Genomic DNA, 144,179 nt, shown 5'->3' on the forward strand with positions numbered 1-144,179 from the left:
GACGCCATGTTTGTTTACACTGTGAAAGTAGCACCTGAAATTTGCATATGACCTCTCTAATATCCGTATATGACCCCAACGGATACCGAAAATATCAGTTGGCTTTATCCACACTCCGGCACAGCGATGACTTAACATAACATCACTGCCACAGGCTAATTTGCATATCACGTGACCGGACTTTTCTCTTGTTTGTAATCAAACGCGCATATTCATAATAAGAAGAGACTGGACTCACGGAAGCTTTTCGGCGCCCTCTTCATAATGTTTTACATTGTTACATATATATTCTTCCACAACTGCGACAGTAAGGTCTATGACAGTACATATTTAGATATCAAACTGGCTGCATCGTTTGCTCTCCATCAGCTTCGATGACAGCACGTGGAGCCGTACAACCTATGTAAACAAAGGATCGCTACGCAAATCGAAATAGTGTTACATGTTTTAGGATGTTTTCTCAATGAAACTAAACCATTCTATCAAAGATGTTTAATTAGTTGTGTAGACTCGTCAAAAATAAAAGAGTTTAGAAATATGTAAATTGTATTGAATGGACGGTGCAAGATGTGACGAATCGTCACATTTTTCTGGCCTGTGGCAGAGATACTATGCTGGCTTGCCGCATGGAACTCTGGGTAGGAGAGTGGGTTTTATCCTGCCGCGAACACTAGCCATTGTATGGTAAAGTGCACTATCTGCACTAAGCACGCCCTAGTACCTTGGCCCAAGTGTAATTTCCGGAGGGATACCGAAAATATCGAAGTCGCCTTTATCCACTGAGTCTGGCACAGCTAGAGCGATGACTTAACATAACATCACTGCCACAGGCTAATTTGCATATCACGTGACGGACTTTTCTCTTGTTTGTAATCAAACTTGCGCATATTCATAATAAGAAGAGACTGGACTCACGAGAAGCTTTTCGGCGCTCTCTTCATAATGTTTTACATTGTTACATATATATTCTTCCACAACTGCGACAGTAAGGTCTATGACAGTACATATTTAGATATCAAACTGGCTGCATCGTTTGCTCTCCATCAGCTTCGATGACAGCACGTGGAACTCATACAACCTATGTAAACAAAGGATCGCTACGCAAATCGAAATAGTGTTACATGTTTTAGGATGTTTTCTCAATGAAACTAAACCATTCTATCAAAGATGTTTAGTGGTTGTGTAGACTCGTCAAAAATAAAAGAGTTTAGAAATATGTAAATTGTAATTTTTGCACGATTTTCTCTCCTGTAAACTAATCTTTCTCGGAAGAATTTCCTGATAATGTCAAAGAGTAAAACTTGGGGAAAAGGGTGATTATTGAATGTTTAACAAACTACCGTTACACCTTTTTAATTTGATAAAATGAAAAGCCAAAAACCATTTTATTTCTATTTCCGTGAGTACTTTAGTGGGATTAGTGCAGTTAGACTTGTGTAGTGGTGCTTATATAGGTAGTGTGGCGAGCGCATTTGGACTTTATACTGGGGCGCACTTAGTGAGGTAAGTGCACTTGGACTTGTGTAGTGGGGCTTAACTAGAGGGGCGAGTGTACTTGGACTTGTGTAGTGGGGCTTAACTAGAGGGGCGAGTGTACTTGGACTTGTGTAGTGGGGCTTAACTAGAGGGGCGAGTGTACTTGGACTAGTGTAGTGGGGCGAGAGGGGCGAGTGTACTTGGACTAGTGTAGTGGGGCGAGAGGGGCGAGTGTACTTGGACTTGTGTAGTGGGGCGAGAGGGGTGAGTGTACTTGGACTTGTGTAGTGGGGCTTAACTAGAGGGGCGAGTGTACTTGGACTTGTGTAGTGGGGCTTAACTAGAGGGGCGAGTGTACTTGGACTTGTGTAGTGGGGCTTAACTAGAGGGGCGAGTGTACTTGGACTTGTGTAGTGGGGCTTAACTAGAGGGGCGAGTGTACTTGGACTTGTGTAGTGGGGCTTAACTAGAGGGGCGAGTGTACTTGGACTTGTGTAGTGGGGCTTAACTAGAGGGGCGAGTGTACTTGGACTTGTGTAGTGGGGCTTAACTAGAGGGGCGAGTGTGTACTTGGACTTGTGTAGTGTACTTGGACTTGCTTAACTAGAAGGGCGAGTGTACTTGGACTAGTGTAGTGGGGCGAGAGGGGCGAGTGTACTTGGACTTGTGTAGTGGGGCTTAACTAGAGGGGCGAGTGTACTTGGACTTGTGTAGTGGGGCTTAACTAGAGGGGCGAGTGTACTTGGACTAGTGTAGTGGGGCTTAACTAGAGGGGCGAGTGTACTTGGACTTGTGTAGTGGGGCTTAACTAGAGGGGCGAGTGTACTTGGACTTGTGTAGTGGGGCTTAACTAGAGGGGCGAGTGTACTTGGACTAGTGTAGTGGGGCTTAACTAGAGGGGCGAGTGTACTTGGACTAGTGTAGTGGGGCGAGAGGGGCGAGTGTACTTGGACTTGTGTAGTTGGGCTTAACTAGAGGGGCGAGTGTACTTGGACTTGTGTAGTGGGGCTTAACTAGAGGGGCGAGTGTACTTGGACTAGTGTAGTGGGGCGAGAGGGGCGAGTGTACTTGGACTTGTGTAGTGGGGCTTAACTAGAGGGGCGAGAGTACTTGGACTTGTGTAGTGGGGCTTAACTAGAGGGGCGAGTGTACTTGGACTTGTGTAGTGGAGCTTAACTAGAGGGGCTAGTGTATACGGGCTTACTTAGTGGAGCTGTTGCACTTGGGCCAAGATACTGGGGTGTACTTTATGGAAGCTGGTGAACTTGGGCCAAGATACTGGGGCGTACATGGTGGAGCTAGTACACTTGGGCCAAGATACTGGGTCTTACTTAGTGAAGCTAGTACACTTGGGCCAAGATACTGGGGCGTACTTAGTGAAGCTAGTACACTTGGGCTAAGATACTGGGGCGTACTTAGTGAAGCTAGTACATTTGGGCCAAGATACTGGGGCTTACTTAATCGGGTCTAGTGCACTAGGACCAGTGTTCTGGCGCTAATGTACGAGGGCTGCAATACAGTGACACAGATAAAGGTCAGCCAGTCTTAAAGGATACCATTATTCAAGTACGTACGATACCTGGCGACGGAATGTTCCCAGCAAACACCTACTGTTGTCTCCAGGGAATACAGTTACTTGGACTGATAACACCTTCGTTTCTGTATCCACCTTCATGGAGTATTCGCAGGTGTGAAACTGCTGAGCATCAAACCATGTCTCGCTTGATCTGCTGCAGGGTACCCATCCGTGGGGCTGTGACAGTTCTAGGATGTGCCTTGGTAGTGTTTTGTCTTGGAAACGGATACACATTTGGTAAGTTCCTTTACACGTATCAGCTGATGGCTAGGCCATGCCGTTCGCCAGTTTAATACCGTTGCTGACGTTAAAGGACGTTATCCTATGCAAGTTGACATCTTAGCTATATTATCTTTTTTTTCTCATTTTGGAACGAGGTCCCTGCACTTTTCAGTTATCTTGATAGTATATATTAAGCCAAGCATACAAAAAGAAAAAATAATAACTTTTTAAGATTCAATGTCCATAAACCTTCCTTGGCGAGTTCAAAATTTTAACATGTTTTCTGTCGACATATGGCAGGACTGTGTGATATATTTTATCAGCTGAACTTGTCAGCATGTGTTAGGAGAAATACCATTGGGATTCCGATTCCAAAGCCCGACATATTCAATTCTTGTCGTTAGAGCCAACTGAGAAGCACTGAGGGTAGAATAAATACCCAGGCCTATTGCTCGTCTTCCTGCAATTGTTGAGTAGAACAGAATTCTCTGCCACCACGTCTCAGTGTATACAATGACTGATCATTAATTCCCATGGTGATTTCTGGTTAAAATAGCTTCCAGAAACCCATGGTTGTCCTAAGAGTGAGTGAGGGAGTATGGTTTTACGCCGCTTTTAGCTATATTCCATCAATATCACGGCGGTGGACACTAGAAATCAGCTTCACGCGTTGTACCCATGTGGGGAATCGAACCCAGGTCTTCAGCATGACGAGCGGACGCTTTAACCATTAGGCTACCCTGCTGCCCCTTGTCCTAGGGGGCGATTGAAAGGATCGGTGGTCAGACTCAATGAAATGGTTGGCAGGTAGCTCACAATATCAACCACTCGTTTGCATGGTCAACTCCATAGCAGAGCTGGCATATTGCATTAAGTGAGTGAGTGAGTGAATATTGTTTTATGCCGCTTTCAGCAACATTCCAGCAATATCACGGGGGGGGGACACCAGAAATGGGCTTCAAACATTGCACCCATGTGGGGAAAACGAACCCGGGTCTTTAGCGTGTTGAGCGGAAGCTTTAATCATTAGGCTACCCCGCTGCCTCTTGTCCTAAGAGGCGATTGAATGGATCGGTGGTCAGACTAAGTGACATGGTTGATTGGGTGCCAATCACTCCTTTGTCTGGTCAACTCAATCACAGAGCTGGAATATTGCATTGTTAAGTGAGTGAGTGGATATAGTTTTACGCCGCTTTCCGCAACATCAGCAATAGCACGCAGGGGACACCAGAAAGGGGCTTCACACATTGCACCACGTGAGGAATCGAACCCGGGTCTTTGGCATGACGAGCGAAAGCTTTAACCACTAAGGTAAACCACCGACCGTATTATTAAGTATAAAACGACAAACAATTATTCAGGAAACCACAGTACCTGTCGACCAAATGAACATTTTGTTTGTTGTAGGCAACATGAACCCGTACATGACCTCGTACCTGAGGAACAGAAGCGAGCTGTCCAGGGAGGTAATGTACGCGGACACGTTGTGGATCAGTACCGGAAACATCATATGTTCCAGCTTCTTCATGCCCATCCTCTGCATGGCGGAACAATACATCCCGTCCCGGATCTGCATTCTCCTCGGAGGATGGGTGTTCAGGTAAATACTGCAGTCGTTGCTATGACAACAAATCGCTTTGTTTTTCTTGCTGGAGCGAGCGAATAGAACAGGGACTATTTTTCAAATGGTCTGTGGTCTGGAGGGAAAATAGCTCCTTACTTTACACTTTGTAAAATTCTATTCACCCGCTCCAGCAAGACGAGCTAAACAATGCCCGTCTTGCTGGAGACTGGGGGGAATACACATAGTACAGAGATAATGGTTGATGGGAACTCACAAGTGCGACAAAACCCTATACACATACATAAGAAATCTCTGCTCAAAGCAGAGTCGATTGTACAAGCCTGACTATATTATGAGATTATTAAAACGCGCAGTATTAAACCACGGATGAGACGGTGTTAATACATATATAATAAATAAGCTTTCGGTCTTCAATGAATGCCTATGCCTGAAGGTCACATGTAAAGCCATAGATGAGGGTTTTAGCTTGTCTTCAGAACGTTTTGTGCAGCGTGTTCTATCTGTAAAATTAAATTTGAATTCAGAACCAGTTATAAAAAATGCAATTAATTGAAGAGATATTGCATGGAGATTGGTTTTAAAGAAGTATGGCAACCACTACTGGAAATGACGTCAGTACATAGAATTTTGGATTTACGTATGTGAGTGACGTGGCATATTGTGATAGTGTGCGAAACATTATTATCTCATTTTGGTGAATGGGTCTTTCTCATAAATATATATTATGTATATAATGAAAATGAATCTGCCTTGTGTTTATCAGTATCGGTATCGCGGTGACTTACTTCAGTGTCAGCTACAGCTTCATCACCACCATCCTCTCCTACGGGGTTCTCTACGCTCTGGGGAAGAGTATGGCATACCCTATCAGCCTAAGGGTGGCTATTAAGGTAAGTGTTGTGTGAGGGAAACGGTTCGCCCAGTCGTCCGGTCCAGTACAGAGTTGTGTCACTTAGACCCATGATCAAGGGTTTGAATCCAAGGCTCGCTGATTGTGAGTCTAAGTCTTAGTGTGCATTTCGTGTTGACAAAGAAGTGAAAATAATACCACAACTCGCGCCATGGAGAAAAGTGTAACGCCATCAACATGGGCTGAATACTTGTTAAACCCAACATTGCCAGAAGATGGCAACATTTCAGAAGATGCCAAATAATATATTGATAAACATGACTTTATTACATGTGTTGATTGTTGTAATGACGATGATATTTTATCATGTGACTTTACATGTACAGATCAGGATGTAATATATGCTATTAGACATCTTAAATGTAACAAATCCCCAGGCGATGATGGTATTCCCGCGGAGTTCCTGACCATATAATAGTTTCTTATTTAGTATTACTGTTCAACAAGATACTCTCATCCGGCTGTTGGCCACGTTCATGGTCTACTGGCATCATTATCCCACTACATAAGAAAGCTAGTAGTTCTGACCCGAATAATTATAGGATCTCTCAGGATCTCTCTCACCTGAATAGGGGCTGTGGGGTAGCCAAGTGGTTAAAACGTTGGCTCGTCACGCCGAAGGCCTGGGTTCAATTCCCCACATGGGTACAATGTGTGAAGCCCATTTATGGTGTCCCCCGCCCTGATATTGCTGGAATATTGCTAAAAGCGGCGTAAAACCATGCTCACTCTCTCTCTCTCCTGAATGTAATGAGCAAACGTTTTGGTTCGGTTCTAAACAAAAGATTGGAGTACTTTCTGGAACTTCGTGAGATAATTGGAGAATATCAGGGCGGATTTAAGACAGACCATACGATTGTTGACAGTATTTTTATTCTCCGGACAAGTATTTAACACGTAAAAATGTGAAGATATATGTTGCATTCGTAGATTTTCGCAAGACCTTTGACATGGTGAATAGGTTTAAATTACAGTATGTTCTTTTGCAAAATGGGATCCATGGTAATTTTTTCAAGTTGATTAAGAATATGTATACTAATGTCAAGGCCACTGTAACCTATGAGTATGGTAAGAAATTAACGGAATATTTTTCTAGCTCCTGCGGGGTTCGGCCAGGCTGTGTCCTTAGTCCGGTATTATTTTCCTTGTTTATTAATGAGATTGTATTGACCTTAGAAAATAAGTTTGATGCTGGTATATTTATCTCCGAAAAGATGTTGAATATTTTTTATCTGTTATTTGCAGATGATTTGGTTTTGATAGCCGATACTGTTGTCTTGACGCCCTGCATGTGTATTGATAAAAGTAAAATAATTGTCTTTAAAGTGGGTCGACCCTTGTCTAAACACGAAAAATGGTTTTACAATGGCATTCGAATGGAAACTGTCAATATTTATAAACATCTAGGATTTGTGATTACTCCCAAATTGATTTGGACTAGGGCATGTAAAACATTATCTGATCAAGCTAATAAGGCACTGTGGCCGATTAAGTCATTTATAAGACGATATGATATGTCACTCTCTGAAGGTTTTCATATTTTTTATAAACAGACTGTTCCAATTCTAACATATGGTGCTGAGATATGGGGTTTCAAAAAGAGAGAAAGTATTGAAATTGTTCATCGAAAATTTTGCAAATGTTTGCTACAGATTAGTTACAGATCTTCTAATGCTGTTGCAATGTGGGAGAGCACCCTTAAGTAATGTTTATTATGTCAAATGTATTAAATACTGGCTAAGAGTATTAAGAATGCATCAAAGTAGATACCTATATCAATGTTATCAATTTTTATTATCTGTTGAATTCAGGAAACGTCCCACATGGGCTCGGCATGTCAATGATTTGTTATTTTATTTTGACTTTGGTACTGCTTGGATTTCACAAGATGCCGGGGATACAAAAATGTTTCTATATATGTTTACTGAAAGAATTAACAACTGCTCCATGCAAGAGTGGCATTTTCCCCTAGATGTTCCTTCGCTGTCTTTCTATAATTCCCATAAATCTCTGTGGACCTGTGAAAAATATTTATCACTGAACATAAGTAATAAGTGCAAGCGCCTGTTCACATTATTTAGATCAGGATGTAATGCACTAGACATCAAATATATTACAAGAGGTATTGCATCTTGTAATGATGATATTGTCTTATGTAAACACTGTAAAAATATTGAGGATGAAAATCATAGTGTTTATGTTTGTAAACGCCATGGGGATATGCGTCGGCGTTACATACCGAAAACAGTCCATGGATATTAGTATTCTCTCCACAGCATATGTACATAGGCATCATAAATAATGTTGTCAAGTTCTTAGAACATGTTTATTCTGCTCCTATTAGCGTTGTTGTGTGAAATGATAACGAAAACCACCATTGTACCACCTTGTACGATGTGTCGTATGGCCCTTTTGCAAAAAGAGAACAATTTCCGTGTTCGTCCGACATATTTGCTTAACTTGCTTCCAGCCAGTGGTTACACTCAGTAGCATGGTTGATTGCGATTCATCGTCACCCGATCGGCAAGGGATGTTGTAAATATACGTCCCATAAGGATGCGAGCAAAATACTGTCCTTATATTACTGTTGTTAATAATGTTTTTATTATCCATATGGTGAAACATAACCAGTGTAATATATACCATATGTGCACATTTTTATTATTATTATAGGATATTTATATAGCGCACATATCCACGCACTGGTGCTTGCTCAAGGCTCTGATATTGTTTCCCTTGATCATTGAATTGGATGTCAATCTCAATGGCACATCGTATTATCAATCTGAACTCCCTGGGGAGTATACAACTCTTGCAGCCACTATGCCGACCGAGTTATTGTGGCTTTCTCATTCTAACAAGGCACCCATTCACAGCTGGATGGACTGGGACACAAAGTCAAAGTATTTTGTCCATGTTCACTGCACGTTGCTGTACCCGCAACTAGGTGTTTGCACGTAGTCATGTGGCCACCATCTGGTCATATACCAACGGATTCGTGGGTTCCTTTAAGTGCACAGGGTTGTGTACTGTACACTAGGGGTTGTGACAACACAAAGTTGACTCCAAGGTTTTACACCCGGTCACAGGTGGGCTCGATCCCGACACCTCAACCTCGCTGGATCACTAGCCTGGCGCCTTAGCCGGCTCGCCCACCGCGCACATGTGCACATATCACTTCTGAGTAGCAGCCATTATTTCTGTATTTCGTTGTCTGTGACGGTGTTTTACTGTGACGGTGTTTTACTGAACAAATGTACATTGCATGAATAAAATGGATAATAAAGAAATTATTACACTCGAGTAAGTGTGTTATACGACTTATACGAAACTCATACAAAATCATGCATTGTCCTCGCTCTCGCTCGGGCAATACAAAACTTCACACTTGTTTCGTATAAGTTGTATGACACACTTGCTCTTGTAATAATCTCTATATATTACCCATATGGTGAAACATAACCGGTGTCATATATATCATATGTGCACATGTGCACTAATCACGTTTGCCTAGCAACCATTGTTTCTACATTTCGTCTTCAATGACGTCATTAAACAATTGAAAGTGACGTCAATGAAGAGGGCCCTCACACTTGTTTACCGTGTTTTACTGCACAAACGTACATGAATAAAATCAAAAATGGATAATAAAGATGGATAATAAAGATGGTTGATGTTTTAGCAGGAATTACAATGTATAGTTTAAAGCATGACGTTTCGGTAGCTGCAAAGCACTGGCATATTGTGTTTATAAAGACAACCTTATTAATGTTACCATGTGATGTTCTGTGTGCAGTGGTTTCCAGAACGAAAGGGTCTCGTGATTGGAATAATAGATGCTTGTTATGGCGGCAGTGCATTCGCCCTGAACCAGATCATCACCAGATTCATCAACCCTGACAATCTCTCCCCTGACCAAGACATCAATGACAATCAGTGAATAAACATACACACAGATATTTTAGGATATTCTGAAATGATTTGTGGCAATTTGTTCAAGATCGCAAAATATTTTTATATCAATTTTAAGCCTAGCTCCTAATGAATTGTGTCAAACACTAAATGTACTCAGGTATGTTTCTTCATTGGTAATTGGATTTACGAAGAAGAAAGGTACATTGGTAATTGGATTTACGAAGAAGAAAGGTACATTTGAATACAGTATTTCTCTATTTTCTTGATATAATTAATCTGCATTGGAAAATATTTCTGAAAAACGCTTGGGTCTTGTAGTAAACGCGCTAGATCTGATACGTAGTTCAACTTTTTTCCAGTTATTTCACCCAAAAAATGTCCTGGACAGAGTTCCCTACTGTTTCCTCCTCCTGGGAGGCATGTATGCAGCACTAAGTACAGTCGGAGTCCTGCTTATGAAGGATCCGGGGATGCAGGATGAGGATGTGAGTGTATGAGTTTTGTCAACTTGCCCAACATACTCGTACTTTAAAGCCTCATATCAGTTATATCACATCAATTATAGCCTTCAATAACGTAGGTCATTTATGTCACAAGTATATTCTTCAGTAACATATATCAGTTATAGCACAACAAGTATATTCTTCAGTAACATATATCAGTTATAGCACAACAAGTATATTCTTCAGTAACGTATATCAGTTAAATCACAAGTATATTCTTCAGTAACATATATCAGTTATATCACAACAAGTATATTCTTCAGTAACATATATCAGTTATATCACAACAAGTATATTCTTCAGTAACATATATCAGTTATATCACAACAAGTATATTCTTCAGTAACATATATCAGTTATATCACAACAAGTATATTCTTCAGTAACGTATATCAGTTATATCACAAGTATATTCTTCAGTAACATATATCAGTTATAGCACAACAAGTATATTCTTCAGTAACATATATCAGTTATATCACAACAAGTATATTCTTCAGTAACGTATATCAGTTATATCACAAGTATATTCTTCAGTAACATATATCAGTTATATCACAACAAGTATATTCTTCAGTAACATATAACAGTTATATCACAAGTATATTCTTCAGTAACATATATCAGTTATATCACAACAAGTATATTCTTCAGTAACATATATCAGTTATATCACAACAAGTATATTCTTCAGTAACATATATCAGTTATATCACAACAAGTATATTCTTCAGTAACATATATCAGTTATATCACAACAAGTATATCCTTCAGTAACATATATCAGTTATATCACAACAAGTATATTCTTCAGTAACATATCAGTTATATCACAACAAGTATATCCTTCAGTAACATATATCAGTTATATCACAACAAGTATATTCTTCAGTAACATATATCAGTTATATCACAACAAGTATATTCTTCAGTAACATATATCAGTTATATCACAACAAGTATATTCTTCAGTAACATATATCAGATAGATCACAACAATCATATGCTTCAGTGGCGTATATTTCCTTTATACCACAGCATTTATACGCTTCACTAACCTATATCATATATATGCTCCAGTAACGTTGTAACCAAGCATCTATAACGTATATCAGTTATGTCCCAGTATTGATATGCTTCAATAACGTATATCAGTTATGTCCCAGTATCGATATGCTTCAATCACGTATATCAGTTATGTCCCAGTATTGATATGTGTCAATAACGTATATCAGTTATGTCCCAGTATTGATATGCTTCAATAACGTATATCAGTTATGTCCCAGTATCGATATGCTTCAATAACATATAACGATATGTCCCAGTATTGATCAATAACGTATATCAGTTATGTCCCAGTATTGATATGCTTCAATAACGTATATCAGTTATGTCCCAGTATTGATATGCTTCAATAACGTATATCAGTTATGTCCCAGTATCGATATGCTTCAATAACGTATATCAGTTATGTCAGTTAATATCAGTTCCCAGTATTGATATGCTTCAATAACGTATATCAGTTATGTTCCAGTATTGATATGCTTCAATAACGTATATCAGTTATGTCCCAGTATCGATATGCTTCAATCACGTATATCAGTTATGTCCCAGTATTGATATGTGTCAATAACGTATATCAGTTATGTCCCAGTATTGATATGTGTCAATAACGTATATCAGTTATGTTCCAGTATTGATATGCTTCAATAACGTATATCAGTTATGTCCCAGTATCGATATGCTTCAATAACATGTATGGGTTAGCGTATTATACGTTTTCCCTAATCATTTATGTCCTAATCAACTTGCAACAGTACTGAAGCAAGGTTTACAAAGGTGAGCTAAATGGTTTGCTTCAGTGCAATGTGATTAAGTGTGATAGAAGCTGGCCAAGAGGCACATTTTAAACTGATCTAAATAGAAGTGTGCATGTGTTTCGGAACATAAAGTTTAGCTAAAAGGAACATATATTATTTATATATTAAAGTAGCCACACATAACGAGATCAATTAATAAAAGTGGATGATCATATGATTACATTATGCATTTAGGTTCCTCATCTGAAGGAAACAAGTCAGGAAATGAGAGACCCCGGAACTAAAGAAGACGAAAACAGAGATGAAAGGTATATTAAAGGTATAATCAGCAGTATCGATAATCGGTAATCATTATAAATCATGGGGAAAAAAAATATATCTATACCAAGAACAAGGGGTATGTTCTTTTATCATATAGACGTAAATATCATAGACAGCCTGGTTCTACATCCTCTGATTGGGACCCGTGAAGATCCGGGGTAGAATAGGTCTTCAGCAACCCATGCTTGCCACAAAAGGCGACTATGCTTGTCGTAAGAGGCGACTAACGGGATCGGGTGGTCAGGCTCTCTGACTTGGTTGACACATGTCATCAGTTCCCAATTGCGCAGATCGATGCTCATGCTGTTGATCACTGGATTATCTGGTCCAGACTCGATTCTTTTACAGACCGCCGCCATATAGCTGGAATATTGCTGAGTGCGGCGTAAAACTCACTCACTCCTCTGATTGGTGTACAGTGAACTACGGATATTACGAACACAAAGGGATCACTAATTTGTGTTCGTAATAACCGCAGTTCGTTATACGGATTTCCACTTAAACATACACCATGTAGCCATGACCCCTAGCACAGTGTTTTTTTTCATTTTTAAATCTTTTTATTTGTTCCCATAATTGAGTACAAGCATATAAAGTAAAGCAATAAATGCATAAATACATGATCAAAGTTCATTGGGTTCAACAAAAATGTTATGTCAACTGATAGCATAGAGAGAATATACTCCAGTAACATTATTCCCCTTTGATTTAAGATTACGTCAGAAATTAAATATTGAGTATAAAGGAAACCATTTGTCTGAAAATTTATCAGATTTATTGTTCCTTCTGGATATGAAATTTTCAACCGTATAAATGTCTTTCAAAATTTTAAAAACTTATTAACTTTTGGAATTATTTTCTTCAAAGTGCATGTATATATATATTAGCAGATAAGAACCCCTAGCACAGTTCGTTACATCCGTCAGTTCTTTATAAGCGTGTTTGTTATTTACTGTACTGTGGATGAATATCGTGGCCTTTCAGCCATGCTGACGATGGAAATCTCGGCCCAATGGAAACACTAAAGACAGTCCGGTTCTACATCGTCTGGATGGTGTACTTCACTATAGGAGTGTCCATTGACATCTTCTACGGTTTTTACAAGGCACGTCCCAGTGAGAATACTGTCATTCATATTCTTGTTTCAAACCTCGTGCATACATCATATCTAATGGCTTTTGGTGAAATATGTGGAGGAAGCCAACATGATAACCGTTGATGTTCTAAATATTACGTTCATGGCCCCATCGTGAAGGGTTATCAGACGACGTCTGTGTTGCACACTAAAACGTTCCTAAGCATTTCAGAAGAACATTTCCACTGTTAGGCACCGTGCATAAGAAAAACCGCACACCGTTATCTTGATTTCAAAATCGTACATAGAGAATATAGAAGATGACTGTAATATATATATTAATAAATTATTTGATCAATTGTTTTGAAGATCGTAAGACGTAAAACTTGATTTTCTATCATATTCTATCGACTGACTGACTGACTGAGTTTGGTTTTACGCCGCTTTTAGCAATATTCCAGCAACATCATGGCGGTGGACACCAGAAATGGGCTTCACACATTGTACCCATGTGGGGATTCGGGTGTTCGGCGTGCATATTCTATGGAAGGGAGGATAATAAGATTGGAGTAGAATTTGACGTTTTTAACCTAAAGTATCCTAAGCAAAACGTATTTCTTTATAGTGTTTAACTGAACTCGTTTTTAAGATATCTAACCAAAATTTTAATGTATTTCAAAATAGGTTTTACTGAGCCTGTTTTAGTTTACATTTATACATAGTGTTTAACTGTACCCGTTTTTAAGTTCTCGATTAGAATGTCCAGTTGATCCTAGACACGTGTTTGTTTTAGCCGTATGGAGAAACGTTCATCCCTGACGATTACTTCCTGTCTTTGGTGGCCTCATTTGCTGCTGTAGCTACCGCCCTTGGTAACCTGTTCTGGGGCCTCATGGTGGACAGGTATTCATACAAGGTAAAAATAAGTGTTTTAACTTGTTTTCATCATTACATTCGCGGCCAAACAGCTTTGTCTTTTTCAGCTATTTCTTCTGCCACAGTATTTCAAAGCAGTCCAGATTCATGACATTTAAGTCCCATGTGAATAGTGACGGAAAGGCCCCATGTACCATGCATTTCGTCAATAGACTCATGAGCGTCATTTGATATAAGTCTTCCCATCTCAAATGATCGACCTCCGAAAGATGATATTCTAAACTTTCTATATATGTATTTCCTGTCTATGTTATATCCACTTGTATATCAAAGCCAAAGGTACGTCCTATTTCCAGCCCGTCCTGATAACGCTGATCACAGCCTGTGGGGTATTCCAAGCTACTCTAACCACTACAGAGTACGGGGGCAAGCCCATGTACTTCATCTGGGTTTGCTGTCTCGGCTTCTCCATGAACGGCATATTCAGCATCCTTCCCCTGATAGCCATAGAGATGTTCGGACACAAGTACTACTCAGTTAACTATGGGCTTGTGCACACTGCTGGGGTAAGTGACCTGGAGCTGAACTTCTAACAATAACAGTAATGATCTGGGAATTCTGATCTCATGTTCCTGATCTGGAATTGTGTTAGGATGAAAAGCAGTTAAGAAAAGGATTGCATGGTATGGATATTAAGGTTCGATGATGATAATCGAGACTGAACCAAACAATCCAGTGATTGATGCCAAGAGCATTGAACAATGGAAACCAATGACGAGCAATTACCGAGTCATCCAGTTTGACAAGCCGGTCCAAACCTGTCACGACTAACTCAAGCCACAGTGAACCAGATGGTGTGATGGACACTGATTGGTGACTCAATAGTGGGGATCATGACATGTGACAACATGTTTCCATATCCGTGAACACTTCAGGCAAATAAAAGTGATTGAGCAATTATGAATAGACAACGACTTTGAGAAGTTGAATCCGATTCATAAGTTTCGACGGAATTGTTTCTCAACTTCTGATTGTTATTTCTATTTGAACCCCAGCGCTGTATTCCTGCTTTCAGATAGCTTTTAGTTTGGTTGGAGCAACGATTTCGTCTGAGCTGAAGGATACCCTGGGGTGGCACGGCCTGTTTCTTCTGTCCGCTGGCATAGCTGTTATCAGTAGGTTGTTTTTTGGATTCACAAAACTAATGATACTTATAAAACGAATGAGAACTTTTTAAAATGAAGTTTGCTCGATGAGTTTGTGGAAATGAATTAGGCAATATTCCAGCAAAATCACTTTGTACCCATCTTCCCGGGTTTTCGGCGTGACGGGCAAACGCTTCATCCACTCGACTACCCCACCGCCAAAATTCGTTATGTTCAACCTTGATTGAACTGTCACTAAACTGAATGAATAATTCGTTTTCCTGTGTGTATGCCCATTAATCAAATATTGTCGTGGAACTATTCTGAGACTTTTTTATTTTAAATTATACACACGTTGAGATACTAATTGGCATGGAGACTGACTGACTGAGTTTGTTTTACGCCGCTTTTAGCAAAATTCCAGCAACATCATGACGGGGGACACCAGAAATGGGCTTCACACATTGTACCCATGTGGGGATTCGAACCCGGGTCTTCGTTGTGACGAGCCAACGCTTTAACCACTAGGCTACCCCACCGCCCCGGCATGGAGACGATTTCTGTTACCTGGTAATCATCTATCGGCCAGTGAATGGCTGACTTTGATGAATTTTGTTCTTACGTTTCAGGTTTTCTCTTCTCCCTTATCCTGTATTTCAAGACCTGGACAATGGGCAAAACCGTGACATCGTTTGTGATTTGACGTGATGAAGAGCTTGGTCATTTTAGGACCGTTCGTAGTGTTTGTGTTCAAAACAGAAAATAGACGTTGAGATAGACAGGCGTGCGATTGGGGTTCATAATCCATGAGGTCACACTTTGTAAAACAGTGTAAAATATAAGTAGCGGTTTAAAAGACTATACACGGTTTCATCGGTAACGTCAATTGCAGCAATCACGGAACAGTACTACAGAAAGAGTTATCAGGTGACGCAGATATTACGTACGGGAAGACTGAGAGAAATACGACAAATACACAACATAATTAAACAATTGTATTCCAGCTCATGGTCAAAACCAACAACGTTTCTAGGTGATAAAACATAAAATGTCATGCATAAATTGAAATAAATTGCTGACCAACTGGTGCAAGTCATGTTATGAGGTGAGGTGAGGTGAGGTGAAATTGGGTTTAACGTCGTGCTTGAGAATATTTCGCTCATATGACGACGTGCATGCGTGTGTATGTATACGTGCGGCTGCTTGTACTAGCCCAGACTGAAGCTGGTTTTATAGTGCTAGCCCACTGAGATACCATGCCGCAGTGAAGCATGAATACCCCACTCAGACACATTATACTGACTCCGAGCCGACCAGTCCTTGTTGTACCCATTAATGCCGAGCGTCAGACAGAGACCAATAAGTACCATATTTTAACGTCTTTTGGTATGACGCGGTCGTGGATCGAACCCGCGACAGTCCGCTCTCCGGGCGGACGCTCTAACCACTACACCACGGAGGCGGTCAGTCATGTTATGAATGACTATGGGTCTACCAAGACACCCCTCATAAACTGTCTACGTATTGCAGTTCCGTTTGAAATTGCAGTCCTGAGAAGCTTTTCTGCAACTCACATGGCGATGACCTTACCTTCTTATCACCAACTTTAACAGTCATGTACAGCCGAAAACCCAAAAAGGAATTACAGTAAGTTGGTTAGTCTCATACACTTAACAGTACTTCAGACCACCATTGAATAGCCAGCTGTCATTCAGCAACAGGACCGACCGAGACAAAACCTCGACTGGAAGAAGGTATGTTCTACGCATCTATCAGATGCCAATCATCTTTTGATTGAAAAAGCGAGCAGAAAGTAAATATTAAACTAAGGCTATCCCCATTTGGTGACATTTGTGCCAAGATGTCGTTCTGGATCTATTGCACAAAATGTAAAAGTATCATTTAACAGTAGCAGAGTAAGTTTGGAAATACTGCGGCGATTAAAAGGGAAATGTGAAGTTGAAAATATTTTGCGACATTCAAACGAAGGATATTGCGAAGTTTCAAGTTGTCTTGCGAGACGTTGTTTCATGTTTGGCAAGGAGCAAAACTGTGTATCAGCGCACGTGGGGTTTAGGTGGGGTTTTTTTTATTTTGTTTAACGCCCCCCTCAGCAATATTCCAGTTGTATGACGGCGGTCTGTAAATAATCGAGCCTGGACCAGAAAATCAAGTGACTGACAACATGAGCATTTATTTGCGTAATTGTCATCCATAAATTACTGACATCCATAAATGTTCACCTTTTATATGTATCACTTCTAAAAGATGTTCAAAGACTGTAGAAACATGGTGGTAGCGTTCTAGGATTCGAATCCAAGATCACAGGTTTCTGGTGTATCGGGACGCAACTCTGAATGACCTTGAATGACCAGTCCAGTACTCAATGAGAAGCTCACAGAATGTCAAAATAATCGAAGTCGATATCGTCTCTTCTAACAGGAGTCATACTGAAAATGTCCGCCGGTTCGCTCTCGTACTCAAACATCCTGAAATCATCTCCAAACAGTGAACGCAGTGATCGGAGATCCGCGTGAGAAAGGGTTCGGTAGGCTTGTAACATGGCGTCGTGTTTATTCTGGTTGTCTGCGGGACTACGACGACTGCGGTACTGAAGAACTGTTTCCGTCAGGTTCAACATCGTCACCGTCTCCCGCTCGCTGAATGGATAATTATCCTTTGTAGACAAGACGCCATAAATTTGGAACAAACGCCATAATCTTCTAAGACTGTCGTGAAACGTCATACAGGAAGTGACGTCATCACGAAATATGTACGTTCGAGTAATTTCGTCAGCTATGAAGTCTCCTGTTATTTCTTCCTCGAAATTCTTGAAGTGAAATTCTTTGCCGTAAAAACCCATCTTTCGTAAAATGTATTGTGTGTCATCTGTAAACGTTTCCATGGTGCCGATGACGTCATATTGTATGTTACATAAACCGCAGAGAGTGTTCTGCGGAGCGAAGTGTTCGTCCATGACAGTGTTCCTGTTGTTGGATTCATTTATGACATATTTAACAAATTCAGCAAATGTAACGTCATGGCCACAGGCCCTGCTTCTAAGCGACTGGTTAGAACTATTCTGTTTGATCTCTCGACCGACAGACATCCAGTAGTGTTTTTCAACCGCAAAACACTTATTCATATATGCCGAAAACAACCGGCCATATGGTTCTCGAGAGAATTGCTAGATGTATCAGTTTAGAAGGGTAGTTAATAAATATTACGAGACAAGATTTTCACGAATAACCTATACCCAAACACCTTCACATCTATTAGAAATTGTCATGCATCACAGAAAAAGTTGTTTAACAAACTATCACCATTATAAACGTGATTGTTGATAGTTGGGCGCATGGCAGCAACGGGAAGAGACAGGTGCGGAGGGGTGCGTCTCAAAATCTATTCTGAATGATCTGTGACTTCGTCATCAGTGGCATCAGCTGGCAGAGCTGATGGAAATAACAAGAGGTGTGACAGTTGCCTTTTGGAGACCATCGCGATACCAGTAACCTGCTTTAATTTCAGTAACAACCATAGTTACACAGTGTTACCACAGTGATTTTACCCAGCGGGTCGGTCACAATGTCAACGTCAGTGATTTTACCCAGCGGCAATCATGTTTATAATTATGATAGTTTGTTGAACAACTTTTTCTGTGATGCATGACAATTTCTAATTGATGAAAAGGTGTTTGGGTATAGGTTATTCATGAACATCTTGCCTCGTAATATGTATTACTGTAATCGTAGTTATCGTAGTTATGCACCCCGTGAGAATATATATACGATTACAGTACCTTATTATTTACTACCATTCTCAACTGATATATTTAGCAATTCATGGGGACACTTTCTAGTCAAACAGACTGTATATGTTATTAGACTAAGATACATAGCGTTCACTGGCATGTTCATGTCAGTGAACGCTATGTATCTTAGCTAATATGCTATATGTTTGGCAAACAGTGCAGACTCCGCTGTACAATGTCACAGATTTGTAGTGTTGTTTAATTTGTCTGTTGTGGAGAGAATTATATAAAGTGTAACTTTTAAACATTACACGTTATTAAAGATATGAGTTCCACTTTTTATTGGAATGTCCTTATACTAGAACAATTTAAGGCCAAAATATCTACCGCAATATTAACAAACTAATTATGCTTTTGTATGCCATTATTGTTATCTGACTGTGTACTATTGAGAAAAGTAGTGATCTGCTTAAGTACGTATTTAAAGAATTTACTTCAATATGTTTGTTTTCAAGGCGTTTAAATTGAAAAAAGGTCTGGACACTTTGCGTGAATCCTGTTTACACAGTATGCAAACGCAAAACATATTGCGTTCAATTCTTAATTATACACTGTACATACAGATTTCACTGACGTGAACTCTCGGAATGGAATCTGTGACATCAACTTCCGGTGCACATAACGTCGGAGGTAGAGATGATGTTGGAGCTCAACAGCAGACGACATATTGGACAGCACTTCCGCCAGACCTTTAAGGTCAAGGTCGGGAACATCCTCTCTTTTTAAACCTGTGATCACTTTTGTGAACGGTGTTGCGTCAATAAGCATCTTGCGGTAAATGTCCGCAGTCTCTTCCTTCAAATAGATAGTCGTGTCGCCGTCAGGGTAGGAAGTCCGCATTCCGTGAGGTTGTCCACCCTCTCTGTTCCCATGGAAACGGTCATCGTGGACGTCGGGGATGGACGCGGAAACGAACGAAGGGATGGCGGCATTTCGTTTATTGGACACACATCCTTTGAAATATACTGCAAAAGATAAGCGCCGTTTACTCTATATTTCCAGATAAAATCGTTTCCAAAATCGAATGTTTTTATTCATTCACGACATGTACCTTATAACACATAACATAGTCATTTTTTACAACGAATACATTTCGAATTCTTCGCCAAATCACACTTGTGGTGGCTTACACAGTCGCATTCACATACTGACATACAGACACCGAAATCGGTCATCAAGTGACGTAAAGTGAATATAGTTTTACGCCGCTTTTAGCAATTTTCCAACAATAACATTGGTCGCAGTGTCTAAACGTCTTAGCAATTGATCATATTTTCTCATAATCGAACATAAACAATTTGGGAACAGTTGTTTGCATTAACAATATTTTTCACAAGGTTGTTTTTTCTGTGTCATTAAATTTAAATTTCATTAGCACTACAAGCTCGTTTCAAGTCATCGAATTCATCTTAAAGACTCCCAAATGTTCTCGTCACGATATGGCTGAAATATTGCCGATGTGACGTTAAATATTAACTCACTCACTCACACTCTTAAAGACTCCAGGACATTCATGTTCCTAACATACTAGCCATCCTTTGAAGATGTGAAATTTGCAAATGCATTTTTAATTGCTTGTGCATTAACAAACAAAACAGGAACATTTGATAAATAATGCTAACCAATTATTTTCGATGATTGATAGGTTGTATTGAACCAGTCATCAATTATGAGATTTTAACCACTTCCCAACACTAAAAACAGGGCGGAGGACACCACAAATGGGCTTCACACATTGTACTTATATGGGGAATCGGACGTGACGGGCGAACGCTTTATCCACTAGGCTACCCAACTGCCCCAAACGGTCCATGGAGCCTCGGGTTCTATTTACATATAGAAGGAGTCGAGTTTAACCTGGTATTTAAGGTAAAAACAAAGAGGATTATTTATAAAATTCATTTTCAAATGTGTGTCCTTGCTCAGCAATATTACAGCAACATACACACCTGTCATGGTTATAGATCTTTAGTCCAAAGTGAGTTTAGTTTTACGCCGCTTATAGCAACATACACACCTGTCGTGGGTATAGATCTTAATAGATCGCCGCTTATAGCAACATACACACCTGTCGTGGGTATAGATCTTAAGTCCAACTTGAGTTTAGTTTTACGCCGCTTTAAGCAACATACACACTTGCCGTGGGTTATAGATCTATAGTCCAAAGTGAGTTTAGTTTTACGCCGCTTTTAGCAACATACACACCTGTCGTGGTTATAGATCTATAGTCCAAAGTGAGTTTAGTTTTACGCCGCTTATAGCAACATACACACCTGTCGTGGGTATAGATCTATAGTCCAAAGTGAGTTTAGTTTTACGCCGCTTATAGCAACATACACACCTGTCGTGGGTATAGATCTATAGTCCAAAGTGAGTTTAGTTTTACGCCGCTTATAGCAACATACACACCTGTCGTGGTTATAGATCTATAGTCCAAAGTGAGTTTAGTTTTACGCCGCTTTTAGCAACATATACACCCTGTCGTGGTTATAGATCTATAAGTCCAACTTGAGTTTAGTTTTACGCCGCTTTAAGCAACATACACACACCTGTCGTGGTTATAGATCTATAGTCCAAAGTGAGTTTAGTTTTACGCCGCTTTATAGCAACATACACACCTGTCGCGGTTATAGATCTATAGTCCAAAGTGAGTTTAGTTTTACGCCGCTTTTAGCAACATACACACCTGTCGTGGTTATAGATCTATAGTCCAACTTGAGTTTAGTTTTACGCCGCTTATAGCAACATACACACCTGTCGTGGTTATAGATCTATAGTCCAAAGTGAGTTTAGTTTTACGCCGCTTTTAGCAACATACACACCTGTCGTGGTTATAGATCTATAGTCCAACTTGAGTTTAGTTACGCCGCTTTTAGCGACATATACACACCTGTCGTGGTTATAGATCTATAGTCCAAAGTGAGTTTAGTTTTACGCCGCTTTTAGCAACATACACACCTGTCGTGGTTATAGATCTTTAGTCCAAAGTGAGTTTAGTCTTACGCCGCTTATAGCAACATACACACCTGTCGTGGTTATAGATCTTTAGTCCAAAGTGAGTTTAGTTTTACGCCGCTTATAGCAACATACACACCTGTCGTGGTTATAGATCTTTAGTCCAACTTGAGTTTAGTTTTACGCCGCTTATAGCAACATACACACCTGTCGTGGTTATAGATCTTTAGTCCAACTTGAGTTTAGTTTTACGCCGCTTTTAGCAACATACACACCTGTCGTGGTTATAGATCTTTAGTCCAAAGTGAGTTTAGTTTTACGCCGCTTATAGCAACATACACACCTGTCGTGGTTATAGATCTTTAGTCCAAAGTGAGTTTAGTTTTACGCCGCTTTTAACAATTTTCCAGCAATATCAAGGCGGGGGACACCAGAAATGGGCTTCACATATTGTACGCTGATTGTACCGCCCCAGAATAACAATGAAATAACGTCTGATTTATATTTGGTTGATTAAGGACCTACCCCAAACCTTGAGCTGTTGGTCAAATTAGAATATATATACAAGAAGACCGTTTATAACGTGTGTCTGCATGTGTGTCTTCATTGGCGGATCCAGAAATTTTCTCGTCGTGGTTTGTAGATCTATAGTTCGAACCCTGAACCTCACCTTGGCTCCGCCATTGCAAACATTAACTTCAATGTGGTCTTAAGTCACTTTCTTTGGGGGGGGGACACACACCCCACCCCTCCCTCTAGATCCGCCACTGGTCTTAAAGCCACTGTCTTTGTGTGTGTGTGTGTGTGTGTGTGTGTGTCTGTGTGTGTGTCGTCTGTGTGTGTGTCTGTGTGTGTGTCTGTGTCTGTGTCTGTGTCTGTGTCTCTCCTTGTTGACAATTGAATCCCTTATGGTTTGTCATATAATATCAATACTGATAGTATCAACGGGAAATATATAGATTATTTACCTACCTGAACCTCTCGAATATATCTGGAAAAATACTACTGCTGACACAAGTCCGAGAGTAATCCCGACTGCTTGTCGTCGAATGAACACTGTCTTCGACATATTGCTATGTACAGAGGGTAGTGAAGACATCACCCAGCATGACACATCCGCCCTACCTCATCTGGTGCGCAAGCTGTGAACATACCGTATTTCCTCTAATAAGCGCCCGGATGTTTATTTCTTCAACGGAGTTCCAGACCCGACGCTTTAAAATATTGGAGACCCGGCACTTTAATTCGTGCTTATTGGGTCTAAATACCGTAATTGTTAGTGAGCTGCTTTACTCCCGGCGCTTATTAAAGGCCCGGTGCTTATTAGAGAACAGGGCCTTGATTTTCGACGCTCTCTTAGCGCTAAGATAGTCGAAAGTGCCATACATTAATATTAACTTACGACTATCTTAGCGCTAAGAGAGCATCGAAAATCTACGCCCAGGCGCTTACTACAGGAAATACGGTATGCGTTGGCTGTGGAAGCAGGTGTGGGTATGTCAAATTGGTAAAAGATTTAATTTCTGATAAGGAAACGCAGCTGGGTTGTGAAAGGTTCATTCGGCTGTTGATTTTCTTCATCTTGACAGGGTTCAAAAGATTATTTACTGCTAGTTTAACACATAAAATACAAACATGTCAAATAAAACTGCTCAGTCATATCAACGCTGCTCAAATCGAACACTGAACATGTACCACAAAATTACCTAATGCGAGTAATCTCCCTTTTAACAACACGCAGACTACATTTCAACGAGTGACGCCGTTTTTACTCTTCACAGAATGAGGCGGAGAGCTCCGCGAACGGACTATCGGTGCGAGGAGCTGGGAACGGTGTCACAGTGATTTCCGGTCTTCGAATGTCGTCTGCTGTGAAAGTTTTCGAAGCCGATTTTCAAAACATACAAGTTTTCACTTTGTGAATCGTCTCAATTTGAAAATGTCCTCGAATTTCAAAGTTGACTCGCTTCTTATAAGCCTGAAGGATTTGCAGAGTGGTGTGTAATTATCGTCAAAGTTAACAGTAATGAAAATCAGTGTGGTATCAATGAAGTTCTGTTGATATGAGGAGGATGTTATAGCCTATATCTAACAGGTTCGAATGCTTCTATTTCATGAATACATATTTTGTTTCAGAAAAGAATTGTTTAGAGCAGAAACTCAACAAATGTCGTGAGAAAAGAAGACAATGTGAATGCGAGCTTGAAAGAGGTAAGTGGATAAGTATTGGAAGATATTCTGTCGAAGTTCATCGCCCTACTCAAACATTACAAATTTACTTTGAGAAGATAGTAACGCCCCTTATTTACTTATCACGATGGTCATAAGTGATCAACTACGACAGAATAATGATTTACTGTTAATTCTGCCATACATAGATCAACATGGGAATTTACAAGATATCCTTAGGCTTATCGAAAATTATCGGTTAGGAAAAGTGAATTTCTATATGTTCAGCAAAGTGTGCCCTTAATACAAAGTCATTTTAAGTTTAGGCAATTTTGAAAGGGTCAGCTGAGTGAAACAATATAGTAGCAATACCTTGGATCCCAGAGGTACTAGAACTACGAATTTCAACCACTGTCAATGACATTAAGCATTATCCATTCTTAATTAATTACTGTAGAGCTGTATTACCTCTAACCTTATATCAAAACAGGGATTAATTAAATTACTGTTCTTTACTAAAGCATGAGGTGGGTGTGACATATGCTGTTTTATTCAATTTAAGTTGAAGGCAAGATGATGCAAGTCAGTGATGTGCATCGCAAAATGGTCGGTAAGTACACCTAAGGGTTAGTATAGTACAATTTTAGTGATTTTGTTCCTTTATTGCTGTAAATGTTATCACAGCAAGGGTCTATTTTAGGTAAATATTTGTATATTTTGAATGAATATCAAGTTTCCTTATGACAAAATAGCCACTATTGAAGTCCACAGGTTTCACCTTACCTCACCTAATAAGAGTCATTTGATCATTGCAGTCTTTGAAACAGTGGATGCTACAGTCTACAGAGGACACTTTAAATAATTTTGCACTGAGATATTAAATTGCAGTAATTTCACATTACAGAAACATTGAAAGTTGCCCAACTGAAAGTGACACAGACACAAGGACAAACAGACAGGTAGGACATTTGTTCTGAAAATAAATATATTATGAAAAGTCAGAATGTGATATCCATTTCAAGGCAATTAATACTGAAATTATTTATGGAAACTGAAATCAAAATTAACTGTTTAACAAACTGTTTCCCTACCCTCTATTCCTTCTCTTTGCAAAGTGACCCAAAACATATTAAATGAATATGTAAAACTATATATACTTAGTTCCAAAAGAAACGCAACATATCCATTTGAAATAAGAACTGTTATCCCACATACATGCTTCCTGCCACTATATGTTTAACACAGAACGCACCAAAGAAAGATAAAAGACAACAGCAATGACAGTGGATTTAAGATCTGATGAAATTTTTATTGTGTCCAACCTGAAGAGTCTGCATTAGACACGTTTAGAAGCTTAAGCTGATATTCGATGTTATCAGTACCTGGTATGACCACCATTATTGTTTATCACATGAGTACACCGTCTTCCCATGGACATGAACAAACGTAGAATGAAAGCACGGGGAATGTTATTGTACTCATTCAACACTGCATTCTCCAACTGCCGCCGATTTTGTGGAGGAACTGGTCTTTGACGAAGGCGTCGGTCCAACTCGTCCCAGAAATGTTCCACTGGATTCAAATCAGGACTAAGAGGTGGCCAAACCATTGTGGTGATTGGCCAGGAATTGTCCTGTGATAATGGTGGTGTGGGCGGGGGCATTATCGTGTTGAAACTGCAACTGTGGTCTGGGTCTAAAGAACGGGATGACAACAGGCCTTAAGACTTCGTCAATGTAGCGTCGTGCAGTTGCACCCCTTCCACGACCTTGACCATTGTTTTTGGAAGATTACAGGTGGTACATGCCTTCCCCAGCTTAATCCATCCCACATCATAAGGGATGGCCCACCCCAGCGGTCACTTTCCAGAACACATGGGTCTCTGAAATGTTCATTTCGTTGACGCCATACTCTCACTCTCCCATATGCAACGTGGACACAAAAACAACTCTCGTCTGAGAAAACAACGTTCTGCCACTGTGCATATCTCCAATGCTGGTGTTGGCGAGCCCATGCTAAGCATAGACGATGGTGCCGTGGCGTCAAAATCGGTCCAACATAGGGTCTCCTACAGTGTAGCCGGTGTGCTCTCAAACGTCGAAGCACAGTGTTTCTTGAAATTGGTCTTTGGGAATTCCAATTGTCTGAATTGTCAGTAGATGGAAGAAAACGGTTGCGAAGATGTGACATTACGATGTAACGGTCTTGTCTGTGTGACGTCACTCGCGGCCTGCCATCTCTAGGTCGGTCTCTCATCGAATTCATTTGATTTTGGTGTTCAATCAGTTGGTAAATTGTCGTCCGATGTACTCCCATATGTTGCGGAACGTTGACAACACTGGAACCAGCATCAATCATCCCAAGAGCACATAGACGTGCTTCATTGCTCAGGCGTGGCGTATTGTTCTCTGAACCATTCAGAAAAAGAACACAACAGAAACTGCCGTCGCATCTTTTAAAGGGTTCTTTCTCTCGTTTTTCTTAAAGAAAGTGTCGTATCATTAAATCCACGTGCACAGCGCATCAGGGCATGCGTTTATGTGATGCATTTCTGTTGTTTTTTCCCATAAAACGTTCAATAATTAGATTCGGTTGTTACGGCTAATCCGATGTTAAAAGTCTTGTTTCAGAAGTTTAATTTCGAAAATTGGTTTAAAAGAACATTAAACATGCACATCCGTTATGACTATAAAGTAGATAAGACAATTATGGAAATTTCAAAAACAAGCATGAATGTCGCGTTTCTTTTGGGAACTAAGTATATATAATAATAAAACTATAACCTTGATTGTTCTTTTTGTATTTCTTCTTTAAGTTTGGAAGAAGCCAACCAGAAGAGGAGGGATAGAATAGCTGACATCAATAAAAACATTGCAAATGAGAAGATAAAACAACAAGAAAATGTGTAAGTCTTTTTTTGTCAGACAATAATATTTCAAAAATATAAGTTGGGTATTTAGTTATAAGTAGGCCTATGTAACATGATAAACATGACACATGCCATATTGATTTGTTAAATTGTTCTCTGACTGTTTTATCTGTTTCTGCATATATTAGTGTTGTCCTTTTTATTTTCTTTAACTATTAGTACTAAAATATAGTTTCTATTACAGTTTCTATTACATCCTGCATTTTGGAAAATAAAGAAAAGTAAAATACTTATTTCACTTGGCAAATTATATAGATTTGGGTGTTTTCAGAAACAGTTTTGAAGACAAGTTATCTGAACTTACAGAAGAACTGATGAAAGCACGAGCACATTATGTAGGTATCATAACCGATTCAGAGTCATTTTTAACAATTTTGACACCATGAGGAAATAGACACATTATCAGGTTTGCAGGTTTTCTTGAATATTTAATATGTATGAATTTCATTTGAAATTTACAGAATTAACCATGTTTGCCTGCAACAACTCTCACATAAAAGTTACAGTACTCGATAATTTTGGGCTCAAGTGTCATTGTATATTTACACAAACAGGTACCTAGTATTAAACCATTTCTTAAATACATGATGTTACATACTCCCTGAGGGACAACAAAACTGTGTAGATGTTTTACTTATAGTCTTTGAAGACCAAAAATCGAGATTTTTAAATCAAACATCAATCAAGGGTGCATGATTGCATTCTTATAAGACTTGGGTTCTTATGTTGTGCATGTTTGTGTCTTCCTGTCTGTTAGGGTTATGACAATGACCCCTAGACTTTCCTGCTTGAGTAAACAGTAAACTGTAAACAGAATTTAATGTTGTTTTACACTGGTGTATGTATTATTTAAAGACTTGGTTTAATTCTTTTTTAGAAAGATGGGAATCTTCATAATGAACTTGTTTCTAGCAAAGAGAAACTTGATGAGCTGACACAGAATTGTAAGTTTCTTAGAAATTTAATCCCAGTTTATAATACTCATAATGAGTATTGGTTTGTGTGCTCATATCTTTAGTGAGTCAGAGTAGACATAATTATGGCAAATGGCCATCACACACTATAATAAGTGAGTGAGTGAGTAGTGGTTTTAGCAATATTCCAGCAATGTCACTGCAGGGCACACCACAAATGGGCTTCTCATATACCCAAGTGGGGAAACAAACCCGGGTCCATGGCATGATGGGCAAATACTTTATCCACTGCCCCACCACCCCAATGTACAATAACAACAGTAGGCAACCTCAAAATTCAACTTCATATTTTGAAGATTGTATCTACCCATGATGAAATGTTGAATGTGAGTCTATCAAACAAATCCCCCTTTTCCAGAAACTTTACGTGGCGTGTACCAGTAGACTGACTCGGTTCAGTTTTGTACGCTTTAGCAATATCGCTTGCCGGGACACCAGAAATGGGCTTCACATTGATTGTGCCCATGTGGGGAATCAACTGAACCCGGTCTTGATATACATGACGAGCCAACGCTTTAACCACTAGGCTACCCCACCACCCCTGTACCAGTAGATATGTGAAAGGACACTCATGATGTTATTCTTCCACTTGCCCTGGAAGCAGTACTATTTGTATCACTATTTTCAGTGTCACTGAATATCAAATAAAATGTAGAGTCTGCTAATGATATTTCTTTCATCTCCAGTCCAAACCTAAAGTAAAATGATTAATGTGTCCAGAAACCTTTGATAATAATGACAGTTTGAAATCATAGTGATAAAACTAAGATGTAATGAAAATGTAAAGCTTGAGCCAATAAAAATGCATTTAGTACCCACCCTAAATATATATGTGTTCATATGGCTGATTTACCTGATTTGCCTGATTTGTACAGTGAGAAAGAGAAACCAGGAAGTGGAAAGACTGACAGATACCTTTGAACAAGTAAAGTCACAGACAGATGACAAGGAACATGGAATACCAGACGAAACATGCAAACATATTTGGTAAGTCATAAAACAGCTAACCTTTCTGTTATTCATGTATATGACCTTATGATGTCTAGTAATAATGAAGTATGTTTAGTAAAAACCCACCACCATAGTTTAAAACTACATTATCCATATCATTTTCTTTGGGTACAGTAAGATAAATAATATCATCAAACAGAAACAGCTTGAAGTGTTTTATAGACTTCCTTTGGAGAACTTATGTCCTAACCTGAATATATCCTTTCATAGCATTGCCTTTTTTATCTTCATCTTGATCTGTAATGTATCATGAACTATTTCATCTGGGACGTCACTCTATTGTTTCAGCTGTAAATTATCTGAAATGATTTAATGTAATGCAAAAGTTCAGCTCATGCATTAATTCTTTGCACATACACAATGAAAGAACTTGCTTCATGATCAAATTGCACAAAATGTGTGTGTAATACTAATATATTAGCTGGTTCAAATACTCCATATCAAAGTACAAAGGTTATGTATTACAAACGTAGTGAATGACATTACTGCAAAGCAGATTTGTTTTGTAGTTATTTCATTTATTGATATAGTTTAACATTAAGGCTTTGTTTTCTACATTTTGTTACATATAATAAATAAAAAGCTCACCAGCTTCACTGGCTTGTACATTATTTTCATATAAAAATAGTTACATTTATTACTCACCCGTTGAAGATATCACTGTTTAATAATTTTACAATGTTATTACACATTGTGTAATAACATCGCATGATGCCGTATGTATGAGGTCAAAGTGGTTACAGTTATGACGTCACAATGCTAATACCTCTGTCACAACAGTATTAGACCTTGCTTGACTCGCGGGAATCTGAGAGTCATCACACTCATTGAATTCTTAGGAAAGCAGTACTTTGCTCGATATTATTTTGCTAATGTTGGGTGAGTAATAAATAAAATAGTAAACTGTGTCCTGTGTAATAACATATTTATGACATGAGTGAATGGTTTGGTATCTAACGAGTGAAAGCAAGTTAGATACCAATACCATTCACGAGTTGATTAGTTCATTTAGTATTCTCTATGCGTGTTATCCATAACAGATTATTACTACCATACTACATGTATAAAGTAACTAAGTATTACTCTTACAGTCCCACACCAAGTCCATGAAGAAATCAAATTTCCACTCAGTATCTTCATAATCCTGTCTCTTAAAGTTAACCTAAAAAGATAGCTAGATCTATTTGATTGAGACAAAAAGATACTTATCAAGAAAAGTTTTCATAAGAAGTATTGTTAACAAAAAATGTTGTGTGTATGTTGCAGGCAAATGATGAAGGATGAGAACCAGACGATTCACAGTTACTTACACCAGCTACAAAAAGACCTCAAGGTTATTCACGACACAACCCTTTCTCATGACACAAACAGAATGGCAGTAGATTAATATGACAACTGAGGGCTTATGAACACAAAAATATTGACTTTCTTAATAAGCACACATATTCAAATTGTTTATACATTTAGAAAATGTTCTTTTACTTCAGGATCTGCTGTCAACATTCATGGTAGAATATCTCGAATATTATTAGAATATCTAAGGTACTACATTGGTAAAAGCTTTGTTGCTAAAACTTTACGAGTTCTTCCTTCTTGTATATTCAAGTTGCCAATAAATGTTTCTAAAATAAATGTTTTACCCAATATATTATTGAAAAATGCCAGAAATTGACAAGATTTGCACTATGACTAAGTGACTTCATTGAGTGGCATATTAGAAGTTGGGAAGTACAATATAGACAAACTTTATGGATAACAACTGCTTTATTTCGTGAGTGTGACATTTCAATACAGATTCTTGTTCCTGCTTGACAACCGTACAAGAATCTGCATCAAAACATTCTATCACGAAATATAGAAGTTGTTATCCACAAAGTATGTCTATACTTTAATGAGTGAATTTGGTTTAATGATTCTTTGAAGAGTATTTCAGTTTGATTCCAGCATGTTGGAATGTAAGAGCCAATTATTATATAATTTTTATGTTCCATAATGAATATGGAGGTGGAAAATAATATCTTTCTGATAAAGCTTGCCTCAGACAATCTTCATATTAAATCAGTGTGTTTATGCATCACTTCAGTGAGACTGTATCATCTTCTTTGATTGACTGTCGCTGGGATACAAAATGGTGGATGATTTCGGAATCGTTTTAAGTAAGAGAATCAAAGCTGATGAAAACTAGTGAGGGATACTGACAGTATATTGCAGACTCCACCCCTCTAGCCCCGTCCCCCCTAGCCCCTGTTGTTACAAGCTACTATTTAGTACCTCTAGCCCCTTGCTTGGCTGTTCTGCTAGCTGTACTCACTCCCCTGTCACTGGATTAACTGCTACTATTAATTAACTTGTTAGGTTAGGTGTTGGTTGTGAGTAGGTGACTACTGGTACTTGGTATAGATAATAGAAAATCACGGCTCAGTGATCATTGTTGATCAGTAGATGATCACTGTTGCTGATAATTGACAAAACAAATATGAAGATTCTATATTTATTTACATTCACAAGTATATTAATTCAGATCTTGACACATTGTCTGAATGCAGAGTCAGATCAGTTGTCCATCATATACTACCCATCAAAATTTTAGACTTGCTTAAATCAATCACTATATGTTACAACCACATATGGTTACAACGAAGATTAATTGCACGAGGATCATGCATCAAATTGCTGAAAAGCATGTGCAAATATCGTGCATGTGAACAGCTGCGTTTTGGTGTAAAGTTTTGATAAAAAAAATCGCCATTTTCAACGAGTTTCATCATTTATTGAACACATGACAATTAATTTTTTAACGTCAGGAATCTGTTTTAAAATACATCAGCTCATGTATAAACAGTACCTTTAAACTTTAAACCCAAACCTGACCTAACGAGCTCAGTATCAGTTAATCCAGTTACAGGGGAGTGATGACAGCTAGCAGAACAGCCAGGCGAGGGGCTGGAGGTACTAATTAGTGGCTTGTAACAACAAGGGGGCTAGGGGGACGGGGCTAGAGGAATGATGCCATATTGCAATTCAGGTTAAATTATGTTGGATTATGTTTGAATTACACAAAAATAGGCATTTCATGTTCATCAGTAACAAATGTTCATGACACATTTCTATTTATTAATTTGTGTTATTTTCAAAGACATCCGTAATATAACCATAGGTACAAATATATAAATATATATAAACACAAGTGGGTAGGATGTGCACTTGGATATGTGATAGGCAGTTGTCATTGATATTTCCCTTGATATGTGATGGGGATATTTGACAAAAGAATTCCAACACAATGCTGGCATATGAAGAACCAAAATAATCAGTTCCTCATAATGCTGGGAAATATTTATGTGTCTCCGGGATTTACCTCTAAATATACACTTTTCACACTGTACATGCTTGATGTTATGTGAGGTGAGGTGAAATTGGGTTTAACGTCGTGCTTGAGAATATTTCGCTCATATGAGGTGAGGTGAAATTGGGCTTAACGTCGTGCTTGAGAATATTTCGCTCATATGACGACGTGCATGCGTGTGTATGTGTATGTGCGGCTGCTTGTACTAGCCCAGACTTATGCTGGTTTTATAGTGCTAGCTCACTGAGATACCATGCCGCAATGAAGCATGAATACCCCACTCAGACACATTATACTGACTCCAAGCCGACCAGTCCTTGTTGTACCCATTAATGCCGAGCGCCAGGCAGGGACCAACAAGTACCATATTTTAACGTCTTTTGGTATGGCGCGGTCAGGGATCGAACCCGCGACCTTCCGGTCTCCGGGCGGACGCTCTAACCACTACACCACAGAGGGGGTCTCGCTCATATGACGACGTGCAGGCATGTGTATGTGTATGTGTATGTGCGGCTGCTTGTACTAGCCCAGACTTAAGCTGGTTTTATAGTGCTAGCCCAATGAGATACCATGCCACAGTGAAGCATGAATACCCCACTCAGACATATTATAATGACTCCGAGCCGACCAGTCCTTGTTGTACCCATCAATGCCGAGCGCCAGGCAGGGACCAACAAGTACCATCTTTTAACGTTTTTTGGTATGGCGCCATCAAACCCGCGACCTTCCGCCTCGGACGGACGCTCTAACCACTACACCACAGATGGCGGTCTCGGCCATATGACGACGTGCAAGCGTGTGTATGTCTATGTGCGGCTGCTTGTACTAGCCCAGACTTAAGCTGGTTCTATAGTGCTAGCCCACTGAGATACCATGCCACAGTGAAGCATGAATACCCCACTCAGACACATTATAATGACTCCGAGCCGACCAGTCCTTGTTGTACCCATTAATGCTGAGCGCCAGGCAGGGACCAACAAGTACCATCTTTTAACGTCTTTTGGTATGACGCGGTCGGGGATCAAACCCGCGACCTTCCGCTCTCTTTGGGCAGGCACTCTAACCACTACACCATGTGATGTTATGTAAAAAGTCAATTGTGGTTCCCAAACAGTTGTTTGACTCCTCCTTTCAAAGGAAACTTACAGTACTGTCTGTGTTAGGTAGCAATAAGCAGAGTGAGTGAGTTTAGTTTTACGCTGCTTTTAGCAATATTCCAGCAATATCACAGTAAGATACACCAGAAATGGGCTTCACACATGTGGGGAATCGCACCTGGGTCTTCAAAGTGACGAGCGAACGCTTTAAACCACTAGGCTACCCCACAACCCCAACAATAAGCCAGACAGATATTTTCACTATTATGCACAACTTTATTTGGATATCATTAGTCAGTATGTACAAAACACTCAACATAAATGTATGCATATATAAAAGAAGTGATGCCTACATTTGTGATGGACAATGGCCTGTATCAGCAGTGAGTGAATACATTACAAAGCTGTGTCTCAACATACAGATCTTTATAGATCACAAAATCCAGACCTCATACATATCAAATGTACCAGTAATAAAACTGAAAAACTGTCCATTTTAAAATGGATCTCTTGAGATCTTGAATGGACTTCGACAAGACAGAGACACCAGTACAGGGTTGCATGAAACTACAATTTGTTTGGTGTGGACCATTATATCCTACACTGACAGTGGCAAAGTTGCATTCATTTCCCTAGCACAGTGTTCGCGAATAGCATCTGACCCTCTGACAAATCTGGCAGATTTGCCAACGGTCTGACAGTAATCTACAACCCGCCAGCCCAAGTGTCTGACTGTATATTTCACAATGACTTTGACTGAAGTTGTTATATGTGACATGTGTCACTTGTTTGCTGTTTATAAATCTTATGTTTGTTTATAATTTCAATGCCAATTATTAGAAATGTTAAATCTGAAATGTGTGTTTAATTTTATTCTATGGGTCCTGTGAATTTTCAATGGGTCAGACAGACATCTGAAACTTACAGGACCCAATGTCCTGTTACATTGAAACACCATTCGTGAACACTGCTAGCACTGATCAAAATATAGTTCTGACTGATTTTGCATTTTTGGTAAAACATGTATATATTTAACTTAATATCACAGGCATCTCAGATATTATGAAAACATTATTTCACAAAGATCCATAAAAAACATCTAAAGGATACAGTAACAAACTGATCATGATGACAAGGATGTAAAACAAAGATAAATTATGCTAAAAACTTTCTTTCACAACTTGATGAACATCAACTTGTTCCATATCATTAAACATTTCATTAAAGTGGTCAAATAATCAGGCCTAAACCTGCTGCATTGATCATGTCTGTGTGTGATAGTTGATCAGTACAACTGGCTTTGAAAACTGTTTCCAGAATGAATAATGAATGTTTTATTAATGACATTATGTGAGTTAATTTCTTTACTGAAATCATTTGGGAAACACACCACTTACATAAACTTCAGACAAATTCCTGTACAACTTTCCATATCTATATATACAAATGTCAATTAATTTCCACATAGTTGAGATATTTCCCTATAATGTAATGGGATTGCTGCTTAAGTCTGTGAAAGGAAATGCTCAATTAACTGGAACCAAACACATCTGAAAGCATGGCCTGGTAGTTGACTGCATTGACAGCATTCTTGGCAGCGGTGCCTGCCCAGTCAGCTTCTTCAGACACAGGCTGAAACTGCATTGGTGGTACTGGGAAATCACGCCAGTTGATCTGCTTCACAAATTCCTCATACAGGATTAAGCCACTCTCATTGGCAGGTGCACTGCAAGGAAAAGGTCATTGGTTGTAGAGCTTTTTTGCATTATTTGTTGTCTGTATTTGCTCATTCTGAGCATTGCTTATTCTCTGCTTGATCACAATTTTCAAAATCTGATAATAATTATCACTGTAGTCCATACACTACTTATGTGTACAAATGAATTATTTCACCCACACTTGACCATTAATCATCTATTACAACTGTGATAGGTTGCTGGCTCCTATTTTAACCCAAGTATGTCAGTATACTTACGATGCAATTCCTGCACGCAGAAGATCATCAGGTAGGGGAACATGATGAGCATGGAATACTGTGCGGATAGTCTCTACGTCCAGGAAGCCAGATCTACAAAAGAACATGCAGTCTTGTTAAAGCTGCCTTCCAGAGTATCGTGCAGTAATGAATAGAATGAGTGAGTATTGCTTAACGCTACATCAGCAATATTGCAGCTATTCGCTGCGATAATAGAATGTCATGATGTACGGTTTGATTAAGTGTTTTAACGATAGTGCAATAATGACAAGAGTCCGTTTTTATGACATATTAGCCCGATCAATGGATCAGTATTTTGTATTCTCAGCTCCATGTGTAAATTTCTGTGAAAAAAAGGAGCACTTGAAAAAATGTCACATGCCTCATAAATTTATGTTTTGATTGTCGTTTAACTTTAACATGTTAATTAATCAAACAATATGTTGTGTCATGTAAAATTTAGTCAGGACCAGACAATCCAGTGACTGATCCACAACACTGGGGTATAATGACAGGCAATCATGTGTCCACATAATACTTTATCTCACCCAGTACAGTTGGCACAGTCACTGACAACCAGGTCTACCCTAGAATTTCCACAATGCACAAAAGCAAAAGGTTTGCATACATGCTGGCTACTGGGTGAGTTAAACTTTTACAACACATCTCTAACACTGCATCCGTATCATGATTAGAAAAAGATAATTTTGATTAAATCTCTGCCAACAAAGGACAGCTTTCCCCATCATTTGACAGATTTGTCTCATCAATAAAGGACATTTGTAAAATTGAACAATTCATAGCAAGAACAAATAACAGATATAGTGACTTTAAAAAGAAATGAAAGGAACTGCCTGAACTATCCTTTGAAGCGCCATAAAATAATCAATCACAGTGTGATCAGCTATCACTTAAATTTTATATAGTGTCATTGTGAATTATATATAGTATAAATGAAGTAATCAGTTAAAACTTGTATGTATCCATTACGCTTATCCATGACCTGAATAACATGACCAAATTATTGATCACTGAAATGTTTATTGTCCATATATTATGTCTGCCTTATATATGTATGTATGAAATAGAAAAAAATAATAAAAAGGATAGTAAAACCGTAATCATCTACTAGGAACCACTTTGCTCAGTTAAATGATCAACATCTGGAATAAAGTCACATCCCTTAAATACCTGTGAAGGTCCGGGTTAGAATATTGATCTTCAGTAACCCATGCTTGTCGTAAGAGGCGACTAACGGAATCGGGTGGTCAGACTCACTGACTTGGTTGACACATGTCATCGGTTCCAAATTGCGCAGATCAATGCTCATGCTGTTGATTACTGGATTGTCTGGTCCAGACTAAATTATTTACAGACCGCCGCCATATAGCTGGAGTATTGCTGAGTGCAGCGTAAACGTAAACTCACTCACTCACATCCCTTAAGAGCAAGTTCACACTGCATTCACTCACTTTTCTTTGTCAGCGTGCAGGAAGCTCTGAACCAGGGTTCCAAAACCTTCAAAGTTCCTCTTCCTTAGCTGTTCCTGTATGATGGCAACAAGTTTCAGGTGGTCCATGGCATCCTCAGGCCTCTGCTCGCTGTAGTACCGTGCCACTGTCATAATCTCATGCTCTGTCAGGGAACTATCAATCTGTCGCAGGAGACCACTGAACTGTTCATATGACACAATGCCATTGCCACTGGAGTCGTTCCTGGCAAAGAAGGCTCGGATATCCTCCTTGTTCTGGCCAATTTGGCTGGACACTTTCTGGCAGATAGCTTTCACATTAGCTATGGGGAACTGAAAACAGATACATCTTTGTTAAACACGGCAAACATGTAGCGCATGTGACACCTCGGATCAAATGTTGTGCTAATATCCATGTCTTAAAAAACTCATAAATGAGAGCTATATTGTGTAGAGCGGGATGATAGTTTTCAGAATATCAATTCCATAAACAAACTGTAGTAGACAGACACCATGAATGCATTCATCAGACTAATCTATTGATAAGGCCCCCAAAATACATAGAATTGGTTCTCAGGCAATGGCTTTTGAAAAAATGGTAAGGGTGGGCGGTGTGTTTGTTCTTTTACATTTTTAGGAAGCTGGAGCGTGTTTTTACAAGTTTACCAAACAATTATCCTGTTTTCAGCCGTTTAATAACCAAAACATGCATTTTCACGTCTCTGTGCGCATGTAATGGGAAGTAACTCTAAGCACTCTCATGTGAGTAGTGTAGCGTTCCGCTGCAGACTTTGTGTATTCGAGACGCAGAATATTTACTACTTCTTGTTTTTTAAAGGAAATAAAAAGGAAACATGTCATGGGCTTTATGATGATGCTGCGGGTGCCTTAAAGCTAAGATTATATTTTTAGGCCTAAAGTTCCATACATTATCAAACAAGTTGACATCGAAATTATTACATGAGTGTATTTTAATGAAAAAGGATGTCAGAAGTTTTGTACTCAAGCAGAAACAAAATTATACATGTTACATCAAGTATGTCCAGCAAACATTTTGTGTATCTATTATTTTTTCCACCATTTTCTAGAACAAATTCAAAGGTTATTGGCCCTGGTCTCTAAACAGGCATCAGCCTATGGTCAAAGCATTGCTCTTAGAAAATTGCTGAAAACCACACTCACACTCAAATGGCTGTTGCCTTATTTCTAACCATAACAGTTGAAACCTAGTACTCACTTCTGCGGGGTGCTCCTCCATGTATCTGAATGCATATTCATCAGCATCAATAAGGATGAACTTGAACTTATTGAACTCCACACTAGCTCCAACAAACAGGTCCTGAGCTGTGTAGTAGCTGGAGATCTCTGTGCTGTAGGGCTCCTGGCCGGGCTTCTTTACTCGGCCTCTCTCAAGGAACTTGCCACCAATGATTCCTAAATAATGTTAAGATGAACATTACAATGTCTGGAAGGCAGGAAGTATTTTGAATTGGGGAGTTCTTAATTACTTGAGGTCTGCTGATACCATAGGGATCACCTCAATCTCTAACTTTCAATATTTGGGTTATGACAACTTGTAGACATTCATGCCCAATTTCAGACACTGATAGGCACACATATACCCAATACTGCTTCCACAGGATATCCATATTAGGATATATTTGGACATCTCCAGGTAGAGACACTTCTTATACTCTTGATTTGCTTGATTTGTTTACTAATAACTGATTGGCTGATTGACGCGAACATTAGGTTTAAAATATCAAACTTATTGGTTGTATTTTCGAATCTAATTTCCTAAAAACTCATTTTCAAAAGATTTTTCCTGCAAATAATTCACATAATCATCTACATATGAAATCATCTGATATGCAACAGGACATCACTTTCCAAATTTAACATTAAAATAGTGTCAGTCAATTTGAATAAATTTAACTTAGAATTTAAGGAGATCCTTCCGTTCTTGACGTTTTAGGTACTGCTGGCTTTCTATTTTGTAACATGACAAGTATCGGACTGACTTCATCCTCATCTCTTAACATCGGAGAAGAAGGGATGTGTCTTGTCATCACGTACATGTCATTATAAACTTGTTAACAAGCCTAGACTAGGCATAATATGATGCAGATTTTATCTTTTAAACTGCAGCTGAAAAGCAAAAATGAAAAGAAACAAAAAAATTGTTGTAAAATTAACTGCCCAGAGCAGCATCGAGGATGTTCAAATCTCTACAGAACTTGAATCTACAACGAGGAAGGAGTGGGGTCTATGCAGGATTGTGGTTTCACAATTACTCAAGAAGCACAAGTCTATTTATTAAATGGGTGGTCATTTATTTCATGTGGCAGTAGGTCATAAGTTTTTAAGGCAAAAACATACTGAAAATAGTCCAAAATACTGATTCTCTCTTAATGTTTGTCATATTTTTGGAATTTTTCCTAACAAGACCCTTCTAAGAAGACAAAATGCAAAAGCACTTTATGATTTATAGTAAAAGGACATTAAAAAGAGACTACCTTATTTTCTTGTGCACACCCATACATAATATGCAGCCCCTGCTAAACATAGGGATTTATTTTAAGTTTTATATTATACACTTGTATCCATTCTGATGAACAAACAGGTGGGAAAAGAATTTGGTCTATAAAAATGGTGAGTAATTTTGGCAGTGTGCCTGTTTTAAACTTATCAGTAAACCAAGAAAGCCATGAGTGCATAAACAACCTGTTATTGTCTGATATTTGGAGATACTTAAATGAACCAGTTATACACATGGTGGTGAAACAGCTGACTTGACTTACCAATTATTCCAGAGATGTGGCTAATTTGATTTTGTAGGCAGATATAATCCAGGCCATAAATCTGACCACTCTGTCATTACATTTATCCTCTTAAATTTTCAAAGTATAAGTGGAAAATCCTACAGGAAATTTAATACATCGCTAATGGGAAACGTTCTAATAGAATTATGGAAAGTTTATAACTGATATGCTAAGGAAAAAGGTAATAAAGATAAGATTGACTAACAATGGGGTAGAAGTCTTTTAAAAAAGAAACATGTTTTATAAGCATTTCTTATAGAAAGACTATTACCTATGCTATCTACTGTAAAAAGGGAAACGTACAATCTAATAGCTGAAGAAGGAGAAGACATTAAACTAGAAGAAATGGCTTTAACCTTCATATCAATAGAAAACAATAGTTCAGGATTATATACTATTCAGAGTATAAGTGGAGAATATTTAATGGTTTTTCTATAATGATTTATGGTTTTGAACCAATAGACATATAAAAGATGTGTACAAGAATAATAAACGAACTACAACAATAACTAGAGGAGATATAACTTGTAAACTTGAACTTACTCTGTGCCTTTATCTACTAGTAAAGACTAATATTCTATTTGATCTTGCTATGGTCAGCTAATTATTGTCGACATGATAACACTTAAATATACTGAAAACAGTGCCAACTGGCAACAGCAAGGTTTGATCCAGATGACTCCATTTCGTTTTTGCAGAGACAACCACTGGTTACACGATCGGTGTCTTTAGACAAAACCATAGTACAGTACATTTCTGTGCTTGTAAGAGTGACATGTTCAGGCTGGTAGACTCAAAGAATAATTATGACTTTTAGGCTACATGTACACAATACAGGTTTTGTGTTAACAGGGTGTGAAATTAACATTAGTCCAAATTAGACGTTAGCAGCGTTTGAAATAACCGCCAGACCAGAGGCCCAGCACTGGTTAAGTTGTTATTGTATCGGGCCGGCAGTTTCAAATATTTGCAGCCCCTCGTGGCCTTCAGTTAACTATCTGACATGGTTTGGGGTTTTTTTCTGACTGGAATCTTTCCCATATTTTTTTCTTTATTAACGGTCGGGAATCATCCATGATCCATCATGTAACAATAACTTACAGTTTCACTTCCTGGTATTTCAGCTTTTTGCGCATAGAATGTCTATTTTGTGAAGCGCTTAACACTAATTTAGTTAATCAAGTGGATCCCTAGCAAGTTTGAATAAAACATCCTATTAAACTCACCCGATCATTGACTCCCCACTACAATTTTGGCATTTACACTAAATATGTTTATATATAGATTTAGGCCTTAGTAAGTCTGATGACAGTAAGAATAATGTCTCTTCTGCTCCTTATTCATGAAAAACAAACTGGACAAATGGATAAAAGACAACATATGGCTACTTGGTAATTTAATGAATGAAAGAAAGAAAATAAGCCAAAAATGCTACTTCTAAATGACAATAACAAAGCATCGAAACATGTTTCTGAAAAAATGGTTTGCTAGTACTGCAAAAAATGGCTTTGTCTTCCTTTAGAAAAATATACTTATACACAAAAAACAATAGAAGCTTATCTAGTACTGAAAAGGCCATCTATCCTCAATATTGCAAATGAAAGAGGCTGTAGGCAAGGAGAACTATTGTCACCCTACCTCCTTCTGTTTGTGGTGCAGATTCTAGGAAACATGATCAGAATAACAATGACATAACAATATTAGGTAATCATAAGTTGATTATTCAATTTCCATCCAATATCTAAATAAAAGTGAGGTGTTTAATATAAAAAAATATTAAAGAAACATTCGTAGAATCTGTGTACATTTAATGCTGTGATTGACATGAATCCTAGACAGTAGAACTGACATTCCAATTGTTTCAGAGATGTGGCTAATTAGCCTTTGTTAGCAGACATGATGGCATGGTGGGCCAGCTGTCTAAGGCATAAGGCTAGTGATCCAGCGCCATTGAGCAGCTGAGCTGGATATTGGCAATATACAAATATTAGCATTGAGTAATAAATAATATAATCCAGGCTAAACATCCGAAAGACTCTGTCATTACATCTATCCTCTCAAATTTTCAGTAAAGAAAGTGGAAAAGGCTAATGGAAAGTCAATACATCACTTATTGGAAACAATTTTCTAATTGTATTAAGGAAATTTTATGACTAATATGCTAAAGAAGAAAGTGATAAAGATAAGATTGACTAACAATAGGGAGGAGGTTTTACAAAACATGTTTTTTTAACCATTTCTTATGGAAAGACTATTACCTAAGCTATCTACTGTAAAAGGAAAAAGTACAATCTAATAGCTGAAGAACAAGATACTAAACTAGAGGAAATGTTTTTAGCTTTCCTATCAATGGAAAACAATAGTCCATAATGATTCTATAAAGAATCGACATGATAACACTTAAATCTACTGAAAACAGTGCCAACTGGCAAAAGCAAATTTAGAGCTTGCAGACTCAAATATTTGGCACAGACTGCAAATATGCTAAAATAGAAAATTTCATCATCTAGGTACAGATCATCCTCGTTAACTCCAGGGTATACGTTCTGATAACCCTCCTCGGAACGTATACCCTGGAGTTATCGAGGATGGGTACAGATAAACAGTCTGGGACTTTAGCCACTAGGCCAAAGCCAGAGTCATGCACAATTCTGTTTTAGAAAGCCCTGTCTATATAATATCACTAAAATCTACTGAAAATGATGTTGAGAGCTATGTTCAGGCTGGAACACTCAAAATAATTATTGCACTAAACATGTTTATACATACATAGCCACTCTGTAGCAGTTCATTTTCTGGTCTAGTGAATATATCAACTAATCTCTAAGTCTAAATACAGTAAGGATAATGACTCTTCTGCTCCTTATTCATGAAAACAACGAACTGGACAAATAGGTAAGAAAGAACATACGGCTACTTGGTAATATAATGTATGAAATTAAGATAGAAATTGCTACTTCTAAATGATAATGATAAAAGCATTGGAAAATTCTCTGAAAAAATGGTATGCTTGTATTGCAAAAATTGGCCTTAGCCTTCCTTTAGAAAATAAACACTAAAAAAACAATAGAAGCTTATCTATTACTGAAAAGACCATCTATCCTCAATATTGCAAATGAAAGAGGCTGTAGGCAAGGAGAACCATTGTCACCCTACCTCCTTCTGTTTGTGGTGCAGATTCTAGGACACATGATCAGAATAACAATGACATAACAATATTAGGTAATCATAAGTTGATTATTCAATTTCCATCCAATATCTAAATAAATGTGAGGTGTTTAATATAAAAAAATATTAAAAAAACAATTGTAGAATCTGTGTACATTCATGTGATTCACATGAATGTTTGGCAGGACTGTGTATATGGTACATATCATCAAGTATATAAAGAAAGGTACACAGTATGTGATTTCCTTCTTCTGTGGGTATTTGGGGACTATAAATGGATGTCAAGCATCTTGTTTGGTAGTGAGGTGGGCAATGAAGAAATGATGGTAGACTGTAAATAATCAAGCCTAAATCAGACAATCCAGTGATTAAAATCATGAGCATTGATTACACAATTGAAATACAATTACATGCATCAACCAAATCCGAGAGCCCGACCATCTGTTCCTATTAGTCACCTCTCACAGCAAGTACAGGGAGCCTATGCTTGCATAGAGAAGTCAACTTATTCTATATGTAAACAACACCTTACTAGTTATCAATGGATCTGAACGCAACCTCGCAAGGCCATCAGAACCAAAAAATGGTCGATGAAATGTGTGGCCATCATGAGCATCATAATAGGATAAAGGAAGTTTTAATTATTTCACACTTTGAGAAGAGTTTCATCTAATTGGCACTTATGCCTTTTTTGACTCCTAGGAAGAGCTCTAAGGCAATTTTACAACACCAAATTAATCACTATTAAGACAAGACTAGAAACAGCAGATTGTAGGCAGACTGGAAAAATAGAACTGGGAGTAGATTTCTTACTAAAGATAACTGTATAATGATGGAAACTGTGTACTCAATGACAGATTTTAATGAACAGAAGCATGAATTCAGAATTAGTGTGTTATTTTGGTACAATCATATGTGTTACATCCTTTACATGTGAGTTGGAAAGATTCATGATAACATGAATATCAATGTGTACAAACTTTGAAACCTGTAACAATCTTTTGTCTGTCACTTAAACCCAGCAAGGGAACTTGGGTTATATCATTACTAATAACAACTTTCCATCAGTATGTGAAATGTGAAAAAGTGCCCTGTCCCCATGAAAACACATATCAGCATTCGAAATTCCCCGCAGACTGCCTGGGACAGGTTATTTTTGACATGGACTGCCAGATTCTCAGATTCACCTGCCCGACGGTCAGGTTAAAATTTAGACATGTAGTATGAAGATATTTTGTAGGCAGGTAAGTTTTGGTCAGGGCTGGCAAGTTTATCATCTAACCAGCCCTGTGGTCTGGCTGAAATTTTTGGGAGTTTCATACCCTGCACATATCCATGCAATATAGACATTGTACCATAGATAATAAACTATCAGAATTTAAATACAAATCATTGACACTGAGAACTGAAATTACACACTCTTTCTGTAAACCTGTCAGTAAAACGTTATTTCATGTGATACTTTCTTTATACAGTGTTGAGAAACTTTTGGTAAATACATACTTATATTATTCTTTGAAGATAAAAAACGTTTTATTATCATATACAACACTCTTGACTCTTTATAATAAATTTCTTATTGTCTTTTATTATATTCAAACTTTTAAACCCAACAATAAATAAAATCACTGCTGTTAAAGGCCTACAGAATCTGAACACAAATGCCTCTTAATATGAAGCTTCACTGAAAAGTCTTACGATGCATCATAGGGCCAATGCCATCTGTTCATCCTGTATCTGATATAATATACTGCATACTCTTTTCAAGAAATAAAAATGACCTGAATATAATTTTTGCAAATGCTTGAAATTAAGTTCAATTACCCACTGTATACTATCTGCTGATGTAAAAAAAACAGTTACCTGAGTTTCTGACGGGAGGCTCAAACACCAGCACACTGTCGTCACTGAGGAAGTAGGAGATGATGAAACGCCTGTCCATGTCGATGGGCTTGCTGGTGTTCATGCGGCCCAGGAAGCGAAGGACGTTACTGTCCAGCCCATGCCGGTCCTTCTCCATGAACTTGATGAAGTCTCTCTTGGGAGGTTTGGGCATCAGGCCCATGCAGGAACACAGAGAATCCTCCTCACTTCCGAACCCATTGAAAGGAGGGAAGGTTTTCCTTACCCCTCGGCTGGGGGTCTGCTTGTAGCTGATGGGTGAGAACTCCTCTGTAACACAAACAAAAATTGGTATAGGGAAGGGTGGTGGTGGGGTAGCCTAGTGGTTAAAGCGTTCACTCATTAAGCCAAAGAGGCGGGTGGTAATATGGGTACAACGTGTGAAGCCCATTTCTGGTGTCCCCTGCCATGATATTGCAGGAATATTGCATAAGTGGCCTAAAACTAAACTCACTCACACTCTCAGGTATGGGGAACTACTACCTTTATCTAGAGACAGTGAGTATGTTTTGATGTTCAAATTAAAAAATTCCAGCATTATAAAATGGTGATGGATAGTAAGTACACTGGCTTTGCTATTTGTAACCATATTGGAATGTTCCCATAAGGGTGCAGCATGTTTGGTGAAAATACCAGGATGCTCAGAAACAACAAGGTGTATTAAATATCCATAACATATGAGTGAGTGAGATTAGTTTTACGCTGCACTCAGCAATATTCCAGCTATATGACGGCGGTGGTCTGTAAATAATCGAGTCTGGACCAGACAATCCAGTGATCAACAGCATGAGCATCAATCTGCGCAATTGGGAACCGATGACATGTGTCAACCAAGTCAGCGAGCCTGACCACCCGATCCCGTTAGTTGCCTCTTCCGACAAGCAGGGGTTACTGAAGGTTCATTCTAATCAGGACCTTCACGGGTCCATAACATATGCAGTGTGACCTTGATTATTATTAATTCAGAACACTGGCACCTTATGTTTTCAAGAAATGGAAAGCAGATAAGCTGTTTTGAATGCATTTTCCCAAGGTTTATGAGCTAACTGACTTTAAAGGTCCCAATTTCACCCTTGCTTAAATTTCATGTCTCAATCTTAGGACCACCAGTGGCTGTTATGAGTTATGTCCCTTCAGTGTCCCCCAACTGACCAATCAGATTGCCTCAGCAAGACGTTCTTAATGCTTCTCTCAAATGTTATGAAGTCATAACTCTTATAGGCAGAAATGAACATTCACATGATGTTCTCTCCTCTGGAAGTGTTGTCAGATCTTCATGCAAAAAGGTTTCTGAGGAAAACATCTCATTTTAAAGACAGCAGGTCAAGAGTATGACTCACCGATGCCATACTTGGTCTTGTAGTACTCCTGAGTGAACTGGTCACAGTCAGTAAGCAGGAACTTCCGTCCCCATACATTCAACACAGACCCTATAGACAGGTCGGTGTCCTTGTAGAATTCAGTGTGAACAGCTCCAGTCTGAAATTGCACAGTTAATGCACATGTTTAACAGTATTAACACTGCAATTTTAATGCCTTAGTCTTGTAATATTATGTTTGGTTTAGTAAGCTCTGCTGTGAAAAGTCAACATGATAACACTAAAATCTGCAGAAATTCATGCTTAGGGGAATGTTCGAACAAGTAGTCTCAAAGCATTGTTGGCACAGACTGCCGCCAATATCAGCAACCTTATACATACCGTACTTTGTAGTTGACAAATAACCTTTTGATGCTGCATTACTTTGACAATGAAACTGCTATTGCTTGCAATTATTCCACTAATCAGCAAAATACTAGCACCCATTCTTCCACATATTTTTGTTTGAGCAACAAATTGGGTTTGTCTTAAGTGCATAATATTCCTTTGAGATATCATAATTTACTTTGACCATAATTATTAATACCCTCAATATAAGGTTTTTGTCCACTGTAACACAACAATATTGAATAAACAACTCAAGACAGTTGTGTCCAGAAAGTGACTGTTAATGGACTTGATGAAGGATTATTCTCTTGTAGGAGTGAGTGAGTTTATTTTTATGCCGCACTTAGCAGTATTCCAGCTATATGGCGGCGGCCTGTAAATAATCAAGTCTGGACCAGACAATCCAGTGATCAAACAGCATGAGCACCGATCAACGCAATTGGGATACGATGACATGTGTCAACCAAGTCAGTGAGCCTGACCACCCAATCCCGCTAGTCGCTTTTTACAACAAGCATGGGTTACTGAAGACCAATTCTAATCCGGATCTTCACGGGTATTCTCTTGTAGGAATAAGTGTCGGGTGTATTTCATCACATAAAGAAACTATTTTATCCGAGGCAGCACGGGATGTGAATCGAACAATTGGTTTATCATGGATTAATATATATTGGACTTTAGTAAAAATGTCCATCCTCATCACTAATAACAGCAAACTATTAACATCTAAACATCCATTAGATATTACACTGACCTTCAAGCTGTCCAGAATGTATCGGCCACCGTGTCCAGTTGGTCCAAATACATTGAGAACTGTACGGTCAGTGACGGTGCCCGGTTGCTTCAGGGAATCTACATCTTTGGGCAGTTTCCCTCGGCGGACAAACACCGGGACAGCATCACGGCCGGAGTTTGGTGGGATGCACTCGCGAATCTCAATCGTGTCGTCAGCCAGGAAGTAGTGCAGGATCATCTCCCTTGGATCACCGAACATGTTATCACTGTCGTCCCAGTAGCAGTAGAAACGTAGAACATGACGGTCATGGTCCAGGAACTGTTTGAGAGTGTCATGCTTCTCGTAGGGGCGCAGTGGCTGCATGCTTTCGTCCATCTGAAACAGGACAGAGAAAATTTCAATAAGTTGTCTTCTTTCATAGAGGAAGATATCAACATATCATCAGTCATTCCATGACAAAAAATGATATCATTGAATTAATGGAGACTGTCATGCAGATTCATGATAGATCTCACTAGAACTAACTACACCATATACAGTATATGATATCATTAATATTTTGTAAAAAGTAAACTGATTTCAACTTCATGTTATTTCACTGCCGTTAGCCCCATTCCAACAATTATATATGATGGGACAGTCATACTCAATGTAACTAAATCAGCCATTAGAGCAAGGTCTTAAAAGCAAGTAAGTTAAATACCACTGCATTAAACAGTATTTTGTATATAGTGTGAAATTATTCAGAAGGAAATCTGAAGTGTGGAAAGTTTTAGTGAATAACCACTATTTTTACATGGTCCTTTATCATTCCTAGGGACCGCCTCTATTAACACTTGGAGAAGTTGACATGGGCCTTCCTTGTTTCAGACCTCATTAACACTAAACCATGGAGTATAACTCTTAACACAACTGAACACTGAACACTGATACAAAGGACCGCCTCCGGGTGTAGTGATAACTGGATGCGGGTTTGATCCCCGGCAATTAATGGGTACATCAAGGACTGGTCGACTCGAGTCAGTATAATGTGTCAATTCATGCTTCACTGCGCATGATCTCAGTGGGCTAGCACTATAAAGCCAAGTCTGGGCTCGTACCAGACAACATCACGCATGCACTATGCCCATACATAAACAATTTCACCTCCACCTATCATTCCTAGGGGACATAACTCTTCACAGGTGCACAACTTTGATAACTGGAGTATCTTCTGTGAACCACCAGACAACATCACTGCCCATACATCATTATCCATGGCAACACTCAAGGTAGATTTATTTCTGTGACACACTTGTACTATTTCTTCAATTTTAAACTTCTCATCAAACGATGCATTGAAAATAAATTGTTAGAAAATCAAAAAATACATAGTGGCATCAGTCTATCTTTCTCACTCTAAAGTACATACTGAATTATTCAGATTATTTAAAAAAAATAATAACACCACAAATGTTATTTGCTCAATTCCCACAGTTAACTTACAGCTTTCCGGTGCTGGACGTAGGGATCAGTAGGAATGTCACTTGGGCCGTTGATCCGAACGCCGAGTTTCCTGAGGAAGTTCTGAGTGAACTCGTCACTGCCTGTGATTTTGAAGACCTTGGAGTACAGATTGAGTTCTACTCCGATGTTGAAGTCCTCCACTGTGTAGAACACGTCATCATGTGGTGGTGGTTTTGGCACCCGATGTCTTCGGATCAGGGTTCCTGACAGATACAGATACATTATGATGCGATTGAGTGTAATTTCACAGTGGAAGACACTAGAAAGCTTTACACATTGTATCTATGTGGAGAGTCAAACCTGGGTCTTCGGTGTGATGAGAGAACACTTTAACCACTAAGCTACCCTGATGTATATAAAGTAAATCTGGTTTATATATCATACACACAAAAATGAATGAACTGATGTCACTCCGCCGTTCTAGAGGGCCCCTTGTCATCAAACATACCCTTGGTAACTGTACATCTGTTGTCATTCTAGTCATTACCTTAGCACAGTCTCCTACAGTTTAACTGACAGTTTAACTGACTTTTGGCTTAATTATCATTAGGGCTAAAATATGAGTGAATGATAAAGAAAGGATCATCAACCTAAAACAACTTAGAACTTTTTATCATTTGTTTTACATTGGTAACATGTTTCTTAATGCAGAGGGATAGACACATAAACCTGATCAAAAGAACATCATGTCAGTTAGCCCTGAATGAGGATTGTTGTTCTGTTGTGCCTTAGATTAATCGTCAGAAAGTATTAAATTTGGCATCTTAGAAAAGAAATACAGTTTGCCCTACAGTTTTCCCTGAACCATCATATCATTATATAAGCGTCCTCATGCTTTAACTATAATAGCATAGGGCAAAACTACACCATACATGGGGGTAGAGCGAAATGTATTTCACAGATTCCACACTTTAATGAATAGCAATTTCACATAACAAAACCTCCACACAAATCCTCACAAGACATCTGAATAAATTGCACAAAGCAACCTCAGCACTAAGGTGATAATAGCATGGGTTTACGACTGTCGTAGTGCTAAGATTACTATATACAAGTGGATGCTGAATCTTAGCTTCACCAACCTTGAGGAACGCCACCGTTCTTTATTCTTGGCTCTATAACCTGGATGGAATCATCCTCCAAGTAGAAGTAGATCTTACAATTCCTGATTCGGAACTGTTCTTCTCTCTTCTCATGAACAGCCTCCTGGAAGAAAGCATCAAAACAAAGGACCTGCCTGTCGAAGGCCACCCAAGCTGGAACATTGGTACCCTCCCCACTGGGGAACACTGAGTTTTTAGGTCTCAGTTTCTGTCCAAGGAGAGGCTCACCACCAATACCTGGCTTCTCATGACCCACCAGCATCGAGACATCGTTGCAATTGTCGAAGTGATGAGATTTGTGGTACTTTGTTTTTCCCATCTGAAACAAGAAAATTTAAGATAAAATGTCACAAATATAATTTATTCAGTAATCAGTTTTTTAATGGTTACCAGTTTTGTAATTTAAAAATATTCCTAGGAGTAAAGAGTCAGCAGTTTTCAGACACCTATAAAAACTGATTTGATTAAATTCACTTAAATTTTTAAAATATGAAACTGTCAAAATCACTGAATTAACAAAGATTATGTATATGTATTACCTACGTGACGTCTTCAAATATTGCAATATTACACCTTCCATAATATTAAACAGTCTTCTTTGAAACTGTTTTGTACTTGAGTAATAGACAGAAAATGCTAGTATGCTTACAGGTGTATTTAGATTACAAGGTCTGAGCATGTGTGTGTCTTTTATCCACACTGCTAAAAATATTACATGTAAAATAAGCCTGCATGTAGTCACATTTATAAGGTTTAGTTATAGACATGAGACAGGTGAAGATCCAGATGTTACAATTGTTTTCCAATGCTGATCATAAGTTGACTATGCTCATTGCATGAAATAACAGTCAATAAACAGATCAAATCATGCAGTAAATATACCAATAAGCATTTTCATAGAAATTCCAAGTCCAGGATTGACACATTATGTATTTTACCATTATTTCAACGACATTTTAGCCATGTTATAAGTAGACTTATTCATTGAATGTGTTAGACTGAAAAACGTTCTGCACTCTGAATTCAGACTGTGTCTGCAGGAGTCGTTATTACGCCCTCATCATTTTAGGCTATTATTTGCATATTATGTTATACGGTCGTGTATATACAGTTTACATTTTTTTAAATGTACTTTATAAGGAATGTGTATGATAACACACGACACAAAGCATTCCGACAGTTTCCAGTCACCATAGTTGCCGTGTAACACGGCAGTAGAAAACAATAACAACAAGTTTTGAGAACTAAATATATGTCAGTTAACGCTACTAAATAGTATTCACTTTAGATTTCTGAACACATTGTATAACCATAGACGATAACAAGTGCAGTTACTTATAGAGTACAGATTGAGATACCAGTGATACCACTCATATTCCGATATTCAACAAGTAAACAACGAATAAATGCTTACGCTGCTAGTGAAGGAATTCCCTGGTAAAAATGGCAACGCCATGCTGAAGTCGCTGCAATGTCGGTAATGTGTACACTCTCCTGGATCTGTGAGATGACTTCAATTTACATCCAGTCTGAGCTGTTATTTCTTGACGCCTGACTCGCTGTTGACGGGTTGCCAAGGAAGACCAGTTTTGAAGCCGCTTTGCTCATGCGTCGACGGTTACTAAGCGGAAGTTTTGTGAGACTCAGTCTTCCAGCTGAAAATGTCTGTGTAAAGAGCCGAAAGGATTAGCGTGCCGTGTGCAGAGATTAGACCTTGCGTACAAAGCCCTCAATTAAATCGCACGAATGCATGGGGGACCTGCTTTCGTGAGCGAGCAGTTGAGAAAATATTCTCACAGACAGTAACATGAAGAAGTACATAGATTTAATAAAGGGTTAAGAATTATCGGGAAAATTCAAATCATTGGTTAGGAAATGGAAGTTAGTCCGCGTCACTGTGTGTAGCCAGCATGGCCTAGGAAACACTAAATAACCATGAAATCACATAAAGAAAAGTACTAAAATATAAATGAATGAATGATTTTTTATCCAAGTGATTTCATTTCATTTCATTTCAATTGGTCTTAAAGATTGGTCCACGGGATCTGCAGAATCAAGGAACTGACTGAGTATTGCTTAATGCCGCATCACCAGTTTTGGAGCTATTCGAGGCGAGAAAATGTGTAATAAACTGAACACAATAATAGAGATGTTGAAAAATCACTAAAATGTCAGTCAAATATCATATTCAAGAGTAAAAAACTGACCTACGAGATAAAACTCGATATTTTCTTCATACAGTTTGATTTCGTTGAAATACACTAAAATCAAGTGGTCACAAAACGTTTCTTAAAATTATCTCATAAAGTAGGGACATCATCATAAAAACGTCGCCAAATATTTGTAAAATCAACACATTCAAGCAAAATATGCATGATAATAATTGGTCTATGGCAAGCAATACATTGCCAATCGTTTTGTTTAAAAAAATACATACATGTATTTAGTTTTTCATATACCTAAAGAAAACGTTATAGGAATTTGATCTTTTATAAACTTAATGAATTGAATGGTTTAGATGATCTGCATACATTTAATGTCGTCTCACAAACCCTGACAAATAGCGTCATAATGGAATTGTATACGTAATGTGACAATTGACTATGGTCCCATTGAAATTAATTGGTGTCTCAAATGCACAAACGATAATCTTCGTTTTAATTCGGCTTATCCTTAATTAACTCTGGGAGATTGTATTAGAATTATCTCGCTGTGTACAGAAAATCCCTTATCTCTGTATAATTAAATTGCATTGTTTGGCGTATCGCATGAGGTTCAGACACTATAGAGGTGCAAGGCTATACACGGTATGGTCATCACCGTGACCTGCTCCATGTACGTGCAACACGAGGGTCAGGAGGGGTCGGCTTTCTGATCAGAACTGAACATTTGAGCTTATATGAAGTATCAGTAAAAGACAATTCTTTTGAAGGCATACTTTGGTTAGCTGTATGTAACAAGGTAAACACACGTGTTAATCACATATGTGTGCTGCCACCAAATAACTCTACAAGAAATATATGTGCAGAGACTTTTACGATACAGATGCCGAAATGCCAAGCTTTTACTTATAAGCAACTTGATGCCGAATTCGGAATCCGGACGAATTTTAAATGCAACCGTCCGGATTAACGAGACTTCACTGTATATGAATATGCAAATGTGACTTTCATACACGGTGATTTTAACAGTGATAAATGTACTAACCACAGACGGGACTGAGATTTGATGCCGGTGGTGACAACTTGCCGGATTGGACAGCAGCCGGTTTTGACAGCTTCCACTGCACTTTGCTTGAATAACTACAAATGTATATGAATATGCAAATGTGACTTTCATACACGGTGATTTTAACAGTAGATGCGGCACAGAGGCAGATTATATTGAAGGTGTTGACCTTATTCCCGCACAGGAGGACATTGACCAAGTTGTAAACAACAATGGTAGTTTGTGTTTAGACTTTCTGCTGAGATCTGTATGTTGAATGGGCGATGTGATGGAAAGAATGATTTTACGTATGTTTCCAATTTGGGCTCATCTGTCATTGATTATTGTTTTGTTTCATATGAATGTTTAGATAATTTTAATAATTTCAATGTGCTGCGTCCCTCTGAACTAGTTAACAGTGCTGGCTGCGTGGGCATGTTTGCCGGAGATGTTTCGTTGAAAATTGATCATTCTTTTCTTTCTTGGATGATGGAACTGGACACTTATATCTGCGATACGGAAACAGAGGACTTTGAGAAAGTCAGCACATCCGATCCACCTCATGGCTTTCTCCAATTACCACATACTCTGAAACAACTGTGGGATATGATTAATCGGTTAGAAGCGTCTGTGCAAGGCCAGACTTGTATAGACAAGAGTTATGATGACTTTGTGAAGACTGTGCATGATGAGATGAGTGAGAGATTACCAAGGAAACGTGTTGTTTTATCTTATAGTAATTGAGGTAACCGTAAAAGACGTCATAAACATGCGTGGTGGAATAATAAACTCTCCCAAATGTGGAACGACATGTGTGAAGCTGAAACAATATGGTGTAAAAAATGCGGGGTTGGCAAAAGAAGACTTAAATAGGTATATATTGAATTAAGAAAAATCTTTGATTGAGGGGTTCAGAAAGCAAAGAGATTACACAAAACTAAAATATACACAGACCTGGACACAATATGTGACCAAAATCATAAGGAATTCTGGAAGCGCATAGGGAAAGTTGGAGTTGGTAACGAGAGACGGAAGAACATTCCATGGGAGACAGTGACTGAAAGCGGAGAGATATGTAGAGATAAAGATGTTGTGTTAGACAAGTGGAAGTCAGACTATCAGACGTTATTGAACGGGGATTGTAACATCAGTGGTCCTGACATGGCGTGCATGGATCAAGAGAACGACAATGATTTTACACTTTCTGATGATGAAGGAAGTGAATTTGGCTCTACGTAAAGCTAAGAAACGCAAGGCACCTGGGTTAGACAACATTCCCATGGATTTACTGCAGGGAGATCATATACCTGATATACATTGACTTTTTAATGTGTTTAAAAACCTCGTGTACACCACAAATGTGGAATAAAGGAATCACGTGTCCAATACCAAAGTCTACCTCTGCAGACCCAAGAGATCCGCTGAGCTACAGGGGATGACGATAGCTCCAGCAATCTACAAACTTTATTGCAGTGTTTTAAATGAAAGACTGTACACCTGGGCCGAGAAAAATGACATTATCTGTGATGAACAGAATGGTTTTCGTCATGGTCGATCCACAATAGATCACATCAGCTCCCTGACAAGTATTATTGAAACGATCAAACTTATGAAGAAGTCTACGTATACAGCCTTCACAAGAAAGCCTGTGATGGTTTTAATGGAGGAAAATTGTGGGAACGACTGCATGATTCCGGTATTGGTGGAAGAATGTTTAAAGCGCTACAGTCTTTGTATCAGGTGAGGTGAGGTGAAATTGGGTTTAACGTCGCGCTGGAGAATATTTCGTTCATATGACGACGTGCTTGCGTGTGTATGTGTATGTGCGGCTGCTTGTACTAGCCCAGACTTAAGCTGGTTTTATAGTGCTAGCCCACTGAGATACTATGCCGCAGTGAAGCATGAATACCCCACTCAGACACATTATACTGACTCCGAGCCGACCAGTCCTTGTTGTACCCATTAATGCCGAGCGCCAGGCAGGGACCAACAAGTACCATATTTTAACGTCTTTTGGTATGACGCGGCCGGGGATCGAACCCGCAACCTTCCGCTCTCCGGGCGGACGCTCTAACCACTACACCACGGAGGCGGTCCTTTGTATCAGAGTGTTCAGTGTTCAGTTCGTGTTAACCAACAATATACTCCATGGTTTAGTGTTAATAGAGGTCTGAAACAAGGATGTATGTTGTCTCCTTTACTATTTAACCCCTATATCAACTACTCCATGGTTTAGTGTTAATAGAGGTCTGAAACAAGGATGTATTTTGTCTCAATTACTATTTAACCTCTATATCAACGACCTGGCGAAGAACATCAACGCAGTCGGGCTAGGAGTTCAATGTGGTGACCTCAACATTAGTATATTGGCATACGCAGATGACCTCGTTCTTATAGCTGAAAACAAAGAAGATCGTAACCAACTTTAAACTGTACTTGATGAGCGGTGTGCATCCTATGATACGTGTGTAAACCAGGATAAAATGTCATCCTCTTCAGAGGTCAGAACATCTGTACCATTTAAATGCCGAGATAAAGTATTATGTGTGGTGGACAATTATCAATATTTAGGAGTACTTCTAACCGAGCACCTCAGCTACAACGACATGGCAAAAGCCGCATCCAAATCTGCGAGCAGAGCGCTTGGACTGCTTATTGCAAAATCCAAAAGTTTGGGTGGTCTCCCCTTAATGTGTTCACCAAACTTTATGATTCCATGGTCTGGCCTGTGATGGAATACGGGTCGGCATTATGGGGAACAATTCAATATTCAGGTATCAACGCTATTCACCACCGGGCTATACGTTACTATCTTGGAATTGGAAAGTATACTCCAAACTTGGCTGTTAAAGGTGAATCTGGATGGACATCCCCTGTAGCCAGACAGTGGGCAAGTGTTGCAAGACTGTGGGCAACATTCAAAAACATGAGACGACAGAGATTAAATAGAAACATTTGTGATTGGGCTGATACCTCAACAAGAAGGAACTGGAACAATAGAATGTTACAGTTTGTGCAGAAGAATAATTTGGAACATATAGCAACTTTCAATCACGTGAAAGCCGCCTACTTGTTAATATCGTTAAGAGAGTTAATCTGGACGAATATATAACTTCTTGGGAGAAACAGATCCAATCAGAGACTGGACGAAACGGTAGAAACAAACTACGCACATATAGATCTTTCAAGTCTACCTACTCCACTGAACCATATTTAAAACGCCCCATTCCGAGACAACACCGAAGTGCACTGGCAAAGTTCAGATGTGGAGTTGCACCTTTACATATTGAAACTGGACGATATGAAAACTTGCCCCTGGAAAATCGGAACTGTTTTAATTGTAGAAACCAGCTTGAAGATGAACTACACGCACTTTTAATTTGCTGCAGAACGTGAACGCCTTTTAAACATTTGTCAAGATTTGAGGGATGATTTTAGTGTTTTATCGGACTGTGATAAGTTTATTCGCATTTTAGGTACACCAGATATTGTTCCTTATACTGCCAGCACCTGTCACTCTATTTTAGCCAAACGGAAAGAGCTTTTATATAGTTAATTTTTGTATATACCGTGTATCTTAATATATGTACATATAATATCATGAATCATTATACTTGCAATTGTCTTTCATCGTCTCTCATAAATCGCTGGGCATTTTGGCTGTGTACCTCTGTTTTAACTTTTGTACTATATGATATTTTATGAGCATGATTTTATGTACACAGGTGAGCCGTTCATAAACATTTGATTGATTGATTGATTGATTAATTAATTGATTGATTGATTGTCAGAGTGATATCACAAAAGTGAGGTACATCTAGCCAGACATTGTTAAACTCAAAAATGATATCAACTATATCACTTCATGTACAGGGACTGACAGGGACAAAACCATTCATTCATTCTACAACGTATATGCATTGTGGGAATGTAAACATTGCGAACGTTGCCGTGTCGCTGTTTAATTGTGAGTCGAACTGTGACAATATATCCGTCGAAAAACATAACGCAATGTTTCCAGCAGTGATGTTAGCAGAGTGAAGCAACTGCAAACCAAGAAACGGGTTGCTATGGAGTAGTTTACTGTAGGAGGCTGTACGAGGCGATGACAACTGACATGCATCGTGACGTCGGTTACCAAGGTAGTGACGTCATTACAGTGTGACGTCATGCAAATAGTTAGTCTGTCGTACAGACCCTGAAGTAAATATATCCAAGAAAGCCCACGCAAGTCTAGAAAATGTGGCAAGTCTAGATTTCCTCAGCTTCTGAAAATGAAGAAAGTCTCACAGCTCCTTTTCATTATCTATAAAAAAAATTAATATGAACTTTTTTTCAGTAAAATATGTTCATTTCAGAGACTAGTTGTTAGTCTAGCAAATAGTGTACTACAGTACAAAACTCTTCCGCAACCTCGGTTTGAAACCAGAAAAATAACAAAAATACGCTATTTTGTCAATTTAATGCATGTAAGACGTGGGTAATAAATACGATACGATTTGAAATAACTCGTTGTAAGATAAATGGTATCTGACAGACACTCGTTTAGTAATCTCTATAAGTGCCATACATGAACATGACTTACGACTATCCTAGCGCTAAGAAAGCTTCGAAATTCTAGGCCCCGTCCCCGTGGAGTTACGCTGTCGTTTTGAGTATGTTGGGGTTTGGTTTGTTTGGGGGTTTTTTTTTGTTTGTTTGTTTTGTTTTGTTTTTAAGGGGGTGGGGGGTGTATTGTTATTTTATTATTCTTTTAGATTTTTGGGGAGTTTTGGGCTTTGGGTTTTTTTGTTTTTTGTTGTGTTGTTGTTGTTGTTTTTTGGGGGTTGTTGTTTTTCGAGGGTTTTTGGGGTGTATTTAACTTGCTGTTATTGCTTTTTTATTTGATCTGGGATTAGCTTTCAAATCTATTCATTTTGGCTCTAATAACCTAAATACCCTATCTCTGTATAATGAAATTGCTTTGTTTCTTGTGTGTCACATGAAAGGAGTTGAGCACCACAAACTTTACAATCACGTCACAATACCTTATGATGTAATTTATGAAACTTTGCTGCAAAAAAGCAATGCCCTGTGACGGAAAGAGTGGTTATCAAGAGTGCATCAGCTCCTCTCAGTTATCAGTCATATCTTGTCTATGAATAAGCTCCGCAATGTTGAGAGTTTTCAATATTTGGTTGCTAAATATAGGCTGCAGCGGCGCATTTAAAAACGCGTCAGTTTAGGACAGCACTTTTATTTTAAATATATCCTATATTTCGGTTTCAACTTAATTGATGGGACGTAATGGATTAAAAATTAAAGCTAATATACATATATTATTATATTTTTGATTTAGTAATTTTCTATAGTATGCACAGGAATGCAGTTTATTAAACATATTAATGGAAGCTGCACACATCCAAACGTCGCCGGTCGGAACACCGTTCGGACACCAACCGGTCCGGTCCATCTACCGTGTCAATAAATTCGTTCTTCAGACTCTGGTAACGGCGAGTAAGACATGTGCTAGGGTTAAAGGGGGATGGCTACAAATGATATTTAAGAAATACAGTTCACCCCACCCCCATGTATAGTGTAATAAAGTACAGTTTTGTCCTCGACTGTTTTAACGTTAAAGCACAAGGACACTATATATGAAGGAATAGCAAACTGTATTTCTTTATAAAAAGAAAAAGCATAAAAAATAACATTCCTGTATTTTGGAAATTCAAGAAATCTCTCCAAGAGAAAATAAAAACAGAAAGATATACTGCAACAAAGAACATTGAAGAACATAAATTTGAGCAAAAATGGAGACCACTGGTGGGTATGCTTCAATAGTTCCAGTCTAGTATATTTTTGGTATAAACATGTGAAAATGTATTTGACATGTAGATATTTGACATTTAAATGTATCTTGACTGAATTAATGTATCTTGACTGAATTAATGTATCTTGATTGAATTAATGTATCTTGACTGAATTAATGTATCTTGACTGAATTAATGTAGTGTATATAAGACTATGCAAATATATGTACACTCTTGAACTGAATAAAAATATATGAAAAAAAACAACACCAACTGTATTTCTTTTCTGAGATATCAAATATAACACTTCCCGGTGATTACTCAAAGACGCTCGTTGAGGGTACAATGTGTGAAGCCCATTTCTGGTGTGCCCCGCCGTGATATTGCTGGAATATTGCTAAAAGCAGGCGTACAACTAAACTCAACCACTCACTCAACCACTCACTCACTCACTCGTTGAGGGCTGACTAACGTTTCTATGCCCAATATAAGTGTACATCACTGCCCACGGATGAAGGTGACTAGTCACGTGACATTTCGCTAATGTACAGTGGAACTCTTGACATAGCCCGAGTTAGCGAACATAGCCATGTCGCTGTGTAATTGTGAGTCGAGCTGAGGTGACTGTAGGCGACTGTATTAGACAATGGCAACTGACATCGTGACGTCGGTTACCAAACGTAGGTTTGATTTTGAGGGTGCAGACTCGAATGGCGTCCTGACGTCAAGACAGTGTGGCGTAATGCAAAAAGTGTAGTTATCGCACAAATATAGTACTGTCGGCGCCTTTGATCTTTTAGCGATGCATCTTAGAATGCCCTGTATCCTAGTGTAATGTACGACCAGGGATAATCTACAACATTATATAGTCTCCCTGGTATGACATATCAACACAATATCGCAATAAAATAATTGATCATATGATAAAACTAATTAGTATGTACTGTGAAGTCATGTTGACAATTTCGGAATGCTCTGCAGGGGCGGATACAGATTTTTGAGGAAGGGGGGGTGCACACTATTGAGAAAAGGAGGGGTGCACACTTCATTTCCACCCGAGTTTCAATGGTCATTTAACATACTTTCAGCACAAGGGGTGCACACACCCCCTCTCTCCCCTCTGGATCCGCCTTTGCTCTGTCCTACCCGAGTTCCATGGGGCCCACCCAAATATATACCCGGTCAAAATTGGTCTTCAGCAACCCATGCTTGTCGATGGAGGTCACTAACGGGATCGGGATCGGTGGTCAGGCTCGCTGACGTGGTTGACACATGTCATCGTTGATTACTGGATTGTCTGGTCCAGACTCGATTATTTACATATCGCTGCTATATAGCTGTAATATTGCTGAGTGCTGCGTTAAACAACAAACAAAGCTGTTTGTTGCTTAAACAACAATCAATATATAAATTCACACTTACACGTCTATTTCTCTATCCAGGGTAGTGAGTGAGTTTAGCCTTATGCAGCTTTAGCAATATTCCAGCATTATCACGAGGACACCAGAAATAGTCTTCACACATTTTACCAGTGTATGAAATAAGCCCAAAACCCAGCCAGACATCAGGGCTGGTAACTTTAAAACGTTACCACCCCAAAATGGATTTAACCTGACCAGACAATCCAAAGAAAATTAATCAGATGTATGTTTTCTAAAAAAATTTACCAGACCATCCGTCTGGCTCGCTGTAAATGTGTAGACCGTCCGTCAGAAATCTAGCCCGTCTGAGTGGTCGGACAGGCCTTATTTCATACACTGATTGTACCCATGTGGGGAATCGAACTGGGATCTTCAGCGTGACAGGAGACAGTTTAACCAGTAGATGTTAAACATCACACACTTCCTGTCCCTGTGTGCTCATACTAGTTCCACGGTGGAACAGGTGGTCCTGTGGTCAAAGACAACTCAGCTTTCTCTGAGGAGTTGCCTCCCTTCACCTTGTCAGGATCTGTTAACCGCAATACTTCCTTGCAATAATACATTTAGAACATCCCCAACTCTGCTATCACAATGTGACGACATGAATTCTTCGAACCTCAACAGTCCCTGGACAAGTACTTGTGTGTATAATGGTACATGCACTTCACATTTTAATCAGAACAAAACGGTTGTGATGTGATATAGTTACCCAAATGTTTGTCCTGTTTGTTTGTACACATCCATTATTGTGTTCAGGCTGATTCATCGATGCAAAAACACCAGGCAAAGAAATGTGATTGTTCAGATATTTTCAAAATTTGAAAAAAGATTGGCGAGTGGACATTCAAAGAATATGTTGTTTCTTTTTAAAATATTCCATGTGTGATAAACGACAATATATAGTGCACTGATACCCCTGAGTTGTGTTGCGCGAGATATACCAGGATCCACTGACCATGGGTTCGAATCCCAAACTCACCCCAGTTATGTTCCTTGATTTGTCCATACAATGCAGTGCTGTGGTGAACTTCTAATGGCTTGATCACCTTGGACTTCTCTCCTACACTAGGCTGACAGCCACCAATGCTCAAGGAAATGCTCAAATCAGCATAAAACCTGAAGTCATTTTACTAAACTAACTGATGTCACCAGGTTTGAAACATCTATATGTGGAGTGAGTGAGTTTAGTTTTATGCTGCTCAATATTCCAGCAATATCATGACAGGGAAAACCAGAAATGGGCTTCACATATTGTGCCCATTTGGGGAATTGCACCTGGGTCTTCGGGTCTTCGGCGTGACGAGCAAACGCCTTAACCACTAGGCTACCCCACCACCCCCCCATTCTTGGAAGTGATCATAAAATCTCTAACATACTACCCACAAAAAGTTTAGACTCACTTAAAGCACTCACTATTTGTTATGCATATATGTATGGTTACATCGAAGATGAATTTCTCCACTAACTTTGGGGAACCAACTGCAAACTTTATGCAGATGAATTGCACGAGGATCATGCATTAAATTGCTAAAAAGCATGTGCAAATATCGTGCATGTGAACAGCTGTGTTGTGGTGTAAAATTTTGTTAAAAATTCACCAATTTTCACTCGGTTTCATCATTTTTTTAACCCATAACAATAATCTTTTCAACGATACGAATTTGTTTTACAATACATCAGTTCATGTGTAAACAGTACCTTTAAACAGTATGGAAAATTTTGCAAAATCTAGCTGAGTTGACTTAAGTAACAGGCTACATTTACACTAGTGAGTCTAAACTTTTGATGGGGAGTATAGGTCATTATTCATGGTGATCTAAAACTTCTTGCAGCAAAATTCAAACATAAAATAACATCTTTGTTGTTATTTAAAACATTTTTGGTTAGGAAACTATTCTGTTGTATTACCTGCTGCATTGTGGCAAGACTGACTGACTGACTGAGTTTGGTTTTACGCCGCTTTTGGCAATATTCCAGCAACATCACGGCAGGGGACACCAGAAATGGGCTTCACACATTGTACCCATGTGGGGATTCGAACCCGGGTCTTCGGCGTGACGAGCCAACGCTTTAACCACTAGGCTACCCCACCGCCCCTCATTGTGGCAAGAACATTTGTTGATATGGTGAACTACTAACAAAGGTCCACAGTATGTGGGTCACTAAATAATTGACCAAGGTTTTATAAATTGTGGTGAGATGAGATTTGTGTGAATTAGAAACGGATATTGTTCATTTGAGACATGTTGTTTATTTCAACAACACTAAATATACACTGACATGTGAAAAAGAATGTTTTTTCAGGAAGTGCTTTTTTTAAAAAACAGTCTGATTAATATGCACAACAGGGAATATATTGAATCCATATCCTCTGGAAATGATGCTAGATCTTTTACATGGAACTAGCAAACTCAAATCAGCTGTCTGTCCAGCACATGCAAGACATAAAGGCCAGAGTACAACCCTTCTCAGTTATCTGCTGAAACCTAATGCAGTAGCACCTGTCACTCCAACAATTTGCCCCCAAAATATAATGTTTGTTGCCTGACACTCCACAGCCATACTGCCATGCAACTGTGGCCTATAAAGGAACCAGACAATCAAGTGATGTTTAATAACTCAACTTACTAGGTTTCACTTTTGATTTATTGATATAAAGTTTCCATGAAATACATTTGCCTTATATCACATAGACTTGTACATTTGGGACTTGTATTACATTGTCTTGTACAAACATTCATTGTATACCACTTGTATTACATTGTCTTGTGCAAACATTCAGCATGTCATATCACATGTATTACATTCTCTTATGCTAAAATTCAGCATATCATATCACATGTATTACATTGTCTTATGCTAAAATTCAGCATATCATATCACATGTATTACATTGTCTTATGCTAACATTCAGCATATCATATCACTTGTATTACATTGTCTTATGCTAACATTCAGCATATCATATCACTTGTATTACATTGTCTTATGCTAACATTCAGCATATCATATCACTTGTATTACATTGTCTTATGCTAACATTCAGCATGTCATACCACTTGTATTACATTGTCTTATGCTAACATTCAGCATATCATATCACATGTATTACATTGTCTTATACTAACATTCAGCATATCATATCACTTGTATTACATTGTCTTATACTAACATTCAGCATGTCATATCACTTGTATTACATTGTCTTATACTAACATTCAGCATATCATATCACTTGTATTACATTGTCTTATGCTAACATTCAGCATATCATATCACTTGTATTACATTGTCTTATGCTAACATTCAGCATATCATATCACTTGTATTACATTGTCTTATGCTAACATTCAGCATATCATATCACATGTATTACATTGTCTTATGCTAACATTCAGCATATCATATCACTTGTATTACATTGTCTTATGCTAACATTCAGCATATCATATCACTATTACATTGTCTTATGCAGCATATCATATCACTTGTATTACATTGTCTTATGCTAACATTCAGCATATCATATCACTTGTATTACATTGTCTTATGCTAACATTCAGCATGTCATATCACTTGTATTACATTGTCTTATACTAACATTCAGCATGTCATATCACTTGTATTACATTGTCTTATGCTAACATTCAGCATATCATATCACTTGTATTACATTGTCTTATGCTAACATTCAGCATATCATATCACTTGTATTACATTGTCTTATGCTAACATTCAGCATATCATATCACTTGTATTACATTGTCTTATACTAACATTCAGCATATCATATCACTTGTATTACATTGTCTTATACTAACATTCAGCATATCATATCACTTGTATTACATTGTCTTATGCTAACATTCAGCATGTCATACCACTTGTATTACACATGTCTTATACTAACATTCAGCATATCACTATCACTTATTACATTGTCTTATGCTAACATTCAGCATGTCATATCCACTTGTATTACATTGTCTTATGCTAACATTCAGCATATCATATCACATTGTCTTATGCTATTCAGCATTGTATTACATTGTCTTATGCTAACAGTCAGCATATCATATCACATTTATTACATTGTCTTGTACAAACATTCACTGTATACCACTTGTATTACATTGTCTTGTGCTAACATTCAGCATCTCATATCACTTGTATTACATTGTCTTATGCTAACATTCAGCATGTCATATCACTTGTATTACATTGTCTTATGCTAACATTCAGCATGTCATATCACTTGTATTACATTGTATTACATTGTCTTATGCTAACATTCAGCATATCATATCACTTGTATTACATTGTCTTATGCTAACATTCAGCATATCATATCACTTGTATTACACTGTCTTATACTAACATTCAGCATGTCATATCACTTGTATTACACTGTCTTATGCTAACATTCAGCATATCATATCACTTGTATTACATTGTCTTATGCTAACATTCAGCATATCATATCACTTGTATTACATTGTCTTATGCTAACATTCAGCATATCATATCACTTGTATTACATTGTCTTATGCTAACATTCAGCATATCATATCACTTGTATTACATTGTCTTATGCTAACATTCAGCATGTCATATCACTTGTATTACATTGTCTTATGCTAACATTCAGCATATCATATCACTTGTATTACATTGTCTTATGCTAACATTCAGCATGTCATATCACTTGTATTACACTGTCTTATGCTAACATTCAGCATGTCATATCACTTGTATTACACTGTCTTATGCTAACATTCAGCATGTCATATCACTTGTATTACATTGTCTTATGCTTATGCTAACATTCAGCATATCATATCACTTGTATTACATTGTCTTATGCTAACATTCAGCATATCATATCACTTGTATTACATTGTCTTATGCTAACATTCAGCATATCACTATGTATTACACACTGTCTTATGCTAACATTCAGCATGTCATATCTTGTATTACACTGTCTTATGCTAACATTCAGCATGTCATATCACTTGTATTACACTGTCTTATGCTAACATTCAGCATATCATATCACTTGTATTACATTGTCTTATGCTAACATTCAGCATATCATATCACTTGTATTACATTGTCTTATGCTAACATTCAGCATATCATATCACTTGTATTACATTGTCTTATGCTAACATTCAACATATCATGTCACTCATGTTACAATATCTTGTGCTAGCATTGAGCACATCATATCACTTGTGTAAGGTAACATTGTCTCGTGCTATATTTCAGCATATCACATCTCTAATATTACACTGTTTTTTGGTTAACACAGAGTATTTCTAATGCCTCTCATTGTCCCTTGCAAACATTCAGTATATCAATCAAATGTTGTATACAGGATATGATATTCTGATTATTGTAGGACACAAGTTTTGGCCACAACGTTGCTGTGTGTTTTCACTACTGTTGACTTGAAAAGCGATGATTTACCTACAGAAAATAAAAAATGAATAAGTTAATAAATAAAACAAACTATGCTGACTTGTGTCGCATTTTACAGAAACTGTAAAACGTCAATAATATTTTGTATACTGGTCTAAAGATCAGAAAGAAAAGAATCATGTATATCTCCAGGGTGAGTGAGTGAGTTTAGTTTTACGCCGCTTTTAGCAATATTCCTGCAATATCACAGCGGGGGACACCAGAAATGGGCTTCACATGTTGTACCCATGTGGGGAATCGAACCCTGACCTTCAGCGTGACGAGCAAACGCTTTAACCACTAGGCTACCCCACTGCCCCATCTCCAGGGTGAGTGAGTGAGTGAGAGTTCAAAATAGCCACACCTATTTCTCAACAATATATAGCAAGAATATATTTTCCCATTCCAAAAAATATTCTTCATTTTTCAGAAAATATCATCATTGTGAAAAAGGTATTCTTTAAATAAGAACTACAAATCATTCACAGTGTCCAGAAATGCAACAGAAGGCTGATTTGTGTTCAGCTGTGCATAGGAACATCCCAACAACATTGCTTGTTAGTCAACATTTTCCTGATACAGTGAAGAAACAGTAAAATCCACTCAGTTACTGAAGCAGATACTGATTAGCATAATTCCAAAATTCTGATTTGGGACGTTTTTGTTGCACTGTAATGAAGGTATATAAGAAACAATGCCAACTAAGTCACTACTCTCATAGGAGTAAAGGTAAGAACAACATATAACATGTACGTGATTTCTCTGTCTCAAAAGAGATTGATTGACTGATTGTTGTCTAACGCCGGACTCAGCAGTGTTCCAGCTATATGGCGGCCATCTGTAAATAATCAAGTCTGGACCAGATACAGTCTAAGTAAACTTAGGCTCAGTATTATTCGTTACACTGCTATACTGAGTCTAACAAAACCTAGTAGAATGTCGCGTCAGCTAACCTTTTCGACTGACCAATCAGAACACAGCTTACCAAAAGTAAGCAGAAGTTAACATTCACACATAGCGTTTGAACCTTTACCTAAAAAACTCGAATGATTCTGAATGCTGTTTTCCGCACAATCGCTTCCGACTGATACACGCAATGAGTAAACAGTGGCTGAAAATAGCATTTTTGTCAATATTCAAGGATGTCATTGTGAGAAAATATAAGCAAATAGTAACCATGTCATTAGAAACCCATAAGTGTATATACTGCAGGTCAGATATCTGTGTTTTATGTGGATTTTCGTTTGTTGATAGATCAGTGTCAACGACCAGGGAAGAGAAAATCCAAAAACCCGTCGAAACCTAACAAGTAGTCGTTGTCTGATTGGTTAAATCCATTCAGACGTCTCGCGTTTCATTGGACGGTCAAAGTTTAGCTGACACGACCTTCTACTAGGTTTTGTTAGACTCAGTATAGCAGTGTAACGAATAATACTGAGCCTAAGTTTACTTAGACTGTACCAGATAATCCAGTGATCAACAGCATGAGCATCGATCTACGCAATTGGGATACAATTACATGTGTCAACCAAGTGAGCGAGTCTGACTACCCGATCACATTAGTCGCCTCTTACAACAAGCATGGGTTACTGAAGACCAATTCTAACAAAACTTAACTAACTAACTCACTCACTCACAAACTCACTTACTCAGGGTATACAGATGACATTTCAGGTCTTCATTTAGACAGACAATGGTTATTCAGGGTTTAGGGATGGTTTCTCAATTTTTCATGCAGAGATATATCAGAGTAAAAGATTTAATTCAAATGAGATTAACCCTAACTGACCCTGAATATACAGCCAACTGAGTTTGAGAAGACAGGCCAACCTCCGTCCACCTACCTGACTGTCTGGCAATCTTGTCAGCCACAAGAAGATACTCATAGAAGTCAAGAGTCTCTGACTTGTTGACGTCAACTTCCCACATGGCCTCCTGAAACAGTCATGTAACCATGGTAACGAGTGAAGACGTGTATTTTAAACTGTTTATCATGATTATTGCGATATCTGGTGCAGTAGTAAGCTGGTTTGAACACCCTCTGAGACAGCATTCCAGTTATATCACAGTAGGTGAGCTTGCTGTGGGAGGAAAGATCAGGGTAAAGCAGGGCTCGGACATTTATCACTTTGGTGAAACCCTGAGCCTGAATGTTGAGCTGAGATAGGGATATCATCGGGTTGAACCAGAATTTGAATCAACAAAACTTAGACCCAACATTCCAGTGACTCAGATTGTCAGCAACAATTCACTCAGTTAAAGTAGAATGATATAAATCAAGTCACTCATGGATCACACGATCCATTTGGTGCTCTCCTATGACCAGCAGAAGTTGTTAGGGAGCTATTCTCACCTGGAACTCCCACAGGGACTACTGGATCAGTGAATCTCACCTGGGCCTGACTAGCAGTAAACTGCATCCCAAGGGCTTTCAGGGCTCCTACAACCTGAAAAAACACACCATATTGTATTCATCCAGGTGAGTGAGTATTGTTTTACTCTTTTTTCTTGTTTTATGCTCCACTTACAATCCTTTTCATTTGCTATAGCACTGAGAATACGTTTTGAATTATCATGATGAAAAACAATACTAGTATTTGTGTGATGATTTAATTTAGGTTAGTCTAATCTGGATCTTCACAGGTAGGAGAAAAGCATGGATTACTGAAGATCAATTCTAACCCGAACGCCTCCATTTTGAACTGGTATAAGTGAGTTAGAGTGAGTATGTTTTTATGCCGCTTTTAGCAATATTACAGCAAGGGAGACACCAGAAATGGGCTTCACACATTGTACCCATGTGGGGAATCAAAGCCGGGTCTTCGGTGTGATGAGCCAACACTTTAACCACTAGGCTACCCCACCACCCCAAAATGGGTGTAACCAACTATGGCTGTACCAAACTAAAATTACTGGTTCTTTATAGTTTGTTATTTTTTATTAGTTAGGCCAGACCAATTTTATTTCTTGTTTTACAGATCCGCCGGTCATATTTTTTCAAGATTAAGAAAAAAAATAAAAATTAATTTTCCCTGCACAAAAAATAAAATTTTGATATTTCTACTGGCCAAAAGTGTAAATGTGCAAGAAATTTTTTTTTTCGTCAAGCTGGAACAAAACATGTGATTGTTTTTTCCCCCATATACATTTCATAAATAATTGTCAAAAGTAAAATACTTTTGGTATTTGAAAGGAATATTACTTTGACTGGTGATTTTTATTTTTATTTCTTTTTCCTCCTGCTTTCAGGATTTCTGAGGACAAAAATCTGTAAAATAAGAAATAAAATTGGTCTGGCCTTATTATGCTTTTCGTCTTACCTCAGAAAAGTCAAGTGACCTGTCACCATTGTCATCATACTCCTGGAACCTCTCCCATTGCTCGTCAAGCTGGAACAAAACAGTACCGCTACAACATTACAGCTGTATAAATGTGTAATCAACATGTTGAGCATTGAATACATGATTTATGAATACATATTGCCTAAAGTATATTGCCAAATGTAACATATGTTATATTTAGGATTACAAATTCTCAGTGAGGTACAGATAAATGTGTAATCAACATGTGTTAATATTTAGGAATACAAATTGCCTAAAAGTATATTGCCAAATGTAACATATGTTATATTTAGGATTACAAATTCTCAGTGAGGTACAGATTCAAGTACAGTTTTGGCTTGAGTACAATCAGGGATTTGAACCCACATCCAGTGTGAGTCACCTAATGCCTAATTAATTTACACATGTCAGAGATCTAGACTGTGAGTTAGCAGAGTTCCATTATGTGGTGGCTGGGTGGGTTAGAGTGCTGACTCTAAGAGTGTGGGTTTGAATCCCAGATGAGACTCAACCCCCCAAAAATATTAGAATCTGTATCTTACTGACAAAGTGTGATCCCAAATATAGCATATGTTGTATGATGAGTACTGATCTACACAATTGGCATACAGTGACATGTATCAGTCAACACATATCAACTCACTGGTCATCTAAGCATCAATGTGAAAAACACAGATTGTCACTTCAGGGTCTGTGATCAGGTTTGGTGTAGGGGTGAAACGGTACGCTCTTACCACGGCGTGGTACGTATTGCGGTACAAGGCCTTCGGTTTGGTCCGTTTCGGTTCGGTATATGAGATATGATCATAATGCAGGAAACTGACAAGAGCCAAACCTTACATTGTTTAATAACATGGAAAAAAATAACCATAATCTTTGTTATTTTGAATGAACAAAACTGTCATTTCATGACAAGATAGAAGAACTAAAGTGTCACTGGAACCTTGGAGCTCACAGCAGTGGCAAAATAGCAAGTAGCCAAGTATGATTAAAAGTCAGTAAAATCACATCAGCATTTACTTCAGTGAAATCACCACAGCCCAGAAAGTTCATGTTTGAAAAAACTAAAAAGAATACACAAATCAGACCTTATCGTATGTGACTCTGTTGATGACATATCACAGATAAAAAAATCAAACAAATTAACTTAATACAGTTGTCATAAGACAGTTACAGTCTGTGTGGCAGATCATTGTCCTTGGTCTAAATCATTGCCTATCTCTCATTTCAGTCGGTTAAACATTTAGAGACTTTCAAGTTTCCACAGTCCTTGGGAAGTACTGCCACACAATCTTGGCACATTCCAGAATTGTTTTTATTCAGTTTTCAGATTCATTCAAAATATCTTTTTAAGTTCACTCAGAAATGTATTTCTCCTTTCTGAAACAAATATGTTTTTTCTCTATTTATTGGTAGTTAAATGTTCATTGCTCTGATATAGCTTGCAATGAGATGGTAGCAACAACAAACAAACATAAGGCTTAAGAACTGTGATGGGAAAGCCACCAGATCCATACCCATAATTGCAGTTATCCCTCACCATAACGCTGGTCTTGGGGTCTATGGATGGGAGTTAGGAAAAAAAAAACTTGGAAAAAAAGTACCAGTTAAAAAGTACTAAATTTGCCTAGAAAAAAGTCCTCCAGTAAAAAGACCTACTTTTAATTTTTTATACCAAATGTTAAGAAGATACAACAATGTAAATTTGCATCTGCAATGATACATTTGCTGATATCTACTGAATTTTATTCAGTCTAATAATGGTGGCCACACCACGGAGAAACTCTGGGTTTGATTTCCTCCCAGAAACAATGTCAGTGCACATTCTCTGCAGACGTTTCTGCATCTTGATGACAACAGTCTTTGGTTTATTCACAGGCATATTGCCGATGATGTCCTGAGCAAATAGTCCTCACTGTTGTTTGCTCCTTCTGGAACCATTCGATGGTTCGCCACACAGATGGGTGATGGTGACCAACCCAGTTAAAGAACTTGGTGTTCCATCCCTCCCTTTTAAAACAATCTTGTTGTGAACACTAATTATTCTTTGATTCAATCAGCTAAAATCGCATTTTAACTGTGAGTTCTTTGACAAACAGTACTCATTTAAATCCTGGATTAGATCTGCTCAATTAAAATATCACTGTTCTTGGTTAACTCAAGTATTTTAGTCCATGTGATTAAATTTAATCAAATAAAATGAAATCGAGGAAGATTGTTTTATTATGAGTTTTCTGACATCATATGTTTTCGGATGGCAGTGTTTACCCATGCTATAACGCGGTGTGTTGCATCACAGCAAACATCGTCAGTACTCGGCTGATGGCGTGTATTTATAATAAAGTTGACTTTAATAAGTTATGACGATGTTTCGCTGTTCGTCTGATTTGAAATAACTGAAATAGAAACAGAATCAAGCTACTGATCTGCTATCTGCAGTTGCTGTCTTGCTGACTTTGTAAGTAGATGACTCAAGGCGATCTCAAACTTACTTCCAGGAAAATAGCGGCCGTCAAGCAAAGAAATGCATAGATTTTGACCAAATGATTTGATTTCTAGACATTTTAGAAAATGTTTAAAATGATTCATAAAATGACGGTCCGAAAACCGAATTTTTGGATTGCATTACGGTATATGGAACCGAAGGCAAAATACCGCAGTTCTGCTAATACCGCGGTATACCGTTTCACCCCTAGTTTGGTGTTACGCCAACAATAGACATACAATTTCGGGAAGGTCATCTTTACTGAACTCACTGATGACCAGTTTAAAGATCTCTGGTCCGCTCAAATGACCAGTTTAAAGATCTCTGGTCCACTCAAATGACCAGTCTAGAGATCTCTGGTCCACTCAAATGACCAGTCTAAAGATATCTGGTCCACTCAAATGACAAGTCTAGAGATCTCTGGTCCACTCAAATGACCAGTCTAGAGATCTCTGGTCCACTCAAATGACCAGTCTAAAGATCTCTGGTCCTACTCAAATGGTCCTTTTAAATGACCAGTCTAGAGATCTCTGGTCCACTCAAATGACCAGTCTAGAGATCTCTGGTCCACTCAAATGACCAGTCTAGAGATCTCTGGTCCACTCAAATGACCAGTCTAGAGATATCTGGTCCACTCAAATGACCAGTCTAGAGATATCTGGTCTGCTCAAATGACCAGTTTAAAGATCTCTAGTCCACTCAAATGACCAGTCTAAAGATATCTGGTCCACTCAAATGACAAGTCTAGAGATCTCTAGTCCACTCAAATGACCAGTCTAGAGATCTCTGGTCCACACAAATGACCAGTCTAGAGATCTCTGGTCCACACAAATGACCAGTCTAGAGATCTCTAGTCCACACAAATGACCAGTCTAGAGATCTCTGGTCCCCACAAATGACCAGTCTAGAGATCTCTGGTCCACTCAAATGACCAGTCTAGAGATCTCTAGTCCACACAAATGACCAGTCTAGAGATCTCTGGTCCACACAAATGACCAGTCTAGAGATCTCTGGTCCACACAAATGACCAGTCTTGCTGTAAAGGTGATGTACTCACAAATTCTCTGGTCATGTGGGGGAAGTGTTTCTTGCATGCTGCCCAGTCCACAAACTTGCCGGTCGGATCCAGCATAGTTGGATTGTCTGATATAAAATAGATGATTCACCAGTAAGGTAAATAAACAGACAAAACAGATAGAGGGCCAGGTTATTCTCTACAACTCTTGAAACAATCTTCAAGTTTCAACTTTAGAGATAACTGCTTAGAAATGAAATGCTGTTTTTTCTTCAACTGTGAAGTTGTGATGTAAGGATCTGCAAATATGAAAAGTGTTTTTTTATTTTCAGTATGTGAGTTGTGTACCGGTACATGCACTCTCAAATACTTACATATGTTTTAGGTTTGTTTGTGTGTGTACACACATACACATCTATACATACATTTTTTTTTATCCCTAAGATATGATGCAGAGCCAAATGAAATTAATCAACTTTCTATCATATACCACTCATGTCTGTATTAAAATTATTGATGAAGATATTCTCTTCAGTGAAACGTATACTGAATTACAAAAATGAAATTGTGTTGTATGTCAACATATCAGTTGTAGTAGCGTCTGATGAATAACTAAGCACCAGGTGTCCATCAACACTCTGCCCCTAATGGGAACCATATTCAAAGAATAGCACCAGGGCACTTATTAGAAGAAATACAATATACAGGCATTACCCATTGTCTGTTGACACTTAAGTGGTGGAAGAGTTGCTTTGGGGGTTGGTGTTTCATCAATCTTGGAATCGGCGCTGGAGAAGAACCCTCGTCTCCTGCCCCTGCCTGTGTTGAGGGGCTGCTCAGGCTGTGCTTCCACCTCACGAGGGCTGAAATACCATCAGCTTAGACAAACAGAGTCGTTAACCACACCAGTAATGCTAACCATACTGGGTTTGATTCCCCACACACATGTTGCAACATTTTCTATTTGAAACTGATAAGACACTAACCAAATAACAACATACTCACATAGCATTTTGAAATCTAGGAAACATTCAATATATTTCAGATCATATTTCCCCCTCTCTCCTACAAGGATTTAAAAAATATAATTAAAAACAAGAATGGAAAAGCGGCTGCATTTCTACAGGATATAATGAAATGTAAAAAATATTTTACCTCTAAGTTCTATCAACATGTAATTGACCAGGTTTTTGGCACGACTAACAATCACTTTAACCCTTTAGGTGAGACACTGTCCCATGCTGCAGAAGTTCTCAGCAGTGAACCTGTATGTAGGTGGGTGGTGGTGTTTAAATGCCATTCAAAGATTATATTTTTTTAATGCTTCTGTCTACAAGCAAAAGAGAATTGAGTAAATGTATAAACATCTTAATCTTTATGAAATGAAACCATATTTGAAAACACCAAAATAACTTGATAGAAGTTATGTATAACTTCATGTAACATAGTAATATGTATGTATGCAGTTTCCTTGTATCCCAGCAGCCTTCATACACTGGAATTTGGCTGGTGCAACTACGAAAAAATAAGACTTGAAATGTTTCCACTCACATTGCGGCATGTAGGGATATCCTCCTGATCTTCTTCAACTTTACTTCCTGAAGACATGAGTGAAACGTGAGTCAAACTTTTCCACAGAGCTACACATGTTTCAAATTTCATTAAAATCAGATACTTAACTTTGAAAATTACTTTTTACAGGCACTATTTCACATAAATAATACATTTCTCTCCATAATACTAACTATCAGCCCTCAAGGAAGATACCATATAATTTATTCAAAAAAATTACGTATTTAAATTCAATATTAAATTAAAAAGTTCGAATGAATTAGTGCAATGCTGCCTTAAATTGACTCTTGCGCCCTCTACTGGCTGAACATTATTTCAAGCAAACCCCATAGAGTTATGTCCCTTGGAGCGCTCTTTATGAATATCCTACTCACAACTTGTGATTGAAACCAGTTTGGCAAACACCGAGAGTGAATGAGTTTAGTTTCATGCCACTTTTAGCAATATTCCAGCAATACCATGGCTGACACCAGAATGGGCTTCACACATTGTACCCATATGGGGGATCGAACCCGGGTCTTCGGCATGACGAGCAAATGATTTAACCACTAGGCTACCCCTCCGCCCCTCACCTAAAATAAATGACTGGGGGACACTTGCACAAAAATACATCTTAGCACTAAGACTATCTTAAGTCTATGTTAAAGTCATTGAGTAGCGCTATGATCACTTTGTGCAAATGGCCTCAGTCACGAAATAGTGTTCATATCTAAAAACTGTTATATTTTAAAAAATAGAACTGTGTCTTTTTTTATGAAATATATGACCAGTCTCTAAATAGTGCTTGCATCTATAACCATTTTATTCTGAAAAATAGAACTACCTTAATTTTTAAGAAATAAATTACCAGTCTCTAAATAGTGTCTGCATCGTGAACCCTTCTATTTTAAAAAATAGAACTGTGTCATTTTTTATGCAATATATGACCAGTCTCTAAATAGTGTTTGCATCTATAACCATTTTATTCTGAAAAATAGAACTACCTTAATTTTTAAGAAATAAATGACCTGTCTCTAAATAGTGTTTGCATAAAAAAAACTTTCTATTTTTAAATAGGACTGTCATTTTTTATGAAATAAATGACCTGTCCCTAAATAGTGCTCACATCTAAAAACAATTATATTTAAAAAAAGAGAAATGTTTCATTTTTATCAATACCAGTCCCACCAGAGGCATAAAAGTATTGAAGCAGTAGTTTGAAATCTATCGCCAGGAGTTCCTACCTGAGGCACATACAGATAGTGAGGCAGTAGTTCGTCTTTACACTTCTCAAGCTCAGCGTTCCTGACTTTGCTGTATATAAATGTGATCCTAGCATCCATTCTGCTGATATCCTCATCGCTCAGCTCGTTAGTCTCTGGGTCTCGATATTTCTCCCCAACGATGCTGAAACAACAAATCAGAGTTTCTGTTCCCTCAGTAAAAAGTTCTATATAGTGAGTGAGTGAGTTTAGTTTTACACCGCTTTTAGCAATATTCCACAGGCTATCATGGCCATAAAGTTTGCATATTAGGACACCAGAAATGTACTTCACAGTGTCAGTACCCATGTGGGGAGTTCAAACCGGGTCTTCTTCCAGCAATGATCATGGCGTGAATGCTGTGACCCATGTGGGGAATCGAACCTCTTCTGTGTGGCCAAATAACTTCTTTATAACTTCAGGGTTGGCTTGTGAAGATTGGAATTAGCATTAATATTCTGCAACCCAGTGCAACAAACAAAGAAGTCTGAGGGTGAATTGGGATTGCAACCTACTGTAGGTCTGTCCTGATTCCTCCGAGCACCCCTATGTAGGTCTTTTGTAGGTTGTTCAGCTGTTCCTCTAGGAACATCACATCCTGTAGGCAGAACATCATACTTAACATCCCATCATGTTACAGAATGTCCCAATAGTGGGGTTATGGAATGTCCCAATAGTGGGGTTACGGAATGTCCCAATAGTGGGGTTACGGAATCTCTCAATAGTGGGGTTACAGAATGTCCCAATAGTGGGGTTACGGAATGTCCCAATAGTGGGGTTACGGAATGTCCCAATAGTGGGGTTACGGAATGTCCCAATAGTGGGGTTACGAGGAATGTCCCAATAGTGGGGGTTACAGAATGTCCCAATAGTGGGGTTATGTTCAATGTGGTTACTGAATGTCCAATAGTGGGGTTCTGGAATGTCCCAATAGTGGGGTTAGTCTGAATGTCCCAATAGTGGGGTTCTGGGAATGTCCCAATCTAATAGTGGGGGAATGTCCCAATAGGTGGGGTTAGTCCCAATGTCCCAATAGTGGGGTTACGGAATGTCCCAATAGTGGGGTTACGGAATGTCCCAATAGTGGGGTTACAGGAATGTCCCAATAGTGGGGTTACAGAATGTCCCAATAGTGGGGTTACAGAAGTCCCAATAGTGGGGTACTGAATGTCCCAATAGTGGGGTTACAGAATGTCCCAATAGTGGGGTTACGGAATGTCCCAATAGTGGGGTTACAGAATGTCCCAATAGTGGGGTTACGGAATGTCCCAATAGTGGGGTTACAGAATGTCCCAATAGTGGGGTTACGGAATGTCCCAATAGTGGGGTTACGGAATGTCCCAATAGTGGGGTTACGGAATGTCCCAATAGTGGGGTTACAGAATGTCCCAATAGTGGGGTTACGGAATGTCCCAATAGTGGGGTTACGGAATGTCCCAATAGTGGGGTTACAGAATGTCCCAATAGTGGGGTTACAGGTGGGGTTACGAATGTCCCAATAGTGGGGTTAATGTCTGAATGTCCCAATAGTGGGGTTAGTGGGTTAGGAATGTCCCAATAGTGGGGTTACGGAATGTCCCAATAGTGGGGTTACGGAATGTCCCAATAGTGGGGTTACTGGGAATGTCCCAATAGTGGGGTTACGGAATGTCCCAATAGTGGGGTTACAGAATGTCCCAATAGTGGGGTTACAATGTCCCAATAGTGGGGTTACGGAATGTCCCAATAGTGGGGTTACTGAATGTCCCAATAGTGGGGTTACAGAATGTCCCAATAGTGGGGTTACAGGAATGTCCCAATAGTGGGGTTACGGAATGTCCCAATAGTGGGGTTACGGATGTGTCCCAATAGGGTTACATGAATGTCCCAATAGTGGGGTTACAGGAATGTCCCAATAGTGGGGTTACGAATGTCCCAATAGTGGGGATTACTGGAATGTCCCAATAGTGGGGTTACAGGAATGTCCCAATAGTGGGGTTACAGAATGTCCCAATAGTGGGGTTACAAGAAATGTCCCAATAGTGGGATTACAGGAATGTCCCAATAGTGGGGTTACGGAATGTCCCAATAGTGGGGTTACAGAATGTCCCAATAGTGGGGTTACAATAGGAATGTCCCAATAGTGGGGTTACTTGAGAATGTCTCAATAGTGGGGTTACAGAATGTCCCAATAGTGGGGTTACAGAGAGTCCCAATAGTGGGGTTACACGGAATGTCCCAATAGTGGGGTTACAGAATGTCCCAATAGTGGGGTTACGGAATGTCCCAATAGTGGGGTTACGGAATGTCCCAATAGTGGGGTTACGGAATGTCCCAATAGTGGGGTTACGGAATGTCCCAATAGTGGGGTTAGGGAATGTCCCAATAGTGGGGTTACAGAATGTCCCAATAGTGGGGTTACGGAATGTCCCAATAGTGGGGTTACGGAATGTCCCAATAGTGGGGTTACAGAATGTCCCAATAGTGGGGTTACGGAATGTCCCAATAGTGGAGTTACGGAATGTCCCAATAGTGAGGTTACGGAATGTCCCAATAGTGGAGTTACAGAATGTCCCAACAGTGGGGTTACAAATTGTCGTAAACTGTGACGCAGGTACTAAGTTTGGGCTGAAATACTCACTTTCTCCAGCATGTAGTTCTTCCTCTTGACATCATCTAGAGCCTGACCTTAGAGAGAACATGATAACACACGACTAGTTTAAAACATATTTTCGTTCTTTGAATATGAAGAAAATGGAATTTGATACACATTATTCAGGGTTACAGTAGGCCACAGATACACCTGAAATCATCAAATGTGTTATTTGATACATATTTCTAAAAAGATGTCAAGATGACAACGTATACCAAACAAATTAAGTTAGGCATCATGAGTATATTGGGGGATATTTTAAATAGTTGTGTGCTCAATCTTCCCTACAAAAAATACCCCCAACATTTTTATGATCCCTAACTTTTAAATGTTCAGTATATATACTAGGCACATAAAGAAACTGTGCATACAAAAATTTAAAATCTAAATTTATCAAACCTGTGTAGACACATAAGGATTTAAACTCAGAGATTAGTGACATGTATCCAACATGCATGCATGTACTACGTTCCGTGACGTCAGTGGGTTCGTCCTTGAGACGTGCAATAAGTTGTTGCACATGCATTCCGGGAAAGAGAAACAGAGCAAATGAATGCCACACAATACTGTCACTTTGGAAAGCTCAACCCCTGCCCTTGCGATTGTTCAAAAAATTAAACGGCTATTGAAACGCATAGCATGCCAAGGCTCACGTCTGCACAACGTCATGAGGCCATTTGGATGGTCCGTGGGGGAATGTCTCAACGACAAGTGGCTGCACATTTCCACTGCCACCGGAACACCATTTCTGCACTGGTGAGACGCTACCAGAACACAAATGACGTCATCGATCGGCCACGTTCTGGACGTCCACGTGTAACAACGCCAAGACAGGACAGATGGATAAGGGTGACCCATCTTCGCCACAGGTTTCAGACTGCAGTGATGACTGCCCGAACCATCCCAGAACTTCGCCGTATCCACCCCAACACAGTTCGACAACGTATTACGTCATCACGGGATCAGACCACGACGTCCCGCCATACGGCCTATCCTGACACAACGTCATCGACAAGCTCGCCGAATGTGATGCCGAAATCATGTCCGCAGACCCTTGTTTTGGTGGAGAAATGTTGTTTTTACAGATGAGTCCAGGTTTAACGTCCTTGACCTTGCAACAGAACTTGAGAGAATCTGGCGTGACATCCCACAAGCTTTCCTTGCATGTTTGATAGGCTCTATCGTTCGTCGATGCACTGCTGTTCTCAATGCCGATGGTGGACATACCCGTTATTGAGCTTGTCACATGATCGTTTGACCCCTGTCCCGCTTGTGGACTCGTGACGTCATTGTGATTGACTTTTCAATTGAAATTCTCCCGACTTGTTATGGTCTCATGATCCCTCCATTAAAGTTTATATGTCCCTTTGACATTGTTATCATACTTATCAACTGGGATAATATTTTGACAATGCACAGTTTCTTTATGAGGCTAGTATATATGGACCATTATTTGGTTACAAGATCATTCTTCTGTTATTAGTCAACCAGCCTATCATGTATGCGAGCTGCCACTGTTAATCCTTCACCTATCATATACAAATCTTAACCATACTCAAACTATTCAGTCTTGCTTGACAACAGTAAAACGATCATTACCAGAAATTGCTGCAATAGTACATTGATATATAATTTGTGAATACTTTATGAAAATCAAATTAAACTGACATGGATAAAATTGAAAAGAAATTCCTTTGATCAATCAAGAAAGTAATTTGAGACAAAAACCTACTTGCAGCGACACCAGATGGTGTTTTTAGTTCCTGTTTCAGCTTCATCATACGATTTTGTTCTTCAAGTGCCTGAAAGTCGGAATCTCAGGTAGCATCAAATCACACATCTCAAAAAAGTACGCTTAGGCAAAAGAATGTATACACCAATGTTTAAAGGTGGCTTAAACTCAAACAAAAAATGGTTATTGCATGAAGATACGTGCATGAAGATACGTCTCATGATGTCCCAAACCATTTTTGTGTCAAAAGCCATCCACCTTCTAAACACCTGAACTGGTTTCACTTATGAAAATATTTTATAAAATAGTGTCAAATAGCCATCCACCTCCTAAACACATGACAACATGCACGTGTGTGCTTTTGGTATGACAAGGCCAGGGATCGAACCCGCGACCTTCCACTCTCCGGGTGGACGCTTTACCACAAGCTATTAGACATAACAAAGTCATCCCAATAAAGTGCCACATTTTCAGCTGAGTGATCACCTGCAGCTTCTTGGTCTGTGAACTGTTCACTCTCTTCAGTTCCTCCAACTCTTCATAAGCCTCCAAGAGCCTGGAATGGAAGGCAGTTTATCTGCTGAAACAATCTCACATTCTTACAGACACAGCTCACTGACTCGGTTGACACATGTCATCGTATCCCAATTGCGTAGATTGATGTTCATGATGTTGATCACAGCATTGTCTGGTCCAGATTCAATTTAGCCACATATCTGGAATATTGGTGAGTGGGTTGTTAATCAACAAATTAACCAATCTTACAGACACAAAGGAGAGGTGTGCTTCAGCGGAACCTAAATATTCCAGTAATCAAGACTTCCAAGTCTCAAATATGCATTCTTATTTAAGTATCCGAGTTTCAACCACTACCACCTCACCCTTTCTTGCAGCATTTTAGTGTCAGAGGCTAGAAAATCATTCTCTATGCTCCCATGCTTCCTATGATCTTAGTACATGATCTACCATACATGTCAATTATATCTGTTGACAGTTCATGTTTTCCAATTCCTTGATAAAATAGTTCTTTCTTTCTTTCTTTGTTGTTGAACGCCGCACCCAGCAATATTCCAGCTATATGGCAGCAGTCTGTCAATAATCGAGTCTAGACCAGACAATCCAGTGATTAATATCATGAGCATTGACCTTCACAATTGGGATATGATGACATGTGTCCCTCAAGTCAGCGAGCCTGACCACCCGGTCCCGTGAATCGCCTTTTACAACAAGCATGGGTTACTGAAGACCAATTCTAAGACGGATCACGGGCAAACTGTAGCGCAAATAGGGTTACGCAACAGAGAGAAAAATTACCAGTCTTTCTATATGTGACTGAAGCGCTCTCATATAGGAAGACTTGTCATTTTCTCTGCAAACTGCAAACTAAACTGCAAACTACAGTCATAATGAACTCAAAGAGACTGCTTATGTCAGTTCGTTATAGATGTTGCCTGTTATATGCATTTGGACTAAAATATATAGCAAGTGGCTTGCCCCGAAAAAAACAATATGTTACATCAGTCAGTTAATTATAAGCATATTTGTTGTAAATATAGTTGACTGTAAAATAAATAAAATAAAAATACAATAATTTTTTTTTTTTAAATTCAAAGAAAAATATGGAATACATAATGCCTGCTGAATCAAAATTGGTAAAATTTGGATAAAAACGTAGCAGTTAATATATTTAGGCCTTAACAATTCCCTGATTTAAAACGTCTCTTTGCCTTCATACAGAGAGGTACATGACTTGAAAATCTGTTTGATGTTTAACACCGCACTTACCAATATATCTGCTATAGGACATTGGCCCCCACAAGTGTTATGGTGAGTGAGTGAGTTTAGTTTTACGCCACTTTTAGCAATATTCCAGCAATATTCTGGTGAGGGGCACCAGAAATCAGCTTCACACATTGTACCCATGTGGGGAATCGAACCCGGTTCTTCAGCGTCATGAGCGAACGCTTTAACCACTAAGCTATCCCACCGGCCCTGCAGGTGTTATGACATTTAAGTGCGTGAGTGAGTGAGTTTACTTTTACGCCGCTTCTAGCAATATTCCAGCAATATCATGGTGAGGGACACCAGAAATGGGCTCACACATTATGATATTGAAGGGCCATCTGTATGAGATATGTTTGTGTTCATTCTTCTGTCATTATACTCACTTGGCATTGCTTTCTTGAAGGACTTTCTTTTTCTCTCTCTCCCAGAGCTCAATAGTGTTGTAGCGCTGCAACCTGAAACAGGTAAGCATTTTGTGTGAACAGGTAAATGTCCAATTTTGACAGGTAAACAGTCAATCTGAACAGGTGAACATCCAGTATGAATATTTATAACCTTAGTGAACATGTATGATATTTGATATGGAGATGTGAACACATACCTCTCGTATGATTTCAACAGGTGACACAGTATGAATATTTATAACGTCTTACCAAGCAGTCTGTACAGGTGAAACATTCAATCTGAACAGGTGTCACCTGTACAGGTGATACATTCAATCTGTACAGGTGATACATTCAATCTGAACAGGTGTCCAACAATCTGTACAGGTGAAACATTCAATCTGAACAGGTGACCAATCTGTGACAGGTGAAGAATCTGTACATTCAATCTGAACAGGTGACCAACAATCTGAACAGGTGACACATTCAATCTGAACAGGTGACAAGCATTCATTCTGAACAGGTGACACATTTAATCTGAAATGGTGACACATTCAATCCAAACAGTTGAGCATGATTATTACTTGGAGTCACTGAAGTAAACTAGCTGAAGGTTTATTTTAGAGTTTTATTTTAGAAAAATCAATTTTTCTCCTAAACATGATGTATGTCAAGGATTATCTTTTAAAAGATGTCTTTTATAAAAATGTAAGTGAAAAACTTGTCTTTAACACAAATCCAAGTTAAGTGGATCAGTTAAGTTTAACCAACTCTGCTATCTTGTCATTCTTCTCTGAGATGAGATTCTCCATGTATGCCAGCTTGCCCAGTGTTGTCTTCAGTTCAATGTGCTCGATGCTGTGACTCTGCACCTCGTCCATATACTTCCCCTCCGACACAGACAGCTGACCTGCACCACAGTCATGATTCATTACTATTGTCAATATGATTTAAAGATATATTTGAGCTAAAATCACTCACTATGCAAGACACCAAGAATAGGCTTCAGATACTCTACTCATACTGGGAACTTAATAAGATAATAATAAGATGATGATAATAATAATAATAATAATGCTAATTTTTGCGCCTAGAATCCAGCACGATGCTGCTCTCCGGCGTTACATTATTACCCTGACGGAATTGTACTTTCAAAGCTGCTACTAAGCGCTTCATGCGACCCTATAGGTCCGTGCATCCGCTTCTCAGGTACCTATTTGAACAGCTGGGTGGACTGAGTGCAATGTGGACCAAGTGCCTTGCCCAGGGACACAACACAGTATGAGACCCAGGTCACAAAGTTTGGCGTCTCCACCGGGATTCGAACTGAGGCCTTTGGCGTGAGAGGCCAGCATGCTAACCACTGTGCTCCACAGATAAGATAATGCTTTATTGCACAAAAGGGGAATTATGTGTACATCAGGGTTAAGAACATGAGAAAACAACATGTAAGACATGAGCAGCAACAATGACATTGAATGTATAGTAAACAACAGTATTTATAAGACAAACATCTACCAATAAATATACTAAGAGAATAATGTTTAAGACTTGTTTAAGAAGGATATGCTAACTGGTATAAAAGAGTGTTTACTTCTCTTTGACTTTACATTTGGTAAAAGATACCTACGGCCAGATGGTAAAAGTGTATAACAAGGGTTTAAAACATGTGTTGGGTCTTGTAAGATTCTGACAGAAAGATTTAAAACTGATGACATGTACAGGGTGTCTAAACTACCAGAATGACAACATGCAATTTGTCCTGCAACTTTAACAATCTTCATTAATTTATTCTTATTTTGAAGCGACAGAGGTCCATACCAGCACTGCATAGAAAATGTTAAAATGGATTGATACATGATTTGTAAAACAGAGACATAAATGTGGAATCAAGGTGGAATGAGCGTAGCTTTCTCAGGAAGTGGAGGCGAGACTGACATTTGTTGTAGACTGCATTGGTATTTTGAGTGAAAGTCAGTTTGTTATCAATGATTGGACTTTTCACACTGTGCCTATACTGGGATCTGAATGGACTTCACATACTGGTCAAACTCTCATTCAGCTGCAGAAAATTTGTATCTAATATCCCGGGTTGTTTAAAGGGATCTCTGTGTCTTCAAATACAGGAGTCCATCAGTGGGTCCACAACACTTTATTCTGGATTCAATATGTATACATACATGAAGTTACAACAATGACTAGGCGGCATGTCGGAGGCGATGGTCAGCCAACCTGCCTAGTTGCTGTCTCAGGGTCAAGTCCCGACCAACACAAAGCATTCTCAATTTATCCCTAAGGGTCGAAACCTGATCAGACTGCCACGTGTCGTATTTGTGACAGATGTGTGGTCAGCCTGCAGTACCCTGCACCTCATCCACAATGTCATGCTTCAGTGGCCAACCGGCCTTTGTCTAACTTTGATCATAGGCAGCTAATGACTCTATGATGGTGGCCATGATGACAATGATCAAGCTGTGTTGATTTCATTTCTATTGACAGCATGGCCATTACTTAGAAAGATATCCAATTTACATAACTCAAGGAATATCATAAATATCCCTGATAAACACTGTTCCAAAGTGCCTACGATACTAAGTACACTTGGGGTTAAACAAATCATTCTACCATGAACTTGGACAACACTCCATACTACATTCTGAAAGAATTACCAGAGGTTTCAGTTACATGTTACAAAGAGCAGAGCGGAAGTTACTACATCATTCAAAGTGTGCAAGGAGAAGGAACCATGAAGGAAATTGTGTTTATTATATTTCAAGGATGACAGAAAATCTGAAATTTGACTCTTTTCCCATTTATGACTGTTATGTCATACCTTTGGCATTACAGTTTACAATTATGTCAACGATTGTGACTTTATTGCTTTTTTTCATTTATGCTTTAACACTCTCAAGGCTGTGGCATAGCCTAGTGGCTGAAGCGTTCGCCTGTCAAGCTCAAGGCCCAAGTTCGATTCCCAACATGGGTACTATGTGTAAAGCAGTGATATTGCTGGAATATTGCTAAAAGCGGTGTAAAACCTGTCCCACTCACTCTTTAACACTCCTGCTATGCCAACCCTGAGTCAATGAAATCAATCAATGAAAGCGAAGTCAAGCCTTGCTACAAGCAATTCCCAAGCCCTGAAGGTGCGAGTTGGGGGTTAGCGTGAGAGGGGGTTTGGGCCCCTTTTGACAGTGGGGGTCTGGGGGGCCTCCAATATGAAAATCTTTAGATTTAGCCTGGAAATATGCAATTTCTGGGCATACTTAACCAGATAATTCTTAACTCAAATGAACATATTTACTAAAATTCTTTCAAACATTCTAAATTTATAAACAAATTTGTACTTTCTAAAAAATCTGAGTTTTTTATAGACAAATTTGAGAGTGGATATTTGTATTTGAAAATCGGAGTTACTCCTCCAAAATCGGAATGGTTGGCATCTCTGAGTCACTCTCATATTTACAAACCGTTTCATACAGCTGACATATTACGAAGCATCACTCAAGTTATGAACCCAAGACTCCACTCACTTTCAAGGGTGCGTTTCTCATCCTTCATTTTCCTGAAAGTGTCTTCATAATCCTGAAAAAATCAAAAGTAATAATATTAAAAGTGGCATCTGATTGGTTAAACAAGCATAACATTTGTGTTTGTGTATCCATACAACGATAAGTTTTCACCACACACTAAAGGACAATGGTTCCTAGAAAGTCTGATAAAAAAATGGTTACAGCCTGTGTGGCAATAATGTAATTTTTCAAGTAAAATTGATATTTTTATACTTATACCTGACTCATGATCTTTTGCTTATCTCCATTTTCTTTTCGAATGGTAGTGGAACACTTGAATCCCTTGAAGTTCCCGAAGCGGACATAAAAATACACTCACCCACAAGTTACCTCCCTTTTGCCCTTTCCCGCGTAAACAGTCATGTGACCAGCCTTTCTTGTCACAGTCTCCTGATTTTCGGCCCATTCACTTGGATCTGCTGTGAAATCCGAAGTGTTTCAGCGGGGAGGTTGGGAGGGCTTCTCGTCATGAGTCAAGATAAGTATAAAAATATCAATTTTACTTGAAAAATTACATATTTTTTCTTATCCTGACTCATGATCTTTTGCTTATAGAATCCGACAGACTGGTGGTGGGTCAAGCCACTTCGTGGATTCATCAGCTGTCCTTAGATACGCCCTGTATCCCCCCCATGGGAACTGCGAAACAGCATTTCCGTGATCCTATTCTTCCAACTTCCGTGATAACTCGGGGGGACCACTTTCTTGTCTTACTTCAGTCTTAGACAAGTTGAATCATGTTGATTCATGTGGCTACAGATAAACTAGTATCTTCTGTTTACTAGATATCTTATAATAACCCATAGATTATGATAAGATCTTTATCATAAATGAGTTGCGACCCCTTCACGTACAGGTAAGATCTTTACCCGTACAGGATCTTTAATCACTCATGCTAGCCTGTCCTAGACTGTGCGCATAGACTTTCAAACTAATACTTTTCTTTAGTAAAAGTTATCAACAAGTCAACGTGATAAAGGGTGAGATTTTCCAACTCAGCGCCTTTGAGGAACCGTTAGTTGCTGTGCTACAACGAGAGGCCCAAATTGGTGAATGCCTGAGACGTCTTCAGTGGCTATGTCTCGGAGGTAGTGGTTGGCAAACACCGTGTCCGACTTCCAAAAGCAGCCCTCCATAATTGCAGATATAGAGCAATTTCCAAGCAGAGCTAGTGTTGACGCCAGGTTCCCGTGGACTTGCTTGGTGTGCGGATGTATGAGTAGGTTCGGCCAATCAGGTAACTTGATTGTTGGACTTCCAAGATCTTCTATTAGGTCTAGGAACCATACTCTTGCTGGCCAGTCTGGTGCGACCAAAGTCAGTTGAAGCGCCTCTGTATGTTTGATCTTCAACAGTACTTCTGATAGTAATATCGGGGGTGGAAACGCGTGAGCGTTTAGTCCTTCCCAAGATATGCTCAGTGCATTCGTTGCCCAGGCTTGAGGATCTGGAACTGGTGAGACAAACGTCTGTAGTTGTTTGTTGAGCCTCGTGGCAAACAGGTCTATGCCAGGGGATCCTATTTCCCTTATGATGAGCTGGAACGCTTCTGGATGGAGCATCCATTCCGTAGGTGACGGGTGCAGTGGTCGGGAGAGAGCGTCTGCAAGTACGTTCTTGGCTCCGGGTATGTGACACGCCTTTATCCAGATGTTTGCTTCCTCCGTGATGTGGAACAACTGGAATGTGAGCTGTGGATCCTTGCCGATTTATGGAGAATGCCACTGTAGAGTTGTCCGTGTGGACCATCAGCATTTTGTTGTCCAGCGAGCTCGACCATAGTTGTAAGGCGTTGATCACGGCTTTCATCTTCAGCAGATTGATGTGAAGATGCTGCTCTATTTTGGACCACCTTCCTGAGATGAGATGTGCACCGCAGCCTTGTATCGAAGCGTCTGCGTAGAGATGTGTGTTGAAGGCTGGCTCTTGTAAATAGGTCCCTCTGCAAATGTTCGACCTGCGTGTGGACACCTCACACAGTAGATACCTCTTGAGGTTGTCAGGTGTTTTGTCAGGAACCGTTGCAGTGTAACTGTGTGAGTCTAGTCCTGCGCCGAGGTTAGTAGACCGAGTAGAACTTGCCATGATCGTAGTGTTAACGGAGAGATGACTGCTAGTGGAATCATGGCTTGTATCTTGACCCAACGATCTTCTGGGACGACAATACGATTCTGTGTTGTGACAAACCTTATCCCCAGGAATTGCAGATCTTGTTTTGGTTCCAACTCTGACTTCATTAGGTTCACCAGCCATCCTAGTTGAGTGAGCAACTTGATCATGAAGTTCAGCTGTAGTCTGAGATGACTGGCATCTTGGTGAACCTGAATTCCGTCGTCCAAGTAGAAGGCATTGCGTTAGACCTCGATGATGTAGATATGTGACTATAGGCTTGGTTACTCGTGTGAATAGCCACGGAGCCGAAGATATTCCAAACAGTAGGACGTTCCATTGGAAGTGCTGCCCTCTGAATAGGAATCGTAGATACTTTCTTGATTCCGGATGTATGGGGATGTGTAGATACGCATCCTGCAGGTCTATGCTGGCCATGTAATCTGCTGGACGGACGAGTAGTCTGAGTTGAGGTAGGTGGATCATTCTGAACCTGTCTGGTTTCAGTAGATAGTCTTTGTTGAATTTGCGCATGTTGTAAATCAGTCTGAACTTCTCCTTGGAGTTCTTCTTGGATACTAGAAAAATTGGGGAATAGAAGCCTGGAGTGAGATGATGCTGATCTATTATCTCTACCGCCTCCTTCATAAGTAGTGAGTTGATGGCTTCTTGTAGTTTGTCTGCCTGCTCCTCTGCATATTTGAAGACCATCGGGCTGAGGGTTAGCGGATGTGTGGCCTTGAGTTGTACTCTGTATCCTTCTCGTAGTACTTGGGAGACGTAGTCATCCTCTAGTATTCCCCAATTTTTCCAGTACCTTTGTAGACGTCCATCCACTGTCGATGGTTTTACAGGAACGGCTGGGGGTGGAAGACTCCAGTCGTTCTGAACCCTGATATCAACGTCTAGTTCCTCTGGATCCTCTGGGAGTGTGGCCTCTCCCTGTGTTTCCTCTGTAATTTCCGGATGGGCGACGAAAAGATCCTTTGCCGCCTCTGAAGCTGGAATATTTGGACTTGCTGTTATACTTTTGTGAAGTATGAAGGATGACGTTGGCCAGAGTATCTATGGATTTTATCATCATAACTTCTCTAGAGTCGTGCGTAGCTTCCTTAGCTGCATCCTCTATTTGTCCTCCAAAGATAGTAGGTGCCTCCCATGGAGCTCTCAGTAGCAGTTGGGTGAATCTGTCACTCCATGAACAGGATGCAAGTAGCCCTTGTCTGCGTAGTAAAGTGAGACCTGCAGATATAGATGTCAGATGGTCCGATAAACAGTATTGGTCCTTCTTCTGAGTTATGAGCGCCAAATATATCATTCTGTCCTCTTCCGAACTTGAGTTCTGGAATTTATTGATCAATGCTTCATTGATAGCTCTGGACCTGGCCAACCCGAAGAAGGATCTCCTTGTAGCAGTATCAAGTTGAGATAACTTTTTATCTTCTACTTTATACATCTTGTTCCGGGAGTCGTTGACTAACTTTATGTTATCATCCCATTCAGGCGCCTTTGTAAATGGATCCATATGATGTAAGGGGAATCTCTTCACATTAAATGATGGCAGATGCTGACTCTGGTACTTGGATGCTTTCGCGAAAGCTGTGCGAAGGTTGGAGGGTACCCTGGATATAGGTTCAATCGGGAGGGATAGTGACGGAGTCAAAGTCGTCGTTACGCATCATGTAAGTGTAGACTTCATCTTTATCCTTAGAAGGAGACTCCAAGTTCAACCCGTTGGCAATCCAAGCTGTAACCTCTGCGTCTGGGAAGACGAAGTCCGCTTGCTCATCCAGTGTCTCCTGATTATTAGAGCTAGGCCTCCGCGATATCATCCATCTGCGAACCTGTATCCCTTCTCGAACCTTCATCATCCTTTCGCGAACCTCTGTCTGCAGATTCCTCCCTACGCGAACGTCTGTCTTGAGAGTCCTCTCTTCACGAACCTCTATCTGTAGATTCATCTCTTCGCGAACCTCTGTGATGTGAGCTTTCTCTTCGCAGAACGTCTGTCGCTAGATGTATCCCTTTGCGAACGTCTGTGATGTGAGCTTTCTCTTCACGAACCTCTGTCTCGTGATGAGTGACTTTGCGAACGTCTGTGAGAGATATGAGATCTCGATCTAGAGCGGCTTGGTGTAGGAGATGGATCCTTCGATGTTCTAGAAAGTTGAGGGTTGGCAGATGTAGAATGATGAGTAGGCATCTCATGTCTTCTATCCTCCTCCAAGATGACAGAGTTGTCCTACTGTGGAGACCTTCGCAAAGGTGTACGTTTGCCAACGTAGTCTTGAGACAAAGTTCTCTGAGCAGTAGGTTCGCGCAGGTCGGTAGGTTCGCGCAGGTCTGTAGGTTTGCGCACGGTGTCGGTAGATGAGAGGCTTTGCCGAGCCTTCACTTCTTCCTCGAACCTGCGTTCCATCATGGTCATCATCTGGTTGGTGAATTGTCTAATAAATTCACCCAGGTCAAAGTTCTGCGTTGGTTGAAGCTGCTGCGGTGTAGAAGAAGCGTTCGCGAACGCTGATGAGTTGTGTGCCTCGACTTCACTGAGTTGAGAGGTAGGTGATAGTTCGTCAAACAGCTGTCCTGCTGTGACCGTTGCAGGAGACAATCTAGTACTTGTAGAAGTTGATTGAGTTGCTGATCTCGTAATTACTTCGGGTAGAAGTAATAATAATAATAATAATAATAATAATGCACATTTATAATGCGCCTTTTCCACGCCCTTGGGTATGCTCAAAGCGCTACAAAGATGAAGATGGGTGAAGTTATGAGAAGTATACTGAGAAAAGGTGGGTTTTCAGTTTTGCTTTAAAACTATCAAAACTGTCAGAGTCTTTGATGTCATATGGAAGAACATTCCAGAGGGCCGGTGCTGTGTAGGAGAAGCTGCGGTGTCCTAAAGATTTCAGTTTGTAGGAGGGTATCACAAGAAGATTCTGAGAGTTGGAACGGAGACTGCGGGCAGGTACATATGGGTGAAGCAGGTCAGAGAGGTAGGAAGGGGCCAAGCCATGGAGACATTTGTACGCCAGGGAGAGAATTTTGAAATCGATTCTTGCCTTGACTGGAAGCCAGTGGAGTTCTTTAAGGACAGGAGTGATGTGGACACGTTTAGAAGTTCTACTGATAATGCGGGCAGAGGTGTTTTGAATCCTCTGCAGTTTATCAATCAGATTGGAGTTGATGCCAGAAAGAACACTGTTACAATAGTCGAGCCTGGATGTTACTAGAGCTCGAACAAGGGCTTGAGTTGCTGCAGAAGTCAAGTACTGGCGAATGTTGCTGATCGACCTGAGATGGAAGAAGCATGTTTTGCTCACTTGGTTAACATGGGCATTGAACGCCAAAGAAGAATCAATGTGAACGCCAAGATTCCTCACAACATCTGATGGACGGATATCCGCATCTGCAACTTTGAGGGTGACAGCATCCACCTTGCTTAGTTGTTGTCTTGTGCCCACAAGGAGTGCTTCGGTTTTCGTGTCATTCAGCTTGAGCTTGTTTGTAGTCATCCATGACTTTATGTCTAGTGTACAGTCAGCAATGCGTTGAAGAGACTCATTCAACTCTGATGGGTGAAACGATTCCAGAAGCTGGGTGTCATCAGCATAAACATGGTGAGACATATCATGATCACTGGCAATGTATCCAACATGCCCTAATGGGGGGATCATCAAAAACGTCTACTTCATGTGGAGGTAATATCTCTTCGTTGAAGGATTTTTGATGCGTTGACTTACTAGCCCGCGTAGATTTACCCTCCGATCTGGTAACAGAGGCTTTCTTCTGCAATGTAGAAGAGGATAACGTCTTTTTCTTAGCTTGAGTCAGAGTCAACTGTGTTGTAGCCGATCTCTTCTTAGCTCCCGTACCAGCCGACTGCTCTTGCAACATACTCAACATAGCACCAGTATTATGAATTCCAGCAGTAGCAAGCAACATACGGTTTGCAGGCTGATATCTCCTGTTTTATCAGCCGTGACTTGAGATGACTTCCTCACCTGATCCATGGCACGTCTATAGATATAAGACAAATATTGATTAAATTGTACATTTGATCAATCAATACAATAAGTACAGCGCAAGCTCTAAGAACATGGTTTTATGCACGAAGGGCATTGGGGGTGAGGATCAGCCACGGATAACCTGTGCCTGCAAACACTCCAAGATTCCAAAGTTACATAACGATGAAATTATGACACAAATACAAATAATTTATATATTTTTTTTACATATAATACAAAGTAGCTATTGCCAAATCCATACACAGCGTAATTTTGAAGAATAGGACCTAAATAAAAAGGATATAATGCCGTATATGGAACTCCAGTGCTCACCCAACCATCCACTTGGGCGAAAAGGGAGAGAGTGACAAGTAAGGCTGGTCACATGACTGTTTGCGCGGGAAAGGGCAAAAGGGAGGTAAGTTATGGGTGAGTGTATTTTTACGTCCGCTTCGGGAACTTCAAGGAATTCAAGTGTTCCACTACCATTCGAAAAGAAAAGGGAGATAAGCAAAATATCATGAGTCAGGATAAGAAAAAATTTAATAATATCACCGATTTCATCAGATCCGAAAGAGTTAGTATATTTTCGTAAAAAATACAAATTTATTGAGCTTGATGATAGGGTCCAGGGCCCCGTTTCACAAAGCTATCGTAGCGCTACGACTGCTCGTAAGTCTGTTACAGTATAGGAGGTAAGACAGTCGTAGCACTACGATAGCTTTGTGAAACGGGGCCCAGGGTACCTCTAACTTGGTGCAGATGGACTGTTCAGCCTTGGACAGCATGCTGAGGATGTCCAGGAGTAGCTTGGCAGGGTCAGTATTCTCGGACGCAGTGAACTCTCCGCCATTGTAATCATGATACTGATCCAACAGGTACTTGGATCTGATGTCCCGCCACACATTCTTGTCCTGGGGGTAAACATGCAGTATTTACCTTGTCCTGGGGGTAAACATGCAGTATTTACCTTGTCCTGGGGGTAAACAAATTCATTATCCTACTTTGTCCTCCTGGGGGTAAACATACAGTATCTACCTTGTCCTGGGGGTAAACATACATTATCTACCTTGTCCTGGGGGTAAACATACAGTATCTACCTTGTCCTGGGGGTAAACAAATTCATTACCTACTTTGTCCTCCTAGGGGTAAACTTATTCATTATCTACCTTGTCCTGGGGGTAAACATATTCATTACCTACTTTGTCCTGGGGGTAAACATGCAGTTTTACCTTATACTTTGTTCATTATCCCTTGTTAAAACATATCATAGTATTTACTTGTCCTGGGGTAAACATATTCATTACCTACTTTGTTCTGGGGGTAAATATACAGTATCTACCTTGTCCTGGGGGTAAACAAATTCATTACCTGCTTTGTCCTCCTAGTGGTAAACTTATTCATTATCTACCTTGTCCTGGGGGTAAACATATTCATTACCTACTTTGTCCTCCTAGGGGTAAACATATAGTATTTACCTTGTCCTGGGGGTAAACATATTCATTATCTACCTTGTCGTGGGTTGTAATCATTTACAGTATTCGATCGAATATTGCTGAGTACGGCATTAAAAAATAAACAAACAAAACAAACATCTTACCATTATGAAAATCCATTTCATGCTAAATCAAATCATTTACTACTGATGACAAAAGTTCTTTCCAACTGACCTATAAAATTTATCATGTTAAAGTCTACCCTATCTGGTATCCAGATCTGTCCTACCACAGTTGGTAGTACTACTGACCACTTTGAGCAACTTGTCCAAGACCTCCTTGTAACCGAAGTAGTTGCCATGTTGGAAGGGCTGAGTCAGAATCTTGACGAAGATGTCCAGCACACTGTCGATGGCACCACGGACCTCCTCCAGGTTGTTGTTGCTGAACACCAGGCGATTAATCTTGTCCTGACGCTAAAGGGAGACAACTCTACATGTATTCAACACAACTGTGGACTTAGCATTGGCTGAGTGGGTTAGACAGCTGACTTTATGTGCCGACTCTGAGAGTGTGGGTTGAAATCCTGATAGGAGTACTAGAATCTGTACTTTACTGAGAAAGTGTAATCCGAAATATGTCATGTGTTAGTATATACAAGATGCTAAACTTTTGGTTACGGAAGTAGGCTACTCTGCCCTGTGCTATTTGACTGGATTACTGTAAGGTTGTCTGTGTTAAGGTATCTTCAATACATCTCCTGTCAATCTCACAGGAGCCTTTATTGCCACATAAACATGTATACTATTATTAGGGTTCGAGGGATGTCACCTCACTACTGAGTCGCACCTTGAATAGAGCCATGCTGTCACATTAGCAACCGTTCATAATTTATGGGCGGTGATGATGATTCTTGTGAAGAAGCATGTACAATGTGAATGACACCCCTAAAATTTATGCACAAAGTGACACCCCCCTGCATGTCATATACATATTCAAATCCCATAATTTTTAAGCATAATTTTTTTCATATACCTATGTACAAAAAAAAAAAAAAATTTTTTAAATTTTAAATTTTTATTTCCCAAAGTACATTTGTTGTTGTTGTAGTACAAAAGCATCATACACAACACATCCTCGTCATCAAACATTGTGCAAGCATCACCATCAATACAATCAATCAATACATCAATACAAAACAATCATCGTATGTTCAGGGTGGATTTACTATAATGTATCTGTTATCCTTACCCAAGGCTAATATGTATACCAGTACTTGTATTCAGATGCACTTGTCAAATTTTATTATACTTATATAACATCTAGGTTGGTATTAATTAGCAAAAAGTGTATGGAAGGAAGACCAGAAAGCATAAAATTTTGCTGGGTTTGCATTAGAAAATGCTGTATATTTGGTAGCTTTATAGTAGTTGAGTATTTCCCTTTGAAGCACTCTAAAATCTGGCTTTATATTATTTCGGCTTGTTTTATATAGCATGTATTTCACTATTAGAAACACCAGATTAAGTGGGTTGTTGTTTTTACCTTTGAAACCAAAGATAATATTTTCGTGCGACAAATCAATATTTCCTTCAGACAGTATATCCAGCCAGTCGGATACCTCCTTCCATACTTTCACGATATATCGGCATTCACACAATAAATGAATGATTGTTTCAGGAGCAGATTCACAGAATGAGCACATTGAAGAGTCTGTGTAATTCATCAAGTGTAACTTATGTTTAGTCGTTAAAATATTGTGAGTAATCTTGAAATGAAACCATCTTAACTGTACACTTTCTGTACATCTATTTGCCATTAAATATATGTTAGACCAGTCTTCCTTGTTATATTGTTTGTTGAGGATGTCTTCCCACTTTTTTGGGCTTGTTGGTCTAGTTTCGACTTGAGGTAAAAATACATTATAAAAGGATTTACTCCTTTGGTTTTGTCCGCAAATGCAAGATATATCAAGGGTAATGTTGGGTATTTAACCTGACAGGTCCAAGCTATATCAGGTATTTTTCTGAGTCTGCTATATGCTAAGACAGTACTCTTTATACCTTCTAGATGGAGGAAGTTTATGTTTGCAATTCCATATTTTTTTCTATGTCAACTTTATGTAAGAAATTTCCATTCTGATCTAAAATATCACAAACTAACATTATTCCCTTTTTTGCCATATTTTCATAGTAGATTGACTTTCCCTCTATTTTAATGTTATTATTAAACCATAGAGACTGGTTGAAAATATCTGATATTTCTTGCACATTTGTGTAACACCTTTTTAGGTAGTGGCACCATGCCATTAACACATCACTCCAAAATTGATTTGAGACACTGGGAATAATATTATTGCACACATATTGTGCATCACCATAATTTATTTGCATTGTCTAGGATTTCATTTGCAATAGAAGTACATTTTGAACTGTTGAGCAACAACCGTTTAATCCACATTATTTTTTGAGCATTTATAGTAGTTCTTACAATGGGTACACTTATTCCTCCATCCTTTGGTTTAAGATGCATAATTTCTCGCTTTACCTTATCTGTTTTCCCTTGCCAAACAAAATTAAAACACTTTTTTTTTGAAACTTTTGTAATGTGTCTTCGGATGGACTAGGAATGGATGAAAATAAGTGGTTTAACTTTGGTAAAAGCAAGGATTTCAGGATAACATTTTTGCCCATTGGTGTCAAATATCTCAGAGACCAAATATTCATTTCTTGGTAGATTTTTTCAAATTTATCATTATAATTTAGGTCTACAATGTTATTTAATTCAACATCAAAAACTATTCCTAAAAGTTTGAAATTTGACTGTGTCCAATCCAGATTCCATTCCTTGCACATCTTATACCTAGATCTTTTTTTTGACCCTATCCATATTAGCCTGTTTTTTTCTGCGTTAACTTTTAACCCTGAAAATCTTGCAAAGAAGGCTAATGTGTTCAAGACTGCATACAAACTTGATTCAGATCCGTCTAAGGTCACTGTAGTGTCGTCTGCAAATTGGGCTAAAAGGCTTTGTATATTACCTATCTTTATCCCTTTAATTTTCTTATTTTTTCTTATTAGAATAGCTAGTATTTCAGCACATAGGATAAAATGTAGTAGGATATTGGGTCTCCTGTCGTCAGCAGCCCCTAGTTATCTTGAAGAACTCGCTCGCGAACCCATTTACTAATACACTTGATTCACTATCGTTTAGCAGTACTTGTATCCAATTTTGAATGCATGGTCCAAAGTTGAAAAAGTCCATTACATTTTGCATAAATTTTCTGTCAACCGAGTCAAAAGCTTTTTCAAAATCAATAAGCAGTAATAATCCTGGAATTTGATATGATTCACTATAGTCCATTACGTCGTATATCTGCCTTGTGACTTCTCCTATGTATCTTCCTTGAATAAAACCTTTTTGATCCTCACTGATAATAAGTGGTAATATTGTCTTTATTCTGTTTGCTATAACTGCAGAAGCTAATTTGTAGGAGGTATTTAGTAGTGATATTGGTCTCCAGTTTTTTAGCATTTTTTTACTTTTACCACTCTTAGGGATACAAGTAATAAGACCTTGTTTTTGTGATACGGACATAGAACCATTTTCATATGCATACTTCAAGGAGTTAATTAGAAATTTATTTAAGTCATTCCAAAAAACTTGAGGAATTCACTGGAGAAGCCATCCGGGCCCGGACTTTTATCATTTTTCATTTTCTTTAAAGCGACAAGTGTTTCTTTGTATGTTATTTCTCCCTCTAAAGATGAGGCAGCTTCTTCTGACAGTTTAGGTATTTCATCTTCTATGAACAATTCTCCTAATTTAATTTGTGTGCAGTCTTCACTTAAATAAAGTTTTTTGTAGAATGTTCTAGTCTCTTCTAGTATTTCCTTATAATCTTTTATCACTGTACCATCCTTTTTTTCCAATTCCATTATTGATTTATTTAAAAAAAATCTGCTTTCTAATTGTAAGAAGTACTTTGATGGTTTTTCCCCTTGTTCGATCCACTTTGCCTTAGATCTTATGTATAAACCTTTTATCTTTTGTTTGCTAATTTCTTCTAAGTCTTGTTTAACTTCATTTACTTTTTTTAATATTTCTGTCTTTTTTTCAGCTGGTTCTGTATCCAGGTCGATTTCCAATTCTCTTAATTTATTTTCCAAAGCCTTTTCTCTGTTCAAAGTCATTTTCTTTTTTGTAGATGAATAATATATAGTCATACCTCTAATTTCTAACAGTAGAATTTCCCATAATAGTTGATCATTTATGGTATATCTTGTTTCTTTAGCTTTTGCTTCCGTTTTAACTTCATATTGTTGTAGGGTATTCTTTATTGTAGTTTTTACTTTTTCAACATATTTTTCATCGTGGAGTAGTGAGTTATTGAACTTCCAAAATCCTTTCCCTCTTATCGTATCTCCTAAAGATATTGATAGTGAGATTATTGAGTGATCTGAATTAATGCTTGGGGATATATCGGTTTGTGTAACTGCCTGTAAAAGATTATGTGATACAAGGAAAAAATCTAGCCTAGATTGTTTAAGCGGGGTTGGTTGTCTCCAAGTGAAGCGTTTTTATACGGGTTTGATTCTCTCCAAGGGTCTTTCAAGTCTAATAGAGTTATAACATTTAATAGTTCTTGTCTGGCTTTTGGGTTATTCGTGTGTTTGTAGTTATAGGTGTCTAAGTCACTGTCTAGTATCATGTTCCAGTCTCCACATATTATAAATTTATCATTTTCTTGTTGTTTTAGCATATTTTTGATATTTGTAATGAACTCAGGGCAATCTTTATTAGGTCCATATACATTAATAATTGTGTAGTCACTATCATGTATTTTTACTCTCAGTAGAATATAATTTCCATTATCCATATCAGTTTGTTGATCTGTAACCTTAAATTCAAAATTGTTATTAAAAAGAATAGCTGTTCCCCTTGCATTGCTTCGAAAGTGGCTGAAATAACATTCGCTATAGCCCCATTGCTGTTTAATGAGCTGTTCTTGCTCAGTAGTGAAATGAACGTCTTGAAGACAGAATATGTTAGCCTTTTTTAGCCTTAAGAACCTGAATACCTGTTTTCTTTTAAAAGCATTATTGAGACCTCTGCAGTTGAGAGATAGAATTTTTAGATTTTCCTTATTTACATTTTGTTTCATTATTTATCTTACAATGATTTGCAGTGGAAGGAGATGGTTTGGATGACCTTGCAAGTTCTTGGGATGAGTTAACAAAGCATCTATAGCAACAAACATACATTTGGGAATTTTTTTGGTACAACAAAAGTGAACAAAAGATACAACAGTAAACAATATATATATGTGTACACTTCCGACTTCCGTCCTGTAATGCTGATAAAGCATAGTATAAGTCTTACAGCCTTTTCCGTCTGTTCACTTATAGTTTGTTTTCATTTTTTTATGAATCCACTTTAGTTTGGGCTCTGGTTATGTGATATTACTGGTATTAACGGTAGCATAGCTTTATGGAACATTTTTTCTTCAGTTCCACAATATCGTGCATATCGCATTTCTACAAAGGGCCCAGGCCATGTGAGGCATAATAATTACTATTATATAATATTTCTATACCAGTTGTGGTACCATGGCAGTTAAATATGTATTTAGTGGAATCAAATATTAAATACTTAATATGGCAGCTACTTTGAATGACATAAAGAAGTGGCAATTTAAAATGTTTACCCTGAGGGTACAATTCTTTTCAATGATTTTCCACTGTATCAATGAGAACAAAGAATATACCAGATAGGTTTAAATGAGTAAATCGTATTCCCATGGTGAATAAAGATTCATTTTGGCAACCGCAATAACAATTGCATTTCGTCATCAAAATTGGCATTTTCTCACATGCCAGCAGTTGTCCATACTTTTGGACAATAATCGAGCTTAAATATTACAAATTAATAAGCATATTTTTTTAAAAATGAAGCGAATGATTTCCATAGTAGTTTCTTGGATCAATGAATAACCGAATGTACATAAATGTCAATGATTTTCTTTTAACATAATACACGCTTGTGTATAAAGACCAATTTAACCAATCCTTATCGAGAATACTAAAACATACCAAAATTCCCTTAACGTAAAACATAAAATACTAGACTATCCTCATTTTGGCAAGGATAAGGGTTGTATTTCTTCACCCACATATGTTTTTAGCTCAGTGTAAACCAACATGCAATTGTTCTTACTTTTGGACAGTAACCGAGCTTAAGTGTTATTAAATAATAAACATATTTCTCATTGCAGTAAAGTCAATCGTCTTTTACAACTTATACTATTATACATGTTACAAGAATTGAGGGGTATTTCTACACTAGTACAAGAGAAGTAGGGGGAACGTTTGGTTTCTGACAAAAGTATATATGGTATATAATATGACAGTCTATTATATAACTAAACGAGGTAACAAGTTATTGTTTTCTTCAGGGTATTGATGGTTTCTATACGAATTTAATAAACCAGTATAGTATAAATTTCTATAATAGTTTCATGGACCAATGACTAACCGAATGTACAAAATTATCAATGATTTCCTTTTAAAATAGTCAACGAAAATATAGGTATAACACTATCTTATAACCTGGTACACCCTTGGCGTACTGTATAAGATATGAACTGTCCTCGTTTTGACGAGAATATAAGGTGTATCACATCGCCAAGATATGTTTTTGACTCAGCATAAACCAACATACTATTCCTATCCATACAAAGGTAATGCATTTAACTTTACTGTATTTGCTTTAGAAGGAATATTACTTTCTATACTGCACTGCACGTTTAGGGGTACTAGTACACACAAATACACCCATAGACATAAATGTGCATACGTATACATACATACACATACACACACATAGATATAATAAGTAGCTAGGTGTCCAGAATACATTTTCATAACAGTTTCATGAACCGATGACTACAAAATTGTCAATGATTTCCTTTTAAAATACTCCACATTTATAGGAAGATATAAGTATAACACGTCTTTATCAGGAAATATCTTATCTAACATGGTAGACCCCTGGCGTAATGCGTAGAATGATAATCTGTCCTCGTCTTGACGAGAATAGAGGGTGTATCACATCGCCAAGATATGTTTTTGACTCAGAACAGACCAACATACAATTCCTATCCATACATAGGTATTGCGTTTAACTTTACAGTATTTACTTTAGGAGCATGTACAATGTGAATTACACCCCACCCCACCCCTAAAATTTATGCACAAAGTGACACACCCCTGCATGTCATTTACAAATTCAAATCCCATAATTTTTAAGCATAATTTTTGTCATATACCTATGTAATGTACAAAATTGCTGATCCCCCATAGTAAATGTGTACAAAATTAATGACTCACAATACCTTCCCGGAACAAAATGAGTGGCCCCTGCTTAAAATCTCCCCCCCCCCCCCAATAAATTATGAATGGTCCCTTAATTTCTAGATTTATAGCAACACTGTGACCACCTTGATACATACATAGAGGATATTGATATTATATGAGGGCCCATGTCATACTACGTTTATGACATGAGAGCCTAAATGTTGGTATTTCCCAAGCGACAGCCGATATTTAGGGCATTGTATGAAAAATATGAACCCAATATTTTCGCCCTCGTAGGTAATAAATAATTGTACTTCATAATACACATAATGATACACCTCATGGTACACAATTGTTCTACTTGTGCATGAAGCGTTCTGGCTTCAGTGTGAAGTAGTAACTCGAGGTTGTCCTTATCAGTCAATCTCCTTCACCCACTGTGATTTCAGCCAAGTCTCATAATTCATCTTATGCAACCAGATTTAGCCATTAGTTCCCTGGTGGACAGATCAGGCGGTTCTATCACCAACCTAAAATCAGGCTGGGTTATTGCAAAACTTCAAGAACATTATTCATAAAAACAGATGCAGATTTAAGACACGAATAACTACATCTGTATTTACCTGTGTCTCAGTACTTGTAATTTGTGATGGAGTCAGTGATTGTGTACAAAATATCGTGGAAAACTTACCACTGTAATGACTTGTGACATTTTCCTTGTTCTCTGGATCCCAAGCACCAAGCACTGCACCTACTGTAGATGCTCTTTGAAGTCAAGCCAATGCTGCGGCCTGCATGCAATGCGAGTTTGGTCGGGGATGAAAGATTAACGTCAGCTGAAACTTAGCATGCAAACAAGTAGACAATATCGGAAAATACAATCTGGGCATTAAAAAACCCCATCCCGTTTAATCTCTTTTTTAAAAAAATATTCATTCTGTACACAGCTTGTTTCAGGAGATTGGCTGAATTTGATAGGAAATGATGACGGATAAAATGTGTCTACAAAACAATCCATCCAATCTAATTTTTCATTATGTTTGAGAAGCCTGGAGTGGTATTTCCTCAAACATCATCAATAAAGTCAACAACTTACAATATTTTATATTTAAATTTTATCACAATTAATTTTAAAATATTCACACAATAGATTAGAAATAAATACTGCTTAAAACACCATTTCTCTTTAAAAATGAAATAAACAGTTACCAGGGTATGACAATTTTATCCAGGTAGTCTTTGAATGGCGTTTATAGTGATACACACAAAGGAGAGAATTTATGGATGTCAATTTCTTTATTAAGAGGAATATATTTGGGAGTATATGACATAGGAGCAAGCATATACTCTAAAATATTGTGTTATTCTTAAAACTGAATTAATGTCCCTAGATTCTCTCCTTCATATCTTGCATACCGTCAGGCGAAGTGCACCTGAGTTCATCAAACAAAGCAATCACATCGTTCCACCAGTAAACTGCATGGATGCAAGCCAACACTGCAGGTGTATAATCTCTCCAGAGACAAAGTTTCTTGCCCAACAGTGAGGACTGTATTAATAATGAATGGCAATCAGACAATTTTCTTCCCTCATGCTAACACAATCCCTGAGGAGCGCAATGATTACCTTAATTATACCACCTTCTCAGGCACTACCTGGCTTGTAAGTGCTTTGGGTTAACAAATATGCTACTGGTTAAATACAATCAAAATTTTTCATTTGGGCTTGTAGCTTTATGTTAGTGCTTGAGTTAGTCATCGTGTTGTTTTAACCCGCGAAGATCTGTGTTAAAACCTGCTTGTTGTAAAAGGTGGTTAACAGGATATGGTCAGGCTCGCTGACTTGGTTGACACATTGTATCCCAATTGCATAGGTAGATACTCATGCTGTTGATCACTGGATTTTCTGGTCCTGACTCGGTTATTTACACCATACAGCTGGGATATTGCTGAGTGCAGTGTTAAACAGACAACAAAACCCCTGGACACAGCAATCACAACTCTGGAGAGACAGGGACTGGGTTAGCCCAGTGGTCCATGCTGAAGACCTGGGTTTGATTCCCCACATGGGAAGAAAATGTGAAGTCATTTATTTCTTTTAAAGCCACTGATATGAAACTAAAGGTTTGATTATCTAGGCTAATGAGCATAAATTATGTGCATCTTATATTTTTAAAACCCTGTCATGTTTCGCTCTGACCCCGCCCTCAGACCCATCCTTCCCTACCCTACAATTAATAACTGGCCCTGATGAACACCATGTCAAGCACTCTGTCCTCTAAATAGAAAGCAACCTTCTAGACTGTAATGGATCCTGTTGCGTTTACAGATTCGAGTTTTATATGTATTGTGAATTTGAGATTGCCGGACCAAGTTTTTGTACTGATCGTCACATGGCTGAAGTAAAGTTGGCTCGTATTGAGCTCGAGTTGTGTCATTAATACGAAGATATTACATGGTGTCAGAAGTCATGGCAGGTCGAATTGACATTCCGCCCATGAATTTCGATGCCGCTAATGTAGCAGAAAGTTGGAAAAAGTGGAAACAGACGATAGAATTGCTGTTCAGTGGACCACTCGCGGCGAAAGATGAGAAGGAAAAGTGTAGCTATTTTCTGTTGTACATTGGTCAGGAGGGCAGAGATGTATTTAATACTTGGACATTGACAAATGAAGAAAAGGAAAATTGCAACCTCTGTACACAAAATTTGAAAACTACTGCATTCCTAAGACGAATGTGACAATCATGCGCTTTTCGCTTTAATACACGTGTTCAGGGCCAAAATGAGACAGTGGATTCATATAGACAGAAATCAAAACCCTCGCGAAAGATTGTGCCTTTGGTGCGATTGCTGATGACATGGTTCGTGATAGAATAGTTTGTGGAACGAGTAACAAACAAGTTCAAGAAAGACTGTTACAAGAAGCAGATTTGACAGTAGATAAGGCCCTTTGAAATAGCGAGAAGTTTTGAAGTGAGTAAAAACAGATGAAAGAAATTCAGTCAGAGGCAGTTTGTAGCATTCAGAAGAGAAGTGGTGCTTATACTCATCAGAGGAAGTTAGAGGACAGTAGTCAGAAGTTTATCAGCAAGCCATTGCAGGCTAGTGTGAAAAAACAAGTAGTGATATGTGTGAAAGATGTGGAAAATCACATTCAAAGAATGACATGTGTCCTGCAAGAAGTGCTGAGTGTTTGAAGTGTCACAAATTTGGACATTATGCATCAGTTTGTAGGTCCAAAACAGTAGCGCAGGAACACACCTAGAACACAGAACACAAGAAGGTCAGGAAGATGGAAACAAGGTCAAAGCAACCCAAAAGTCCACAGCTTAGAGACTGATGAACTCTTTATTGGGACAATAGAGGATAGAAAGTGTGAAAGTGGAGAAGACTATTCAGAACAATATGCAGATATCCAAGTGAACAAGAAGTTCATAGTACCTATGAAGATAGATACAGGAGCACAAGTTAATGCTATGTCAGAGAGAGACTTTCTAAAAGTCTGTAAGTTTGCAGGTCCTCTTGAGAAACCGGACACACAGCTTTACGGGCTATGGACAGAAGTGCTTGAAAATTGCAGGTATGACTTACCTGGAGTGTAGTTACAGAAATGTGTCTGTATGCCTAAAGTTCTATATAGTGCAAGAAGAGGCACCCTCAGTGTTGGGACTTCGAGCTTGTGAGGACTTAAACCTGATAAAAGTCCTGTTGAACATTGAGCCTGGTTACCGATACAAGTAGTTCTGAGAAAATACTCAGGATGTTTCCAGATGTCTTCCAAGGCTTAGGATGTCTTGAAGACAAGTACAGTATTCAGCTTGACCCTGAAGTGAAACCAGTAATACATGCTCCACCTAAAAGTTCTGATTGTCTCTACATGAGAAAGTTCAAGGGAACTTAAGCCAATGGAGGACTTGGGAGTGATCATGAAAGTGGAAAAGCCCACTGAGTGGGTAAATTCTATGGTAGTCGCCCCTAAAGCCGGGTGGTGAAATTAGGTTGTGCCTTGACCCAGCTGACCTAAATAAGGCGCGATACAGCGTGAACACTACAGAATGCCCACGATACAAGATGTGACCTCAAAGGTTGCTGACCACAAGTATTTCACAGTCCTAGATGCTAAATCGCATACTGGCAAGTACAACTTGACCACGACTCTCCATGTTGACCACGCTCAACACTCCATGTGGTAGATATAGGTTCTTACGCCTTCCATTTGGAATTAAAAGTTTGCAGTGAAGTGTTCCAAAAGCTTAATGGACAAAATCTTCAAAACTGAACTATACTCACCCAATAGTAGATGATATTCTCATCAGTGGCAGAACCATTGAGGAACATAACAAGAACCTCATGGATACTCTTGAGACTGCAAAAGAAAGTGGTATCAAGTTAAATGCAGACAAGACTCAACTGTGTTCGCAGGAAGTGAAATTCTTTGGTGAAATACTCAGCTCTGATGGCATGAAACCAGACCCGATAAAGTTGAAGCAGTGCGCACAATGACAACTCCAACAAGCAAGAAGGAGCTTGAAGGGTATCTGGGAATGTTCACTTATCTTGCACAGTATTCCCTTTGTCTTTCTGAGAGAACTCGCGATCCCGCGGATCTGATTAAGCAAGACAGTCAGTGGAATTGACTCCAAACCATGAACAAACGCTCCAAGAGATCAAGGATCTCATCACGAAGTTCACCAGGTCCTGTTCTAATGATATTTTGATTCCCAGAAAGAGGTTGTTTTGCAAGTGGGATGCATCCCAGAATGGTGTTGGGGCTGTTCTGTTACAGGAAGGACACCCTGTAGCATTTGCATCCAAGTCTATGACGCCGCGCCAGCTAATTATGCACAGATAGAGAAAGAGATGATGGCTATAGTATTTGGCTGTGAGAAATTTCATCATTATTTGATGGGTAGAAGATTTGTTGTCATGTCAGATCACAAAACCATTGGAGAGCATTTTCATGAAGCCACTCCATGCTGTACCACTACGCCCCAGAGGATGAGAATCAGACTGCAAAGGTATGATGTGGTTGTCACGCATATTCCAGGAAAAGATATTCCTGTGGCTGATGTGCTGTCCAGACACTTTATAGAAGATAAGCTGACAGACTTGAACTCTTTTGATGAGGAAGTTAGCGATATGTTCATATGGTGACAACAGGCTTACCTATTTCAGATAGGAAGATGTCTGAGATAAAATCTGCTACAGCTGAAGATGAACAGCTGCAGGCAGTGATTAGTGCAGTGCTAAATGGTTGGGCAGCTACATGTAGACTGTTCCGCCAAGTCAAGGACTTTTGACATTTCGAGAAGAACTCTCCTGTGTTGATGGAATTGTGTACAAGGGAAGTAAAGTAGTCATTCCTCAAAACTCAGAGTTGAAATGCTTCAATGCATTCATAGTGGTCATCAAGGCATGACCAAGTCAAAAGAAAGAGCTAGAGAGATTCTCTTTGGCCGTGTATGAACAAAGATATTGAGAGAACAGTAGAGCAGTGTGCAGTATGTCAAGAGCACAGGAAAAGTCCTTGTAAGGAACCCATGATCTCCAGTGAAGTACCTACTCTTCCGCGGCAAGTAGTAGCCACAGATTTATTTTATATGGATGGAAGAGAGTATTTAGTAGTAGTAGACTACTACAGCAGGTATTTTGAAGTAGCCCTGTTAACCAACACAAAGGCTTCTACAGTTATCACACATATCAAGTCCATCTTTGACGACATGGCGCTGCCTATGCGTTTGTCTCTGATAATGGGCCACAGTATGCCTGCGCGCTGAGTTTAAGACCTTTAGTGACAAGTGGAAGTTTGAACACATAACGCCGCCACCACTGTATCCCCAGGCCAATGGTCTTGCCGAAAAGACAGTCCAAACTCTCAAGCAGCTGTTACGAAAGTCTAGGCAGAGTCATGCAGATCCATATCTGGCAATGTTAGCTTATAGGAATACTTATAAATGGACTCGGCCACCAGCACAACTGCTGATGGGACGAGGTTGAGAAGTGACTTACCGTGCAATATGAAATGCTCAGACCTGAAGTTGTTGACTGTGATGTAGTAAAACAAACAATCTCACAGTCACCTGAGACCCAGAAAGTCTACTATGATCAGAGAGCTCATCCAAGACCACCAATACAGGTGAATGACAGTGTGAGACTGAGGCAAGGGAAGGACTGATCCCAGCTAAAGTTGTGAAATCTGCAAGCACTCCACGGTCTTTGGTAGTAAGAACTCAAGGTGGCACAGAGCACCGAAGGAATAAGTATGACCTGATTCCAACAAAGGAAAATCTTCCTGACGACTGCAGTACCATCCAAAGTCCTGATGGAACCACTCAAGGAGCCATGCTAATGCTATTCCAGAGAATGTTCCTGTACAGTCTGCAGACACTCCAGAACATGAATGTGTCGCAGAAGCCTTGCTCCATCGAGGAACCCCATTTCATTCTCGCCAAGTGGTCGACCAATCTTCAGACCACAGCCATTCTCTGAGTGACTCTAAATTGCAATAATGGTTTTATTTGTGTTAAAGTTTATTGTGCTCGGGAGACAGACATTTCATTTAACAGTGTGACAGTTAAGGTAGTGTTATCTTTATTTTTAGCTTATGGGAAAAAGGGGATGTAATGGATCCTGTTTCGTTTACAGATTCGAGTTTTATATGTATTGTGAATTTGAGATTGCCGGACCAAGTTTTTGTACTGATCGTCACATGGCTGAAGTAAAGTTGGCTCGTATTGAGCTCGAGTTGTGTCATTAATACGAAGATATTACATAGACGATGAACATTCCCAAATACGGTCACATATTGGTGAAACACATGAATATCTGAGTCAGAATTGGTCTTAATCAGCAACCCATCCTTCTGGTAAGAGGTGATAACAGAGTAGGGTGGTTAAGATCCCTGACGTGGTTGACGCATGTCATCGTATCCCAAATGCATAGCTCGATGCTCATGATGTTAATCACTGGATTGTCTGGTCAAGATTTGATCATTTACAGACCATCGCATAGCTGAATGTGGTGTTAAACAACAAACAAACCCTGGCCCCGATTTCTCGAAACAAACTTAAGTTTTTACTCAAATTTAAAAACTGAGTTTGACAATTTGAAACAGCTGAATTTTTAACTCAACTGCATTTTTTAAATAAAAAAAGCCCAAACAACTTAAGTAATCTATCCACCAAACTCAAATTGTCTACTAAGTTTGAGTTTAATATTGATTTCAGTTAATTCTGGGAAATGCATTTTGCTGCGTTTTCTCAAATTTGAGTAAAAACTCAGACTTAAGTTTGTTTTGAGAAATCGGGGCCTGGTTGGTGATTAGTAATGATCATCCCGTGCATTAAATGTTACCTTGTAGATTGTAGAAACTGGAAAATGAGTAAAGCAGAGTTGCCACTGTGTCGGGATTACACATCAGAACAGAAGCGGGACATGGACAGACAACTGGTCATCATCAGAGACACCCGCCTTAGGCTTGCATGACGTTAACAGATAACTAGACACCTAATAGTAGGGCTGCGCAATATAACCGGTTTACCGGTATTTACCGGTTCAGACATGAAAACGATACGTATTGCGATACACTGATCGAAAACCGGTATTTTGACATGCAATCGGAAACTTCGTAACACTCAGAAATCTTCAGATATTTCCGTTTTTAAATTGTTCCTTTCCTTGTTTCATTTGTGCCAACATTATTTACATTTTTATTTTGTCATGATTAAAAGTTTTTATTAACGCCTAATCAAGCATTGTGATTTTGTTGTGTTTTTGCTTTATAAATCAAGCATTAACTCGACTATAAGTAGTTTTTGTTTAAAAACCTTCTTGCAATATATTCCAATACATATCGCAATACATGCTTTGGTATCGCACTATATCGCAATATGAAAATTCCCTGCAATACCCACCCCTACCTAATAGAGGACATACAGCAGGCTAGAGCAGGAGGACCTGGTGACTTATTGTTGCGATGGTCAGTCACGGATCCTGTAGTCCTATATCCCACAGAACACATTGGAACAAGAGTCCAAGTCAAGTCCAGCTGGGGACACCCGAAACAGACTTCACACACTGTACACATGTGGGGAATCAAACCTGGGTCTTCAGGCTGACAAGCAAACTGCTTAACCACTAGGCTACCCCATTCCCCATGTAACTAACAAATACGAAGGAGATATGGTTTAAACAGCAGCTAGACTCACCTCTTTACGTCTGTCAGCCAGTAGATGACCTTGGAAATATACACTGGAGAATATCACCAAGAAATGGAAGGACACAGATATTTGTTGTGAGAATCACTCTTACACTGGTCTTCAGTCACTTTGCCCGACACACCAAACCACCAACTGACAATGGCTCATATATCCCCAATATTTATAATGATCTGTAGAGAGCAACTGAGATTAACCATTATAAACATAATGGAACTAGTTGGTTGGAAAATGGTTTTAGTGATGCAACAGCAGTCGTGTCATGTTAACCTTTCCTTATAAACAGTTATGAAGTAGGTTATGCAACACTGCTTGTTGCTGGAAACAAATCTGGTTATTCAACTCTGTTCGACCAAGTTGGGAGTTGTTACAGTTTGATATTAATCACATGCAGCATGTTTCCACTGATCTAGTATGTTCATGTGGAACACAAGTCATCCATGAGCACCTCACAACCTTTAACAACAGGGCAGTTTAGGAAGGTTTTTCTTTATTCAAGGTCTGGAGAGTGTGTCAAATATACTGAGGGAAACAAATAAGGGAACACCACTTCATGGCAGCGTTCCTTTATTTATTCTCAGATTTCCTCCCACAGCGCTATTCAAAGCTGGCGATGAAAACTGAAATGAATCAATGATCATGTGGACTGGCGAATGAAATGATGTGTGCAACTGCTCTGAAAGAAACAACCAAACACTTAGCAAAGTGATAGTTGTCTTATGGGTACAGAGGATAATACTGGCTTCCTCGGGACACAGTGACTTTTTCCTGCGTCCATTCTCTACATTTGTGCGTACTGGACGCACATTTGCGTGTGGTGTAAAACCCCGTAAGTATAAGAGTAGTTGAGGAATGTAAGATTATTTTGAGGATTTATATGCAGATTTTAAATGATGACCTATATTTCCTGTCAAACAATAGTTCCTGGGTGCCTGGGTTTCCTGATTAAGTGAGAGTCAGTCATGGGTTTATCAGGTCCAGGTTTAATTATTTAATTATTCATGGTCGTCTGATAAGAACACAACATGTTGTATTCAATTTATTATTGATACGATGTGGGTTTTTTTAACACTAAGGTATAAATTTGTTGCACAGGAGTGAGTCAGTGAGTTGGGTCTTACGCTGTTTTTAGCAATATTCCAGCAATATCATGGCGGGGGACACCAGAAATTGGCTTTACACAATGTACCCATGTGGGGAATTGAACCCGGGTCTTCGGAGTGAGGAGCAAATGCTTCAACCACTAGGCTACCCCACCGCCCCTTGTTGCACAGGAAAGAGGAAATGTCATTCCTATTTTCTACAAAGGTTCATCAATTACCACTGGATCATAGGGTCAGAACAAAAAATATTCACATATGATGTAATTCAACTAAGGGACCATTAATAATTTATGGCTATGGGGGGTGATGATGATTTTTATGGAGAAGCATGTACAATGTGAACGACACCCCCCACTAAAATATATGTCCAAAATAAGTGACACCCCCCACATGTCATGGACAAAATCAGTGACCCTCCACCTCCCCTTCCCATAATTTTAAAATATTTTTATGTACAAAATTGCTGACCCCCCTAGTACATTTGTACAAAATTGATGACCGCCCCAGCTCCCCAGAACAAAATGGGTGACCCCCTTAATATCATCATCACCCCCATAGGCATAAATTATGAACGGTCCCTAAGTTCAAGAAAATTTACACTGCTTACTCTGTATGTTTGAAAATGTCAGGATATTGTTCTGTATCAATGTGTACTTTTATATCCAATATTAAAGCGCAAAATATTGGTTCAATTGGCCTTTATCTATTGAAGCCCACACTGTTTGAAAACATCTACCCAGTGTTTGCCCTTAACCCTGAAAAGCTGCAGGCCCTAAGGACCCAGAACTATAAAAAGTTGTGGGCCTTGTCTATTAATATGCAAATAATACTCTTAGTTATTGGGGATGAAAAAGCTGTCGGCCATAAGAACCTACAGAAAACAAAAGCTGTGGGTCTCTCTGGTTTTCAGTTGGCTTCGTGCCAAAGGACCGGCATTAAATTCAAATGCTGCTTCCACCACCTTACAGCACCTTATGCTGAAAGTAATCTACCAGACATGGCCATGAAGTGGTAACAATTCAGCAGGCTAAAGATTAAGAGAGCTTAACCCTTCTCCATTTGTATGTCTATTGGAGTGTCTGTACATTCAAGTACCATCGATACATGAATTTCTAACAAGTTAATGTATAATCCAGTATAAACCATGTCCAAAAACTGGTTAATCATTTTGGTAGAATCAGGCCAGACCAATTTTATTTCTTGTTTTATTGATTTTTGTCCTCAGAAAACCCAAAGGCAGGAGGGTAAAAAAAAAATCACCAGTCAAAGTAATATTCCTTTTAAGTACCAAAAGTATTTTACGAATTTATGAAGTGTATATGGCTAAAAAAGACAAGCTAAAACATTGTTCTTGTAAGTTTACATTTTGGGCAAATAAAAACATTAGAAGTTTCATTTTTCAGCGGGGAAAATATATTTATTTATTATGTCATTCTTGAATAAATATGACTGGCAGATCCGTAAAACAAGAAATAAAATTGGTCTGGCCTTAGTGTATATTACATCAAAGCCTCCAATCTTGTGATTTTCTTTCACTTTGTTATTATCATTATAGGATATTTATATAGCGCACATATCCACGCACTAGTGCATGCTCAAGGTGCTGGTATTTTTGCCCTTGATCATTGAATGTGAATCTCAACGGCACATCTTATTATCAATCTCAACTCCCTTGGGATCATACAACTCTTGCAGCCACTAGGCGCACCGAGTTTGTGTGGCTTTCCAATCCTTACGAGGCACCCATTCACAGCTGGGTGGACTGGGACACATAGTCACAGTATTTTGTCCATGTTTACTGCACGTTGCTGTACCTGCAACTAGGTGTTTGCACGTATTCATGTGGCCACCATCTGGTCATATACCAACGGATTCGTGGGTTCTTTTAAGTGCACAGGGTTGATTACTGTACACCAGGGGTTGTGACAACACTGAAAGAGTCTGCAACAAAGTTGACTCTGAGGTTTTTACACCCAGTCACAGGTGAGCTCGATCTCGGCGCCTCATGCTCGCTGGGTCACTAGCCTGGCGCCTTAGCCAGCTTGCCCACTGCGCCCCACATAAACTGTTATGCAGGAAAGAAGTATCATGCATATTAATCTGTGTTATTTCATATGCTAGCCTGTAATCCAACAATCCCAATCTGTGGCTTCTGACCCAGTACCCCCCATTATACAGTCGGCCATGACCTCCTCTCAGCCCACAGGCATTAGTGCAGGTAGCGATTTCAGGGATGTAACAGTAAACAGGTGATGGCACATCAAATAATATATATATAGCTCTACCACACAAAATCATATAATCTCAATGCTGTTTACTGATAATGCAACTTTTGATTTCACACAAAGCAGTGATTGCGTTTTTTAACTTTCAAAGTGTATTGTATTTGAAAACGTACAGTGAAACACTGGTTCAGGGTGATGAAGATACATGTATGTGACAGGATATTTCTTATGTATTGTCATGAAGTTATGTATGACGTTATGTCAGTCTGATGATGATGAGTGAGTGAGTGAGTGAGTGAGTGAGTGAGTGAGTGAGTGAGTGAGTGAGTGAGTGAGTGAGTGAGTGAGTGAGTGAGTGAGTGAGTGAGTGAGTGAGTGAGTGAGTGAGTGAGTGAGTGAGTGAGTGAGTGAGTGAGTGAGTGAGTGAGTGAGTTAGAATTTAACGTCACCTCGGCAATATTTCAGCCATATAGTGACGAGAAATGTTTTACATAAACAATAAATTAAAGTTGTTAAATAATCAGTCATCGAAGGACTGTAAAATAACTAGAGTATCACAGATGGAGTCTAAAACTAGCATGAACGTGTAAAACGATGATGATGATGACGACAACAATGTTTGTTTGTTGGTTGGTGGCCACACTAAGCTATATGGTGCCTGTCTGTGAATGATTGAGTCTGGACCAGGCAATCCAGTGATCAACGGCATGAGCATCGATCTACGCAATTGAGATACGATGACCTGTATTAACGAAGTATAGGCTTTTATCAACAAATGACTGCACATACATTTTCTTCAGAAATTTAGCATGTATATTATATATACCAAAATTGGTGACTTGAAACATAGACGATGTAGACATAATCGTATGACTGAACATAATTATATTCAGTTTAAAGCAAATGATATTCATTTGAGAAATATGTTACACTCTGTGCCATCTGCATATAAACTCTTGCTGCATAAGGACATATTGACTTTACAAACATGCTATTATACAGAAAGTAAATCTGACAGTGGAGTAGGACTCAGATGGCAAATGCTTTCGACAGAAAAGAGAAAATGTTCCAGGAAGAGTTTTCATGTTCATGTTTGGAAAAATGTTGACATTACTAAAGTGAGGCAAGATCAGTGCTTTATATATCCAAATCTATTTTATCTAACATTTATTCGTGGACAGGACTGAAGACAAGACGAGACTGATGCACACATGCAGCACGGACGACCATCACCGATGTTGCTTCAGATGAATGGTGACTACGTGGGGTGTAGTAGTACACAGGACCAATATGGAAGAAGTGAGTGAGTAAGTTTGGTTTTACACCGCTTTTAGCAATATTCCAGCAATATCCCAGCTGGGACACCAGAAATGGGCTTCACACTAGTGGTGGTCCGATTAATTGAAATAATCGAAGATTGGTCGCAGTGGCTAAACAACCAAGCAATCGAACATGTTTTCTCGTAATCGAACACAACCAATCTTGGAACACTTGTTTGCATTAACAATATTTTTCACAAGGTTGGTTTTGTCTGTGTCATTAAATTTACATTTCATAAGCACTACAAGCTCGTTCCAAGTCATGATTGAATTTATCTTCAAGAATCCAGGAAATCTGTGTTCCTAACATACTAATCATCCTTTAAATATGCGAAATTTGCAAATGAATTTTGTGCAAATTGCGAAAAACCCAAATTACTACGTTTTTTCTATATTTTTGTGTGTGCATTAACAAAGATAACAGGAACATTTGATAAATGACGCTAACCAATTATTTTCGATGTTTGACCGGTTGTAATGGACCAATCATCAATTATTAGATTTTAACCAATTCCCAACACGACTTCACACACTGTATCCATGTGGGAAATCGAACCTGGGTCTTTGGCATGACTGACAGATTGAATTTGGTTTTACGCCGCTTTTAGCAATATTCCAGCAACATCATGGCGGGGACACCTGAAATGGGCTTCACACATTGTACCCATGTGGGGATTAGAACCCGGTTCTTCGGCGTGACGAGCCAACACTTTAACCACTAGGCTACCCCACCGCCCCCTTTGGAATGACAAGCGATTGTATTAAGCACTAGACTACCCCACATGGAAGAAAGATATTATGTAGGTACTGATTTGTTTGTGTGGTTGTATTGTATGTGATTGTGTGTGAGAATTCAATGCCCTGAAACTACATTTTTGAATGAACTCCTTTTCATAAGCATTATATAGGTACAGATTTGTATTCAATGCAATTAAATTACATTTTTTTAAATGAAATTTTCTTCATAAACATTATGTAGATACAGATGTGTATTCACTGCCCCCAAAACACATTTATATTTTAAAAATTCTTCATGAACATTATGTAGGCACAGACTTTTCATTCATTTTATTGAAACTACAATTGCTGAATGAAATTTCATCTGTATTCAATGTCTCGAAACTACCATATTTCCTCTTTTAAGTGCTAGGCGTAAACATGTGACACACCCAGGCGAGAGATCCAGCGCTTATTGAAGACCTTATTTCCTGGACAGTTGTTTTACCCCAGCACTTACTGGAGGCCGGCACTTATTAGAGGAAATATGGTACACTTTTACTGTTTACTTGAAATGTCTTCATAAACATAAATTAAGTACAGATTTGCATTCAGTGCCCTGAAACTACATTTGCTGAGTGAAATTTTCTGCATACTGAACACTCAGAGACACCCACTAATCTTGGTGTTTAGCAACATTATAACCTGATGTAGGTAATTCTCAGTGGCGCTCTCCTTCACGTCATTCTATGTGTACTCAATAACAAATATGACCTTGAATGTTACGATTTTCTGATGATAAGACATTCAGAGGGGTGTGAGGATTTTGTATGTTTAGCTACATCTGCCAAACCAGATGTGTGTTATTTCAATTAAATACTATATTTATTGGCAAAAACACCTTTCAATAATGAAATTTTGGTGCCAAACAATATCCTTTCTTGAATCGAAATATACATTAAGTTCAAATGTCAGAATGTAGAACGCAATACCATTCATTAGACAAAGTAGTTTAATTCATTGTTGTCTCAAGTACACAAAGGTCCTTATATCAATGATTGTTCACTCCAAGTCAACACATCAATAATTTAAGTGAATAAATATTCAACACAAACATTTCATTACATTAACAGTAAACGAATAGAAATAAGTGATCCTGGATGATCTGCTGCATCTTGTACAAACAGGGAATTGTAGTGTAAAGCTACAAAATCTCAGACACATTTACAGTCTGGGCTCGGTTTAAGCATTAAGAACTTGCACTGGTGCATCCTGAAACTGCAGAATGCATCCTCATGTCTACATCAACATGCACCCAGTGCGCTGCCATATAGCTGGAATATTGCTGAGTGGGGCATACCCAGTGCATGCTGGTATTGTCAGTGTTTAAAACTCCCAAAATTCCAAGCCAGACAGTTGGACTGGTAACTTAAAAAATTACCAGTCCAGATACAAACTTGCCTGTCTGATTTTCAACAATTAACAACTGTGACTGCCAACTCGCGCAATCTCCATTCACTGTTTGTAGGCACCGCAATGAACTACATAGCCCTAACAGGTAATGCACCAAGTTTAGGTAAACTGAAAGCACATGATTGTGATTGGTTATCGTAACATGAACTGTCCAATCGTAAGTAGTTTAACATAATTATCATAATACCTTAAACACCTCAAACTGACAACAAGAGAACCTGTCTGATATTATGAAATATTTACTGAAATTATGAAATATCTACCAGACCACCGGACAGGCTACTTTTGAAATTTGACCATCCGAGATGAAAACAGACCGTTCCGGACGGGCAGGCGGGAATTTTAAACGCTGGTATTGTGCTGTTCATAGAACACAAACTTAAGCTGGAAAACAGAATGATGAGGAACTGGCTTGGAGCAGTGACTCTGATGACTACTCAGACAGTTATTGAATGGCTGTTACTGTTAAGAAATTTTACAAAGACTGGCTGAGTATGGTTTTACGCTGGTTTTAGCAATATTCCAGCAATATCACACCAGGGGACACCAGAAATGGGCTTCACAAGTTGTACCCATGTGGGGAATCGAACCTGGGCCTTCGGCGTGACGAGCGAACGCTTTAACCACTAGGCTACCCCACCGCCCCTTTTACAAAGATGAAATGATGCTATCAGACCCAGACTAATTCTGATAAATGAGGTTCTGAGTCAACAATACCCAAACTCAAGCATTATGTAAAATTTTATATTTAGCAGCATGTGCAACCATTTGTTTTAGCTGGTGCAGCTAGGTTGTTACCTAAGGTTGCACCGAGTGCAAGAAGGTTTCATTTCCAGCCCTGATAATCGATTAACAATGATGCAGTACAAAACACAAGTTCATGCAACAGAAAACATTTTGTTCAAACAATATTTCAGTAACATCACAGCAGCATGACAGTCTGGACCAAGTGTTAAGTACAATCGGTTGTTGCTATCAGTCAATAAATGTTTCACTGACAATAGACTGCCTCCGTGGTGTAGTGGTTAGAGCGGCCTGCCGAGAGCGGAAGGTCGCGGGTTCGATCCCCTGACCGCGTCATACCAAAAGACGTTAAAATATGGTACTTGTTGGTCCCTGCCTGGCGCTCGGCATTAATGGATACAACAAGGACTGGTCAGCTCGGTGTCAGTAGAATGTGTCTGAGTGGGGTATTCATGCTTCACTGCGTGGTATCTCAGTGGGCTAGCATGGTATCTCAGTGGGCTAGCACTATAAAACCAGCTTCAGTCTGGGCTTGTACAAGCAGCCGCACATACACATACATGTCGACATATGAGCGAAATATTCTCAAGCACGACGTTAAACCCAATTTCACCTCACCTCACCTAACCTCACTGACAATAATGTTGACTTTGCCTATCTCACACAATCTGATTCAGCACTTTGTTTCCTGATAGGCATTCAATTAATGGTAGCACAGTACTAATGGACCATTCATAATTTATGGCTTGGGGGGTGGAGGGTGAGGGAAGAGGGGGAGAAGAGGAAAGAAAATAATGATTTTAATGGAGAAGCATGTACAATGTGAATGACCCCCCCTAAATTCTATGAACAAAGTAAGTGACCCCCCTGCATGTCATGTACTAAACCAATGACCCCCAATGACCCTATGTTACACATGACATTTATTGCAGAATATTTTTTATGTACAAAATGTGTGACCCAGTACATGTCACAAAACTGATGACCCACACACACACACACACACATCCCCAGAACATCCCCCCGCCATAAATTATGAATGGTCACTTAACAGCCAAGGTTATCACCTAACTTAAAAAATATTACATTTGAAATTGATGCAAAATTAAGATATAACATGATACATTGATAGGCGTATCACTGAGCTGTAAATTCACCAAGAATCGATGAACCATTACCGAACTACAATCTAACATGTAAAATAATGCATTTTCTGTTCTATATTGTGGTATGTCAAACTGCTAATTTTATGATGAGTTACTTCCCTTTCCCTACAGCACCCTTTGAACATTCCACCTGTATGGATTATCGAGTTGGCCTATCATGAGTTGCCATTAAAGTACATGTGTTTTTAATCGGCCTGGTTGTATTTCTGGAAATTACCTTTTAATATATCTTGTATGAAGACAGACCAACAAGCCAAAAAAAATGGGAACACATCCTCAATAAACAATATAACAAAGAAGACTGGTCTAATATATATTTAATGGCAAATAGATGTACAGAAAGCGTACAGTTAAGATGGTTTCATTTCAAGATTACGCACAATATTTTAACGACTAAACATAAGTTACATTTGATGAAATACACAGACTCTTCAATGTGCACATTCTGTGAATCTGCTCCTGAAACAATTATTCATTTATTGTGTGAATGTCGATATACCGTGAAAGTATGGAGGGAGGTATCCGATTGGCTGGATATACTGTCTGAAGGAAATATTGATTTGTCGCATGAAAATATTATCTTTGGTTTCAAAGGTAAAAACAACAACCCACTTAATCTGGTGTTTCTAATAGTGAAATACATGCTATATAAAACAAGCCGAAATAATATAAAGCCAGTTTTTACAGTGCTTCAAAGGGAAATACTCAATTATTACAAAGCTACCAAATATACAGCATTTTCAAATGCAAACCCATCAAAATTCTATGCCTTCTGGTCTTCCTTCCATACACTTTTTGCCAATTATACCAACCTAGATGTCATATAAGTACAATAAAATTTGATAAGTGCATTTGAATACAAGTACTGGTATACATATTAGCCTTTGTTAAGGATAACAGATACATTATAGCAGTTTACCCTGAACATAACGATGATTGCTTTTGTATTGATGTATTGATTGATTGTACTGATGGTGATGTTTTCGCTCAACGTCTGATGACGAGGATGTGTTGTATATGATGCTTTTGTACCACAACAACAAATGTACTCTGGGAAATAAAAATATTTAAAAAAAAAAATAAATAAAAAAATATTACATTTGAAATTGATGCAAAATTAAGATATAACATGATACATTGATAGGCGTATCAGTGAGTTGTAAATTCACCAAGAATCGATGAACCATTACCGAACTACAATCTAAGATGTAAAATAATGCATTTTCTGTTCTATATTGTGGTATGTCAAACTGCCAATTTTATGAGTTACTTCCCTTTCCCTACAGCTCCCTTTGAACATTCCACCTGTATGGATTATCGAGTTGGCCTATCATGAGTTGCCATTAAAGTACATGTGTTTTTAATCGGCCTGGTTGTATTTCATGAAGAATCTAAGTTTACATATGTACGACAAACCCCAAAACATTAGATTTTCCTCCTTTAGTTTACCAGTAATGTAAACTTCATTAATACACCTTTCTGAAAACCTTCATAAATACACCTTTCTGAAAATCAATACATAATTTGGTGACACATCGATATATCAGTCACATTTAAATGAGCAAAACCCGTTGCAAATATTGCTATGAAAATTACTGGAAATGCCTGGAACATGACGATGAGGTAGTTAAAGTTCACGCAGGACTTGTAAGATCTCCACAGCAAATAGTATCATATCATATCAGAGTAAAAGATTGAATTTAATGAGATTGTTCTGAGGACTGCTATAAAAATATCCTAATGAACCATGACATTAAACATGTATGTACAATTCAAGAATAATCCCTGAGCAAATTGGCAGGATCAAGATTATATAAATTGTGTCATGTAAATACTAACTTGAGTAAACAAGTAAACATAACAATGAGCTCATGAAATATATACATCTGTCTCTTCATTTTAACATTGCCATAAATAGAATGAATTTTGGAGAGTGAATAAGGACGAGGACATATAGGTTATGACTTGATGAAGGTGAGTGAGTAAAGATTGTTCCCTTGGTTCAGTGCTGCCGATCATCGAATGTCAATGATAATTTCCACACATTCTTCCACTATAAGTAACCACGGTAACTGGAGTTTACTGAGCCACAAGTATAATCACAAACTATTGGGCTTCAGGTTTGCCCCTAAAGTATTACACTTAACATTACAATGAAATCTGTGGGACAATATATGGACCAGTACTAAAGAAGACCCAATTCATAAGAGTCCTCCCTGGACGGTTGCTGCATAGCTTGACATTTATGGGTATTTCATTGCTGCCTCAACATAAATTTCAATCAAATAGTTCTCATTACATTGTCTGGTCCATTTGTTAGTCTGGTCCAACAGAAAGTTCATTTCTTAGCAGTAGGAACTGACTGGTCTCTCAAGGGCACTTTTCCAATATGTCCGACACTATCAAAGTCTCCATCCAGCTTCCTGTTTTTTCCTCTTCCTTTGCCTTTTCCTCTCTTCACTCCATCTCCTCCTTTCCTTGGTTTTTCCTCAACTTCCTCTGGCTCTTCGTGGAAAAAACCTCCTTCATCACTGGAACTACTCTCTGACAAAGCAACTTCATTCTTAACCTTGATCTCTGGCCTTTGACCTCTGACCTTGCCTCGACCTCTACCTCTGCCTCGACCTTTCCCTCTACCTTTTGGCATTCCTAAAATTTCTTTTGCTCTTTGAATTCTGTCTTCATTTGTGGTAATTTGGGGTGTTTCATTGTGATATGCCCCTCTAACTTTCTTTAGGGCCTGTTTTACACGCTTACTGACCGTCTGCTTGGATTCCATGAAGTATTCTGGTTGAAAGAAGCTGTTGATTTTCGCCTGTGTCTGAAATATGACAACATAATTCACTTTGATGAAGCAATCTCATGTTGGGGTGCTTATATACTATACAGTAGAACATGGATATAGCGAACACGGATACAGCGAACACGGATACAGCGTACAAACGGATATAGCGAACAAATTTAAAAGTCCCGTCAGTAGTCCCTTATAATATCATTAAAATTATACGCGAATAACGAACTCGTGAGTAGCGAATTAACGGCTATAGCGAACTGATTTACTACTCCCAAGACCCAATTAACGACGTGATTAGCGAACTCACTCAGTGTCAGCTCAGTGTCAGCTCAGCCACTTAGCGGTATACATCAACCTTGTTGGCAGCGAATGAACATTGTTTGATGGTCATTAATTACAGTTACATGTATATACATGTATTGTTGAGATTGTTGTGATTGTTAAACATGTTCTAGCTAATGTCTGTGAATGATAAATTCAGAATTTTAATGTTATGTCAATGTACATGTACAAGAATAAAGATTTGTAGCCTCAGCATATACATGTCTCTACATCTCTACAATCCAAGATGGCGGTCAAATGTGAATAACGAACAACGGATATAGCGAACTAAATTTCTTGGTCCTTTGGAGTTCGTTATATCCGTGTTCTACTGTATATATATATATATATATATATATATATATATATATATATATACTTATATACTACTCCAAAACGTTACAGGACATGTTTTAGTTGATTGTTGTTAATTTGTGATTCCATGACAGATTAACTTTAGACACATGAAAAATAGCGGTGTTTCTACAATCAAGAATTGAACATGAATGTTGTATTCAAGGATCGAATAATGGATAGGCCTACCAAAATATGTCTGCTGGATATTTCCAGACAATAATAAGTTAGGTATGGTTATGGAAGGTACAACTTATATTTCAATCTGGTGACCACAAAAACTGATAATTGGCTATTACCAAATAGGGTGTGGTAATTTCAATTTGTTCCAAATCATTTATATCTGTATTTCTATTGGCCAGACCATGAGTATGATATATACCAGCTTCAAAAAAGTGTCAGTACTGTGATCAGAGCTACAAATAACTTTTTGGGTCATTGAGTTATGTAGTCGCTTGTGTTCATCTCAAGTTGGTATCCTAATTTTCGTTTGAGTAACCAAATAAAATTATACCCTCCTCACTCAAACTCAATTGGGTATTTTGCCACTTTCCATTATTTGTGAAAATAGAATATAGTTTAAATGTTGGTTTAAGCGTGCGTTATTCATATTTGATCGGTAATATGAGAAAAGATAAGAAGGAATGCAAGTTGCCAAGTTTATGTGCTGAAATAGAACCTCACAATATACCTCAGTTATTTTATCTATCCCCAGTAACCTCCATCTGTAGCACACAGCCTTAATGGTCTGTTTACTTCAAATTCTAGTACGTTTAGTGAATGTTACACTATGTAAGCTAATATTTGACATTTTTGTGTGTATGCATGTAAGATCACATTTATTGAGTATTTACCAAAATTCAAGCGTACTTGTACGCAATAGACTTAATAGGAATTGAGTTTTCACATAAATATTTGAGTAATTTATGCAGATATGCAGCTCATCTGTACGTCTGTGTGATGGTTGTATAATCAATTTATCAAACATTTACTGCTACTTATTAAAGAATCCAGCAAACTGATCAGATTAGTCAGTAGCCATCTTGTAGCATCTCTGGCCATGACGTCATTTTGGTCTACATAACATCACATGCTTGTCACATCCCAGTGGTAGAACCACTTTGTATAACCATATCCACCTGTCACTCACCTATACGTTACCGAAAACTTAAGTTCTGAGTGAGTGAGTTTAGTTTTATGCCACATGCAGCAATATCCCAACTATAGGGCGGCGGTCTGTAAATAATCGTGTGAGGACAAGACAATCCAGTGATCTTTTAATGATAAACGTGTTCACTATCAGATCAGCTGAAATTTCATGGACCTGGAGTGTTTTGTTGTACAAGCCTATTCAGCTTGTATCATCCTGTACACACTGATTGTGACACGTGTAACTCACCATCTTGTATCAATAGTATGTATTGTACGATACATATGACACAACAGACACATTAGACAAACAGAAGGATCATCTCTACCAAGTACAATCTTTGATTACACAATGCCATCTTCCTTGTTATAAACCATATTTTAGACAGAATTTGCCAACTGTAAAGCGTGTCTTGTTTGTCATGCAGTTGATGCAAAAAAATCTTTTCGTAAACTGACTGACTGACTGAGTTTGGTTTTACGCCGCTTTTAGCAATATTCCAGCAACATCACGGCGGGGGACACCAGAAATGGGCTTCACACATTGTACCCATGTGGGGATTCGAACCCGGGTCTCTTGGTGGACGAGTCAACGCTTTAACCATCAGGCTACCCCACCGCCCCTTTTCGTAAACAACTAAGTTTGCATTTGCACTTTGGTCGCGAGGCTAAAGACTAACAGTGGAATAACACCATACCTCCTTCTTGTTGAGCTGTTTGAGGACAGGCAACACGAGGTCATCTGCCTTGTCCTTGTTCCATCCCAACCTCTCCCTGGCATAACTGACAAAGTCAAGGATAGGTAAATTTACTATAATAAAAAAAATATAAAAATTTTAAAGTCAAAATATTATTTTATACTTATCCATACTCATATTAATTGCTTGTCTCACCTCTTCCCGAGTTAAAGTGGATTCTTTCGTTATGTTCACCAAAAACAGACAAAAAAATTCACCCAAACACACCCTTTCCTAGTGTACACCACATGACCGAGCCATTGAAAAAATGTCTTCTGTTATAATCCAAGCCATCCTATCTAAATTATAGACTTTTCACAACATCTTAGACCTGGAATATCCTTCCTTACTTTTGTTTCATCACATCTACTGGGCAAGCAAGTTGTATGATAAGTAAAAATAATGTAAAAATGTAACCTGCACATTTTGAGTGAGTGAGTTTAGTTTTTCACCGCTTTTAGCAATATTCCAGCAATATCATGGCGGGCCTTTCGCATGATGAGCGAATGCTTTAACCACTAGGCTAACCCACTACCATCGTTTGTGTCCTTGATGATGGTTATGTGGTAATGAAAGTAGGGTGTCACATAAGGATACTCTCTCAGAAGGTCAAGGTCAGGTGACCCCCAGGAGAACGTCTCGGCAGACTCGTCTACTGTTGGGTTGAGATATGCCTCCATGACAGCAGGATTGGGGAAACCTGTGCAAAGAAAACACAATAATAAACATCAACAACGTTTCAGTACAATAATAAACCAATGCAGTGGAAACATCTACCGTAATCAAACAACAACAACAAGCTATACAATAATACACTCAGTGTAATCGATCCGAAGCATTGATCTGCGCAAATTGGGAACCGGATGACATGTGTCAACCAAGGCAGCGAGCCTGACCACCCGATCCCGTTAGTCGCCTCTTACGACAAGCATGGGTTACAGAAGATCAATATTCTAACCCGGACCTTCACGGGTACCCTAATGTTAATAAAGTTCACCATGATGATATACTGAGGGAAAGAAATAAGGAACATTGCTTCATCACAGTGTTCCTAGGTTTATTCCCAGATTTTCACCCATAGTGCAATACAAAACTTGCGAAGAAACCTGGAAAAAAATAAAGGAGCACTTGATCTTTCATATGTTCCCTTATTTGTTTCCCTCAGTATATTATGCAGAGCCTCCGCAGACAGAGGACCAGAAATCCTGCCTGTATCGTAATGTACAGCGTGAGGTACTTACCCTCGTTAAACTCCATCTCCCGGATCTTGGTCCTGACTTTAGTTGTCATCGGCTTCTTGTCCTGTTGTCGAGACTCATCCCACCATGCCCTGCACACAGAGTGAGTGAGTGAGTGAGTGAGTGAGTGAGTGAGTGAGTGAGTGAGTGAGTGAGTGAGTGAGTGAGTGAGTGAGTGAGGAGTGAGTGAGTGAGTGAGTGAGTGAGTGAGTGAGTGAGTGGTGAGTGAGGAGTGAGTGAGTGAGTGAGTGAGTGAGTGAGTGAGTGAGTGAGTGAGTGAGTGAGTTAGTTTAGTGTTATGCCGGTTTAGCAATATTCCAGTCCCGAGGGGACACGAAATGGGAGTCACACAAAGTACCCATGTTGGGAATCGAGTTTCAGTGTGAGCAAACGCTTTAACCAATTTATCTACCAACAATGAATATACCAAGTAAACATTTAATTTTGGAGCCTTGGCAGTTTTTTTTCCACATTAATTCAAGAGGAACTCTATTTGTAATTCTAAACAGAAAATATGTTATTTTTTATATTACCCTATTCCTACTTTTTCTGAACAATTATTTGAAAGATTTATGTGTAATATCATGGCTGACACCAAAATGGGCTTCACACATTGTACCCATGTGTGGAATCGAACCCAGGTCTTCGGCGTGACGAGCGAACACTTTAACCACTAGGCTACCCCATCGCCTCCTAAACAAGGGAGGAAGGTAGAACAAGTAGAAGGCAAAACAAACTGTGTTGCCATACAAGCTCACACACTGTATTTTAATATTCATACATTAACATGTTAACTCACATACCAGGGAAAAAAATCTTATAACTTATTTTAATGTTGAGCAATATAATATGATGGAAATTCACACTCTTTCATTGCTATGGAAACAAATCAGACAGAGTTTACCCTTCAGGTATTAAACACATCGTTGTTGGAGGAGGGTTTTATAAAACAAGTCTATCATGCCTACTTGAGTGCCAGAAGGCCGTCGATGTTGTGGCCAGGGAACTCCCCTAGGATCTCCAGAGCAGTGACTGGCCCCACCCCCTGGAAGCCCTCAGTGTAGTCACTCCCACACAGGTAGGCCAGCAAGATCAGCTGCTCCCTGTCTAGACCTGGAACATTCGGAGGGTGTAACATACGGAGGTATGTAACATACAGAGGGTGTAACATACAGAGGTAACACGCAGATGTCAAATCATACAAAGGTCACATACTGAAGTCACAAGTCTCCCTGTCAAGACCTCTAGCATACAGAGGTTGTATCATACGGAAATCATAACAAACAGGTCATAACAGAGGACTTATCATACAGAGGTCAGATATACAGAGGACTTATCATACAGAGGTCAGATATACAGAGAACTTATCATACAGAGGTCAGATATACAGAGGTCTTAACACACAGAGGCTGTATCATATGGAGGTCAAAACATACAGGTTTTAACAGATTGAGGTCTTAACATACAGAGTTTGTTAAAATACAGTAGTTTAGCATATAAGGGTTGAAACAGGCAATAACTTAACATTGAAGTTGTAACATAGACTGATGTAGCATACATAGCTCGATACAAAGCAGAGGTTGTAACACATACAGGTTGCTTCCTTCAGAGGTAGTTTCAGAGGTCATAACATACTGAGATCATAACATACGGAGGTTGCTTCAAACCAGGTCACAAGACACTGAGGTCGTATCATACTGAGGTCACAACATACAGGTCACTTCACACCGAGGTCAGGTCAAACCTGAGGTCGCTTCAAATCAGGTCACTAGACACTGAGGTCGTATCATACTGAGGTCACAACATACGGAGGTCACTTCAAACCGAGGTCACAAGACACTGAGGTCGTATCATACTGAGGTCACAACATACGGAGGTCGCTTCAAATCGAGGTCACAAGACACTGAGGTCGTATCATACTGAGGTCACAACATACGGAGGTCGCTTCAAATCCAGGTCACAAGACACTGAGGTCGTATCATACTGAGGTCACAACATCACAAGGAGGTCAGATCTTCAAACATAGGCCAAGTCACAAGACACTGAGGTCGATCATACAGGTCACAAATATACGTCACAAGACACTGAGGTCATCATACTGAGGTCACAACATACGGAGGTCACTTCAAACCGAGGTCACAAGACACTGAGGTCACAAGACAACATGAGGTCATATCATACTGAGGTTCAAAAGGTCATAAGACACTGAGGTCATACTGAGGTCATACATAGAGGTTGTAACATGCAAAGATCCCAACACACAGACATACCGAGGTACATGCAGAGTTATAATATTGATGTTGTAATCTAGTTCTAGCATCTAGTTCCAGCAGGAATAGCAAGTTTGACACAAGGAGTGTTAGAAATAAGGTTTTGTTCAGATACATCCTTTCAGAACTAGTGTAAACTGGAGCAGTGGGTAGCCTAGTGGTTAAAGTGTTTGCGCACGTCAAGCTGAAGACTCTGGTTCGATTCCCCACATGGGTACAATGTGTGAAGCCCATTTCTGGTGTCCCCCGCCGTGATATTGCTGGAATATTGCTAGAAGTGGCGTAAAACCATACTCACTGGTGTAAACCTTATTTTACTGGCCCCCAGAGAGTGTACCTGATCCAACTTGAAGAAGACAAAGATGTTTACATTTTCTGTCAGTTTTATCAACAAAGAAAGCCAAAGAAATCATCAGAATGCTATCTAACAACAGAATGTGTATGCATTTTACACAGAAATAGCAAATACCCAGCAACACTCACCAAATTTAGCCTGGATGCCAGAAAAGTTGTAGAACTCAACAGACTTCTTCTGATTGAAGAAGTGTTTGTAGACCCTGCTGCCCCCGAACAGCCAGACGTCACTGTCGTCGGTGATGGTTCCGTGTGTCAGCCCCAGCATGTCCAGCTTGGCACACTGGGCTTCTGCCTCCATCGGACTTACAACGTAGGGGATCCCAAACAGCTCAAGCAGTTCCTGCAGAGGTGAGGTGAAATTGGGTTTTATGTCACTGCTTGAGAATATTTCGCTCATATGACGATGTGCATGCATGTGTATGTGTATGTGCGGCTGCTTGTACTAGCCCAGACTTAAGCTGGTTTTATAGTGCTAGCCCACTGAGATACCATGCCGCAGTGAAGCATGAATACCCCACTCAGACACATTATACTGACTCCGAGCTGACCAGTCCTTGTTGTACCCATTAATGCCGAGCACCAGGCAGGGACCAACAAGTACCATATTTTAACATCTTTTTGGTATGACGCGGTCGGGATCAACCCGCGACCTTCTGCTCTCCGGGCGGACGCTCTAACCACTACACCACGGAGGCGGTCCAGTTCCTGCAGAAGACGACAGACTCACTGCTCAGGACATCCCAAACAACCTGAGCAGCTCAGGTTGCCCTTCACACAGCTCCAGAAATTACACTTAGGGCTTATATAAATTATCATAACTATATATCATTAAAGTTTGTGTTATGTAAAGACATCTACAGCAAGATTTAACAAACCAAAATCATTTTTGTTGTTTTATTATCCTTTTCACTATTCAGTGCAGAATCTCAGTGAAAGTAGTCCTTTCCAGGGGCGGATCCCGGATTTTGGAGAAGGGGGGTGCATATAGATCATGAAGTCCAAAGGTTAGGGGACAATGCTCCTCAGGGAACAAAGTTTCGTGGGATAAGGGGGTTGCCCACCCCTGCAAACCATCCCCCCCTCCCTAACCCTCCCTCTCTCTCTCTCTCTGTGGATCCACCCCTGCTTTCAAGCTGACCTACCTGTGCCTCCACATTCATCTGGTCTGAGATTGAAGTTGCCAGCCGCTCCTGACGTCCCCGTTCAGCTCGTAGGGTCTCACTCTCATTCTCCAGCTCATCCTGCATATCCTCCAAGTCAACCTATAGCAGACAAGTGATCTCTGGACACAGACTGCAGCAACCATAAAGGGACACTACTGTTGGGCTTTGGAAACCTTTCACCCTGAACTACAACTCTCTCTATTGTCATTTGGGTTGAGATATGTAGATTTGGATCAGGTATTGCAAGATTACCTCCCTTACACTGATTACACTTTGGTATACCCTAAACACAACGGCATTATGATTCAATGCACTGCAGTGATCAAAGTAGTGCTTAATTTACATGCCATAGCACGGTAAATATTGAAATGGCACAGATGAAATAATTTCAATATGCCCTGGCAGCACACTTAAAATTATACTCACCATGATTCATTTAATGGAAATTCAAAAAATTTGACCAGTTGAAATTGTTCAAAACCTATTTTTCACCCCATAAAACTATTCATCGGTGGATTATTGAATAGCAGTGCACATGACAGGAAATCCTGTTTCGGTTGATAACAAAGTTTATGGTTAGTTTCTGGGTCCACTACAAATGAAGCCGAGCTGTTCTTGCAGTCATGATAATGTTCAGGAAATCCAGCAATCAACTTCACAGGTTTACGTGATGTTTTCTGATTTATTAACCATAATTTGAAATGACATTGTTAATTGCTAAAATGAACTGGATCATCAAAAGGTATGGGCACCCTGTTGCCCTATGTAACCCTTTGAAAAAATGGCACTTCTAACCCTGACTGTCTACACTGCTTCTGGTTTATACGAGTCTCAACATGGTGGGGTTGTGAACTCGGATGACTTGACCATAGGCATCATCTGTAACGTCATACACAACAACAACTCAAAACCCCAGTACCTTCATGCAACACCACCACAGTTTACCAAAATGAGACCAACTTACTGCAGACATTCCCTTGAACTCTTCAGATGGTCCGTGTGTGACAGTGCTGGCTTCCTCGTCACTAGGGGTGCCACCTCAGCCTCAGTTTCACTCACGTCCAGCTGGTAGTCCCCAATATTGAACTCATGGTAAACTTGTGACTTCACATCCTCAGTAGCGACCTTGTCAGCATCTAACTGTTCCGGTGTCTTCTTGTTGGGAATGTTTTCAGTTGACACAGTGACAGGTATTTTGTCTGTGCTGCCAGTACTTTCTGTGACTGTGTCCAGGACATGTGACGCAGCAGGTTCTGTGTTAGATGTGGGAGTAGTTGTGTGGAACATATCAGACGGGAACAAGTCGTCGTCTGCTGCTGCAGCTGGGTCTATGGTTATCTCAATAAACCCTTCATCATCATCTGGGGGAGAATACATAGAGTTAGCGAGTTTAGTTTTACGCCAATTTTAGCAATATTTCAGCAATATCACAGCTTGGACACCAAAAATGGACTTCACACATTGCACCCATGTGGGGAATCGAACCTGGGTCTTTGGCGTGATGAGCAAGTGCTTTAACTACTAGGCTATCCCACCATGCCGAAAATAATAGAAGATACTGACTGACTGACTGATTTTAGTTTTACGCCACTTCTAGCAATATTCCAGCTGACAGCATTATGATCCAGGTAAAACTGATAGCATAGAAAATTCCAATTTTCACGCATTGAAAAAATAATTGTTGCATACCATTTTTAGACGCATTTAAAAATAATTGTTACATCGCATAAAAAGTTTACAACAAATGCATTACAGAGTATATTTATAAAATCGGTAGGGTAATGAAAAGACATCGATTGCTATCAAGTTGTACTGTTAGCATAGGACAAGTATTGTATTTTTGTCAGTATAGGATGAGTGATTTTTTATGAAATTATTTCCATTATATTTAAGTTGGTTTTGATTAGGTATGATATAAGGCAGAACATACCTGCTTAGTAAACTTACTCAATGACGTCATACTTAGGTGAGTGAAATGACTGAAATACGCACATATTTGAAAGCAGTGGGTAACGGAAAATTAAATACAAACTCAACATTCATAATACCCACTCCAAAAAAATGCAGTGGGTACAGTACCCACATGACCTAATTCTTATCTGGAGCTCTGGGCCTAGATTTTCGAAGCTCTCTTAGTGCTAAGATAGTCATAAGTTAATGTTAATGTATGGCACTTACCACTATCTTAGTGCTAAGAGAGCTTCGAAAATCTAGGCCCTGGTGCATAAGATTACATAATCGACATATGGTACAACTGGGACAAGTTAGCTATAAAATGGCCACAAAATAACGGCTAAAGGTGTTTTACCATACCAGAGTCAGATTCCTGCTGGGTCTGTGGCTTATCCTCGGGTTCACTCCTTGCACTGACATCTGTAACCTTCACATCAGCAGCCAACTTAGACATCTTGGTTTTCTCAACTTCACCTTCCTCCGTTTCGACCTTCCTCTTCATACTGTGACCCTTGTCGACATGACCTGGTTCCCCACTCCCATCCTCAATAATCACAACTTCCGACCCAGCAACCGAGTCACGTTTTGAGTCGTCTGTCACATCTTTCTCCACTTTAGTTATTTTTACATCATCACTTTCAGAAGAACTTCCCACACTTACCACATCTTTTGAACCAGCACCTTTATCATTTTCAAAAATATCTGGACCAATATTAATGCAACAGTCATTTTCCCGAGAATTTTCAGCTGCCTTGGAATTATAATTTTTCTCCTTGTCACTATCGATCAACAACTCATCGGGCTCTTCCAGCATCTTTTTCTCCTCCTCCGTCACAACATTCGCCACAGCATCAGCATCAACGTTGGTGACGACATCCTCACATCGGGATGCCTGTTCTACTTGCCGTTGTTTGCTGAGGCCTTTGATTAGTATATAATGAGAGGCATCTTCTGACACCACACGACGAGACTCAAACTCTCCCGCCAGGTATTCGCTTCCAACAGCCTGAGAAAAGTCAGCACTGGTTTGGGCGTTCATCTCTCTACGGACGGATTCAATATGGTTGGTCAGTCGGCTCTGGTTAACAAGCTTCTTCATTTGGTAGGAAGAAAAGTCATCAGAATTCTGGAATAATAACAATAATACTGACTGACTGGCAGAACATACTAGTGAATATGAAACCTGATGCTATGTAAATTTGAAAACAAAAATTTGTTTCAAATATATCAAAACATTAGACCATGTCGGTCTGAACTGACTGACTGAGTTTGGTTTTACGCCTCTTTTAGCAATATTCCAGCAATATCATGGCGGGGGACACCAGAAATGGGCTTCACTCATTGTACCCATGTGGGGATTCGAACCAGGGTCTTAGGCGAGATGAGCCAACTCTTTAACCACTAGACTACCCCACCGCCCCAATAACAATAATAATAACAATGATAATGATCACAGTAATAATGATAATAATCATTATATATTAATTATAATCGTTAATGAAGTGTCCGATCAGGAGTGTGGTCGGGTTCTCATTTTAAGGTAATATTATATAAGGTGGGTCTCAAGGGGCCGACTTGACAGGTTAACCGTCAACAACAACATCCAGGTCTACCTCCACAATCGTTGCTGCATTTGTCTCAAGATAAGGATTAACCGTCGAGGCTTAACTCTTTAGGTTCCCGGCCCCTGAAAGACCTAATAATACTGCAGGTATGTCTTATGCAACAACATTAGAGTTATTTCCCCCTAGATCTGTTTCATTCAGAAAATATTGTAACTATCAGGAAATGGCATCCTACATCAGAAATCTGAGATAAATATCATGATAACAGGTTGCCGTTGTTCACAGTGATCTTAGCGCTAAGGTGACCATCACTCAACAACATAGGCATACAACAGTCCTAACGCTAAATTTGTTCTCAACGGTGGCACCCTGTCCTGATATTTGAGGGGGGAATATAAGAAATGTACCTTACATTTTAGTGGCGTACATTGAAAATACTAGGGTGGGTCTCAACCAATCAAAATCTGACATTCATGTACGAGGTAAGATAACGTAACTAAGATGCATCATATCCATCCAGGATATTAAGAACGGAGAAGGCTGTAAACACCATCGATTGAGTTCTATAGCATCAGTCTGTACCTCAGGCAGAGGCACTCTCTTGCCGAGCCGTCGTCTCTTCCTCATCTCCTTCATCTCGGTGAGAATCTCGTGCTTGATCTCCGACGGCAGGGAGCGGAAGTCATCCGACTCTACGTCAATGCTGTCCAGAGACTGGAACTCCTCCTGGAGATTAAACACGGGAAGGTTGGGTTTTTGCAAATAGAACAGATGCTGATATAAGCTCCGATGATCCAAATATGCTTGGGTTTTTTACTTTAATTCTTTTCATTCGTGTCAGAGGTTACATTGTGTTTTACGGGTTATATGTTAAGAAATCCTAGGATATATGGTGTGGCCACAAACAATAATAATAAGTCTTTATGATCATTTGTGTAAGATACTTCTTGAAACAAAGACTTGGCTAAATAGGTCAAATAGATCAGAACATTTAGAAAGAAAAGTCTTAGTGGGTCAGTGGTTGATTGAGTGAGCGAGTAAGCAAGTGAGTGAGTCACTGAGTGGGTGGGCCGGTGGTTGAGTGGGTGGTTTGAGTGAGTGGTTAGGGTGGAGTGGTGAGTGAGTGAGTGAGTGAGTGAGTGAGTGGTTGAGTGAGTGAGTGAGTTTAACACCACTTGAACAGTATTCCTGTTACATCCTGCAGTGTCAGCTGTGGGGAAGGCCTAAAGTTATGCAAGTCTTTGGGGTTGATCACATTGGTGAAGCCTAAGAGCACAAGAATGGTGCTTTCAAACCTAAATCATAATCAGGAGAACCCAGATGCGAATCCACAATCTTAAGTTTCCCGGGCCTGCCCAAGGGACCCAACACTGCACTGTGAAACAGCACATTAGGCAACTGGCCAATAGAGGCCCTCAATAGCGGGAGGAAAGTACGAAGTGATGTGATGTAGGTCTTAGGTGTGTACTCACATGCACACGTGCTGACCGATCAAGAACCATGATTATGCCAAATCTGATGTTCTGATGTTCTCCGCCACGACATTGCTGGAACATTTCTAAAAGCGTAAACCTTCACTCACTCACTCACTCACTCACTCGCAAGTGGCACAAGCCAGGGGTGGATGTTAAGGGCAACAAATAACCCATCCATGATACTCAATGTGCCACGTCACCATGGTTACAGCTAAGAATGGTATTTGTCTTTCCAGATGTTCACAGATCCATGAAGTATTTTCCCTGCCACTCATATACTGACACCTGATGTGACAACCATGGGATGCTAGGCATCCACGACTAAAATAACCACTGTCCACCACCACCACCATCAACAACAATACCTCCACTATCCTCTGGTGCAATTGTCTCTCCTCCCATGGATCAACATCATCACCATCATCATAGTTTAAGCCACCTGTTGTCCTGAAACAGAATCCTTCACATAAAAATAAGGACCGAAGTTTAAGAACAAACTTTCAACATGGCTCTGGTTCAAAGAACAGACAGTGATACTTAAGTTGAAAACTTTTAATAAAATTTTGAAACAGAAATATACATGCAATACATCCAGCCATAATCTCACGCTACAGATCAGCACAAAGTATCGTTATATGAACCTGTATAAAACATTTAGATCTCTTCTGAAAGTTCACCTCAGCTTGTTACAACGTAATGCAAACAAAGAAGTTAAAATCCTTCTAAAACTGAAGATTACCACATCATTATGTCTTACTCTACATTGCATTCCTGTAGTTTTGTTTGGTTTTCTTTGTTTTTGTTTAAATTTTTTTTTTTTTTTTTTAATTTAATTTAAAGTTTATTTCTGAATCCCTGTTACAGTCAAACTAAGCAGCCAGGGGACAGCTCAGTCCGAAGATATACAGTAATTTAATAGGATACAGGTGGCAATTTTACTGAAACAAGACAATCCATTTACTCATCATTCACACATACAAGATTAATTTTAATTATCAAACATATTAGGAATATAATTAATTCAGTCGCCTTTGAATAAGACATGACATAAGAGCCATTTCTCGAATAAAATTCATCGTTACAGCTTTTGTTAAAGACAATACATTTTTCAATACTATATCTCAATCTCAACTCACTTCTGAACTGCGCGCAATATTTGGTAAAACAGAATTGAGCTTGCATTTGTTCAAGTAATATTTTCCCAATAATATGAACAAGTCAAAAACAGAGTCAGTAAAATATTTTTCGAACAGCCCAAAATTATCAGTTCCATAGTGAGATTGAGATCATGGATGTGGTCACAACCTTCTGTTAACCATGATAAAAAAATTTGACCAAAAGGTTTGCACAAATTCACATTCCCATAACAAGTGACAAATAGATTCCTTTTCTTCATTACAGAATGAACATAAGTCAGAATCTTTTTATTCTAAGTTTTTGAAGAAATGTATTGGTAGTTAAAATTCTATGGAGTATCCTGTACTGGAACCATCTCAATTTGGTGTCTTGTGTTGATTTAAACGATTTTAGGAAAATACAGTTCCAGTCAAGACCACACTGAAAATCCTCTTGCCTCTTTAACTGTGCTCTTGGTGTTTTATTTGAGGTGAGGTGAGGTGAAATTGGGTTAAACGTCGTTAGCTTGAGAATATTACTTAAGTTGAAAACTTTTAATAAATTTTGAAACAAAAATATACATGCAATACATCCAGCCATAATCTCGCTACAGATCAACACAAAGTATTGTTATATGAACCTGTAAAGCTATAAACCGTATAATGAAATGTATGAACCTTAAGTATCAGAAGTAACAGACAAAGCAGGAGTGATTATTTTTAGTTTCAGTATTTTTAGTTTCAGATCAATAGGCTGTGCTTACAACTACCGATGCTTCCTGAAACTTACAGTAGTTCTTCAACAGTACCATGCAGAGTAATGATCAACAGATATCATCAAGATGAGGCATATAAAACTTACTCCCTGTCCATCTCTGGCAAGGGAGGTAACTCAAACAGGTCCCTTCCCCTCCCTGAAGACCTGACAGCAGCTAGCCCTGAGTTGGTGCTGCCCTCTGTTGGCTGTCCAAGGGCATGCTTGATGGCTTCACTGCGGATGAGGTTGTGCAGCAGTTTCTTGGTAGCCTTGTCCCCTTCCTGTTCAGCCTCCGCCCTCCTCTCTCGTCTCGCAGCCTGAAAGTTTAACATGACAATAACATACAGCAGACCTTCCTTGAGACTGTCAAACAAGAAGGGGACGTGGCTAGCTTGGCCAAATTGATAATGACCATTCATTAATGATTATTTTGTCTTCTGTGAGTTCTAACACTCAGATATAGGACTGTACAGGCAAAACATTTTTATTGCAATACAGGTATCCGAATCGCCATACGTGTTGCAATATACCATATATAGGGCTCCAGATAATTTTTTTCAACATCAGGAGTTCATACTCCTTATTTTTTCAATATAGGGAGTACTGGAAAAACTTAAGAGTACTGAATGGAAATTAGTAATCAGTAATCTTGTGTTTCTGTGTCATATATGCACCACAACATTGCTACTCTTGTGTAAACAGGTCAATAAACAATAAAACAATACTTTTTCATATAAATATGTCTGTAAATGATTAAGTACACCATTGCTGTGGTGCGTATCTGCTAGTTTTCAAAATTATTTCCTACCCAGTATCATGCATATTTTTCATCCGTACATACGGGCTTATCTGGAGCCCCTGCGTATATTACCGTAGATAAGCTGACCCCATAGATAAGCCGACCCCTAACTTGACCCTTAAAATCAGTGTCAAAATGGTATGTTTCGCACATAAGCCGACCCCCCACAATGGGTCGCGGCCAACTCACACCACAAGACATCTGGCAGTTACCGTCTTGGATGTAAAACGTAAGTATGTTTGGTGAGATTTGTATCTAATAAAGATTATACTGACAATTATTCTCGAAACCTGTGTTTGTTTTCCTTTTTATATCCCAACGATCAAACGATGTTTGTATGTATCAACAACGAGATGCCATTTTGTGAAATCGGTGCATATAGAAATTTGAACCCATGAGTAAATGTACTCACAGTAAAAATAACTGAAGTCATTTATGATTCAAAACATTATATTATTTTGTCTGTGTTGACAGTAATACAGAATAGTAATAATAATAATTACAATAACATGAACATTCCATGTACATCTATGCATAAGGGCAGGTTTGATTGTAGTGTGCGATGTAATTTACAAATCTTCAACAGTAAAGCCATGAAATTCAGTTTTTGCTGTCTTTGCCAGTCAGTGTCGGCCATGCCAATTCATTCGTCTCGCCATTGTAATAGTCCTCAAGATCCTCACAGCCAAGGGCATCTTCTTCATCAGGTTCTTGAACCATTTGTTATGAACTCATCAAACAATGCATCGCTCTGCAATCCGTCCATTGCATTTGAAATGCCACACTTGAACAAATTCACAATCATGTCCTTTTGGGATCTCATCCCACGATTCTTTGACCCATCTTGCCACTTCAGGTAGAGGAGCTCTCCTCATTGCAATAGATTTAGTGAAAGTATGCTCACCATCCACTCTGACCACATTTTTTGAATGTTCATCTTGAAGGGCTTGTTCAAGGAGACGCCTCTAGTGGTTGAAGAAGTGATGTACATCCACCAAGTATAACGGCTTGATGTGTCTCCACTAAGTTCTTTTCACTGACGAACACAAATGGGCCCTGAACCTATCCCAAACAAGAAGGTACTTGAATCCTCGGATATCACCTGGTCTCACAGACCACACATTCTCAATCCATTTATTCACCAAAGTCTCATCCATCCCTTTGGGATGTACCGACACAATAACCTCTGGCGGAAATTTCTCCTTTGGCATTGTCTTCCTTTTAAACACAATCATAGGCTTCAGTTTTGTCCAATCCGCCATACATGTAAGCACTACGGTGAAATGTTGTTTTTCATTTCCAGTTGTCTTCACCGATATCGTCTTTGATCCCTTCACATCCACGGTCTTGGAACCAGGCATATCAAAACTCAGCAGAGTTTCATCCATGTTCCCAATCAGGGGTGGAAATAACCCATTGCCCTGAGCGTACCGACGCCTGGCCTTCGGCGCTCCGACACCCGAGTCCAGTGTTTTTTCTGTCGGGCAAGCAAATTTGTATATCACACTGTACTGGTGTCCAGTTGATATTCCAATGTTAATTATGTTGTTTATTTAAAAATCAACAAGAAAATGGCCGATATAGTGGAAAAATTATCAGGGCAAGTGGTTTTACATGTGCCACTGTACAGGAGTACACTAGCAATTTTAAAGTTATTTCCACCCCTGCCAATCTCGCGATAGGTCGTAGTTGATTGCTTTTCGTTCTTTAATCTCAAATGCATAGAATAAATCCACTTTAGTGTTCACTTGATCAGGAAGTTTCTGCACAATATGTGTCCTCTCCCTCAGGGCCCGATTGCTCCTGTTCATGAAACGTGAGCACCAAGTTGAAGACGCTTTAAATGATGCGAGGGCAAGCCTAATTCTTCCTTCTTCGATTTTTGTACATGGTCAGTGCTCGGTGATCTAATCATATTCCTTGTGACGATTAAGCCAAGTTGTCTCTTTTCCAAAATCTACTTACTCGCAAGGATGTCTTCAAGCTTAACAAAGGGGATACAGTAAATAGCCTTGCTCTCTTGTTCTTAGGCATCTCATTTAATGTTGCCTTTTCTTTCCTCCAGCTCCTGACTTGCCTCTCGTTGATGTCAAACTCTCATGCAGGTATCAGGAGCTGTGTGAAAGAGTGAAAGTGACTGACAATGATTGCTCATGAAGGTCATTGGGGTAGCCTTAGTGCGTTAAAGCTTTTAAATTTCGTCACACTTAAGACCTGGGTTTGATTCCCCACATTGGGGCAATGTGTGAAGCCCATTTCTGATGTCGCCAGCTGTGATATTGCTGGAATATTGCTGAAAGCAGGGCTGGCAATATAACCGGGTTTACCGGTATTTAACGGTTCAGACATGAAAACGATACATATTATCAATACGCTGATCGAAAACCGGTATTTTGACATGCATTCAGAAAAGTTCATAACACTCGGAAATCTTCGGATATTTCCATTGTTTAATTTGTTCCTTTCCTTGTTTCATTTGTTCCAAACAATTTGCATTTTTATTTTCTCATGATTCAAAGTTTTTATTAAAGCCTAATCAAGCATAGTGATTTTGTTGTGTTTTTGCTCTGTAAATAATTATAAGCAGTTTTTGTTAAAAATATTCTTGCAATATATTGCAATACATATCACAATATATGCTTTCTCGTGATCGTAACATATATCGCTATATGAAAATTCTCGGCAATACCCAACCCTTGCTGAAAGTAGTCTTAAACCATACTCATTTTCTCGTTGTTCACGAAGATCCAATTTCTACATACTGAAGTAAATAGTACTCAGCACAATCCATTGCAGTCACTTTGTAGTCATGGATACAGGGGAGATAACAACATGGGAGAATAATCACTTCCACAATGACACCTTTTGTCAATTTATTTCAGTGGGGACGCCTCCGTGTTGTAGTGGTTAGAGCGTCCGCCGGAGAGGAGAAGGTCGCTGGTTCGATCCCCGGCCGTCATACCAAAAGGCGTTAAAATATGGTACTTGTTGGTCCCTGCCTGGCTCTGCATTAATGGGTACAACAAGGACTGGTCGGCTCGAGTCAGTATAATGTGTCTGAGTGGGGTATTCATGCTTCACTGCGGCATGGTATCTCAGTGAGCTAGCTAGCACTGTAAAACCAGCTTCAGTCTCGGCTGGTACAAGCAGCCGCGCAGCCTACACATATACCTGCGCATACACGTAGGTCATATGAGCGAAATATTCTCAAGCACGGCAGTAAACCCAATTTCACCTCACTTTACCTATTTCAGTGGGAAATACAATTTGTGAATGAATTTCTGCAGTTTCTGTATTAAAGGATACACCTAATGACAATAATTGTTACAGTTACCTAGCACACAAGAACACAGAAAAAATATTTCATACACGTAATACTAAAATAAGTTGTGCATGTTACTCTTCACCAGTTGGTGATAATTTTCCACGACTGATTTGTATGAGAACACTGTAACATCCCTGATTATACCCTTGTTAGGTGGTTTATATACATAGAGTGGCCTAATTAATTTAAATTGAAAAATATTGTTGCAAGCAACGATGAGGGGTCCTTGGCTTTAGTTCTATCTATTGTATTTCAGGGCAAGAAATCATCGTCCAAAACCGAGCCAGAACACGTTTTTTTTACAGGCGAAATGGATCTTCCAAATACAGCCTGGGACGGCGGGGGTCATGTACCTTTAAGAAGTTCTGGAGAAGAAATAGTTCCCTCTTTAAAAGGCTGTATCTCAGTTGTTCTTGGGTCTACTGTCAAACCAATTAGTGTTCTGGAATCACCATGACTTCATCTACCATACTGGCAGATACTTTTGTGCAGAATTTGCACAATGGTTACTGGACATCAGTTATGGAAAGTTTGGAATGTCTAGAGCTGATGGTTGGAGCTCAGGGTGCCGTTGTACAAAACAATCTTAACGCTAAGACTGTCGTAAGTCTATGTTGAGGTATGGGACATACGATCACTTTAGTGCTAAGATTGCTTTGTACAATGGCACCCAGCACATTTTGGGAGCAAACTACTCAGAAAACTGCTGAAAAACATGGCCAAAAACTGAAAACAAAAATAACTGCCAAACGGTACGTTTTAGCGACTTGACCCGTCCAAGCAAATTGTTGGGAATTCGATTGTGCATCTGTACAAGAGATTTGGAAGTGTTGGAACAATTAGTTCTTGAGATATTTGCTGTCAAACTTTGATATTTTGGAATTAAGTTTGAATTATCTCCCCTTTGCTATTGGGCCTAGAGCCTAGAGATTTTTAAGGGGAATATCTACACCTCGGTGCGCATCTGTGTGATTTTTTGTAAGCGATTCTCAGCATTGGTTTAGGAGTTATGTTTGGTACAAAAATCGGCAGAATAATAAATAGTAATAATAATAATCCGAACGATTACAATAGGTCTCCTGCCTAGAGGCAAGGAGCCCTAAAAATACTGACTACAATAATAAAAGAAACAAAAGAAATATTGATATATATTTCCATTTGTCTAGAGTAATCAGTAAAGCTATGTGAAATTAAGTATTGATAAATTGTTCAGATATATGTTATAAACTATAACTGCTTGTGTACTGCCATTTGTGATCTTCGAGAATGAAATAAAGTGGAGAAATGAAGTTTACCAGTGTCTGTTTCTTGAGTATGGGAACGCCACCGTCAAACACAAACACTGGCTTGATCTTGTAGAAGAGGAGTTTACACACACGGCTGAACAAACTCTGGAGGTGGGCGTTGGGCAGTGGGTTGCCATCCTTGTCTCGCATCCCCTTCGCTGCCTGGTGCAGCCAAATACTCACATCTTCTGAGTTAAGGTGCAAATTTAAGTTGACAATGATAATATTCTGACAAACGAGGTTAAAAGACGATAAGAGTAACGTTAGTTTCTGACACTGATTGTGATATCAAAGGAAACAGTCTAGTGTAGGTTTATCAACATGCAAGATCTGGATATCTCAGAGGATGAAACAGTCTACAACAATAACAGTGGCAAAATATCTGGTAGTTGGTTCCTTGTTTAATGTAGCACTCAGCAATATATAAGCAATATGGCCGAAGTCTGTAAATAATCAAGTCTGGACCACAATCCAGTGATCGACATCATGGCCATTGATCTATGCACATGGGATCCCATGAGTGAGTGAGTGAGTTTAGTTTTACGCCGCACTCAGCAATATCCCAGCTATATGGCGGCGGTCTGTAAATAATCGAGTCTGGACCAGACAATCCAGTGATCAACAGCATTAGCATCGATCTGCGCAATTGGGAACCAATGACATGTGTCAGCCAAGTCAGCGAAACTGACCACCCGATCCCGTTAGTCGCCTCTTACGACAAGCATAGTCGCCTTTTATGGCAAGCACATGGGTTGCTGAAGACCTATTCTACCCCGGATCTTCACGGGTCGGATCCCATGACATGTGTCAACCAAGTTAGCGAATGTGACCACCTGATCCTGTTGCTGAAGACCAATTCTAACCCGGGCAGATCTTTACAGGTAGGCAAAATGAACACATAAACTGTTTTTTGCAGACGTAAAGCTCACTCTGTTGGCAGAAGCTAAACCAAAAACATTTGTCTTAAATGCAGATTTCAGACCTGTTAAGAAAGTATGCAACATATGAATAAGCAAGGCTGATCTCAAGACTGTACGTAATTTGCATCCAGTCTAATTGTTATTACAGGATACCGACTGCCAATATCTTCCCCTCCAGGGACTCGAGCGACACCGGCTTCCCTGCTGCCTGGAGGAGCTGCCATAAACCTTGAACTCCCATGATGCCTCAGTGACGTCGTCTACAAGATCTACAAATAGAAAATGTTGACGATAGACAGAAGAGTAGGGGGAGTTGCAAAGTCCCACGACCTTCCATGTCATCCTGTCGACCAGATCTACAAACAGAAACATTTAAGACTGAAAACATGGAGCAAGGGGCCAAATCTGAATAAAGTATAATTTCACTCAACATTAAAAAATAGAAACTATTATTTTTTATCATCATAACTGTCCCTTTTTCTATTGTTGAGTATCATGGGACCCTCTGATATCAGGGTAGTTAAAGGTCACATGCAACAAAAGAATCAAACATAATTAAAACACAATTATCACTTATTCATGACATATAATATACATTGCTGATTATGAAAAAACAATGCTTAACGAAAAATGAGCATGTATTTACAAAACCCAACATCTCTATATATACACACACAATGAGCCATGAAATTATAAGCGTACAATCGCAAATCAAAAGTGCAATATTTTGTACTTGGGTTTACTTCCCAAGAAACGAAGCAGCCGGGATACCGAACCCAGTCAGAGTGGGTGGGTGTGCACTCAAGTGTAACGGCTGGTTCATTTGCAGATGCCCTCATGGCTCATTGTGTGTGTATATATAGAGATGTTGGGTTTTGTAAATACATGCTCATTTTTCGTGTATAACATTTTGCAATCAACAGACATCATAACATGTCATGTGTACAAGTATCATACCTGCCTGTCTGTGTAATTACATAATGTGACAGAGACCGAACTCGGGCCATAAATCAATGCGTTTTGTTTATGGTGTACAGCCTGATAGGTGTTAAGTTCAAATTGCATGTGGTCAGTGATCGAAGTCGTGTATTGAATATTGTCATTAGCAGACAGGCAGGCAGACACATAGGTGTCAATAAAACAGACATTGAGTTTTGTCTGTGACAAAGGCATATCTATATCACAGTTAGAAATTCTGACAATGTTAAATAATGACGTTGATGTTAAATATTGAACTGAGAAAGTGACTCGTTAAGAAGAACGTGTGGTGAAATAGACAAGGGCTTGGGGAAAATTAGTGAATCGTTTGAACTCCGATTTTTTCAAAGACGTTATGAAGTGGTTTTTTGCATCGCGTTATTGTTCAACTTTATCAGTTGAATTTGCATTTTGATGATTTGTTTTTTTTCGGTAAGTCCATACTGAAAGGTATCAGAATCTGCAAAGTTGTGTTTTAATCTTGCATGCATGACCTTTAATGTTGTCGCCATCGGGATTATGAACGCCTACTGACATTTGGCATTTTTTATATATTTTCAGTTGACTGATGTGTAATCTTCATTTCTGTCACAAATAGTATGGCAGATAATCACAACTTGTTCAATACGATCTAAGCAATCCCAAGTGCCTCGTTTGACCCGGAAATTGAAGCAACTCTCTATTATCGCGGTATTGCTATTTTCTTACTATGGCACGCGATACAAGCAAATGACACTGTAAAACGGTGACTAAAACAAGTAATGAATCTAAATAGTTTGATCATTATAAATTATTTAGGAATTTCATTCACATTAGTAATATCATCATGTTTTTAACCAAAACATCTGAAAATTCCATTCATTTGGATACAAGGTAACAATAACGTAACAAAATAATATTTTCCGCCTTAAAACGTACCATACAATTTGCTGCCGTGTGCAGGGTGAATTTGCATAATACATCACTTCCTGTTACATTTTTGGGACGAAAATACGCAAATGACCTTATAGTTGTCGCAGGATTACTCTTGACGAAGTAATTTAAGTTTTGATTGCTAGATGTAATGGCAGGGGTCATACTAGTTTCAAAATGTTCCAGAACTTACTGAAAAGATTAATACCTTAATATTTCTACGATTAGACATGACATTCCAATGAAATAAATGACTTTTTCAAGAGCGATGAATAAATTTTACGTAATTTGCATATGTAAACAGTGCAAAGCAGCGTGTGGTGTTTCTGCTTTCCTGATGTTTTCATGTGCTGCAATAATAGAGAGCCCGCGATAATAGAGAGTTTCAGTATACAAGGGGACTAGATCCCGGTACAAGAGGGTCAGAATATGAGATGGCAACGCCTACAGTGGGTGAGTGAGGTGTGGCGGACAGGATACATGACCAGATTTAGTGAATGAGTGCCTCGACTCAAGGTTTTGTGGCAACTTTAGGATCACTATCACTGGCATGTGTAGGATATAATTCAGGCTGACATTTTACAGAGACAATATACCGGTATAAGGTCTCTGCATTTTACAAGTCTGTTGGGTTACTGATTCATAGATTCAAAACCATTTTGGTATTACATATTGAACTATTCCATAAACTGTTGTTGTTGTTTTTACTTTTAGATGTTATCATGTGTCACCAGCTAGGTGGTCATAATCACAGATGGACAACGCCGATCACATCTGCCAAGTCTGATCGTGAATATAAAAATCGAAGTTCATTTCGGAACAAATGATCCCCTTGATATTCCCCTTGATCCACTTTTGCCTCAGATATGTGGCATGTGTCTAGTGTGTACTTACATTCATGACAGTACTGACATTAAGTTCCTCGCCGCCTCCGATTTTCGCTGACACAAAATAATCAGTCGAATGACTTACTGCTGGTGTCATCGAATTTCCTTGTTTACCGCACATGTTCAAAACTTCCGGCCTTCGTGCGCAGGCGTAGTTTGGATTTAAATCCATAAAACCCGGAAAATAATAACATAAAGTCTTATAGAT

General features: G+C 39.1%; 6 protein-coding genes across 7 annotated transcripts; 2 read left to right on the top strand and 4 right to left on the bottom strand.

Annotated features, from left to right (window-relative positions):
• The first annotated feature begins 13,340 nt into the window (after positions 1-13,340).
• LOC124274973 (protein ZINC INDUCED FACILITATOR-LIKE 1-like) lies at positions 13,341-16,127 on the top strand. The gene is made up of 5 exons (XM_046710346.1): positions 13,341-13,433; positions 14,197-14,319; positions 14,636-14,845; positions 15,355-15,454; positions 16,054-16,127. Exons 1-5 carry the CDS (start codon positions 13,341-13,343, stop codon positions 16,125-16,127), a joined length of 600 nt encoding a protein of 199 aa, XP_046566302.1.
• Positions 16,128-17,819: 1,692 nt separating this feature from the next.
• LOC124274974 (carbohydrate sulfotransferase 11-like) lies at positions 17,820-18,569 on the bottom strand. The gene has a single exon (XM_046710347.1). It carries the CDS (start codon positions 18,567-18,569, stop codon positions 17,820-17,822), a length of 750 nt encoding a protein of 249 aa, XP_046566303.1.
• A 5,455-nt stretch (positions 18,570-24,024) lies between these two features.
• On the top strand, positions 24,025-30,905 carry LOC124274967 (interaptin-like). Its single transcript, XM_046710340.1, has 9 exons — positions 24,025-24,187; positions 24,327-24,401; positions 24,922-24,969; positions 25,264-25,318; positions 27,175-27,264; positions 27,560-27,623; positions 28,166-28,232; positions 29,138-29,249; positions 30,540-30,905. Exons 1-9 carry the CDS (start codon positions 24,130-24,132, stop codon positions 30,658-30,660), a joined length of 690 nt encoding a protein of 229 aa, XP_046566296.1. The 5' UTR covers positions 24,025-24,129; the 3' UTR covers positions 30,661-30,905.
• Positions 30,906-34,565: 3,660 nt separating this feature from the next.
• LOC124274977 (EF-hand domain-containing family member C2-like) lies at positions 34,566-51,704 on the bottom strand. 2 transcript variants are annotated; one of them, XM_046710351.1, is made up of 11 exons: positions 51,520-51,704; positions 50,085-50,424; positions 48,982-49,205; positions 47,515-47,871; positions 46,395-46,533; positions 45,016-45,324; positions 43,141-43,164; positions 38,400-38,596; positions 37,164-37,495; positions 35,692-35,784; positions 34,566-35,442 (listed from the first exon to the last, which is right to left on the bottom strand). In XM_046710351.1, the coding sequence occupies exons 1-11, from the start codon at positions 51,559-51,561 to the stop codon at positions 35,247-35,249; spliced, it is 2,253 nt and encodes a 750-aa protein (XP_046566307.1). In that variant the 5' UTR covers positions 51,562-51,704; the 3' UTR covers positions 34,566-35,246. The 2 variants fall into 2 exon arrangements, with proteins under 2 accessions (XP_046566307.1, XP_046566308.1); XM_046710352.1 differs by lacking the exon at positions 43,141-43,164 and having other exon boundaries at positions 34,568-35,442; positions 51,520-51,703.
• Positions 51,705-65,501: 13,797 nt separating this feature from the next.
• LOC124274975 lies at positions 65,502-94,162 on the bottom strand. The gene is made up of 18 exons (XM_046710348.1): positions 94,130-94,162; positions 93,610-93,774; positions 92,609-92,776; positions 85,708-85,759; positions 82,946-83,084; positions 82,175-82,246; positions 80,493-80,562; positions 80,007-80,076; positions 78,263-78,309; positions 76,158-76,240; positions 75,625-75,787; positions 74,381-74,427; positions 73,544-73,692; positions 72,872-72,957; positions 69,309-69,377; positions 68,382-68,435; positions 67,833-67,923; positions 65,502-65,997 (listed from the first exon to the last, which is right to left on the bottom strand). Exons 1-18 carry the CDS (start codon positions 94,160-94,162, stop codon positions 65,921-65,923), a joined length of 1,635 nt encoding a protein of 544 aa, XP_046566304.1. The 3' UTR covers positions 65,502-65,920.
• A 25,135-nt stretch (positions 94,163-119,297) lies between these two features.
• LOC124274978 (DNA excision repair protein ERCC-5 homolog) lies at positions 119,298-144,091 on the bottom strand. Its single transcript, XM_046710353.1, is given in 16 exon segments — positions 119,298-120,437; positions 122,933-123,017; positions 123,569-123,671; positions 124,213-124,301; positions 125,178-125,322; positions 126,963-127,176; positions 127,979-128,098; positions 128,964-128,969; positions 128,972-129,360; positions 130,313-131,078; positions 132,100-132,243; positions 133,358-133,439; positions 134,970-135,181; positions 140,284-140,459; positions 141,348-141,463; positions 143,979-144,091. Coding segments are annotated over 15 exon segments (3,102 nt in total). The 5' UTR covers positions 141,436-141,463; positions 143,979-144,091; the 3' UTR covers positions 119,298-119,954.
• Positions 144,092-144,179: the final 88 nt, after the last annotated feature.

This window comes from Haliotis rubra, unplaced genomic scaffold, assembly GCF_003918875.1.
Source record: "Haliotis rubra isolate DU_JTF1 unplaced genomic scaffold, ASM391887v1 Scf197, whole genome shotgun sequence".
Taxonomy (NCBI): domain Eukaryota; kingdom Metazoa; phylum Mollusca; class Gastropoda; order Lepetellida; family Haliotidae; genus Haliotis; species Haliotis rubra.

What these genes read in the sequence shown, in the direction of transcription:
- LOC124274967 (XM_046710340.1), top strand. Translation starts at nt 24,130, where the DNA reads ATGTCCTCGAATTTCAAAGTTGACTCGCTTCTTATAAGCCTGAAGGAT. An exon ending in CCTGAAGGATTTGCAGAGTG is followed by an intron (nt 24,188 to 24,326) that starts GTGTGTAATTAT and finishes ATTTTGTTTCAG; the next exon opens with AAAAGAATTGTTTAGAGCAG. An exon ending in TGAAAGCACGAGCACATTAT is followed by an intron (nt 27,624 to 28,165) that starts GTAGGTATCATA and finishes ATTCTTTTTTAG; the next exon opens with AAAGATGGGAATCTTCATAA.
- LOC124274974 (XM_046710347.1), bottom strand. Translation starts at nt 18,569, where the DNA reads ATGAATAAGTGTTTTGCGGTTGAAAAACACTACTGGATGTCTGTCGGT.
- LOC124274973 (XM_046710346.1), top strand. Translation starts at nt 13,341, where the DNA reads ATGGAAACACTAAAGACAGTCCGGTTCTACATCGTCTGGATGGTGTAC. An exon ending in TGGACAGGTATTCATACAAG is followed by an intron (nt 14,320 to 14,635) that starts GTAAAAATAAGT and finishes TCCTATTTCCAG; the next exon opens with CCCGTCCTGATAACGCTGAT. An exon ending in CGCTGGCATAGCTGTTATCA is followed by an intron (nt 15,455 to 16,053) that starts GTAGGTTGTTTT and finishes CTTACGTTTCAG; the next exon opens with GTTTTCTCTTCTCCCTTATC.
- LOC124274975 (XM_046710348.1), bottom strand. Translation starts at nt 94,162, where the DNA reads ATGGCTCTATTCAAGGTGCGACTCAGTAGTGAG. An exon ending in CTTCAAGAAAGCAATGCCAA is followed by an intron (nt 80,563 to 82,174) that starts GTGAGTATAATG and finishes CTTCCATTCCAG; the next exon opens with GCTCTTGGAGGCTTATGAAG. An exon ending in ATATCCCTACATGCCGCAAT is followed by an intron (nt 73,693 to 74,380) that starts GTGAGTGGAAAC and finishes ATGGTATTTCAG; the next exon opens with CCCTCGTGAGGTGGAAGCAC.
- LOC124274977 (XM_046710351.1), bottom strand. Translation starts at nt 51,561, where the DNA reads ATGGCGTTGCCATTTTTACCAGGGAATTCCTTCACTAGCAGC. An exon ending in TGGAGGAGCACCCCGCAGAA is followed by an intron (nt 37,496 to 38,399) that starts GTGAGTACTAGG and finishes ATCTGTTTTCAG; the next exon opens with TTCCCCATAGCTAATGTGAA. An exon ending in CTGCGTGCAGGAATTGCATC is followed by an intron (nt 35,443 to 35,691) that starts GTAAGTATACTG and finishes TTTTCCTTGCAG; the next exon opens with TGCACCTGCCAATGAGAGTG.